The following is a 144,179-nucleotide window of genomic DNA, read 5'->3' as shown; positions in this document are numbered from 1 at the left end:
GAAAAAGTGTTGCTGGTAATTGAAGTTTCCCTGAGCAGAGGGAGAGATAGGGCTGCCAAGCCCTGGGTGCTGGGGGTGAGGGGGCGAGAGGGGTTCTTTGGAGTTTTGTGAGGAATACAGTAGTACGGTTGCCATGGAGACAGGGAAGCACTCTTCAGGGCCAGCTTATGAAGAAGAAAAGCGACGTTCCAGCGAGGGCAGTGAATACAGCGCCTGCCTGCCTGCCTGTCTGCCTGCCTGCCTGCCTGCCTGCCTGCCTGCCTGCCTGTCTGTCTGCCTGCCTGCCTGCCTGTCTGCCAAGGGAAATAACGATTAGAGCCACAGGTCTTACCTTTCATATCTCTGTCTGTGGCTCCATGAATAGGCCCTGTCATTCCCACTCTTCACCCTACATCCTGCTCTTAAAAAAGTCACATGCATCAACTTTCCCAGTTTCATCATAATGACTTGTTCCACTGTGTAAAAGGCAGGCCGTCCAAGGTTAGGTTATGATTAGTCAGACAAAAGAGGAAAATGACAGTTGATGTATCAGCAACATGACCAGGCCACCCTCCTCTAGCTGTGGGCATGCTAGTTTAGTTGACGCACACAGCTATCCAAACCATATATTTACCCCAATGCCCTTAACCCCTTTAGGTCTAAGCCCTTAGAGCGCAATATCTACTAAGCTAATATATGGAATTGTTTTAAGGACCCCTGCAGGTATAAAAAAAGATATACCTATATTTGATAAAACATTGAATTTTACCTTTACTGCTATAGCCCATAGAAACGCATTGAATAACACATTTGTACATGGCAAACAGACAGTGTCTGTCCTATTTCTGAGAAATATAAGAACTTTGTGAGAGTCTCCCTTTTCTATATTGGTGACATATTATTTTGTAGCTCCAATGGTTCGGTCTGGACAACTTGTTCTGTGAGAAGATCTCTTGGAAATGAGGATGTCCGCGACAGAAGGTTCAGACAACTGACGTAAAGCTTGTGGATGTCGTAGAGCGAAACAACCATTGTGTTAGTGAGTCTCATTTTTCGATGGTGGTGACATTAGTTTGTAGCTCAAACATTTCAGGTTTTACACATGATTTCGTGATGATTTTCTTGTCTGGATCCTGTCATGCATAGAAAAAGACCGCTTTCACAAACCCACGTTATGGAATAGGCTCAAACTCTATATTGGTGGAAAGAAGGGATTGAGCTGCAGCCACAAGAAGAAACAGTAAGTCTTTAGCATAAACACACGGGGAGCTATTCAATATTCAAAATGACATCACTGGGTGACGCACAGGTCTGTCAATCTGACATAATAGTAGTCTACTTATAGGCTACTGTATGCATCTACAATTTTTAAGTGGAATCATATTGCTACAAAATCTAAACACTTTTCCTGCTTGTCCATAGAAACATTGCTCGAGCTTCTCAGTGTCAGTTGTGTACATGGTGATAGGCTATCACGTGTTACACAACATCCCAGGGACTAACACATCTCTGAGTGACAGTTATTTACAGTATGTTTGGCTGCCTCCAGCCTCTTTCTTAGAAGCACCAGCCCCAGGGGTGCATAGCGGTGGGCCACTGAAGGGGGGATTTCCTCACCCTTTACCACAGTATAAACTTACCCTGGAGGGCAACCAAAATGGCCGTCACTCCATCTCCACCTCTTACTGTTGTGCCATGGCAGCGGTAAATATTGATGTCTGCTGCTGTGTGTGACAGCTCAGGTCGGTAAAATGTGTCCTGGTATTAAACCCTCGTTTGGACTTGAGCCTCTTCCATTAATTTGGCTATTTTAGCAGGCATCGGCTGCATAGTGGCGGGCCTTGCAGACAGCTGTCCTCTGGCCCACTGGGGTGGGAGGCATTGTCCCCTGTCCTGTACACAGGACCAGATGCTCATCATTAGACAGAGCATTAGGTTCCAGGAAGAGACAGAGACTCACACACACTGCTTTCACACACTGCTTTTTCAGCAGAGAGAGAGAGAGAAAGAGAGAGAGTGTGTATGTGTGTGTATGCGTGGTTAATGTCACCACTGTCGTTCACTGCCTGTGAATCGGATTGGCTTTTTAGCTTTCTAATGTAGGGAAAATTGTGTCCAAGACCAAAATCTTAAAGAGGATGTTATGGTTAATTAACAGGGTAATGTTTAACTGCCATTTGTAAACATCTAGATGTTTGAGAAAAGGCACGTAGGGGAGAGTGGGGTAAGTTGAGCGAAAGAGTTAAGTTGAGACAAACTTGTTTCTAGGAAACCATACACAAAATGAATAATTTGACCAAATATTTAGGAAGTCCTCATTCCATGGAGTCTGTGAAGGAAGAAACCACAAGGAAAAAGTGGAAAGTAGGTTAAGTCCAAAAAAAACGATTTTCACAAAGTCAAATAAATGTATTGTGTTAGAGGTTTCATGATGCTTGTATCTAAACAAAAGTAGATTGTTTTAAACATCAGTTGGGGTCTCTATAAGCTTCAAAATGAGGTCCTAAACCTAGCATGAAAGTGCATCCTTGTAGCTATGTGAGCTAATATAGTCAAAATGTTTGCCTTGAGGTAAGTTGAGCCAATGGCCACCATACCCCATACAAATTATAATAAAATGTTGTCAGTTTAATGCATAATATGCATAATATTTTGCAATGTGTCATGCATATGAACTCAAGATAGTACATTTTTATTGTTGAGCAAATTGAAACGTTTTCTTCCCAGGCGTAATGCAAGGCATTATCGCTGGAATATGAGATGACAACAGGGTCTGGCCTATGTTAAAATTGTTTAAAAAATAAACTTACCCCACTCTCCCCTACTGTAATATTGAGTTAAAAGCTAGCACGATGTAACGACCATGACATTAAGGTGATATCCAATGTGTTCTGTTCACATAAACTACATTTCTTCATCCCACTTTCTCGTAAAGCGCCATTATGTATTTTAGAATGGGTTATTGTTTATAGAGTGGCTGAATCATTCAAAGGTTCTGTCTAAAGCTATACTTGAAACATTGAGAACATTGAGTTGACCTGGCAATAGAGCAAAGAATAATGGGAAAGTAACTAAACTTGCCAACGCAGTAGTCATTCCCTCACTGTCTCTCTGTCACATTCACACTCTTTCTCCTCCTCTCTCTCAGCCTTTCACTTTCTTTTTTCTCTCTCTCTCTCTCTCTCACACACACACACACTCCCCCTCTCTCTCTCTCTCTCTCTCTCTCTCTCTCTCCCACCCACTCCTTTGTCCTCCTTTTGTGGTTCTGGTAAGGGTTCATGCAAGAGGCAGAGTGTGGAGGGTGTATGGGGGCCATCAGCAGCGTTCGGGTCAGGGCAGGGAGGGCCACCACAGCACAGTCCCTCTCCAGTCCGTCTCTGTCTATCTGATGGGCTCTGGGACAGTGGCTGCAGCCTGGACAACATCTGCTGGACCTGGGAGGAAATACAATGATGAATACTGCTGCCAGAACCATGGAGGTTCTTTCCCCCACCACCACACTCTGAACATGGCCTTGCTAATAAACACCAGTTAGCCAGACTGAATCATACAGTGATAGAGGTAGTGTTATTGCTCCACCTCAGTTACATAATGGACCACCATTCTAAATAAATTATTGAATGAGATGTGTTTTGATTGAATAGATGCATGGAAATACATTTTGGTCTATGTCTCATTTTTTGGGGTCTTTGCGTTTTTCTGTTAGTGTCTGTCTGTGTAGTATGGCTGCATGTACATGCACAGTGTGATTTACTGTCTGCTCCTCTGCATAATGTACAGCGTTTTTGTGTTTATAGTTCGGTGCATGTCTGCGTGTCTATAGGATAGGTGTCTCCGATCCACGAGGCCTGCAATGTATGCCATTTTCTGTCCTCACCATAGCTAATCAATGACATCATCAATGATATAGTTCCCAAACCAAAAAGAACTCCAGCAGGACTGAGGTCCTTTAGGACTTAGGTTGTACACCCATGAAATAAGCAGCCTGGCGGAGTGTCTCTGTGTAACCGTACAGCATGTCTTTGTATCGTCACTGTGTGTATCTGTGTCCCAGTACAGTCAGTGTCTGTGCTCCTGGCTCCCCAGGAGAAGAGAGGATGGGGCTGGGAAGCTGTGTGCTGCTGCTGCTGCTGCTGGGAAAGTGGGCCAGCACAGCGCTCACAAGGCCTCCACAGGAGCACTCCTTAAAAGGCCAGGATGAATGATGTCGTTGTGGACTCTCTTCTTTTCATTTTTTTCTTTCCTTCTTAAAGAGGAGAGAAGCCTAGCAGCAGGCTTTGTGAAACTCGTCGTGCACATCAGATACACACACACACAACATCGATGACTTCAGAGGGCTGGAGTACGTAAGCCTCATGTCCATCATATTCTGACTGGTGCACATAGAGACCATGGGTTTATTGGACATATTGCTACAGTATGTGTAGTCGTTCAATGGGGCAATGTTTATATTTGTCTTTATTAGATATTGGAAAAGTAGAATAAATCCCTGAGTAGTATAAAACTGTTATTTCCAGCAATGCAATCTAATTGTCTCCTCCTCTTCCTCACAGTCAAAGGTACGTAGGTCTCCATGATAGGGCATGTTTAAAGGAGAGAGTGAAGACGAGAGAGGAAGAGAGGGCTGTCCACTTTGATAGAATGTGATATGAACCTGGTTGACAACATGATGCGCAGAGGCAGGGTTCTCAAGCGTTCTGGACCATTTACAGTCTGCTGAAGGCTCTGGAGAAGGGCGTCATTAATTCAACTGTCATCTATATGACACCCCTGTTAATGTGCGTGGTTCAGTCTTGGGGCCACTGAAGATGGCGAGAAAAACAAGATCATGGAGTGAGCCAAGAAATATATGGAAACAATAGCTGGTTCCCCTTCTATGAAAAATAGAAACATTTCATCAACTACAATGTATGTGTTAATCTAGGCCTGCAATACAAATATCAGCAAGATGTATCAAGTGATAATTTCCATGCTATGAAATACTCATGCAGTTACCAGGAAGGCTCTTTAGCTACATCTTGACCCTAACAACTAATTAAAAAACACAGAGCATGTTCAGTAGCGGATGTCTTCTTCAGACAACAGCTGTTGGCCTCTCAGTTTCAGGAAGTCCAACTTTTTCCACAAGGACCTCACTGATAGGGGTCAAGGACTTCTTCATGTACACAATGCTACAGCATGGCCGAACCCAGGGTACCTCTTAAACCCCTGTTTGCCTCCACACAGGACAATTTGGGAGCCCCGTCTCCACTCTTCGCTTTCTCCGCGGTATACCACCGCACCAAAGGGCCTGCGATGCCTAGTTTGAAGCGTGTGTGGGCTGTTCCTCCTCTCCCCGCGACGCCCAAATCTGTGAGCCATCTGCTGTTATCTGAGGAATGTGCTGCACACTTTATGGACATATATGTACCAGCGCTTTGACGTCTTCCCTATTTTTAGACACCGGTCCCACTGCTGGAGTTTGTTATTATGATGTCACACAGGCTCTGAAAATAAATCAGTTTGTTTGTCTTAGGTTGCACCTCCCGCCTGCTTTCCATGTCAAGTCTGTTTGTGTTTACATGTCTGTTAAACTGGATTTTTTGATAGCTTCCATGCAGGCTGGTCACAGTTCCAAAGACATTTCCTTGAACGATTTCCAAATGCGGAGTTGATTGGAGGACAATGTGGTGTGTGGATTGGAACCATTTTCAGAGCTGAGAACCTGAAAATGGTTCCTTTTGCTGTGTCTTTTCCAATGACAATGTTGAAGTCTAGCTCCAGGATAGCGTAGATCTCGATTGGAGTCTGCTGCTCTTCAGTTCCCTGGAGGGGATGCATGAAATTCATATGTAAAACTGTAACCAGAAAATATGCCAAGCATTAATGGACTGGATGATTTCCATGTCATATGAATTGGATGATGGGTACTTCCCTGCTTTAATTTAGTTGTCACTTTCTCTATCGTTAGATATATCATATTATTGTACCCCTATTTTGAATAGATAACAAGTCCATTATGTAATGATCACATCCTGAAAACAGCATGCCATGAGAGATGTATATGCTCTCCTGTGAGTGAGTGTGAGATTACATGCACACATTAACACTTGGGAGACCTGTATGTGTGTGTGTGTGCGCGTGCGTGTGCGTGTGCGTGTGTGTGTGTGTATGTGTGTGTGTGTGTGTGTGTGTGTGTGTGTATAGAGAGGGCCATCAAACCACGCAGGGTGAGTTGATCTGGGGTGACAGGTAAATGTGTTTGACTAAGTCTGATTTAGGGAAGCTCTGACATGAGGAACCCCCCAGGGGTGTCTGGGAGGTACACAGTGACTGGCTCCACAAGCTGCATGTCACCCCTCCCTCTCCGACACATACACAAAAACACACCTTATGTCCTCCACCCTCCATCCTCCACCACACCCTTAGTACAGGCAGAGAGGAAGAGAAGAAGCGAGAGATTTTACTCTGCCCAAAATCTGTCCACGAAAATAGCATGGAGGTCAATGAGAGAGTGTGGAATAGCTTATTTTCTATGTGAGGTTTATTTGATTGAATAGAAGTTTCATAATGGTTAGGTTGTTACGAATGCACTGATATAAGTGAACGCACGTGGCATTTCGCAACTTTATATCGAAGCATTGCCTGTTGTCATAGAGATAGATAAAGGACACATCATGGATATAACCTGTTTTAGCATGGACATTGCCATTGAGAGCTTCCACCATTTTAAAGTGGTCAACTGGGTGGGGATTCCTATGAGTTGGGAGATATCAGCCAATGAAGAAAAAGAAAATGGACTATGATAAAATGGAGATAGCATAGTGCCTTTGAGGCTGTCACAGATGCTATAATGGCACAGATACAAAGATGAGTCATCTTTCTATCTCTATCGCCTGTCTTCCACGTAAGTATCTGCCCCCTTATGGGCTAGAATTGTCCCACCTGATCTCGCCTCCTCCCGCCTGCCTTCCATCTTTGAGGACATGTATAACCATTGTTAGAGTGGTCACTTGACTATCTTGTCAATATAATAGACAGTCTTTGGTACATGTAATGCGTGAGCACTGATCAGGACCTGTCACGGGGCTGATGACAAGTTCCACATGATGAACAGCGTCAGTCGCCGGCTTGTCTTCTCTGACAAGGCACACCTCGCCGTCCGGCCTAATAGCTCAGAGACAACACTGACATTACCTCATCATCATGTAGCAGGAGAGAATATCCATTCAGACTGGCTTGTTGTATTCTACACTATAAAACTCAACACGTTGTAATGTATACCTGCAAAATACGCTATACATCTTCCATTGTACCTCAGTATTTTTTAAATTTTATTTCACCTTTATTTAACCAGGTAGGCAAGTTGAGAGTAAGTTCTCATTTACAACTGCGACCTGGCCAAGATAAAGCAAAGCAGTGCGACACAAACAACAACACAGAGTTACACATGGAATAAACAGCCAATAACACAATAGAAAAAATCTATATACAGTGAGTGCAAATGAAGTAAGATTAGGGAGGTAAGGCAATAAATAGATCGTAGTGGCAAAGTAATTACAATTTAGCAATTAAACACTGGAGTGATAGATGTGCAGAAGATGAATGTGCAAGTAGAGGTACTGGGGTGCAAAGGAGCAACAAAAAAAATAACAAATGGGGATGAGGTAGTTGGATGGGATATTTACAGATGGGCTATGTACAAATTCAATGATCTGTGAGCTGCTCTGTCAGCTGATGCTTGAAGTTAGTGAGGGAGATATAAGTCTCCAGCTTCAGTGATTTTTGCAATTCGTTCCAGTCATTGGCAGCAGAGAACTGGAAGGAAAGGCGGCCAAAGTAGGAATTGGCTTTGGGGGTGACCAATAAAATATACCTGCTGGAGCGTGGGTGCTGCTATGGTGACCAGTGAGCTGAGATAAGGTGGGGCTTTACCTAGCAAAGACTTATAGATGACCTGGAGCCAGTGGGTTTGGCGACGAATAGGGCCAGCCAACGAGAGCCAACGAGGGCCAGCCAACGAGAGCATACAGGTCGCAGTGGTAGGTAGTATATGAGGCTTTGGTGACAAAACCGATGGCACTGTGATAGACTGCATCCAATTTGCTGAGTAGAGTGTTGGAGGCTATTTTGTAAATGACATCGCCGAAGTCAAGGATCGGTAGGATAGTCAGTTTTACGAGGGTATGTTTGGCAGCATGAGTGAAGGGGGCTTTATTGCGAAATAGGAAGCCAATTCTAGATTTAATTTTGGATTGGAGATGCTTGATGTGAGTCTGGAAGGAGAGTTTACAGTCTAACCAGACACCTAGGTATTTGTAGTTGTCCACATATTCTAAATCAGATCCGCCCAGAGTAGTGATGCTGGACGGGTGGGTAGGTGTGAGCAGCGATCGGTTGAAGATCATGCATTTAGTTTTGCTTGCGTTTAAGAGCAGTTGGAGGCCACGGAAGGAGAGTTGTATGGCATTGAAGCTCGTCTGGAAGTTAGTTAACACAGTGTCCAAAGAAGGGCCAGAAGTATACAGAATGGTGTCGTCTGCGTAGAGGTGGATCAGATAATCACCAGCAGCAAGAGCGACATTGATGTATACAGAGAAAAGAGTCGGCACGAGAATTGAACCCTGTGGCACCCCAATAGAAACTGCCAGAGGTCCGGACAACAGGCCCTCCGATTTGACACACTGAACTCTGTCTAAGAAGTAGTTGGTGAACCAGGCGAGGCAGTCATTTGAGAAACCAAGGCTGTTGAGTCTGCCGATAAGAATGTGGTGATTGACAGAGTCGAAAGCCTTGGCCAGGTCGATGATGACGGCTGCACAGTATTGTCTTTTATCGATGGCGGTTATGATATCGTTTAGGACCATGAGCGTGGCTGAGGTGCACCCATGACCAGCTTGGAAACCAGATTGCATAGGAGAGAAGGTACGGTAGGATACGAAACGGTCAGTGATCTGTTTGTTAACTTCGCTTTTGAAGACCTTAGAAAGGCTAGTAATAGGGGTTGGAACAATTGCGGTGGATCATTTTAGAAAGAGAGTGTCCAGATTGTCTAGCCCAGCTGATTTGTAGGGGTCCAGATTTTGCAGCTCTTTCAGAACATCAGCTATCTGGATTTGGGTGAAGGAGAAATCGGGGAGGCTTGGGCAAGTTTCTGTGGGGGGTGCAGGGCTGTTGACTGGGGTAGGGGTAGCTAGGTGGAAAGCATGGCCAGCCGTAGAAAAATGCTTATTGAAATTCTCAATTATCGTGGATTTATCGGTGGTGACAGTGTTTCCTAGCCTCAGTGCAGTGGGCAGCTGGGAGGAGGTGCTCTTATTCTCCATGGACTTTACAGTGTCCCAGAACCTTTTGGAGTTTGTGCTACAGGATGCAAATTTCAGTTTGAAGCCTTACCTTTCCTAACTGCCTGTGTATATTGGTTCCTAACTTCCCTGAAAAGTTGCATATTGCAGGGGCTATTCGATGCTAACGCAGTACGCCACAGGATGTTTTTATGCTGGTCAAGTGCAGTCAGGTCTGGAGTGAACCAAGGGCTATCTATATCTGTTCCTGGTTCTACATTTTTTGAATGGGGCATGCATATTTAAAATGGTGAGGAAGGCACTTTTAAAGAATGACCAGGCATCCTCTACTGGCGGAATGAGGTCAATATCCTTCCAGGTCGATTAGAAAGGCCTGCTCACTGAAGTGTTTTAGGGAGCGTTTAACAGTGATGAGGGGTGGTCGTTTGACCGCAGAGCCATTACGGACACAGGCAGTGATCGCTGAGATTCTGGTTGAAGACAGCAGAGGTGTATTTAGAGGGTAGGTTGGTCAGAATGATATCTATGAGGGTGCCCATGTTTACGGATTTGGGGTTGTACCTGGTAGGTTCATTGATAATTTGTGTGAGATTGAGGGCATCTAGCTTAGATTGTTGGACGGCTGGGGTGTTAAGCATGTCCCAGTTTACATCACCTGGCAGCACGAGCTCTGAAGATAGATGGGGGGCAATCAATTCACATATGGTGTCCAGGTCACAGAGGGGGTCAGAAGGTGGTCTATAACAAGCAGCAACGGTGAGAGACTTGTTTCTGGAAAGGTGGATTTTAGAAGTAGAAAATCGAATTGTTTGGGCACAGACCTGGATTGTATGACAGAACTCTGCAGGCTATCTCTGTAGTAGATTGCAACTCCGCCCCCTGTGGCAGTTCTATCGTGTCGGAAAATGTTGTAGTTAGGGATGGAAATTTCAGGGTTTTTGGTGGCCTTCCTGAGCCAGGAGTCAGACACGGCTAGAACATCCGGGTTGGCAGAGTGTGCTTAAGCAGTGAATAAAACAAACGCAGGGAGGAGGCTTCTGATGTTAACATGCATGAAACCAAGGCTTTTACGGTTACAGAAGTCAACAAATGAGAGCGCCTGGGGGCTACAGGGTCTAGGTTAACCTCTACATCACCAGAGGAACAGAGGAGGAGTAGGATAAGGTTCTTAAGGCTATAAGAACTGGTTGTCTAGTGCGTTCGGAACAGAGAGTAAAGGAGCAGGTTTCTGGGCACGGAAGAATAGATTCAAGGCATAACAGACAAGGGTATGGTAGGATGTGAATACAGTGGAGGTAAACCTAGGCATTGAGTGACGATGAGAGAGGTTTTGTCTCTAGAGACATCATTTAAACCAGGTGAGGTCACCGCATGTGTGGAAGGTGAAACAAAAGGGCGAGCTAAGGCATATTGAGTAGGGCTGGAGGCTCTACAGTGAAACAAGACAATAATCACTAACCCAAACAGCAATGGACAAGGCATATTGACATTAGGGAGAGGCATGCGTAGCCGAGTGATCATAGGGAGCAGTGGGTAGCTAGGTGAGCTGGAGGCACGGCGATTCAGACAGCTAGCGGGCCGGGGCTAGCAGGCTAGCAGAAGGGCCTTAGGGGGACGTCGCAATGGAAGAGTCTGTTGTAGCCCCCTCGGACGGTTACATCGGCAGACCAGTCGTGATGGATCGGCAGGGCTCTGTGTAGGCAGTAAAAGGGTCCAGGCCAATTGGCAAAATAGGTATTGTAGCCCAAGAAATTGGCTGATGGACTTCTTCAGCTAACAGTCCGATATGCTCTAGACAGCTAGTGGGCCGTTGCTAGCAGGCTAGCAGATGGGCCTTCAGGGGACGTCGCGACAGAGGAGCCTGTTGAAACCCCCTCGGGCGGATTGCGTCGGTAGACCAGTCGTGATGGATCGGCGGGGCTCCGTGTCAGCAGTAAAATGGGTCCATGCCAATTGGCAAAATAGGTATTGTAGCCCAAGGAGTGGCTGATGGACCTCTTCAGCTAGCCGGGAGATGGGCCTAACACGAGGTTAGTTCCAGGCTAACTGGTGCTTGCTTCGGGGCAGAGACGTTAGCCAGGGGTAGCCACTCGGATAGCAGCTAGCTAGCTGCGATGATCCAGGTGAAAAGATTCAGAGCTTGCGGTAGGAATCCGGAGATGTGGAGAAAAAGCAGTCCGGTATGCTCTGGGTTGAATCGCGCTGTGCAGACTGGTAGGAGCTGACCGTGCTAAGGTTAGCTGATGACCGCTAGCAGTGCCCAACTGACTACTAGCTAGTAGCTAGTTAGCTGGCTAGCTTCTGTTGGGGGTCCCGATTCTAAAGTATAGAAAATAGCACATCCATACCAATAGATTGTATATTGGCAACCATTTTGTTTTTTGTATCTCTGGGCCTAGGATGGAGTGGGACCAGTGGGACCAGTGCAGTGGGACCAGGGAAGGAGGCTGTTATTGTGACTTAGGACATTCAGCTGACCTTGACCTAATTTGTTACTCAAAATTTAAAGCGCATCCCAGAAAGCCGTAGTGGTAGCTCGCCGCTTGGTGACATAACCACCATAGTCTAGTTCCATGGTCAAAATCATTGACCATTAGCAGCTATGCTGAAACGGTTACTGTGGGGTGTAGATTGGCCTTGGAGTCTGTCAGAGGGCAGACGTACGACACAGTTGTCTGGTCATGAAGGGCAAGGCGAGAGAGGGACACTGGCTGTGTTTGGAATAGGATTACAACAAGCTTGATGAGCTATTTCACTCTATTTGTTTAATGAGAGAACGTCTGTCTGTGATAAGTCAACACAGCTGAGTCATTCTACTCCTGTTAGAAATGCAGGTCTCAGCATAGCGTCCCTGGATGCTGAATATTCATATTCACACCTGTGACACCACGCCCTCCATCTCACCAAAGCAGAATCACTCTCATTGAATTATTATTGCATTTTATGAAAGTACATGAATGCATTAATCCTGCTATGTTAATGCCAATGCCATCTCCTTCTACGTGTGTATATTGTATACTTCAGGCCACCTGTGTTAACTGATAAACCAACTGTATTGTGTGCTAAAATAATAGTTTTGTTTCAGCTCAGGAGCATGATTCTGATTCTTCCCTCCTCACTGGTCTTCTGATTCTGGTGAGTGGAGAGCTGCAACATAAACGCTAATAATGAGTGTCTCCAGTGTAAAGAGAGGGGGAAGAGTTGTATCTAAGTAAGCAGAGGAACACAGCTCTATGTATAACTCTGGTTGGAGGGTCTATTCTGTTTGCTTCATCTTGCAGACACTCAACACTGCTGCTCCAGGGCTTCCTGTGTAAAATGGAGGGTCTCTCACTGTACATGTGCCAACTCTCCATGGTGGTAGCCATGGCGGACTAGGTTTAAGGAGGATTATGTCTTCAATGGCCAGAGGCTCTGGTTGTCTATCTACAGTATTTTTGGTCTGGGCTACTATTCACTCTGTAGATGGTCAACTAACACTGGCTACAATGTTGTGGATAGATAATACTAATTTCCTGTAACTAGTTGTTTTGCTCTGGAACTGTGGGGTCATGGGGGATATGAGGCCGATGGGAAACAAGATATATGACACCTGTTCATTGAAACTTGAACCTGTCTGCATGCAGATTTGACTGCCTTGAAGTTCTGTCCATGGCAAATGGGCTGGTCTGGTGAACTATGAACCCTGAGAGAGAGATGTCTCCACTGGGCTCCCATCCACTGATCATCAAAAGGGTTTGGGTTCAGTTCCAACTGAGGGTTGAAGACCCGACAGCCCTCAGGTTGAGTGATCGATCACGTGGCTGCCCTTTTCACCACATGGTTGTCATGAAGGTAGGCTAAATGGAATGGAGTCTGGTTAGGAGATATAACCAATAGTAACTCAGAAGGGGAAACCCTTTGTCCCAGAGATATATTTTACTCTTTGAAGTCAAGAGGCTTTCTAATATATTCTCCATTATCAACCACTCATTAATGTTAACCACTGATATGTATACTGTCATGGAGAAATGGAGGAAATTAGAGACAGACAGACAGACAGACAGACAGACAGACAGACAGACAGACAGACAGACAGACAGACAGACAGACAGACAGACAGACAGACAGACAGACAGACAGACAGACAGACAGACAGACAGACAGACAGACAGACAGACAGACAGACAGACAGACAGACGGACGAGGAAGTGACAAGAAAAATAAGGAACAGCAAATCCTCCTGTTGTTAATAAGCCAATAGACACAAATGGAGGAGCAGACAACTGAGAGTGCCTCTCGACCACTGGGCTCTTGATGAAGCTCCCAGTGCCAATGTTGCCATGGTAATAATTAGCAGCCCATAGGAGTGGACGGGTCAGCTGTTTGGTAGAGAGACTAAACACACTCCATCACCTTAATACACCGCCTCACCAATGGCGTGTATGTTGTTAACCTTTTATGACAATAAACGATGGATAGGCAGGCGTCTTTTTCCATGGTTTGCTCTGTCGGAGTGACTAATTTGAGCTTTTAGCTCTAACCCATTACTGGTTGCTGCACAGCTCCAGATTCATGCTATTATTAGACTCTTGATATGAAACAAGGTCAGTCCAATAGCCTTGTCTTATTAGGCTGTCACTACTTTGCCTTAAAGAGACATGTATCCCTGTACCAGTAGGGTTATGTGCATAGTATACATCCATTCATTACAGTAAACCATAGCCATACCATAGGAAGTATAACCCCACACTGAGGGATATCTTAATAGTTGAACGTTCCTTTGATGGACTACAGTATCTGTGAATGTGCAGCCTTTAGACTCGTAGAGAGAATGGAGTGACGCTATAGTAGGGAGAGCTGCTAAGTGAGGGACCTGCCCTGTATCTGGCTGAGGCAGGAGCTCAGCTGTTGTCCATGAGAAGATCAGCTCTTGATCACTCCTCCTCTGGGGGGGGGGGGGGGGGGGGGATTTTGGCGAGGGATGCTCTCGCTGAGATATATCACGTGTTGTACACAGGGGCGCACCAGCAAGATTTGCTAGGTGGCATGCATTTGACAGACTGGCTGGTATTCTCAAAGAACTGCCTGCCCGCTCACAATGGAGAAATATTGCTCCTTAAGTTGAAGAAGCCACATGCTCAGTGGTGTAGATATCCTAAGAGTGTGAATTCAAAGTGACAAGCTCCCTGAGACTACAGAGAGAAGCTGAGCCTCCCCCCATAAGGAGGCTCAGAGCAGCACAGTGAAAAAGGGGGCCCTGGGACAGCTGCAAGGGGGGGGGGGGCAGCTCCATCACAGATCTGTATGACCTCTGACCCCTGGATGCAAGAGTCAAATCCCTGAGTCTCTCTGCCTCAGTGTCTCTGCTCTGCTGCTATTTGCTGGGCGCCACAATTATACCCCGCACTGAGAGTTTAGCCACAGCTTATTCTTTCCACTTCTGCCTTTCTGCTATCAATTTAGTGATGTGTTTCCATAGTTTGGTTGTTGGTTGTTTTGGGTCTTCCGTGAACCTCAAATTGATTGGATTCATCAACAACTGACATGGGCAACAAACTACACTTCAACACTTGAGAAGCTTGTCTCACAGAAGCGTGAAGTGTGTCACCCACAATATCAAACCTAAAACCCCAGGCTTACATACCATACAGTCAATTTATTAATTTACTTGGGGGAACTGCTGAATAGATTTCTATAGAAATTATGCAAACATGTGCACAGATATATATACACACACACACAAACACACACACACACTTCGCAGCATGTGACTGGCTGCTGCGGAGATCAGCTTGCTATTATTACTCTACTCAATGAGGAGGGTCTGACAGAATCTAACCACTCTGCCTCAGCCAACTCAGCTCAACTCATGGTGGTTCAAAGTTCCACACGTAACATACTTTGAATATATACAGTAGAGGCGTAGGGCCTATTTGTCAATGACAGGCGTGGATGAGCACAGATGGAATCGGAACGGTTGCATTGGGCCTGCTGCCTATTTAGGCGTCATGCTGTGCTTTTCTGGGAATGTGATGATATGTACTTTGCCCATTGCAAAACAGCAGGCCCGAGAGCGACACTGTCTGCAGACCTGCTAACTCTCACCTAATACCAGGGGCTGGAGGAGAGCTTTAAAATCTGACAGTGACTAATTGAAGAGGCTAAGGTCTGAGCCGGCACTATCTATGCATTTCTTGCCATCGCCTTTCACATCCCAGATAACATCAAAGCAGGACTATTTCTATCAGTGTGATGATAGCACTGCAGTCTGTGTTTTCTGCTCTGGGAGGAGTTGAGTGTATGTCACAGGCGCCAACGTCGCCACGGCAGCAGGCAGTGGGCGACAGGAAGTGGGCGTCTGGCTTCACTCAGATGGTGCTCACTTGTCCACACTCACGAGTCACCCAGCTCTGAGTGGCTGCTGCCTCAGTTACCTTCAGGGACATGTTACTGTAGTTAGTGAACATGTCTGAAAAGGCCGTTTTACTGTCAATGGTAGTCAGTTATTTATTGGAAGGATTCTAACTAAGCTGTATTTCATCTTCAGTGCAATATCTGATCATTTACACTTGTCCAATATATTAACAGTTTCGCATCCACTCACAACCACAGGCAATAGCAATCATCCCACTGACAACAACAGGCAATAGCAATTATCCCACTCACAACAGTCCACAATATTGTATAGTCCTCCACCGTCGGCCTCAGTCAGCTATCCCTTCTGCATGCTCTTAGACTGCTCACCTCATCTGGTTTTACAAACCACATCAGGTAACAGTTGCTTCAGAAACACTCAATTACAACAGTAAACACCAGCTTCCCCTGAGGAATCAGTTATAGGTATAACCGTTCTGACACGAGATCACACAGCAGCACACACACACGACAAGCCCCTGGGATAAGTCTTTATGACTTATGGCTTATTTTTAATAAGTTTCAGTCACTAACATGTCAATGGACAATGCCAAAAAGAGAGTGTTTGTGGTTTGTGGTATTGATACACTTAATTTGACTTCCTCCCAAACTTTTGTTTGATCTCTGCGAGGAACCGGAACAACAGCAAACAGTCCTCTGGCATCAAAGTGAAAGGTAATGAGGGACAGAGTTCGTCTGGATTACCTTCCCTCCCGTTGACACATGATGACTGGACTGGCCTGTATGCAGATGAGGCAGCCACTAATGGCCCACGTGAGCATTGTGGTAAACACAACTGTTTAATGTGTAAGGAAAAGACACCTAAACATTTACTATACCTTCAAGAGGTAGGTTAGTCCACATGGGAAAAGCCAAACAGAGCGCACACAGTCATATAACTGATGTGGTTGGATGATGGATCACATGGTTGCCCCAGGGAGCAAATGACCACTGGTAGACAAGCAGAGGGGCTATGGCAGTTGTGGCGACTGACTACAGACAGGACCTGGCAGGTTGGGAAGTACAGGCCAGAAGGAGGGGCGGTGGAGAGTGGATATTAATTCACCTTGGGGGACGTATGATCTACTGTTTCTCTGCTGAGGCATCCAATCAGAAGCCTGTAACAAATTAGCACCATGATGTCTCAGAAGGCCTTGGCTGTAAGATAGATAGAGCTTGGCTCTCTATTTCACCCACAGATGGTTTCTTGGTGGTACCTGCCTTGTGGAGAGAGACAATTCACTGCCATGCTTGGCTCTGCCTGCATCGCAGACTTTGTCTAATATATTCCGCTCAAGCTACCAATGATCCCTGCAAATTTTATTACAAGCAAATGGATTTACTGTGTTTGACGTGACATCATCCTTACATAATGAATGGTTGGATCTTTATAATCTAACCCGTGGGAAAGGTGTCGCTGTTCAGTCTCACATACAGTATGTTGCTGTATGTTATGTATAGTAAGCATAAACCGATGACAGTAAGGTGTTTAGGTAGGAGAGGGGCCCTGCTTTAAGGTTGATATACAATTTCTCCACTATTGGCTTGACAATCAACGTTTGAAAGCAGAAGCAAGAACTTTTGAAGGTGATTTTGACACACATTTGACACATTTTCTAGTGTGTGTTTATTCGGTAGGATGATTTCATTGAGTTTGAGCACCTCCATTAACACATTGAGAAGAACAACACGCAGACGCTGACAGATTGTCAGTGTTCCAATACAAACACTACAGATCTCAATGCCGTCCAACACACGTACCTTGAACTCACTCACACTGTCCATCACATCACTGGGAGGTCTGCTCCCTGCAATGCCCAGCAGCAGCTTACACATCACTTTCCACTACTAGCTCTCATGATATCAGCACATAAAACCCTTTTAGCCATCATCCTGACACCACAGACATTTGGCGTGCTCCACCTCCCCTGTGACTAAACACAAAAGACCTCCCTCCAGGATCTCCTGATGGCTGTTTGCAACATAGACTTTGGTTCGAGGGGTGGCCAGTAAATCAGGATGAACTGGGCCTGATCCCCCTTCTGTGTATCTTGGCCTCCCACTGGTTCTCCTGGCCTAGAGATCCTCCACGCCTCAGCGTCGGTCCTACCAGGAGGCTGATTTATGCTCTGAGTCTGCAGAAATCAATTACTGTTAAGTCTGTCCTCATTATTATTAAAAAAAAGATGGCAAAAAAGACCTAGATGGCAAATATAAAGATCTAATCTATCTAAAAAACTGGAGGCCACTTACACTTCAATAGCAGCTACCTCTCAGAGAGTTTTGAAATTTCAAGAGGAGTTAAAGAAGGGTGTCCTCTGTCACCATATCTATTTGTTACGGCCATCGAAATGCTAGCTATTAAAATCAGATTGAATAACAATGTTAGAGGATTTGAAATCCAAGGCTTAAAAACAATGTTATCTATGTATGCCGATAACTCAAGTTTTATATTAAGTCAGCAAGCTAGATCCCTGCATTGTCTCATTGAAGATCGAGATTACTTTTCTGGACTCTCTGGACTTAAACCTAATTATGTGTACAATATTACGTATTGAGTCTTTAAAAAATACAACTTTTACATTACACTGCAGTTTACCTATAAAATGGGCTGACGGTAAATTAGACATACTTGGTGTTCATATCACAAGATATATAAATGATCTCTTCACAATGAATTTCGATAGAAAACTAGTAAAAATAGACAAGATCCTGCAACCATGGAGAGGTAAATACTTGTCTATTTATGGGAAAATTGCACTGATTAACTCCTTAGTCATATCTCAATTTACTCACTTACTTATGACGCTGCTTACTCCCGATGATTCGTTTTTCAAATCATATGAGCAGAAAATATTTAGCTCTATCTGGCATGCTTAACCACACAAGATAAAGCGTGCCAATCTATATAATGAATATGAACTGGGTGGGTTGAGATTATTAAATATAAAAGCACTAAACATATCTCTAAAAGCTTCACTTATACAAAAGTTTTACTTGAACCCTAAATTGTTGTCAAGTAGATACTAAGAAAAGCTCATCCACTGTTTAAAAATGCCCTTTTGCCTTTGTGCAGATTGCCATGTCTCATTTTCAATTAATTGAAAATTAAACCTTTTTCAAAGTATCTCTCTTTTTCAAACAAGCATTTCAGAGCAGGTTACAATTTCAATTTCATCCCCCTGAAAAGATAAAACAAATATTACAACAAATATTATGGCTGAACTCAAATGTGCTGGTTGATAGAAGACCTGTATTTATGGAAAATATGTTTGAAAAGTGTATTTTGTTTTTAAATTATATTGTAAATTGGAATGGTAGATTTATGTCTTTCATGGAGTTCTCAGAATTGAATGGGAAGGTCTGCTCAATCAAAGATTAGAACCAATTGATTACATCATTACACCAAAAACGGAGGATGCAGGTGGCAGCTGGAACTGGTCTGCCTGCCCAATATGATTCATCAACAGGATCCAATAAAATAAAATTAGCATAAATAGGAAAGTATACCAGTTTCATTTGAGGACCAGGATGTTGACAGCTGTGCCATACAGATTGTAAAATAGTTGGGAAGAGATTTTTGATATACCGATTCCATGGTAGGAGTTCAAGACTTGCCACCAACAAAATGTTGAATATTTGGGGCATGCAATCATCGCAGCTCTGCAGATTTTGTTGTGAGGATTCATAATCAATATACCATTTGTTTTGGTTTTGACCTCAGGTAGTCTGTTTCTGGTCTCAGGTTCTGGAATGGCTGAAAAAGCTTAACATTAATCTAAAATTTACCCTAGAAATAGCATTGTTGGGAGATCTGGAGAGACCTGGTCAGTCAATTTCTAACATACTAATACTCTTAGTAAAAGTATTTATCTTCAACTCGCAATCTGTGGATTGTATTCGATTAGATAGATTCAAATTGTATGTTAAACATCACAGCATTATTGAAAGATATACTGTGTGGTGCATAGAAATCCGAAGAGGGTGGCCAGCAGAGATAGGTGGGATGGGCCGAGGGAAGCTGAGGGATGGGATGTGGAATTGGAGACAAGTGGGAGTGGGATAAAATGGGCGGGGGATAAAATGACTGTCAATGTTAGCACACTCTCATTCAAACACACACACGTGCACATACACGGACACACACACACATACACAAATGTAAATAGTGCTATACATGCACTCAAACATACTCAGTTGGCCTTGCTGTTAGGATTTTTGTTGTCCCTGATGTCTTTAGCTTTTTGCATTGTTGTTTTCTGTTTTCCTTTGTCTTTGTCTTTTTTCTCTTTTGTTAATTTTGTTGGTTGTTTGTGCATTGGGGGATGGGGGCTTGGGGCGTAGGGGTCTTGGGGGTGAGGACTGGAATTATTACATTTTCTTTTATATAATTTTTTTCTTCTGGGGGTGGGGGGGGCAGCTATTAGATGACTGAATGTAATGTAAATGTTGAGCGGCTTCACTGCAAGTAGATTGTATGTTTTAATTTTCACGATTTTTTTTTTTAACAAAAAAAGTCTGTCCTCGCCAGTGGTGTAAAGTACTTAAGTAAAAATACTTTAAAGTACTACTTAAGTATTTTTGGGGGGGTATCTGTACTTTACTTGACTATTTATACAGTTGAAGTTGGAAGTTAACATACACTTAGGTTGGAGTCATTAAAACTTGTTTTTCAACCACTCCACAAATGTTTTGTTAACAAACTATAGTTTTGGCAAGTCGGTTAGGACATCTACTTTGTGCATGACACAAGTAATTTTTTCAACAATTGTTTACAGACAGATTATTTCACTTATAATTCACTGTATCACAATTCCAGTGGGTCAGAAGTTTACATACAGTAAGTTGACTGTGCCTTTAATCAGCTTGGAAAATTCCCGAAAATTATGTCATGGCTTTAGAAGCTTCTGATAGGCTAATGGACATCATTTGAGTCAATTGGAGGTGTACAAGTGGATGTATTTCACAAGTCTGGTTCATCCTCGGGAGCAATTTCCAAACGCCTGAAGGTACCACGTTCATCTGTACAAACAATAGTATGCAAGTATAAACACCATGGGACCACACAGCCGTCATACCGCTCAGGAAGGAGACGCGTTCTGTCTCCTAGAGATGAACGTACTTTGGTGCGAAAAGTGCAAATCAATCCCAGAACAACAGCAAAGGACCTGGTTTGCAAAGGACCTGGTCTTGCAAAAAGCAAGACTACGGTTTGCAACTGCACATGGGGACAAAGATCGTACTTTTTGGAGAAATGTCTTTTGGTCTGATGAAACAAAAATAGAACTGTTTGGCCATAATGACCGTCGTTATGTTTGGAGGAAAAATGGGGAGACTTGCAAGCCGAAGAACACCATCCCAACCGTGAAGCACGGGGGTGGCAGCATCATGTTGTGGGGTTGCTTTGCTGCAGGAGGGACTGGTGCACTTCACAAAATGAATGGTATCATGAGGAGGGAAAATGATGTGGACATGTTGAAGCAACATCTCAAGACATCAGTCAGGAAGTTAAAGCTTGGTCACAAATGGGTCTTCCAAATGGACAATGACCCCAAGCATACTTCCAAAGTTGTGGCAAAATGGCTTAAGGACAACAAAGTCAAGGTATTGGAGTGGCCATCACAAAGCCCTGACCTCAATCCTATAGAAAATGTGTGGGCAGAACTGAAAAAGCATGTGCGAGCAAGGAGGCCTACAAACTTGACTGTTATACCGGCTCTGTCAGGAGGAACAGGCCACAATTCACCCAACTTATTGTGGGAAGCTTGTGGAAGGCTACCCAAAACATTTGACCCAGGTTAAACAATTTAAAGGCAATGCTACCAAATACTAATTGAGTGTATGTGAACTTCTGACCCACTGGAGAATGTGAAATCAATAAAAGCTGAAATAAATAATTCTCTCTACTATTATTCTGACATTTCACATTCTTAAAATAAAGTGGTGATCCTAACTGACCAAAGACAGGGAATTTTTACTCTGATTAAATGTCAGGAATTGTGAAAAACTGAGTTTAAATGTATTTGTCTAAGGTGTGTGTAAACTTCCGACTTCAACTGTATGTTTGACAACTTTTACTTTCATTTCACTACATTCCTAAAGAAAATATTGTATTGTTTTACTCCATACATTTTCCCTGAAAATTAAGTACTCGTTACATTTTGAATGCTTAGCAGGACAGGAAAATTGTGAAATTCACATACTTATCAAGAGAACCAGTGGTCATCCCTACTGCCTATGGTCTGGCAAACTCACTAAACACAAATGTATCTTTGTAAATAATGTCTGAGTTTTGGAGTGTCCCCCTGGCAATCCATACATTTTTAAAACAAGAAAATGGTGCTGTCTGCTTAATATACATGGAATTTGAAATGTTTTATACTTTTACTTCTATTTTTGATACTTAAATATATTTTAGTAATTACATTTACTTTTGATACTTAAGTATTTTTAAATCCCAATTTTTTTTGACTTTTACTCAAGTAGTATTGTACTGTGTGACTTTAACTTTTACTTGAGTAACCTTCTATTAAGGTATCTATACTTTTACTCATTAAGGTATCTATACTTTTACTCATTAAGGTATCTATACTTTCACTGACATTTGGGTACTTTTTCCACCACTGGTCCTTGCTGGACGTCCACTGGGTCTGATGGAAGGACCAGGGTTGGGAAAAGAAGTGGCAGCCGGTTGTATCTACAGAGGAGATCTCTCTCTCGTCAACCCTTCTGTCTTCACAGTTGTCGGTCTGTCTTGAGGTTTAACTCATGTGGGTGGAGCTGTGTAAATGTTTTGAATCATTTCTTTGCTTGGATGGCTTTTTGGCTCAGGTTGTCAGATTTTGTCAGATTGTCCAGAGTCAGGCGGGTTTATCGCACAACAACATCTCCGATGCTGCTGACAGATACTAGAGGCTTCCCTTAACAAATGAAGCATCGTGTCAAACAACGTTACAGAAAATTAGCTAAAGCAGCCTATAACGGGCAACCAACTTAAGAAACATGTATCTGTATCACTATTATCCCCACTTGTTTTATACACAGGGATGTTCTAGATTTAATGTAGGAAATAAATGACTTTGAGATCCAGGAGCCGTTCCCATCAGAATTAGCAGGACAATTAGACCAACAATTATTGCACTCAAACCCATAAACACTATCATTATGAACATGACAGTAAATGGCACTTCCATTTAAATAGTGTTGTGGCATGCTCCATGACGACTGCCTAGGAACTGGCCTCTAGAAACAACTCCACAACCAGCATACAAGGAAGCAAAACCACACCCCTGCGACGTACACATGGGCATCTGCCAATAATAACGCTCGGTGGTGCCAAAATAAAAACCACTCATCGCCAGTCCACCTTGCATTCAGTCAGGGCTAAGTCTGGACCACCCCAGAGGCTGAGTCCACTAGACATTCCTTTCACTTCAAGTGCTCCCATCAAATCATTCCAGGTACTGGTTTGTGGTAACGGTGCTTTATATTGCTCTTTGGTGTACATTGTGTCTCTGTTATGAAAAGGAACACAAATGGGACACAAATACACAGACTATGTCTACCACAGGTGGCTGGTGGCATCTTAAGGGGTGGCAGGTAGCCTAGTGGTTAGAGTGTTGGGCCAATAACCAAAAGGTTGCTAGATCAAATGCCAGAGCTGACAAGGTAAAAATATGTTGTTCTGCTCCCGAACAAGGCAGTTAACTCACCATTCCTAGGCCATCATTGTAAATAAGAATTTGTTCTTAACTGACTTGCCTAGTGAATAAATCCATTCCAGCCATTGTTATGAGCTGTCCTCCCCTCAGCAGCCTCCTGTTATGTATGTTTATACCACAGGAGGTTCATGACACCTTAATTGGGGAGGACATGCTTGTGGCAATAGCTGGAGTGGAATCAGTGGAATGGTATCAAATGCCATTCCATTTACCCCTCAGCAGCCTCCACTGGTTTATACCTGATATAACCATCTGACACACAAATAAAGTGGATGTCTCTTGTAAAGGTATTTTCCCCCGACAAAACACACACACAAACACTACTGAGAGACAAAGCAGTCCATACCATGGCTTACACCCTTGGGTTTCCAATCCAATTTGAGGCCAAGGAGGAAGTCAATAGTTTCCTTTAGATAAGTTGTTGTTGCACACTGGTCACTAAATGTTTTCCTATCGACCCACAGTGCTTCAAAGCACCCATGGTAAAAGGCTTCTACTTCTCTCTCTCATATCTAATGTAATTATCTCCATGGACTGGCCAGCTAATGTTTCATGGACAATAGTCTCTCTCTCCATAATGGCTCCTCTGAAGGAGTGGCACAGCTGACACAGATGGGCATAAACTAAGTAAACATACTAATATCCTGCTACTACAGTGAAACTACCACAGAGAAATTTAAGTAGAAAATAGAAACATATTTGTTCAACTAGTGGTTGTTTTGTAAACAAGCTATTGAAAATTGAAAGTCTGATTAGGTGACCATGGTCACATTTCATTTAAAAGCCCAGTTGAACATTCTTTGGGGTGTAATTTGATCTGGCATTTTAATCACTGGTGAGATGATTTTTTGTTTTTTTTAGGGCCTCACAAATAACTCTAAATGTAAAAACAATGTAATAGCACCTCATCCTTGATGAATAAAAGGCTCCGAAAATAATTTTGATAAGACATGCATTTAACTGGACTGTGTTGTACAGTATGTGGCCTGCCTGTCGGCTGATATTGGCTCTGCAACATCGATTTCACTTTTTCTTTTCTGAGACCTTGGCGTGCAATGCTCAATGTGCTACCTTAAAAAATCTGCAAGTTCTACTTTTGGGTATTGTACCCTTTTACACCATTTTACCACTGTTGGTAAAACATAAACCTCCTTGCCTATTTCTATTGCCAATGTTATTTAATTGTTATTGTCTTCCTCTGGTAATTTCATATGAATTGGGATGATGTTCTTTGAACGTTATTAATAAACAGCTGAAAAAAAGAATGAAAGAGCTATGTTTACCAATCTAAGAAATTGCCATCACACTGCACACTGCCCTATCCCATATGTACAAAAGGAATACCTATGTAAGAATGCTGTTCATTGACTACAGCTCAACATTCAACACCATAGTACCCTCCAATCTCATCATCAAGCTGGAGGCCCTGGGTCTCAACCCCACCCTGTGCAATTGGGTCCTGGACTTTCTGATGGGCTGCCCCCAGGTGGTGAAGGTAGGAAACAACTTCTCCACTTCGCTGACCCTCAACACTGGGGCCCCACAAGGGTGCGTGCTCAGCCCCCTCCTGTACTCCCTGTTCACCCATGACTGCGTGGCCATGCACGCCTCCAACTCAATCATCAAGTTTGCAGATGACACAACAGTAGTGGGCTTGATTACCAACAACGACGAGACAGCCTACAGGGAGGAGGCGAGGGCACTCGGAGTGTGGTGTCAGGAAAACAACCTCTCACTCAACGTCAACAAAACAAAGGAGATGATCGTGGACAGGAAACAGAAAATAAATAAACCCCCCTATCCACATCGAAGGGACAGCAGTGGAGAAGGTGGGAAGTTTTAAGTTCCTTGGTGTACACATCACAGACAAACTGAAATGGCCCACCCACACAGAAAGTGTGGTGAAGAAGGTGCAAAAGCATCTCTTCAACCTCAGGAGGCTGAAGAAATGTGTCTTGTCACCCAAAACCCTGACAAACTTTTACAGATGCACAATTGAGAGCATCCTATTGGGCTGTATCACAGCCTGGTACGGCAACTGCACCGCCTTGTGCGGGTGCGGTCTGCACAATACATCACCAGGGGCAAACTACCTGCCCTCCATGACACCTACAGCACCCGATGTCACAGGAAGGCCAAAGCGATCATCCGAGCTGTTCACACCGCTACCATCCAGAAGATGAGGTCAATACAGGTGCATCAAAGCTGGGACCGAGAGACTGAAAAACAGCTTCTATCTCAAGGCCATCAGACTGCTAAACAGCAATCACTAACTCAGAGAGGCTGCTGCCTACATTGAGACCCAACCACTGGCCACTTTAATAAATGGATCACTAGTCACTTTATACATTGCCACCCTAAATAATGCCACTTTAATAATGTTTACATATCTTACATTACTCATATCAAATGTATATACTGTATTTTATATATCTATTGCACCTTGCCTGTGCTGTTCAGCCATCGCTCATCCATATACTTACATGTACATATTCTCATTCACCCCTTTTGATTTGTGTGTATTAGGTAGTTGTTGGGGATTGTTAGATTACTTGTTAGATATTACTGCACTGTTGACAAATACAATTTTATTTTCTCAAATGTTTTGACTTAGTTTGACCAGTCATAATAAAATCCCTTGAAAAAAACTGGAAGCCATCCTGATAGAACTCACAATGAATAAAATCGACATTATGCTGGTCTCATTGCTCTTATTTATGATAATAAATGATAACACTCTAACTCTGTCAAGAAATGTACAACCTCCTCCTTTTCCTTTCATCTGCTGATGATGACGTTATACTGCAGATCCTGACGTGACGTTGCTTTGTCTCGCGAGCTTATGGAAAACAATCCAGACGCTCTCTCAGGCCCCCCTTCCCACGCCCAGTGCGCTGTGGGATAGTGGCACTATAAAGTATATCCTCTCTCGGAGAAAGATAAGAAGCCCGAGACAGGAGGGGATGAAGATGGCGGACGCCAAGCAAAAAAGGAACGAACAGTTGAAACGGTGGTTAGGGTCGGAGACAGACATCGAGCCTCCTATTCTGAAAAAGAAGAAGACGAAGGTGAAGTTCGACGATGGCGCCGTGTTTTTGGCTGCCTGCTCAAGCGGCGATACCGAGGAGGTGCTCCGAATGATTGACCGGGGTGCTGACATCAACTACGCCAATGTAGACGGTCTGACTGCCCTCCACCAGGTTTGTCTTTTACAGCTATAAGCCTAGACACTTCCCATACAAGAGCACGACAACCGTATGTCTTGCCAAAGATAGTAGCTAACGTTACCTCCTGCCACAGTAATGGAGAATGGAGTAATTCCTACTGTAGCTCAGTCTGTTTACCTAGCACGCCCGTCTTTTTTTTTAGACGAGACAGGGCCATTTCATTTGTTGGGCTGTGTTGATTGAATTGGATCAGAAGCAAAGGGGTGGATAAACTCATAAAATAACTGATTGGTAGCTATCTTGTTTGAGCTAGCTAGGTATGTTTAAATGCATTCGTAGCTTAGCTAATGTTATATGGGTTGTTAACTATTTGGTCTTCGTTTATCAGCAACTGATTCAAACATCCAATAGTCAGGAAGAATGACGTTGGCTTGCTTGCTAACATTTAACCAGCCACTTGGGTGGTGCAGTTAGCATAGCTAATTAACGTCAGCCAGTTACAGGCACAGCCCAGATCTGCAAACCATTATTGGAACTGATCTGCCGCCCTGCTCTGGCTAACCTGTGTAAGCTATGAAAGATAGCTTAACTCCGTATTGTTGTTTAACAGATACTCAATTATTAGTCTTTGGCGAGGTTAAAACTGCAACCAATTCTGTTATTGGAGTCAATAGGAAGGACAGAAAAGTAACACTTTTTTTGTTAGTTGATAGCTAGCTTGCTACAAGTTGGCTAGCTGGCTAACTAACGTTAGCTAACCTGTGGAAAGAACGTTTAGCTAGCTAGTGCAGTGGCACTGTTCGTTACCAAGCATAAGCTTGACTGCAGTCGGTCGGCAGTAAAACTCCATTCAAATTCAATTCAGATGTCAGCTTGGATCACGTCGAAGCTGTAACATGCAACAATATTTTACAATATGTTTAGCTACCGTAGCTATGCCGCAGTCTCTAGACTAAAGGGCAGGACGACTGTACTTTAACTAGCTACAGTCATGACACATTTATATTTTCAAAAAATATTATGTAACTAACTAGTCGAACTAAATTATCATACAACAGCCCACTAACGTGTTACTAGCTAACGTTAGCATCAATAACCAGGTCTTTTGACATTATGTTGCTACTCTTATTATTTTAATAATACTATTGTAGAAAATTGTTAACGTTACAATTTGTACCCACATTTTGCAATTGCAATTTGAGACTCACTTGTATTCAAAGCAGTTTTTTCCTGTGTGATATATATTACACTACAGATTACATTTCATGTATCACAATGCATTTGGCCTAGTTTCTGTTGCTGCTATGATAAGGTGAGCACAGCCTAGTTATTGTGATATATGGAGGCTATAGATCTGTGTAATTGTATTGTAAGCTCTCTGCATGGATTGGCAATCATCAACTTGTGCTGTTTCAAAGTAGTTAGGAAAGTCTACTTTTAAAATAGCCTAGCTAACTAACATTCTTAGCTTAACACTAAGTAAATGCTCAGAATTAGAGTCATATGCTCATTTTATAACGATTGTTACACTTTGGAATTGGCTATTGGCTCTAAATTAGGCTAGCTAGCATATATCCTGCAGATGTGTTTGGATTGCAGTGTTGCATTACTGACATGGGTTTTGCTGCACAGTAAACTGTTCTGCAGTCGGATAACAGCTGACACATTCTCTTTGAGAGATGTGAGGTTTACATGTCAATATCTGTCACTTTTAGCTGTGTGAAAGAAGCCAATCCTAGGTTTTTGGGCTGTTAATGTTATTAGTCAACACTTTAGCCTACGTTATGGCAGGTGGAGCACCAGCCTGTTACCCTGAATACTGACAACCAAAACAGAGTTCCCGTGGAAGCCAGAACTCCTCTAAGTCAGGGGAAAGTGTTTTTAAAACAGATACTGCACATTAACATTTTAAGTCATGCCATTGTTTTGTGTCATTGTAGCATGTTAATTGTTAATCAAAGGTTTTCACACAGGTGTAAATGCAAAATTGAAAAAATGTAGGCCTGCCTGTCTCCCCAAATGCATTTTAGTAATGTCAGAATGAATCATGGTTTATTGAAGTCTTGCATACTCAGTGTCTTGAACCTTACATCTCCAATGATCTCATCACCCAGATGTCCTGTTTGCTAAGTGATGCATCACCCGCTCTTTCTCATAAGTGGTGTGATGTGTGCACCTTTTTATAAACTGTTATTGCCGGGCAAGGCTATATCCCCCAAGGCTGATCTCAGGGTGTGGAAGGGGTGCCATATCTCTAGAATAGATGCTGCTGTATCACTAGTTGATTTGGTGGGTGGGGGGGGGGGGGCTCCACACAAATTACTTTGTCTGACATTTAGATAGTCCCTGATTAGTAGTACATGTCTGTTAATTAGGGCTAGGCGATATGGCCAAAGTATTATATCACTGTATTTGAATAAAAATGGATGTTATTTGAAGGTGTTATGTTTTTTAATAATACAAGTTCTAAATTTGCTTTGAGTTGTGAGCTACACATACATACTTTCTAAGTGATTTCAATGGGTCTTTCAATGTTTTATACTGTTCAATTCAACTTCAACCCCAAAAATGTCATTTTCCTAAATTTCTGCATTTAAGATCATTTCCACACAGCCATGTAGGGCTGCACGATATGGGCAAGCAATCTGGACGTTATTTTTAACCAAATGTTGCAGTTTGACTTGCGATTTAGAGCAAAACACTTGGGTTAATGGTTGGAATCATGGACATAGAATGTCTATTCTAATTATATAGTTAGAATATAATAGTGGTCACTATATTGACATGACAATTAATTAAAATGCCAGGGAGGAGTTATTGTGACAGGGTAGGAACTAAAGTGTTGATGGGTGTTTCCTAAGGGACCCTATAATCTTTGGCTACATTTAATGATTTCTCTTAGCTCTTTCATGCAGCTAAAATATTCTTGCTTAGCATATTCCTCTTTAATTTAGAAAATACTGTTGCACAAACAACATGCTGATTTAGTTCTACACCATCAATGGTATTATCAGGCTGTATAGGTAATTACACTTGCTCTTACTCAGTACATTTATTAGCTAGCGATTAGCATTAGCGGCTAACAAGATTTAGGAACAACTTGCTAAGAAAAGACAAACTAGCTGTTTGCAGATGTAAGAATTACAAGCTAATAGTGTAATTATAGAATTCTAGTAGATTTGTATTAAAAAGCAAAGTGACAACTGCATCGTTGTCATCAACATTGTTGCATATGCTGCATTGACCACGCAGACTGAACACAAGTGTCTCGTGGAGGAACAACAAATGTGCTCCTTGAGTGACAGGAGCCGGGGCTAGGTCTGTGTGGAATGCGGCATACAGGGATGACTCAAGTAGCGAAGTAAACTATAAAAATGGACGTTACTCTGCATATCACATTTAACAAAACAAAAATTCAAATACATTATAGAAGGTAAAGTAAAAACCCAAACTGGTCCGTGCATCAATACTGGTATATTGCAAAAAACAGTATACCGCCCAGCCCTACTCTTAATCAGCCTTTCTTTAGGGTGACTGAGTTGGTCTTCCTTTCAACTGGAATTAGTCAGCCCCCCGCACTCCACTCCTGGGACAAGCAGAGTGAGGAAAGCATTTGCGACGCAGTGTTTGAGACCTAACCATGTCTGGAGAGACTTGGAGCAGCTTTGTTTGTGTTCCAGCATGTGATCCTTGGCTTCAGGATCTTGGAAAAGATTTGAAGGCGATATAGGGATTGGCGTTTAGCGTGCTAATCCTAGGATTTCAGGAAGGTCAGGCTGATGTTGGTTTGCTCAAACCAACAGAGATTTGGTTTAGGGATGTGCACTGTTATTTGAATATCTGAACGGACGTTGGTATTAGAATACTTTTGAGTATAAATTTTCGGGCCCAATAAATGTATAGGCCTATTTTAACGCTGAAAGAATTTTCTAAATGTAAAATATCCATGATACATGCAAGAATATACCATGACATTTAAAATTATACTTTTAATAAAAACAAACCTTTCATTGTAGTTTGACGTTCTCCCCATAAAAAAGACTAGCATTCAGGTGTTTGTTGGCCAATCACTGCGGTTCAATGGATAGTGGGTTCACTATTGCAATGCAAGATGGAATATAATTATGTGATTAAAAGTTAGCGAAATGAGTAGGTTACTACGAGCAACCAACAGGTAGGCTGGGGGGGGGGGGGGCAAAATGTGGCCTCAATTAGCCTAGCTAGCTATAGTTGGCTAGCTTAGCTTCTCTAGGCTACTCCAGTCAAGATGGGCACTGTTATATGGGATGATAAATAACATTGTGGCTTTTACAATCTAGGTAGTCTTGGCTGTAGACGAGTAGTGTCGCTCTCTGCATCAGTCTGCTCATTCCCATCTCACTGGCACCTCCACAGCTCCCTCGTGCAGCAGTGCTCAAGTTAAAAAAAAGTAACAAAATGCATGTATTTCAGATATCCGGATATCAGACAAATCTAATTTGATTGGACACATGTGCCGAATACAACTTTCCCAACAACGCAGAGTTTAAAAAAAGTAGAAACATATTTTCTGTTAAAAATATCTTGATACTATTTGAATAGTGACATTTTTGTTAACCCCCATCTGTGGCTCAGTCTGGGTTGCCTCTGTTTGTTTTGGTTGCCACGTTAATTGTCCCTGATTGCTTTGCTAATCATGATCCACATTAGGAATCTCTGCCTTCAAGGAGTAGGGCCAATTGGCTTAGAGAATCAGTTGTCAGAATGAATGGTTAATGACTCTCCCGAAGTGGGATGGACTCCCCTCCTATTAGCAGAAGGCCAGTAGTGGTAATGCACCCAAGTCCTGGTCTTGAATGGAACTAAACCAAACACTGTCAATTCTCCCCAATACGCCACTACCCATCCCCCATTCATTGTAAACAAGCCTCATATTTTCATTGGTCCCTAACAAGTCTTCCATGAAAACGTCTTTATTGGGTGTATAGGATTAGTAGTAATCTGCCTGTGGTTTGACTAGCCTTTTTTATTAATAGTCAATCATGGTGCCACTATTCACCACTACTGTAATAATTGGCTTAGTCGTGAGACTACTGTGGCTTTAACATAACTCTAATGCTGCTACCACGCAGGTACCTGAGTGACCACTGACCAGCCAGGCAGTGTAGGCTAATTGACATGGTAGAGTGACAAGTCTCCTTTCAGTTGCAGCTGTAGAGCTGTTATTTTATCTGCAACAATTGTTTATGGGGGTTGTCGGGTGCTGATGACATCAGCGGCCATTGACATGCCCTGAACCATGTCCCTTCCTGTTGACAAGGCAGTGACCTCTAGCTTTGATTTTAACAATGCTTTACAAGGAGGGTCACTCACTCCTCCTTGGGTGCAGTGACTGCACTGCACTCCCGCCACTTCTGAGTGCCAGGTTATAAATACCACCTGCACCAGTTCTTCTCAGTATAGATTGGTTTGTGGAGATGATTCTAAGTTTGGGTATGAGTCACCGCCACACATACACTGGACCGCTTAGCTTTGTACTGGAGGCCTGGCATGCATTTGGAGTTTGTGGACAGTCTGGCTTGAAAGGGTTTGTCTGTGTGAAACAGAGATCACCTACTAGTCACTGAACAATGGCCTCTGATGTTCACCTTTTGTTGTGAATGACCACCACTGTTCTTAACTATGGACCTGGAGGACTAGGCCTATTTGGTTGATTTGAAACATTGTTCATCTGAATCGGGTGTGTTAAGGCTTCCGCATACTACCAGTTCGGAATTGTTGTGATAATATGTGCACAAACATTTTGTGATGTTTTGGACTTCAGTGAGTTTTTTGGGGGGCTGGTTGGGCACTTGTTTTTTAAAAATTATTATAATTTTTTCTGGAGGCAAGTTGAAGCCGATGATTACGCCCCTTCGTCTGATTGGTCAACAGTAGGGATTCTTCAATAAAAGATTACTTGTTTTTTTTAATGCACATTTTCTCCCCCCATGAAATACTGAATCAAACATCTTAGATGTAAAACTGCGTGACTAAGACCTTGGCAAAAATGTCAAATTTTAAGTTGTCATAAAATTATCTTAGATTAATTCTGAATATTTGGCTACGGTGTCTTAATGGACAAACGGTATTATTGCCACTTTTTCCAGGTTTTCAAGCATAAGTCTTTAAGGGAGTATGCGAGCACACTCTTTCGGCTACCTGAGTTTGACGAGGCACCAGCCGAACTGAAGCATGCTGACGTCTTTACTGCTGGGGCACAAGCCCTCACACCCTGCAGCCCTCTAGGACCACTGAGTAAATTTGTAACCCGGAATTGTAACGCTTTCCACACAGTTGCTACCCAGAGGTGAGGGGTGGAGAGGAGGTACAGGGAGTTGTGAATGAGGGGGCAGGACTGGAGAAAGATGTTTGTAGATATGCACTGGATGGGTAGCATTCCGGCCCTGTCGTCCTGGCCCGTGAATTCCTCGCATGACAGTTGGTGGAAACCATGGCAAAGGCAGAGCAGGCATTCCTCAGCTGTCACGCCCCCCACACAGTCCTACCCTCCTCTTTCTGCCCTGCCTGCCAGCCTATCCCCAGGCGATGCCAGGACCCAGCTGACTGCTGCATACTGTGCCCTATCAAGGCAGGGCCTACACAGGGAAACAACAGCTGTATTCACCCATATTTGGCCTTTCTCTTGTGTCATCCACATTGTATATCTTTGGTAATGCACTTAGTGTATGTAGTCTAGCTGGTACAGTTATTGTCAAAGGATTACATTTTTATTGGCTCATCAAAATAGCTTTTTGTAAGTTGTGGTTTTGACGTCACGGTGATGGTTTTACGACATCATTGGGATAGGCTCGATAAAATGCCAACTGGTCACTTTTTTACCTTAACAGTTTACATTCCACGCCCTCACTATCGGTGTGTGAACTCTTAACAATGTAACCATGGCAACGTCTCATGCCAAGCTACTAGCGGCTTGGCGGCCGATTTGCGTACATACAGAGTTACATAACCACTGACTGAGCAGAGTATCCAGCAGCAGTTCAGAATCACATGGACTGCATGAATCTTGAAGTGGAACCTATGCAGACAGCAGTGCATGGGGCCCTCACTGCAGTTCCATCCAAAACAGCACCAGTTACATTAACACATTACATAATTGCTCCAGCCCCAACCCTGAGATTCTCAGCTGTGGCAGAGGCTCCCAGTCGGCCATTGAGAGCTGGGGGGGGTGGGGGCTGTCATGGCAGGAAGCATAGATTAGACTTTCAGTAGAGGTGTTGATGTTTTTGCTGCTTGAATTGAATCTCTTGATTAAATTTGGAAAATGTACTTGTTGACTTGATATTTTGAAGGTCTGGCCTTGTAAAGTGTTGTCTTCACACAGATCCTATTGCTGAAATATTATGTTCTGAAACATTTCTTCCACCAGTCATGCGGCACTCTTTTGTTCTTAATGCTGTAAACTCACTTACCCTGGTGGGAAGCGGAGAGCATTTTGGTTTACCACGGATCACCTGATCTGAAGTGAGAATTGTGTGTCAGGACCTGAAAGCGCTGCCCAATTAGGGCTAGATTTAAGTTGATTTGGGGTGAAACGAGCTGTGACTTTTGATGACGGGGGAGCACAGTGTTCCTCATTGCTAGGGACATTTGTCGTTGTTCACCTTGGAAGATAATCAAAGGAATGCCGAACCAGGCTGAATACTTTCAGTCCGTTTTCTCTCCCCCATACCAAGGCCCAGAAGATAGACATCATTCTCTACCTTTTCCTGTAGATGTCACTCCGAGTCGGTTTTCTCATTGAAGGTGTCTATTCCTAGCCCTAAACCAAAGTTGGAGGTGGCCTGTTTGGCAGTGGACTGGGTATGCAGGTGCTGTGCGAACACAGCACATGGCACTGTTTGGTTTGTGGAGGAGGGGAGTCTTACAGTGGAATGCCCCACTTCCTTTGTTGAAACCATTCTGAGGAATGGTCAGAAACCCCTGCCTCTGGTGTTGGGCCCTGTCAACAGAGGCTGTTTAGCTCTGCCAAAGGTCAGTGCCATTACAAATGGCAGCTCTGAATTAAATGTAATTGTAGCCATTGGTTTATGGTGAAGGGGCTACTGTACAGCAGCTGGATGACCTTATATTTGTTATGCGATCGCGGTGATAATTCGTCACTGTTTGTCAAATTTTAAGACATTAAACAGTGGTCGTTTTTGGAGAACTTTGTAAAATCCATACTTCTTTCGTGGTTGAGGTGAGTTTAGCCGTTACTATTTAAAGCTCTTGAAGTACTTCTGGTAGAAAGGCACTATAGAAATCTTTTATTATAAGAAAAATATTTCAACCACCCCTTTTTTATTGTAGATTAAATTTAGGCTTTCTAATTGACCTGCCCAAAGGCAGCGATTCATGCATTTATAATACACAGAGCAGCTTGAGAATACATTAATGTCACTCAGTTATTTATAGTATGGAATGAAGACAATCTGAATCGTATTACTCTATGCGTTCAGTCGTCTGTCTTGTAGAAAGGTTAATGGCTAATACAGTGATGTTTTCATAACCGTATCAGTCGATTGCTTGTCAGTTGTTATGGACACTTCACATTTTCTTGATGTATTGATACACAATATCTTGATGCTTTAATTTTGAAAGGGCTCGATTGGTAGGAACTGTCTGAAGTATTTGAGACTAGCGTCACCGCAGGTTGAAACTAGTTCACCTGGGGTTGTAGGTAGAATTCCTCAGCAGGGGTGTAAACTCGACCCTCTTTTGCCACATGTGCTCAGACAGACGTGACAGCCTGGCAGGCTGTGGAGACGGACTTGACCTGTCACACACTAGCAACCGATAGGCTAGGTGCTCTGTGGATGCCGGCCATGATCAAAACGAGACAATGAAGCTGGCGACTCGGCTATACATTTAAAGGCAAAGTCACAGTTGATTTGAAACCAGAAGCTGCCATTCATCCACACCTGGATGAAAAGTACATTTTGTGAGCTCTCTTGCTCTCTTTCCTACCCCTCTGCCTCACATCTCCGTCCACACTTGGGCCTTAGAGCTTAGAGCTGTTATTGAGCTGCTGCAAAAATTGTGGGATGACTTCAGCAGCGTGTCTTTTTATTCACCCTGTGGCACAGTCTCCTCTGCTCTAGATTGGTATTTAAACTATCCCAGGGTTCTTTGCTTTCCAGCAGTCATATGCCTCACTGAGTGTGGGTTTATAAGATGTTTTTGAACTGAAAACACCTGGATGCTGAAGACTGTGAATTCCTATGTCTTATGCAGCGAGGAGGACAATTAAGCCCAGAGTCTGTTTTGTTGTTGTCCTGGGAGGAAGAAGTTACATTCTTTCCATTAGTCTCAAAATGGCCGTATCTTTCCAGCCAGTGAAATTTGTGCAGCAAAAACTGTACTTAAAGCATTAACACAGAATTCTGCGCTTTTCATGCAAAAAAAAGAAAGCGTATGAAATATCTTGCTTCGTTTTGTAAACACCGATCTAAAATGCTGCTTATTGTAATTTCTGCATGGCATCAGACTAATGTAGTGTTTCTTGCTCTTCTCCACTCAAATGCTGTTAGATGAGAATTCACAATCAGCAGACAGCCCTCTGACTGATGTGTAGATACTTTTCTTGGCGTAGCCTACTTTTCTCTGGTGAAATGCAAGATTAAATTCAAGCAAATTGTTAGGAAATGTAGCTGGCTACATTCTTTCTATAATAAACATTATAAATATGATGGCTTTTGTTGTAAGCAATGTAAAACGCAGGTGAAATTGTTTAAAATCAGATTCTTTGATGGTCTGCATTTTGAAAATGCAGATATCTGAACGCGATCCCTGAGGTGAAGCCCTGATTACAGCCTAGGTGAAGGACAATAAGATGTAGGCCTAGACCACCCTAGAGTATGAGTGAAGGACCTACAGCCTACTAGACACGACAGGCTTCACACCCCTATGTGGCTTCAAAGTGGGCTACTTGCCTTGCTTAATAGTCAACCAACCCAGTACGCAACAAACTCTTTTTAGCTACCTTTGTACAGGCTAACCAGTCTGCCTCTTCCCCTTAGCCTGCGATGGATCTAGTTTTGTACTGAGCCACCACCAGCCTTGTGACTATGTGCCAGTGAAACTGCTGCGTGCAGTTGTGCTGACAGGGGCTTTTAATTATAGTCTGTGGTGTGTGTGCTGTGCTACGTGCGTGTGTATTTGACTGCAGAGTAAAAGCAGTGAATAGAGCTGCGTGTCCGTGTGTTTGGCTTGTGAGTTTTGAAGGCTGCATGCATTGGACATCATTCAAAACCACTGATTTTATTTAGTATCTCCAGGTACAGTAATTTAGTGGTGCCATTAACACTGCTGAACAGACCAGAGTAGGAAACTATTCAGAACAGGAATATACTAGAAGGTAAATGCACTTTTCTAAATCAGTGGACATTTTGGTTCAATGTCACCGTTTGCATATTTTTCACTGTTCATTTCCTAATATTGTAGACTTGACATTTTGTAGAGCGTGAATATTGTCTGGTCGTTAAGTCTAATTGAGCTCCTATCCCAGATGTTGATAGCCTGCCAAATTAATAATTAAATGAACCAAAAATAAGCAGACTGCCCTACTGTACATGTGCCTGTCTGGAGAAAGGAGGCTACAGTCTCGGAAGCACAACAGTCAATCTAGAAGTATAACCTTTTCAATCCAAATAAGTGAACTCTTTCTTTCACAAGCAATGAGCCGTTTAGCATACATTTACAAAATAGATAGAACTCTTGGTGTACCAGTAATTTTGGTCCAATTTAGTCTCCTCAGACCACACTGGAGATTCATGTGAGCTTTCCAATGTAGTTGACATTTTCTGAGGCTCAGGGAGATTAGGTGTGCCTTTGGAAATCCCAACGCCCTAGTCTCCACCAGAGCTTTTCTCTGCTCAGGACTCCTCATGTGGATTTTCATTGGCTAATTAAAGGTGTTCTCTGCTGTCGTCTGTTTTGAGAGGGTAGGAGGACTGACAGGAATGTTTCTCTTCTTAAATGGGGGGGGAATAGGATGTAGTGGGGGATGGGGGTGTTGGAGAGATTTCAGGCAGAGGAACAGGAAGTATTTGTTTATTTTCCTCATTTCCTCGTCGAGGCTCCACAAGTGAGCACGGCTTCATCTACTAACTCCTATTGCCTGCTTTTATCACTATAACCACCCTCCTTACCCAGCATTCGACACCACAACCACCACCACAGAACATACACCCAGCTCCTCTCCTACTTGAAAGCCCAGTCTGCAATATATGCCCCTCTTACATTGGAGAGCCAAGATAACCCTCCTAATTGTGTAAACTGTTTCCTCATTGACTACTGTGTGGCTTAGCTCTTTAAGGAAATCACTTTGATGCTTCTCTGTCTTGACTCGTTCTTTCCCAAAAGCAGTCTTTTGGTGATACCAGGAACGAAAGAGATCCTGTCACGTGAGCTAGGCCTAAGATAGGACCATCATGCACATTACATTGCCAATGTGAGACATTGAGTTCAGATTCACGTGTGGAGGTGTTGATGGTGGCGCAGGGCAGGGGACAACGGCTAGAGCCTTTACTCCAAAGGCTATGGAGGTGATCCATTTTTTTCAACCATAATGGCTATGGATTGTTTGAATGCCTGGCGGGCAGACACAAGCATACACGCTGTCACTTTAACCTCTGGAGTTCAGGCAGTGCTTGCCTGGAGAATGACATGAACAACAGGCTTCATCAGCATTTTCTGCTCATGGCTGTAGGTTAACCCACAACGCACGGTATTAAAGGAGATTGTGCTACACACACTGGTGTTACGGTGGCCGTGTCTGACCTCGTTGCCCCCAACTCATTTGCCCCCCCCCCCCCCCCCCCTCGGACCACTGACAGTAACAGCTCATGGAAACAAACTTGTCTCTCAAGCAGGGCTATTGTTTTGGCTGCAGAGCATAAACCACAATGTATAGTTACAATCTCCCTGGACTTTTTCCCCCCCTCTGCTTCAATCCTGGCCTTTTTCCATGGGAATCCCAGAGCCATATATGGTCATCCTCAGCAGCAGTGGAGGCAGAGTTCTCTGTGCAGCCGGGTTACTGCTCCCAACAGCGCTCATCTAGTGGAGGAACCCAGCTGGCCGGCCCGCAGCGCTTTCCCCGCCAACCCTTCCCCTGGCCTCCTGCAGTAGCTTTGTGCTTTTAAATCACACACACACATTCGCTCACTTGCTCCCTCTTTTTAATTTTCTCTCTCTCTCTCTCTCTCTCGCGAGCACACACACACACGCACACGGTAAGAAGGAATTCCTTTTGTGGAAGTGACTGCGTGCCTTTGAGCCGGTGACATAGCCCAGTAGGTGTGGCCAGAGCGTCACTCGAAGCGCTGAGGAGTATTACTTATCTGGGAAGTAATCCACTGCTATGCTAGACTGTGGCTTGGCTGCAGATATGCTAGGTGGCTGCGGAAAGGAAGCAAGGTTGTGAGGGAGAGAAAGGGGCCAGTGTTGGTCTCCAGGAGAAGCTGCTTTGTCTCCATACTGTTGCTTTAGAAGGGAGTAAAAGGTCTTTTCCAAAAAGATAACAAGGGCTCCACAGTGGAGCCCATCTCCTGTTATTACATTTAGTTGCTGACTCAAAAAGCCAGCGGTCATATTTGGGTTGTACACGTGATATTTTAAAGCCAGGCCCATGATGGATGTTTTGCTATTTCTGACAGCTACTCAAATGTTGCACTGCCTTCATCTCTCTCTGAAATTAGATTACCAGTTTCGTTTTCTCAAAAGGCCTGTGAGGCTTGTCTGAAACATGAGAGAATGGTGATAGTTGCTTCAGAAAAAAATACATTTTTTATGGTGTTGATATTGTGACGAATAATTCTGTCATTTGGGTTATGTCATGTTTTCAAAGAGCTCAAAGTGCTTGGTGGCTGTGCTGGTGCTTTGATCCCACCTGGAGAGAGAGCGAGGCCTGAGTCAGTCGCAAGGGTTTAAACAGCTGCTCAGTCACCACACTGTTCTCCACTCATGGCACTCAGTGTTTTGTTTCATCTGTTCTGAGCTGGTTCCTGTACTAAAACAGTTTCTAAAACCAGCCTTGGATGTGCCAACACCCATACCTATGTTTCCTGATCAGGAGCCCACAATATAACCTACAGTTATGGCCCTGATATGATCCTGGTAACGTTACATTTGCGTTAGTCCTTTAGCAGATGCTCTTATCCATAGTGATTTACAGTAGTGAACCCACAACCCTATCGTTGCAAGTGCAAAGTCACGTTGTTGGGAAATACACAGGGTCCTAGCCATGGCTACTAGTGGTTGGAATGACCTATTGGAGACCTGTCTGCTGGTGGGTTGATACCAGGGTTTCCGTTAGCTGGGAGTAGCCAGCCTTTGTCTGATTTATTTAAAATAACTTAAAGCCGATAAGTACAATTTTGCCGGCCAATTGTCTGTGAGGAGTCCCATTGCAAAATAATAATTTTTAGCCTATTCATTGATGGAAATACCAGTCTGTAAAAATATTTTGACTGGTCATGCTTATCAGTCTATAGGTTAATTTGCATTATTTGGTGGAATTGTCACATGCATACAGAGCCTTTTGAGTGTAAAATCTGCCAGACAGCACAAGAGCTGCTGCTGCATCATCTTTTGGGCTTTCAAGACAACTGGGAACTCTGAAAAATACAAGGTCAAATCATGTCAGTGATCTTCAGGTTGGAAAGTCGGAGCGCTTGAAAGAGGCCTGAGATTCCGAGTTGGATATACTTACAAAATTATTTTTCCTAGTCCCTGCTATTTTATTACACCCCCCCCCCCCCCCCCCCCCACACTGAAGTCGGATTTCATAGCTCCCAGTTTTGAACGTGGCATCAAACTGCAACAGATGGCAGTCTTCATCAGAATGTCACACACCGCTTTGCAGTGAGCTGGAGGCCGTATGCATTTTGAAAACTTGTACTCAATTGTTTTAAACCTGAATGTTTTAATACATATTATCACATTTTATTATAAGTCTTACTTTGCTTCAAAGTAACCTATTGTCCTCTTTCTAAATTTCTAATGGATATTTTCATCTGTCACGTGAAACCGCTTGCATGTGCAGTGCCCTTGTGACAAGTGTTTCCCGCTAATTCCGTTATGGAACAAACATTCACGTGGAGCCTACTGAATTGTGTACATTGCTGCGCCTATAATGTAAAGAAATAAGTTTATCAACATTTAGAATCTAAACGTTCTGATCTGTTGCATCAGACTCGTTGCTTTAACTTTTTTTATTTTATGTTGTCTAGGCCTACTGGTTGTGTGAATTTGGGATCTACCGTTTTATAACTGTTCCAGAGTCTGTTTGCCATCGGAGGGCCCTGCCAGAGGAAGTGGTGGGAGGGGTCCTCAAGTGTCTTCTCCTTGATGTGGAGTGTTGCTAAAGTTAGCTTGGAGCGCTCTGCACGACCCCCCCCCCCCCACTGTATCAGTAGGAAGTACAGTGCCTTTTAAAGTATGGAAAAAGCCCTCTGTCCTTTCTGAACTGTACTGTGGGTGGGAGATGGGGTTTGGAAGCGGTCGCAGGTTCTTTATGTTGTATGAAATGTTTTCCTATTGTGTGACTTCATTGTAATAGATAGGAGAACCTGTATACATGGGCTAGGATACTATTTTTGGAGAAATACTCTTGGTTGGAGCATAATGGTTAAACACATTTTAATCGGGTGGAAGTCTTTAATGTTCCATTTGATTTGACAGTAAAAGAATATCTAAAATGCATTGTGGTCATATTGCATTATTTGTCAGAAGACTTTGCAGTGTCGGCCTCAAGTCTGGTTATATGGATGACAGACGCCATTAGCAAGAAGTTGTATTTTTTTGAGGGGGATGTTGTGGGTTTTTCCACAAATGGCCACAAGGATAGCCACCCTGAAGTTTCAGTTCTCTTAATGTAGGCTGTCACCATTATATTTGTTGTATCCATTTAAGCTAACCTAATTATGGTTCATGGTGACCTATGCTTTCAACCTGTCCAATAATATACTCTGCGATTCTGGAGATGAGCACTGGTACCTTTGCTGAGAGGTCTAGCAGCAGAGAACAGTGTTTCTGTCCCTTGACCATAAGTGGTCATGAGAACAGTGGTGGGGTGAACAAAAACTCGGAACGTCCAAAAAGAGAAGGGACCCTTCTCTCCCCCTGTTCTCAAGATTAGCTGTTGATCTTGTACTTGCGAGGTCTGGTCTGTGCGCTGCCTCCGGGGGCTGTCTGAGCAACCCCAGTGTGCTTTAAATGAACTATTTTCTCTGTTTCTTACAAAGGCCCGACAAGACTGAACTCTCATCGTCTTCTGTTTTTGGTTGCCATGGTCCAGGCTCTCGTGGTGGGGGGGGGGGCAAGTCATTGGTGCATTTTTGGTCGTGCTCTGAGAACAGCTTTGCCTATCTCTGCCCGCTAGCCAGGGCTCTTGAAATCCTCTATTTTAGCATTAGGCTGGTGCATATGGACACTGTATTCTTTCTGCTCTTAATGTTTCCATATTTATCCCTGCTGCTCAGGGTGGGTTCATTAAGTTAATCTATAGATAGTCCCCTGTAATCAGCCCCATATCGGTGCCCTAAATTGAAGAGAATGTGTGAGGCGCATAGGGCACTGCTTCATTTGCCTTGCGGTTGGAGAAAGTCTCGACTGCTGGGGGACAGTCAATCTTTGTAGCCTGAGCTTGTGAACACAGCCAGCATGGAGGCTACTTCCAAGCGTCTCTTCCAGCAGACGAGGTTGGCTCTGTCATGTGTATCTTATAAACGTTCTACTGGTTAGTTCCCTCTTTACTTCCAACTGTCTTCTCCATTAAACAACGTTTGACAAGGCCAGGACAGATGCAGAGAATTCGCTTGCGGATATCATTTCCTGCAGTCAGCACATGGACAGCTAGCTAGCAGGGCCATGATGTGGAGGCATTTGGCTGTGCTAACATTGTGGTTTACTGCGTGAACCCAGTGGGTTTTTGTATGGGTCAGGTTTCACTGGGGTGTTTAGGATCTGCTCTCAGACTACAAGAGACAGCCTCTATCTCTTTTGTGAAGTGTGCACTCATAGCCACAGTCACTTCCTGGCACATGCCGGCTGACGCTCCACTAATGGGAATGGGTAATCGAATGTACACACACCCAATAAACACGCACAGGTTTGATTTAGGAGTACTTTTCAGTGTTTGAAAAGAGCATCGGTTACAACAGTCCTGTGTTGTAGTCTTTAAAGTACCCTCCAGTGAAAATAAGATGCTAAGTGTTCTGTCACTTAGCAGCACTGAGATTGAGTGCAGACTAGTTACACCTGTGGTAAATTCCCACACAGTTTCTCTAATCACAAGCAGGACTGGTAAGAATTGATCCACTATTATAAATAATTCCAGTAGCCACATTTGAATAAAATGTAAATGTAGAGATTCTTAAGAACGGTACAGCTGTGTCTTTCATAGAAATGTAAAAAACAATATTGCAACTGGTAAGGATGATTACATCTCGATTTACTTGAACGTAATTAAACATAAATAAACAGACTGTTTTTCAGATGGAGAGGCAAGTACATTTTAAAGCTGCAATATGTAACCTTTGGACAAACTGACCAAATTCACATTGACAGATCTATAACTCACATTTCTTTCTCATTTGAAAGCAAGTCTAAGAAGCAGTAGATCTGTTCTTTGTGCTATTTCTACGCTTCAAATAGCAGGAAATACAATATTTCTCTACACTAGCTTGTTTTGTCACAAACTGAAACTATTAAAATTATTAACCAGGAAATGGCGGAGCTATTTCTCCATAGTGCATCTCTAACTCTATAAAACAATGGGGGATCCTGTCATAATGTGCATCATTGATTCATTTACTACAGCTCTGTCAGTGTTCCCAGAAACCCTCTCTTCCTCCATTAGAGAAGGGCATTCCCAGAAAGGCCACGTTGCCTGCAGGCTAAGGCACCCACTATGGAGGTGCTTTACATATCACTCTCGCATATATAGACATTTCACCTGGGCCGGAGGGGACATGCAGTTTGCCAAGATGGGATGGCATTTTACTCGGCTCATACGGCTTTCGAGGCCTGGCCCTGACTTTGGACTTCTCATCTGCAGGGATGGCTGTGGAGAGGGAGGCATCCCTGGTTTCAGGGTTAGCGGTGATCCAGCCCTTATAGTTAGACTCATAATGTAAACCATTGTAAAAATAATTTGACACAACCCGGTGTGTTCATGAGTTTTAGTGACAAATGTCAAAATATATAAGGTCATCAAAGCAAATCTGAGATTAATTTATATGAATTCTGTAAGTGCAGATGGTTTGCTCAGTAGGAAATTAATATCCAACTAGTCAGTGACACCTGTTTTGAGTTTGACAGAAACTGTGAGCTAAAGACACTGTCGTGGGATTTCCTATGTAGAAGAACCCCTTACCTTCCAATGACTCGTGTAGCTTGTGAGCGTCATGGAGCAGAACATGTTACATGTGCGTGCTTGTTTGATATAGTTTGTAGCGCAAACCGTTCAGACTCTACAGACTTAAAAAGACCTGGCCCCAGGGCTTTTCGGGATCTGCTATTGTCTCAAACACCGTTAATCACACAGACTAATGGTTGGTGTCTTCAGATTCAGAATAAATAGATGAATCCGAGGGTACAGCCCAGGAATATTTTAAAAGGGGTTTGAAGTCCAAAACGCACCGTGGGACTCATTGGTTTAAGAACATGCTGGAAGGGAAATGGAGAAATAGCCCCTGCTGCTATACTCAGCTGCTGTCTTCATGTTATGTCTGTTAGCACAACCCTCTTCAGTATTACTATCAACGACATCGCTCTGTGTGGTTGAGGAACACTGGACTTGAACTGCGAGTCATGATGTTACATTTATTTTGCGAGTTTGAGACACAGCATTGCCCCCCCCCTCGTCTGTGTTATGCAGACAAGGCCTGCTCTCTAGCTAGAACACTGGTCAAACAGTGTATGTTTCCTATGGAGTGCGAGTCAGTACATGTCTGCAGTGTTTCCCCTATATTCAATAAATTAAGTGTTACCCTTGACACTGCTGACAAAAGTTTCCCCCAGGATTGTCTGTGTGCAGAACAGGCCTGTTCGTCAGGCGTCAGTCGTGGTGTGAGGCGGGCTTTACTCACAATGTCTCCTGTTATTACCTACATTAATAGTCAGATTAGCTCCCTCTCTCTCCCCATAGTGTGTTTAGCTTTCACATAAAGATGGCTTTGTCTGCCTTGTTCGGCTTTAACCACCGAAACACTGCTGAAATCCCCCGTCAGTAAAAAGTTGTTTCAACCCATTCCCGGTATTGCTCCCATTGCATTTCTCAGCGGCTCCTATATTGGTCAAGGAATGCCCCCCCTCACTTTAAACAGTGGCAGTGTCCCTCCTGCGTCATTGGGTGTCTCTTGCAGGCCACTGAGCGATGCCTGGCTGCCCCACTCTGTCTCTGAGCGGTGACAGAGTGGGGCAGCCAGGTATGCCACTTTCCCCACAGCTCTGCCAAAGGACTGTTTGCAAAGGATGAGACTCACCATCTCCTCCTTTTTTTTGTCCTCCTCGTCCTGTCCCCCTGGCTGCCATGCTACTCGTCCCTGCGATGTTGGCAGGAACTCTGGCACCTGTCAGCTACACACAATTACAGCCATTAAGAGATTACCATTGTTGGGCTCCTGTAGCCAGTGGGCTGTGCCTCTATAGGGGATGACGTGGAGGAGAGGGGAGCATCAGGAACCGGCTGTGAGTTCTCCTTAAGGGGCATGGTAGCAGATTTGTATACAAATCAACTGACCTAAATTGCTACTACCTTAGTTGCCTATAGTATCAGTCACCTGCAGGTATGAGACTTCAGACGGTGCAGAACAACGGTCCAGCTGTTTGTATACAGTCTACAGTTAGCTACATTATTTTGGTTTCAGCATTTAGCAGACAGTCTCTTATCAAGAATGACTACAATGTATCTAAGGGATGGTAACACAGAGGGGTGAGTGAACTCTTGACAGACAGACGGGCCTAGCGTCATCTTGTCACTCAGCCAGAGTGTGGTTGTGAGCAGCTGTGTGGATTGCGCTCAGTGGAGTGCCGTCTGTCTGCCCTGCAGCAAAGTCAGAGGAGCCCAGCCAGCCAGTGAGTTAAAGGTGGATACGCACCTGGATACACTCTTCCAAGCAGCTGCCTGAACAGCTTTACATCCTACGACCGCCACACACATGTGGGATATGTCCCCATGAGGGAGAATTTTCCTTGTTTTACTATCCTTGCGGGGACTTTGAGGATATCAGGTATCCATGAGGATAGCAAAATACACACACACAGTCCCAGATAAGAGCAGCGAGGCACACACAGACTCTTCTCCAGCCCTGGCCATGTACGATGCTGTAAACGGCCCAAATTTGGACAAGGATTCCAGCCAGATAGAGCTGTGACCCAAAGTCCGGTGTGTGTTTTCCCCCCTCGTCGCTTTTGAGGCTTCATAGCAGCTCGCAGAGAAAGTGGGAAACTTTACAGGCAGCTTTTAGAAAGGGGGGAACCCTCAAGGTCAGAAAGGTATCGAGATCAAGGTTATGGAACGCAAAGCAGGGAATTCAATTCCAGGTCCTGGGTCCGAAAAGGGATCCCAGAATGACATTTAACAGTAGTACTCTCATTCAGTCAAATGAGGGTGGTGGGGGGGGGGGGGGGGCCTTTCGGACATTCCTGATTTGTGAAATCCACTTACTGTAATAACTGAGATCTGAAACTTGGCGTCAAAAGTGAAAGGTTGTTTCACAAATTTTGTCCAGCTTTAATCCCGTCGTGCCTGTGTACAATGTTTTGCCCAGCCTGGCCTTGTTTCTTTGTTGACAGTCACCTTGTTATCTGGCTGGCTTTGAAGCGGGTGACATTTAACCCCTAGGTCGTCACTGAGGTCTCTAGATCTGGCCCAGCAGCCCCTAGTCCTCTGAACAGAGTCAACTCCCTACGGCGATCTCTCTCTCTCTCTCTCTGCTACAGATAGTTGGCCTTTGTCATCCCTTTTACTTCTCAGCCTCGGCAGGGAACGCCCCCAACATGTCATTTTATTGTATTGTTATGGTTTGTCTTGGGATGCAACCTAAAATTAGCAGATTAGTCTTTACAGCCATTTTGTAGTGTCATTGCTTCGGCCTAATGCTTTGCCTTCTCAGGTTTGTGCTCCTTGCCTCTATTAAGTCTTGGCATGCGTATTTGAAGGAAAAGAAGGCTCCTTTTAGAATTTCTGACTTAATGGTTTCTTGTTCTTAATGCAAAGGATTAGCCTATTCCTGAGGACTAAATACTACTGAGTCGAGTGTATAATGGCGAGTGTGTTTTGGGTAGCTCAATGGACTTTTCTGTCTAACCACATTTTGACTGGAGTGAAACATTGGTAATGTTGTCTAGAGCGGCACAAATCCATAGGTACAGCCTTTGAATGGGACAGCCTAAAAGAGGGAGTGAAAAGTCAAAATGTGCATATTTTTTGCATATGAGCTGTCAGAACACCCAATTACCCCCCCCCCCCCCCCCCCCCCCCATCCCAACAGCAATAGTACACCTTGAGGTATTCCAAACACCTCGGCTATGTCCTGACATTTTGGCCATTGTTAACCCCGCCCACATACCTCAACAATTTCTGAAGAAGTGAGGTGCCTCTGTTAAAACGGGGCGTGAGGTAGCCCCTACTGACACCACCCACTCCCTGTCGGCGGGGTCAACCGGGGGTGTGTACACACACACACACACACACACACACACAGGTGCTGGTTCCTGACACTGAGGAAGGCATCACACACAAACATAAGCCTACCTGCATGTCCCTGAAGGCTTGTGATTTTTCTCCTTTCGGGTGTCTTCACTGAAGTTTCTTAGTGTTAAATGTTGGACTTTTCTAACGTACTTTTTATTTCTCTCTCCCTCCCTTCAGGCGTGCATAGATGACAACGTGGACATGGTGACGTTCCTGGTGGAGCATGGGGCTGCCATCAACCAGCCCGACAATGAGGGCTGGATCCCCCTCCACGCCGCAGCCTCTTGTGGGTACATGGACATAGCAGAGTAAGTACAGCTGCTGGGCTGGAGGTGTCATGGTTGACGTGGCGAGGGTCCAGCTGGAGGCTTTTATGGACCTCTAGGGAATGGCTGGTCTCTAGGCCACCCTCCCACACACACACACATTACTGCATTGGAATAACCCCATTATGTACCAGCCCTTTCACATTGTTGCCTGACGACTCACCCTGAATTAAATTCTGCTGTTCTGATCACTACATACATGATTGTCGTATACATTCATCGTGGAGAATAAATGTCAGTTTGGCTGGCGCGACATGGATGGCTAGCCAGGCAATTCACCTTGAGCAAACCCATTTTTCTCAATGGAGGCAATGACTCACAGGCACATCAATAATCAATGGTCAGTTTTTTTTCTCCAATTTAACAAGTGTTTATTTTGTATCGCCAAGTGTTACAAGGCTATTCCCTGAGGTTTATGGCTGGTTGAACACGTAATTGTGCGAATTCCTTTTCATTTGGAGAATATCCATTACCCTCTCCAGACACATTTAGTTGTAAATCACTAGTCCGGTTAGGTCATCAATTAACGATTTTCTATTCAATCATCTTAGACTATGAAATGCAATGCTAATCAATTCAATCCTAATAGCTACTTCTTATGGAGTAGACAGCCTAAACTTGTCAGGGGTCAATGTTTTCAATGGTCTGTGTTTCTCCAAGGTGCATGATTACATGTTGATTGGGGCAACCGCCTGTCAGATGGCCCCAACAACCTCGCACAAGTTCCTTGTGATGTAATCAATATAGAGAAATCGGGGGTAACCTCCGGCATCAGTCATGACTCCAGTTGCTTTCCAATCCTTTCTTTCATTGTCCTTTTGAGGTAAGAAGGCTGTTTAAAGGGATCAGAAACCGGGCCGGCAAGTAGGGAGATATTATCAATAGATATTTTCAACAGGCTGAGAGCTGAAGGAGCTCACTTGCACTCATTGTGCAGTGACCTGTTTTACTTATCTGTATTATATTACAGGAGCCTGGCATGAGTGTTGTTATCGCACCCTGTGCAGTCTTGCTGCCCAAGTTAGAGTAGAATTATCATACTACGCTACCAACGTTATTGATTGACAAATTGTGCCTTTTTATGGTGTTTCATCAGCTGCAATTGGTTGTTGTAATTCCAAGAGCCACCTTGTACATATTACCGGAAAGTTTTATCCTTCAGACTTCCCTCTCACCCCTACGGCAAATTATTTATTAAAAATAAGTTAAACAGCTGTTGAATGTTCAGTTTAATCATTTTCATACAGTGGGGAGTCTACCTTATTGCCTCATTTTCTCCATATCAGGGCTGGGCTGTTGAAGACAAGGGCTCTCTTTACTTTCACACAATGCAATGAGGAATGAAGGAGAAATGTGAAGGGCCTTGTCTGATATGGATGACTAATGGAGTGCTCTGGTCTTGGGCGACTCTGGGACCTGATGTGGGTGGTAGGAGCACATAGCAGCGCCATTTTGGCCCACAACACTGTCCCCGTCATTCCCATAATGAGGCCTCCAGAGCCGGAAAGGCAATGGCAGCCTTTTGCGCCAAGCCCGTTGGTGTCAAACCCACAACCATCCGATGGCAGTAGTTCTGAGCGATTAACCAACACTTCTGTTTTATTTTGTTTTTTTTAACAACTCATTGAATTCCATTTAGTTTCTGTGAGCTCAATGCACAGTTTGTCTCGAAATCGGATCAAGCCCGAACTGTGATGTAGTAGGGAGTTGCAGTTTCCAACAGGCCAATATTATACATAGTTTAGTGCAGAAAACATGGTAATGACTATAATCCATTGCGAGACTACTTGTCCAGTCTATAGTACAGACCGTCTGTGGGGCAGACCGAGAGAAGAGACGAGAACACTGATCGAGAGGGTTAGAGAGCAGTTGCTTTGTGGTATCTCTACCTGAAAATACATGATCTATGTGATAGTTGGTATTCAGGAGTCATAAAAGTAGGCTTTATTTACTTTGACAATATCTATTATTTTTTTAGTTTTCCAGACAGCATAGGCAGCAGCTCTATAGAGATGAGGACTTGGAATGAAATTAGTCATCAAATGAAACAAATGTAATATAGAGAACTGAAATATTTTATTAAAGTAATGTAAAGTTATTTTATACATAATAAGCAGTTGGGCTGGGTGGTATACGGTATTGATGCATAGACCGATTTGGATTTTTACTTCACCCTCTATAACAGTATTTCAATGTTTGGTTTGTTGAATGTGAGGGACAACACCAGCGTGTCCGTAATGTCCATTTTTATAGTTCACTCCATTTGCAAGTCGTCTCTCCCGCTCCTGCATTCCGCTTCCCACACCAAGCCCTGCCCCCTGTCACTCAAGGAGAGCAGTTGTTGGTGTTGCTTGGCCGTGTAGTCATGAGCACTTCACTTGCTGTTTACTCTGGAGCTAATGCTAACTGCTGGTTAGCTGGCTAGCTAAATGTAATCGGAGTTGGAGCAAACCTAATGGCTAATTACAGCCTGAAACCAGTGCTGGTGTAGGCATAGATCTGCATGTTTGTGTAATGGTATCTACTAAATCAGAGGAAAAGGTGAAGTATGAATATGTTAGCTAGCTAGCTACGTAAAGGGAAACATAACTTCGTATAGGGATCCCTGGGAAACACTGACCAACACTTTGGTTCCTTTCCTTACACACGTCTTCCCTGGCTTATTAATTTATGTCAAACAACTATGCATTCAAAGTGCTGCCCACTATATCCCAACTATTGAATTACAATCATTATATTTCCATGATTCCAACAGTACACCAATAACCTATGCCTAGATATCTTATTTTTTTTTTTAAATTTTATACATGCATGCATACATACTAGAGGTCGACCGATTATGATTTTTTTCAGTGCCGATACCGATTTTATTGGAGGACCAAAAACAATTACAACAATACTGAATGAACAATGAACACTTATTTTAACTTAATATAATACATCAAGAAAATCTATTTAGCCTCAAATAAATAATGAAACATGTTCAATTTGGTTTAAATAATGCAAAAACAGTGTTGACGAAGGTAAAAGTGCAATGTGTGTAATTTCAAAAAGCTAACGTTTAAGTTCCTTGCTCAGAACATATGAAAGCTGGTGGTTCCTTTTTAACATGAGTCTTCAATATTCCCAGGTAAGAAGTTTTAGGTTGTAGTTATTATAGGACTATTTCTCTCTCTACCATTTTATTTCATATACCTTTGACTATTGGATGTTCTAATAGGTACTTTAGTATTGCCAGCCTAATCTTGGGAGATGATGGGCTTGAAGTCATAAACAGCGCAATGCTTGAAGCACAGCGAAGAGCTGCTGGCAAACGCAGGAAAGTGCTGTTTGAATGAATGCTTACGAGCCTGCTGCTGCCTACCACCGCTCAGTCAGACTGCTCTATCAAATCCTAGACTTAATTATAATATAATAACACACAGAAATACGAGCCGTAGCTCATTAATATGGTCAAATCCGGAAACAATCATTTCGAAAACAAAACGTTTATTCTTTCAGTGAAATACGGAACCATTACGTATTTTATTTCACGAGTGGCATCCATAAGTCAAAATATTGCTGTTACATTGCACAACCTTCAATGTTATGTCATAATTACGTAAAATTCTGGCAAATTAGTTCGCAAACGAGCCAGGCGGCCCAAATTGTTGCATATACCCTGACTCTGCGTGCAATGAACGCAAGAGAAGTGACACAATTTCCCTAGTTAATATTGCCTGCTAACATGAATTTCTTTTAACTAAATATGTAGGTTTAAAAATATACTTCTGTGTATTGATTTTAAGAAAGGCATTGATGTTTATGGTTTGGTACATTTGTGCAACGATTGTGCTTTTTTCGCAAATGCGCTTTTGTTAAATCATCCCCTGTTTGGCGAAGTTGGCTGTGTTTGTTAGGAAGAAATGGTCTTCACACAGTTTGCAACGAGCCAGGTGGCCCAAACTGCTGCATATACCCTGACTCTGCTTGCACAGAACGCAAGAGAAGTGACACAATTTCCCTAGTTTAAAGAAATGCATGTTAGCAGGCAATATTAACTAAATATGCAGGTTTAAAAATGTATACTTGTGTATTGATTTTAAGAAAGGTGTTGATGTTTATGGTTAGGTACACGTTGGTGCAACGACAGTGCTTTATTCGCGAATGCGCTTGTTAAATCACCCGTTTGGCGAAGTAGGCTGTGATTCAATGATGATAAATTAACAGGCAACGCAGGACAAGCTAGATGTGTTGATATTACTAGTTTAACTAGTGATTATGTTAAGATGTATCTTATTAAAAAAACGATCAGTTTAATGCTAGCTAGCAACTTACCGTGGCTCCTTGCGGCACTCACGTAACAGGTAGTCAGCATGCCACGCAGTCTCCTCGTGGAGTGCAATGTAATCGGCCATAATCGGTGTCCAAAAATGCTAATTACGATTGTTATGAAAACTTGAAATCGGCCCTAATTAATCGGTCGACCTCGAATACATACATACATACATACATACATACATACATACACACAGTTGAAGTCGGAAGTTTACATACACCTTAGCCAAACAAATTTAAACTCAGTTTTTTCCAATTCCTGACATTTAATCCTAGTAAATATTCCCTGTTTTACACAGAACCCAAGCTGGCTGCGCGCGTGCGCCATCGTGCATAAATGTAAGGTTAAAATATCAAAAACTCTGAACCAATTACATTAATTTGGGGACAGGTCGAAAAGCATTAAACATGTATGGCAATTTAGCTATCTAATTTGTCCTATTTAGCTAGCTTGCTGTTGCTAGCTAATTTGTCCTGGGATATAAACATTGAGTTATTTTATCTGAAATGCACAAGGCCCTCCACTCCGACATTTAATCCACACACACAACTGTCAACCGAATCGTTTCTTGGCATCTCTCCTCCTTCCAGGCCTTTTCATCTTTGAACATCATGGCCAAACAGTTATATTTTTGTTTCATCAGACTGGAGGACATTCCTCCAAAGTACGATCTTTGTCCCCATGTGCAGTTGCAAACCGTAGTCTGGCTTTTTTATGGCGGTTTTGGTGCAGTAGCTTCTTCCTTGCTGAGCGGCCTTTTAGATTATGTCGATATAGGACTCGTTTTACTGTTTCCTCCAGCATCTTCACAAGGTCCTTTGCTGCTGTTCTGGGATTGATTTGCACTTTTCGCACCAAAATATGTTCATCTCTAGGAGACAGAACGCGTCTCCTTCCTGAGCAGTATGACGGCTGCGTGGTCCCATGGTGTTTATACTTGCATACTATTGTTTGTACAGATGAACGTGGTACCTTCAGGCGTTTGGAAATTGCTCCCAAGGATGAACCAGACTTGTGGAGGTCTACAATTTCTTTTCTGAGGTCTTGGCTGATTTCTTTTGATTTTCCCATGATGTCAAGCAGAGGCACTGAGTTTGAAGGTAGGCCTTGAAATACATCCACAGGTACACCTCCAATTGACTCAAATGATGTCAATTAGCCTATCAGAAGCTTCTAAAGCCATGACATAATTTTTGGGTATTTTCCAAGCTGTTGAAAGGCACTGTCAACTTAGTGTTTGTAAACTTCTGACCCACTGGAATTGTGATACAGTGAAATAATCTGTCAACAATTGTTGGAAAAATGACTTGTCATGCACAAAGTAGATGTCCTAACTGACTTGCCAAAACTATAGTTTGTTAACAAGAAATTTGTGGAGTGGTTGAAAAACGAGTTTTAATGACTCCAACCTAAGTGTATGTGATCTTCCGACTACAACTATACATACAGTACCTGTCAAATGTTTGGACACCTACTCATTCAAGGGTGTTCTTTATTTTGAAATTTTTCCCCCAAAAATTGTGAAGACATCAACACTATTAAATATCACATATGAAATCCTGTCGTAGCCAAAAGTGTTAAACAATCTATTTTTTTTAGATTCTTCAAAGTAGCCACCCTTTGCCTTGAATGCTTTGCACACTCAACCAGCTTCTCCTGGAATACTTTAGCAACAGTCTTGAAGGAGTTCCCACATATACTGCTCACTTGTTGGCTGCTTTCCTTCACTCTGCGGTCCACCTCATCCCAAACCATCTCAATTGGGTTCAGGTCGGCTTATTGTTGAGGCCAGGACATCTAATGCAGCACTCATCACGCTCCTTCTTGGTAAAATAGCCCGTACGCATCCTGGAGGTATGTTGGGTCATTGTCCTGTTGAAAAACAAAACAAATGATAGTCCCACTATGCGCAAACCAGATGGGATGGCATATCGCTGCAAAATGCTGTGGTAGCCATGCTGGTTAGATGTGCGTTAAATTAACCACAGTGTCACCAGCAAAGCACCATCACACCACGCCCTCCATGCTTCACGGTGGGAACTACACATGCGCTGATCAGCCGTTCATCTACTCTGCCTCTCACAATGACATGGCGGTTGGAACCAAAAATCTCAAATTTGGACTCCAGACCAAAGGACAGATTACCTCCGGTCTAATGTCCATTGCTCGTGTTTCTTGGCCCAAGCAAGTCTTTTCTTCTCATTGGTGTCCTTTAGTAGGGGTTTCTTTGCAGCAATTCAACCATGAAGGCCTGAGTCACGCAGTCTCCTCTGAACAGTTGATGTTGTCTGTTTTACTTGAACGTTGTGAAGCTTTTTATTTGGGCTGCAATTTCTGAGGCTAATAACTCTAATGAACTTATTCTCTTCAGCAGAGGTTACTCTGGGTCTTCCTTTCCTGTGGGGGTCCTCATGAGAGCCAGTTTCATAGCCCTTGATGGTCACCGTTCTCAGAGGTTAAACTAATGGACTGTCATTTTTCTTTGCTCATTTGAGCTGTTCTTGCCATAATTTAGACTTAGCCCTGTGGTAAAATACCTTCTGTATAGTACCTTTCCACAACACAACTGATTGGACATTCCAAAAATTTTCTTTTAACATGGCACACCTGTTAGTTGAAATGCATTCCAGGTGACTACCTCATGAAGCTTGTTGAGAGAATGCCAAGAGTGTGCAAAGTTGGTATCAAGGCAAAGGGTTTGTTTAACCCTTTTTTTTGGTTACTACATGATTGCATATGTTATTTCATAGTTTTGAGGTCTTCACTATTATTTTACAATGTAAAAATAAAGAACCCCTGGAAATGAGTAGGTGTACAGTACCAGTCAAAAGTGTGGACATCTCATGATATGCTGTTTTTACCATATCTCCCATCCCTAATAAGCAGTATTGTGCAGTCACCACCATCTTGCGACCTTTTGTTAATAGTTTTATTCTGTTACAGCATTCAACCCACAAAAAAAATCTTTCTAAATCAAAAGCCATAATTTATTTTTATCAAACCCAACCGATCTCAAAAAGCACATTGCGCGGCAGTAGATGGCAGGGTGAACTCCTAACCACAAGGCCCAACCACACCTTGTAAAACCCAGCTAAAATGGGGCGAAAGTGAATTCAAAGACAATGTGGAACTCTAAAATGTAACGGCGGTCGCTGAATCTCCATTACGAGGGAAGTTACCGGAATGTGCCGGTTTCAAGTGGTGTGTTCTAATGAGAAGGGTCTGCGTCTCTCCACGGCTCTAATTGGTAGCAGCAGGAGTCAAGATCTCCTGCAGTTCCAAGAGCCTCTTGAATCAGCCAGCGCAGGGCGAGAAATCCGCGAGGAAAAGATAATTGGAGCGTGATTGACCACAAGGGTGAATCACTGGGCTAATTATGCAGTGAATGTGTGAACTAGTTGTCTGATTAGAGGCAGGGTACTAGAATGACAGCATGAACCCCCTCTAGTTGTCTGATTAGAGGCAGGGTACTAGAATGACAGCATGAACCCCCCTTAGGTCAGTGGAGGGATACAACAGTAAACCCCTCAGGTGAATATGGTGTAATGACAGACTGCAATTTGGGTTTCTTGATATGGGTGTTCCCTGATATCAGGAACCTGCCATTGGTCAGTTTCGGCCTTATGCAACCGATGGTTTCTCGACACAGATTTGTTTACACAGCAGGTTAGGTGAATTAGCATGGCAGGTTAGGAGACTGTTAAGGTTAGGAAAAGGGTTAGGCTTAGCTACAATGCCACAGTTGTTAACCAAATAAAAATGTTATTTGTCACATGCGCTGAATACAACCGTTGTGGACTTTACCGTGAAATGCTTACTTACAAGCCCTTAACCAACAATGCAGTTCAAGAAATAGTTACAGGGGTACTGTTACGGAGTCAGTGTGTGGGGTACAGGTTGAGGTAATATTGTACATGTGTGTAGGGGTAAAGTGACTGCATAGATGATAAACAGCGAGTAGCAGCAGTGTAAAAGCAAAGTGGGGGGGTGTCAATGTAAATTGTCCAGGTGGCAATTTGATACATTTCTCAGCAGTCTTGTGCCTTCAGGGTAGAAGCTGTTAAGGAGCCTTTTGGACCTAGACTCTGTTCTCTGGTACCACTTGCCGTGCGGTAGCAGAGAGAAGTCTATGACTTGGGTAACTGGAGTCTTTGACAAACATTTTTTTGGGGGCAATCCTCTGACATTGCCTAGTGTATATGTCCTGGATGGCAGGAAGCTTGGTCCCAGTCATGTACGGGACCATACGCACTACCCTCTGTAGTGCCTTACGGTCGGATGCCGAGCAGTTGCCATACCAGGCGGTGATGCAATCAGGATGATTTGGGGACCCATGCCAAATCTTTTCAGGCTCTTGATTGGGAAAAGGTGTTGTCGTTCCCTCTTCACGACTGTCTTGGTGTGTTTGTACTATGATCCTTTGTTGGGGATGTAGACACCAAGGAACTTGAAGCTTTCAACCTGCTCCACTACAGCCCCGTCAATGTGAACCACTGTTGTCCCCAACGAGAAAAATGGCAACAGACCAATGGCGAGCTTCAATGGGTGTAACTTCATATCAAGAAACCCCTATATCAGAAAACGCCCCTAATTGCGCTCTAAAATTACACCATTCTCCCGCAGGTGGTTAGGTCAGTGGAGGAATACAGCATGAAACCCATAGGGTGGAGAGGTACAGTGTGAAACTCCTTGGGTGGTTAGGTCAGTGGAGGGATATGTGCTTAGCCTTTCCCAAGGTGTTTGATTTCTGCTACCAGTGGGTTGTGACCAGGGTTTCCATTAGCTGGTAAAAGCTGGCTTTCGGATTTTAAAATGCAGGTAAATAAATTAAATAGCCGATGAATAAAATTGGCGGCGGCCAATTGTCCTAGCGATGAAAATCCCATTGTGAAATAATGCATTTTTTGCCTATTCATTGATGGAAAATCTGTCAGACAGCGCAAGATCTTCTGCTACAGCATCTCAAACAGCAAATGAATAGGCAACAGAAGGCAGGCTTCATCAGCGTGTCGCACCACTTTGCAATGATCTGGAGGCAGTATGCAATTTGAGAACATATACTTAATTGTTTGAAACCTGAACCTTTTACTTCAAAGTAGCCTAGCCAAAATCGGACCATATCCGTAGAGGAAATTATTTTATGAACATCCTTTCCTTGTCCAGTAGCCAAAGGCACAGTCCTAGTCATATTAGCAACCCATGCTAGTTGTTGCATATTAAATCTCCCTTCTAAATGTCTAATATATATATTTTCATCTGTCACATTTAGGGCTGACCCCATTTAGTTGACTGTTCGATAGGCTGTTGGTTGACAGATTTATTTTAGTCAAGCAGTAGCTAATAATAATCACCATGGTGTACAAGACAACTGTCTGATTCACGCCTGTCTGAGGGGACTGATCCATTAAGGCCTTGGATGGCACAGTCCATCAGACCATTGTATATGGTTACAGCACGATACACACCGATGTTCTGTGGTGGTTGCTGCAGCAGGGAGGACTAGCCAGGCCCGGCACAATCAAATCAATTGCGGTCCAACTCCCTCATCATTTGTATTATTTAATCAAGCTTAACACATCAGTCAAGATCAGTGCATATAGTTGATTTTATTAAAACACATAGGATGTCTATATGGAAAAATACACTTCACATTTCGACCTATCAATTGGTTGAAGGAACAGACTCTGACGGCCTATTTTTTTTTATTTTAGTCGGACAGCCCTATTCACGTTAAACCGCTAGCATGTGCGTGTTATTGTGTTGTGTTATGGAATAAACTGTGTTATGGAATAAACATTTGCTCATAGCCTAATGCGTTGTGCGTGTTGCTGTGCTTATAATGTGAAGAAATAATAGTTTATCAACATTTAAGCTAAATGTTCTGATATGTTGCATCACTCATTGCTTTTTAACGTGTTTTATTTTATGTAGCCTAGACCTACTGGTTGTATGACTGTGTGAGATCATCCTACAATTGTTCCACAGTCTGTTTGGAATACGCTATTTATTTTTCTACAAGCTGACCAATAGAATAGGTCACTTTTTCTACTATGGGGGTTAGTAGATTACAAAGGCTAGTGATTTTGCTTCTTTGTTGTCTTGTTGACTAAGGAAAAGTAAATGTGGATGATTTTTCAAAGTGCGACTCAGAATTTGGTGAAGACCACGCATTGTTCATCCTCGACTTGTATGTTCTGTTAATATGATTTACCATAATCTAAATGTGATTTCTGTCATTTTGAGCACCGTCCGGTAAATTTTTATATGCTGCCGGTCAAATGTCCGTCGCCACATTTTCGTAACGGAATACCTGGTTATGACGTACAGGTTTTCATAATATATTCACTCGACTGTTTCCCTGCAGGTGAAGAACAAATTGACACAGTTATGGTAATTTGTAAATGCATCTATTTTCCAATCCTCGTAAATGTGTCAATTTCATAGGCCTACAGCAGTAGCTTATATAGGCCTAATACATAGAATGAGATGGACATGATTTCCTAGGCATTTTGATTTAACTTGATTAACCTGGGTTAAATAAGAGACTTGATCCATCCATATTGATTCAGTGAAGAATGAATTTACTACTACTGAGTGTTACTAATACTACTTGGACTACTACTTACCTGTCCTAAGTAAGTGTGTGTGTTTGTGCAGGTATCTGATTGGCCAGGGAGCCAGCGTGGGGGTGGTGAACAGTGAGGGGGAGACACCACTGGACATCGCTGAGGAGGAGGCCATGGAGGAGCTCCTGAAGAATGAGATCAACCGACAAGGTACAGACAGACCGCAGCACTGACTCACTCGGTCTGCCCCACACTGACCTGCTAATCAACAACAACTCTTTCACTTCTGCTTTCAGTTGAACCATTGCCGGTCAAACATTGTCCACCAAGCACATCATTAATGGGGCTTTTTACATCTATGTAATTGGAAGGGATGTGCCTAAAACGACATAATGGAAATGTTTTTCATTAAGTTTTCAAATTAGATTACTTTTTAATGACAAACGAGTGCTGCTACTTTGCTAGCATCATTCTGTGTTTGCTACATACCAGGCAGTTATGCACTGCCTTTCCAAATAGACGGTTAAGGGATGAGAGGTTGTGTGTGTGTGTGCGCAATGGATCGTGGTACATGCATCTAGGCCGCTGTGGCCTCCGGTCATATCAGGAAGCAGGCCTCCAGTGGCGTGCACTCAGCTTGGTTCAATAGCACTACAGCCTCCATGGCCAACACCTCACTGGTCTAGTCTAATTCCCCCTTTACTACTTCACCCAATACCAGTACATGATGTCCAGGTATGTCATGCATGTACCGTGTCATAAAGCATTTATGAAATCAAGTGAGACCCAGTCCCGGCAGCTTTGCCTCGGTGGAGAAGTTACGTAATGGAGTTTAATGCGATCCACTTAAACTCTGGGTTTCTCTTTGTGGTGAGTCTAAACTGGATGGAAGGCTTTTTCTATTTTTGGCCCTCTGTGTTGTTGAGATGATGAAATGTACCCCCCCCCCCACCTTCTGGTGGGAGGCCTTGTTCAGACGTGCTAATGGCCCCGGGGACAAACCGCTCCTCTGCTCATGATGTAGCTGCGTTGTCGGAAGATTATGGCATTCTCCTTCACCTAGTAGCCATTCCAAATGCACCTCATCAAATCCACTAAGTGTGGCTGGACACCTTTGCGCTGTTTACATTGTTAGCCATGCTAGCCACCAGCAATAATTAGAAGTTAGGTAGCAGCTTCTCAGACAGCAGGCCCACCCCCTCTGCTGTTTGCACCCTTCTCTGCTTAGGTTGCTCCTCCCGGTGTAGACGTGTAGAACTAGGGCTCGGCGATATTGTTTTTGACGGTATGTTATGTTTTTGAATAATTAAAGCTCTACATTTGAGTAGTGCGTGACCCTACAGTGGCAACACATACAGTCTAAGTGATTTCAATGGATCTTTCTCCATTCTGTTTTCTACTGTTCAATTCAACTTCAACATTTTTTTAAATCTGCATTTCCTGCACTCATTTGAGAATTTTCACACTGCCACAGTACGGCTGCACGATATAGGCAAAAAAACTAGGCCTTAAATTTAACCAAATGTTGCAATTGCGATTTGACTTATGATTTAGATCAAAACAATTGGGTAAACTGTTGGAATCATGGAAATATAATATTTATTCTAATTCTATAGTTAGAATATAAATAATAGTGGGCATTTTTAAGTGTTTGACATGACAACGTATGAAAATGCCAGGGAGGAGTTGACAGGGTAGGAACCAAAGTGGTGGTCTGTTTCCTAAGGGACCCTATAATCTTTGCCTACATTAAATGTTTCTTCATGTAGACAACATTCACACTTTGCCTATACCTCTGATTTATAAGATACTGTTGCACAAACATGCTGATTTATGCCTGCACTGGTATCCGGCTGTATTAACTAGCTACGTTTTCTCTGACTCAGTACATTTATTAGCGGCAAACATGATTTAGCTAAAACGTGCTAAGAGAAGACAAACTAGCTGTTTGCAGATGTAAGAAACACAAACCAATGTAATTATTGAACGCTTGTGGATTTATTATTAACTTCATATGGCTGCAATCCCGTTAACGGGATCGATATGACAACAGCCAGAGAAAGTGCAGGGCGCCAAATTCAAACAACAGAAATCTCATACTTTAAATTCCTCAAACATACATGTGTCTTATACCATTTTAAAGGTCATCTTGTTGTTAATCCCACCAGTGTCCGATTTCAAATAGGCTTTTCAGCAAAAGCACCACAAACGATTGTTAGGTCACCACCAACTCAAAATGGCAGAATTTTTCTTTTCCAGCCAAAGAGAGGAGCCACAAATAGCACAAATAGAGATAAAATGAATCACTCACCTTTGATTATCTTCATCAGATGACACTCATAGGACTTCATGTTACACAATACATGCATGTTTTGTTTGATAAAGTTCATATTTATATAAAATAATCAGTTTACATTGGCGCGTTACATTCACTAGTTCCAAAAACATCAAGTGATTTTGCATAGCCACATCGTTTCAACAGAAATACTCATCATAAATGTAGATGATAATACAAGTTATACACATAGATATACCTCTCCTTATCCTTAATGCAACCGCTGTGTCAGATTTTAAAAAAACTTTACGGAAAAAGCAAACCATGCAATAATCTGAGACGGCGCTCAGAACAATAGCCAAATTATCCGCCATGGAGTCAACAGAAATGAGAAAATACATGATGTTTCCTTACCTTTGATGAACTTCATCAGAATGCAGTCCTAGGAATCCCAGGTCCACAATAAATGCTTGATTTGTTCGATAATGTCCGTTATTTATGTCCAATTAGCTACTTTGGTTAGCGCGTTTGGTAAACAATTCCAAAGTTACAAAGCGCGTCCACTATAACGTGACGAAATGTCCAAAAGTTCTGTAACAGTCAGTAGAAACATGTCAAACGATGTACTGACTCAATCTTTAGAATGTTAATATACATCTTGAATAACGTTCCAACCGGAGAATTACATTGACTTCAGTTGAGCGATGGAACGGAGCTGCCTCTCACATGAACATGCGTGTTCAGTGCGTTGTCACCTCATGGCAGTGGTGAATCATTCCTGTCCCCTTCGGCCCCCCTTCACATTAGAGTCATCAGACAAAGTTCTATTGACTGTTGACATCTAGTGGAAGCCGTAGGAAGTGAAAACTCATCCATACCTCGCTGTAATTTCAATGGGAGCTTGGTTGAAAATCTAGCAACCTCAGAAAAAAATCCAAACAGGAAGTGGAACTTCTCAGGTTTTTGCCTGCAATATGAGTTCTGTTATACTCACAGACATAATTCAAACAGTTTTAGAAACGTCAGAGTGTTTTCTTTCCAATACTAATAATAATATGCGAATATTAGCAACTATGACTGAGGAGCAGGCCGTTTACTCTGGGCACCTCTGTGCACCTTTCATCCAAGCTACTCAATACTGCCCCTGCAGCCATAAGAAGTTAAGAAGCAAAGTAGAAACATCGTTGTCATCAACATTGTGGCATGTGCTGCATTGACCATGCAGACTGGATTAAGGGTGTGTTCGTAAAATTCACTCGTGCGCCAGAGAGCGCTCCGGGTGTTTGTAAATTCAGAGGATTGTCAGATTTGTCTATTTGTAAATTCAGATTGTTTCCGTGCTCGGAGGGTTTCGAGCACACACTGGATGCTCTGGCCAAAGAGTAGTGTTGATCCGAGCGTTCGGACCTCACAACGGCAGTCAAGCACCCAAGCTAACTAGCGAAAATTAGCTAGCTTGCTAGTTAATTCCAGACATGAATGAGAGAACACCTCACTCACCCTTTTACTTGCCCTAGCAGAGCTGGTTAAACTGTTTTCATGTTATCCTGAGTGTTGGTGTCTAACTGTGCTGCTGGCAACAATTTAAGCTTTTTGCCGGTGTTTACTGACACCGGCCATATTCAACAGGTGTTTAGCGTTCGTAAATTCATCAGATATTCTGCGCTTTGGCACACTCAGACGAGTGCTCTGAAATCGGAGTAGATGGGGCGTGTTCGTAAATTTACTCTGGCTATGTGTCTCGTGGTCGGTCAAGCAACAACAAGGCCCTCCTTGAGTGACAGTGGGCTGTGCGGAAAGTGGCGTGGAGAGAGATGACTCAAGTAGCGTGTAAACTATAAAAATGGACGTTACACACGGCATGTCACATTTAACAAACCAAACATTCAAATACCCTTACAGAAGGTAAAGTACAAACCCAAACCGGTCCATGCAGCAGTAATGGTATATAGTAAAATACACTATACAGCCCAGCCTTAAGTAGAACCAGACTAGCCCCAGTAACATGAACCAGGTCTGGGTATGAGGTGGACGGACCTGGAGCAGGGCTTGGCTGAGGTGGTCAGAGCCCTATCCCTTTAAACACTCCTCCAGTCCTAAGGGCTGAATGTGCAGAATTCATTCAGCAGTTATGACCTCTCCTCCTGTTTTGTTAGCATGCTACGCTACTTAAGAGTATTATATAACGGAGGCGGTGGCTTATCCCACGGGAGCCCCGCGCGTCTCAGCCGACTGCAGCTTTCAGCCTTCGTTTGCTGGGCTTGATGGATACGCAGTCTGCGGCTTTGGAGCGCGACGTCAGTACGTCAGCTCCCAAGATCCCTTATTGACAGACACACAAACCCCTGCCTGCAGCACCACAGTGTTGCACACCACTGCATTAACCATCAATCATATGACAATGACAATCAATCATATGCCTTTTTAACATGCAAACGTTTCTCCCCCCTGGCTGTATCTGATCAGTGATACCACATAATTTTTTGTGTCGAAGGGCAGTTACACTGGCAATTAGTTTGCAGCAGAGTTGCAGCACGAGTGGATTGCCCAAGCTGTTCGATGGAACTCCACATAGGGAATGAATTCATGAGCATTTGTTCTTGAATTTACCACAATGTCTAGAGCAGCTCTCCGTGTTCAGTAAGGGACAGTGTTGTGCAACTCCCTCTGTATGTTTTAATGGGATTTTCACCTCCCGTCGCATAGTCTCCTCTCGAAAGAGATACATTTTTAGTCATGGGGTTAAACTCGTTAAGGAGCCTCCACTGTTCCCCCACAGCCGGGCGGCTGGCTCCACCTTCAGATCCCATCTCTGCCTCCCAGACAGTAGCTCCACGCCGGCCAGGTGACTGGGCTGCCTGTACCACCCCCCCACTCCCTCTATAGCTGGCCATAAGGGCTGTCTCTGGTGCCACCCCACCCAGTTTCCCTGCTCAATGTGTTGGGGTAATTTTAGTTTTGGCTTGTCAACAGGTTTTCCCTCAGCTGAATTTAGTCCTGTGTTATCACATCCTCAGAGGTCCAGGTGACTGTCCTCAGAGGATTCACATGTTTGCTCCATGGCCGATTCGTTGGGATATTTTCCATTTTGGCATTACCAGACCATATGCAGGCCTAGCTTTGAGAGAGGGGGAGGGATTGTGGTGGGGACTTAATCAGTCAGTTTTCTGGTCTACTGGCTTTTCTCTATTTATTTTCTCAGGGTCCCGGTAGAAGGTGCAATATTCCCTTGAAAAAGCAGCTTGGAATGTGTGCCAGTTCCAACACCAGGCTGCTGTTTTGTAGTCCTACTTAGGATCTATTAGTCTCCCTGCCTTTTTTATAGAACCAGTACAAACTACTCCTTAAATGTCCCTGCTCTCTAGTAAGCGATAGGCCCTATTGTGACAGATGCAATAAACATTTATACAGGCCAATTACTGTGAGGCTAGTAATGTTGATAATGCCTTGACTAATAGAGTTCCCCTGCCTTGCTGGTGCATTTGTAAAACATGCATCTGGGACGTTGTGGACATCTCTCATCTTTTTGTACCACAGTCCACCCGTTCCACAGACTGAATGCGCAGCAGCCCAGCAGAATAAAGGACTAATTGAGATCCATTATGACAGCAGTGCATTGTGTATTACACTGTAATGGCATCACATGGACTGGACTAAAGGGCAACGTGTTACTCAACACTGCAGCCAGGGTGCCATCTCCCCCCAAGACCAGCCTGAACCCATTGATTCACTTCTGTATTGGAAAAATCTCTGTTTCATTGGACCATTCATTTGTGCAGTGAGTCAGGGATTTGACTCATAGAGCCACACCCATCCCCCTTTCAAATGGGGCTTGTTTATTCCATGCAGCCAGACGTCAAGGTGTCGTTGATGAAAGGGATGGACAACTCAATGCAAAGGCCTGTAGATTAGCTAGAAGTATTTTTGTCACAACCATTAACTGTGCAGCAGGATTTTTTTTGGGCAGCCAGGAGTCAATTTCAGACCTGAGTCGTCTTAATTCCTTCCCACGATTGAAACGCAGCATGCAGACAAGCGGTGCTCTGTCAGTGAATTTGTGCAGGAATTTTTGCCCGGGTCCCCTAGCTGACAGATCTACGTCACATCGTCCCTTGTTCTCCTCCGCTGGCGCCAGGCCAGAACTTCTGGCTGGAGTTAACTGCTCCCTGTCCATCCAGCCTAACACACTGTCAGACAGTTGGAATCTTCTTTTGTCCTTTTAATTAGTCACGCTTCAGCTCGCTAATCTCATCAGCAATGACCGGTAGTGTTAACCAGCGCTGATTTAACTAATGTTGATCTATTTCTGAATAAAATCTGATTATTCCTGGACCTTATGATATTCTTCTTTGTCAATCTTGTTTATTTTTTTATGCTGCTTGACTTTCCTTGGCCTTCTCATGGATAGAAAAAGAAAGTCCAGCCTTTTTTGCAAGAGCGGACCAATGAGGGATGACGGTGCATCATACGAGGAACCCAAAACCTATAGGATCAGCTGAAGTGTTGTTGGCTTCCACCCCAGAGCACTTATGCTCATTGTTTATGTAGTTGAGCACAATCAACTCACAGCTGAGTAGTCACACACCTTCACCAGTCGCTCAATTTCAGCCGTCTAGCGTACACACCTGTTCCTGCAACAGCCTGTATCCTGTATAGTGCCGGCCTATACCTTGGACATACTGACCCACATGGAAAACTTACTGTTTGCTCTGTCCCAAAGCAGTGATAACATTGACAAATTGCTTATTTCAATATTTTGTCAGAGGCCTCTAGTCAATGGAAAAGAGTGCTAGCTTTGCTCCCACTCACTTTGCACAACCACAAGTGGATTATTTGCTTCTACTACATGCCTACATGGCTTGAATTTTGACATCTCACCATACAAAGTATGTCAAATGTCCATAGCTCGCTTACAACACTGGTTAAACCGTAGGGAAATTTAGCCTGTTCTTGTGTAATATTCCAGGTCAGGTTTCTGCTGTGTAAAGGGTTTCAGCCGCATTTTTACTTTTTCATCCATTGTTAGTTTCAAATAACTCTGGACTGTAGTTCCCCATTTGAGTGTGAGCATTCAACTCACACATGCTTGGCACACATGGCTTTAAATGAATATGTGGTGTGTCCAGTTTCAGCTAATTTCAGGGTTCCGTTTTCATGTCTTTGAATCATTTCTGTAATATTCTAATGTTAGTTCCCTGGGGTTGAATGCCAGACAGGCAGCATTATTTATTTCCTGACAGTTTCTGCCTTTTACTGCTCTTTCTAGCCAAGATAATCTCCAGTGTTTATGGTGACGGGCCTCTCTTTTAAGTAGCCGTTAATCCACCGAGGCCAGACTAACAGTGGTCACCGTTACACTCCGCCCCCACCAGGTGTGGACATCGAGGCGGCCAGGAAGGAGGAGGAGCGGATCATGCTGAGGGACGCCCGGCAGTGGCTCAACAGCGGAACCATCAACGACGTCCGACACGCCAAGTCCGGGGGGACCGCACTCCACGTCGCCGCCGCCAAGGGATACGCAGAAGTTTTAAAGTAAGTCCAGACTCCTTACCTCGCCTTTACCTCTAACAAGCTGTAGCCCATCTTTGGATTCCTTTTTATTCTAGACTTAGCGCCTTTAACGCTGATTTAAAAGATATTTCCACTTACATGTTGTCGTTAGGTATTTGTTGTTCTTCGGTGGATGCTGCTTATAGTCATGTCCCTTGTGGGATTTTACTTCATCAGTGGTTATCAAGAGCCCATCTTCAGCTCTGGCCTGTCAGTACAGACAGACTGCCTAAGGGAGGGACTGCAGCACCCTGTCCATCTGCTCCTGGGAATGCAGCCAACGAAGTCTCCCACACACACTCCACTGCCATAGTTGGCTAACACTAACATCTACCATGTTGAGTACCAGATACTCAGAGGTCACTCAGAGGTCAACATTTTTCCTGTCCTGCAAGATGTTTATTGACTGAAATATGGGTCTTAAACCTTTGCACAAATGTATTTGCGCTTATGCAGATAGTTGATAGAATACTTTTTTGTTTATTTGTCTTTGGGTTCTGTTTTTGCATAACTAATAGGAAATACAGCCATAATGCTGCCACAGTAGCAAAAGCCTGGACACTGGCAGCGACTGATAAGATTAGGTTTCAGCACCAAATCCAAGAAAACAAGATTAGCTAAATCTCAAATACTATTTTTGTTTCCCCCCAGGCTTTTAATCCAAGCAGGGTATGATGTAAATATTAAAGACTTTGACGGCTGGACACCGCTCCACGCTGCTTCACATTGGGGCAAAGAGGAGGCCTGCAAGATACTGGTGGAGAACCTGTGTGACATGGACCTTATCAATAAAGTGGTGAGTAGTACTACTATGGCTTCTCTATCCATACCCTCTAAGGTTCAGTTGAATATGGAGCATGTACTGTTACGTAATGTACTGTACTGCACATATGTGCTCTTCTCATAACACTAGTTCTGAGAATTGTGTGTTTCCTCCTCAGGGTCAGACATCTTTTGATGTTGCAGATGAAGATGTCCTTGGCTACTTAGAGGAATTACAGAAGAAGCAGAATCTGGTAAGCCAGTGTGTGGCTAATGCTTACATAAGAGCTTTAATTTGTGCCTGGATGAACTGTATAACCTGCTATTGAAGCTTTCAAAAGTGAAACTGCGACTCACTGGTATATGCCTTGCAGGTGTAAGCATAGCAGAAGCCCTTGATCAAATCTGACAATTTTTTTTTTTTTTTACGACTGAAAGTTTTAAGTTATGGCGTTAGGGTACTAACTGCCGTCAATCATTAAAAAAAACATTCTCCCATTGCAGCTCAATAGTGAAAAGAAGGATGTTAAGAAGTCTCCCTTGATAGAAACGACGACCACTGGGGACAACAATCAAAATCTAAAATCCATTAAGAGGTAAATGTCCTGGTTGGGGGGAAAATGGGGTGACATTAGGTAGTCACTCAGTGAAATACAGTCATGTAATTGATTGTCAATCTTTTATGCATTAACCCCAGGGTAGGTCACCCACCCCTTCTTTTACACTGCTGCTACTCTGTTATCTATGCGTAGTCACATTAATGACTCTACCTACATGTACGTATTACCTCAATTACCTTGACTAACCGGTGCCCACGCACATTGACTCTGTCCCGGTACCCCCTGTATATAGTCTCGCTATTGTTATTTTACTGCTGCTCTCTAATTACTTGTTCCTTTTATTTATTTTTTGTATTTTTTAAACTGCTTTGTTGTTTAGAGGTTTGTAAGTAAGCATTTTCACTAAGGTCTACCTGTTCTATTCGGCGCATGTGACTAATACAATTTGATTTGAGGTCTAGGCCACGGGGCAAACCATCGTTTAAGTGCCTGTTTGAAATACCATGCTTTCAGTACATTGAAAGTAGCTCCAAGTCATTGAGGCACCCTGATAATATGGAGGTTTATGGGTGTTACTCTGAAATGGTGCACACATGTCTTTGTAGTCTGATAATAATTAATCCATGCAGACTGAAAGTACCAAACATTCTGTGTGTGTGTGTTCCAGCAAAGAGACCCTCCTCCTGGAGCCCGAGAAGCCCGCCCTGCGCATCGAGACCCTGGAACCGGAGAAGGTGGACGAGGAAGAGGAGGGCAAGAAGGACCAGGAGTCCAGCTGCTCCAGCGAGGAGGAAGAGGAGGAAGACTCGGAGTCTGAGACTGAAGCCGGTACGTTCTACCTACTGTAATGGTACAATAACCTCAATGGCAAGCAGGGTGTTTCTAAACCTTGACCTGATTTCAATCTAAGCCATTAGCCCAGAGTCCCAAGTCTGAAGACTTTAGACCCTGTCTACATTAGTTGAACTGATTGTAAATGTTGTAGATGTACTCTTTTGAATGGTGTCTGTATACACTTGTTGCAACGACATGAACATCGTTGGTTATGACATCCCATATGGTCGTTGTCTTTATGAAAAAGTATAAACACAAACGACGGTCTGCATGACATAAGCAAAATATGGTCCAAAAAGCATACCTGTTCTATTTTAACACCAACAAACCCATCTGTTTAAAAATTATTTTAGTACTAAAACACATTTCTGAAGAGGGGTTTGGTGCTAGCACTGTAGCTTGCTGCTTGGCTAATCAGACCATATCTTACAAACAACAGTTGCAACGACGGTCTGCAGACTGTCTACCTGAGTATCATTTTATTTAATTTTATTGCCAACGACACTTGTCGCATTTTAATGGTCTACAGACATGTAGTTAGATGAAGTATAGACCCGTCTTTATGCATCAGTAACTCATACTGGCACCTCTATTCCTCCCCTCCAGACAAGAGCAAGACGCCTGTCCCTGTGAGCAACAGTAACGGCACTACTGTGGTGCCAGCGCCGACCAGCGTTACGGTGTCTTCCACCTCCCCAACCAGCCCCACTAACCAGGTGACTCTCACCTCGCCTGTCAAGAAGGTACGGCCTGGTGGATAGGTCCACTGCAGTCCTCCACTAGTCCTCGTCAGCCTCTTCTGCAGAGAGTTTATCACGCCTTTACAGCTCCCACTACTGAGTAACTCTTTCTACAGTCACATGCCTGACCAAGTTGTTCCGTATCCCAGAAGTTTGTTAGTTATAGAACCTAAAAGGAAGGTTTAACCGCTGATGCGTTAGGATATAAACTTTCATCCAGGATACATAGCGACACCTAAGCTCAGTTTATGGATGCATCTTTCACGTGAGGCCCTGAGATGAGACATCTGGACACCTCACCGGTATACAGATCGATATAATTCAATGTCTATTTAGTTAAAGCGTTAACACAAACCCACGCTTCACGCTTGGCTCAAGTTACACGGGGTTTACGTAAAGGGGGTTACGTTGGATTTGTCACATGAATAGTACAACACTTGTGTAGGTCTTGTTGTCGCCGCCTGCGGTACACTGAACAGATACAAGTGTCAGAGGCCCAGGGCGCGAGTTACGATTAGTTGAACTGGAGATCTGGTCTTCAACAAACATGGCAGTGGTTGTACATGGGGGTGAGTAGTCATTGCTCAACGTTAACGGTACACTGTAACACTGTTGGCCTTACCTGTGTCCTTCCAGGGGTCATCAGTCAGATATTTTAGCAGTGTTGATTATTACGAGACACAATGAGGATGGGAATTTATCATTCAAAAATGGCCCACTTTGTCTGCTGCCCTCTGCAGTGCAGATGTGGCGTTGCAGCTGACTGAATGTACTCGGTGACCTCAGTCCATATACTGTGTCTTTAAGTGTAGACCTGTTACTCTCTTCAGAGGGCACTTCTGCTTTATTCCCTCATAAGAACTGAGGCGGGGGACTTAAGCCACATTATCCTAATGATACTACAAACTACTCTTACTATAAATGTACTATCTTTCCTTCAACACCACTGGCACATTATCATTAAACTAGAAGAAAAACCTGTTAAGCTACAAACAATACCCAGTCTTTACTACTTCTGTTTTTACGTCACTTTGAAGTCCAATATTTTTAAATGGTCACGTTTTCCCTTTAAGTTGAAGTTATGTGCCCATGTAAATTTCTCCCATTGGCTGTATCCTCCATCTGATTGCATTTTCTTGGAGGACTCTGCATTCAAGCTGAAGTCCAGACTATGAAATATACCCATCACTATCCCAGTTATCCATATTTCCTGTTATCTCTCTTGTAGAAATGCTCTTATTCCCCTCCTACTTTAATGCCTAGCACACACACAACACAATGTCTTCTGTCTAACGAGAGTGACCAAAAAGATTAACAATGTCCGCTTTGAGACTAGCATTGTCTTGTCTTTTCAAAAAGCCTCTCGTGTCCTGCGAGAGCTGTCACTCACTCAACCAATAGAAACGATTGACCCCCTTGTCAGTAAACATTGTGTGGTGTGATCAGGCCTTAAAATATGTCTTTGTCTCTGTCTGTGCAAGGTACTGTCCATCTTTGCTGCTGCTTCTGTCTCTACCCTGTTTCTGTTTCTCTTTCTCTTTGTCCGCCCCTCTCTCATCATGGCTCTTGTCTTGGTTGGCTTTAGTCTGATTATATTACTGCCCTCATGCCTGTGGCGGAGCCAAGCTGTCCTGCATTGTGGCGTCAAGGCTTGCGCAAAACTGGCATTTCTCTTGTGCCCAAAAAACCCATGGTGAGGCATTGGTGTGTTCCGGAGTTATTAGTTACCATGCCCTTGTTGCCTTCGCACCAAACAACAACTTGCCTACTCACCTGACCCCAATAGCACATCCAGTCAACACTCTTGCTAACCCCCCTAGTGACAGTCCCTTCCCCGCCAAAACATTTATTTTCTGCATGTGTCTTAAAACACAGTCCTATAATGCTTTCTCTGTGGCCCATGTGCTCTAAATATTGTCTATTTTGATGTCTCTCTAGCCATTATGTGTGCAGTGTAACAGTGTGCCCAAGGCTTGTGTGAGGACTTAACATAGCCCTCTAAACCCTAACAGGTTGAATTGACCCAGTCCCATCCATCATGCACTAACTGGAGTTTCAGTGAACAGTGTTTGTTTAGTCTCTTTAGTGTCTGATTCTAGGCCTGCCACTGCTGCTAAGAGTAAGGAGTTTGTACTCTGTCCCTCAGTCAAAAGTCTAATACCGGAGTTTATTACTTTTACCTTTTATTTTAGCAGGGAGTCCCATTGAGTCCAAGGTCTCTTTTTCAAGGGAGCCGTCGACCTAGACATGGTTATATTATTTCTAGGGGTACAAGTCACTTGTGGTGTCTCAAGCATGTCTCCAGACCTTTGGTTTCCCCTCCAACATGCGCCTCTACTCAAAACATCCCCTGCATTTTGTTGTCAATCCATGACACGTTCTCAAGTGCTTCCAGAGATCAAACAGTAGCCTCTGCAGATTCATTCCACACCAAACGCCTTTGCTTTTTGACCTCTTGATTAACCTCTGTGGACTGCTCTGTGTTCACCCCAGAAAACTAAACCCTGGACTGCTGCCTTCGTCTGCTTTCTGAATAAACCTCCTTTATTAACGTTTCTAAGCTAACGGCTAACCACTAACCCCTCTCCCTCCCCTCTCTCTCCCCCAGGTGGCCCAGCAGGTGTCCCCTGCTGGTAAGGTCTCTCCTAAAGAGGTCTCCCCTAAAGATAAACAGGAGGATGACAAAACTAAGAAATCGGACGAGTCCCCGGCGTCGTGGCGCCTGGGGCTGAGGAAGACTGGCAGCTACGGGGCACTGGCGGAGATCACAGCCACTAAGGAGGCCCAGAAAGAGAAGGACACTGCCGGGGTGATGCGCTCGGCCTCCAGCCCCCGCCTCTCCTCCTCCCTGGACAACAAGGACAAAGAGAAGGTCAGTAGCTAACTAACACCACACTGTCTGACCTCAGTGCCTGTCTGACCTCAGGCCTCAGTGCCTGTCTGACCCCAGGCCTCAGTGCCTGTCTGACCCCAGGCCTCAGTGCCTGTCTGACCCCAGGCCTCAGTGCCTGTCTGACCCCAGGCCTCAGTGCCTGTCTGACCTCAGGCCTCAGTGCCTGTCTGACCCCAGGCCTCAGTGCCTGTCTGACCCCAGGCCTCAGTGCCTGTCTGACCCCAGGCCTCAGTGCCTGTCTGACCCCAGGCCTCAGTGCCTGTCTGACCCTATAGGACTTAGTAACTCTGCCTGGAAGGCCAGCATCTCGGAGTCACCTCTCCACTGTTGAGATTGGTGCTTTGCCAGTACTATTTAATGAAGCTGCCAGTTGAGGACTTGAGGCATCTGTATCTCAAACTAGACACTAATGTACTTGTCCTCTTGCTCAGTTGTGCACCGGGGCCTCCCACACTTTCTATTCTGGTTAGACAGTTTGCGCTGTTCTGTGAAGGGAGTAGTACACAGCGTTGTACCAGATCTTCAGTTTCTTGGCAATTTCTTGCATAGACTGACGAGTTTCAGAAGAAAAGTCTTTGTTTCTGGCCATTTTGAGCCTGTAATCAAACCCACAATTGCTGATCCTCCAGATACTCAACTAGTCTAAAGAAGGCCAGTTTTATTGTTTATTTAATCAGAACAATAGTTTTCAGCTGTGGTTACATAATTACAAATGGATTTTCTAATGATCAATTAGTCTTTTTAAAATGATAAACTTGGATTAGCTAACACAACGTGCCATTGGAACAGAGGAGTGATGGTTGCTGATAATGGGCCTCTGTAAGCCTTTGTAGATATTCCATAAAAAATCTGCCGTTTCCAGCTACAATAGTCAATTTCAACATTAACAATTTCTACACTGTATTTTTGATCAAAGTTATTTTAATGGTTAATTTTTTTTGCTTTTCTTTAAAAAACAAGGACATTTCTAAGTGACCCCAAACCTTTAAACGGTAGTGTATGTATGTATGTATATGTCCAGCTGCTTGGACATATAGTAAGATTTGAAACGGATGTCATCATTCATATGAAGTTGATGGTTCACCATTCCAGACTGTTTTGATAAGTTGCGTTGCTAGGTTGAAGTTGAAATCCACTGTCGATTGAGACTGGTTTGTTGGCTGGGGGACAATGCATGAAGAATGTTAGTAGATGTAGCATGTGTTTGTTTAGGAGCTCAAGCAAATGGCTCCAATGTTTCATGTGCAGGAAAAAGACAAAGGAACCAGACTTGCCTACGTTGCCCCCACCATCCCCAGGAGACTGGCCAGTACATCAGACATTGACGAGAAGGAGAACAGGTGAAGTGCCAGCGTGGTCCCTCTGAAGGGAAAAGTGCATTGACAGGAGCACCACCTGCTGTTCACTGCTGTGTGTTACAGGCCCAAAGCAGCACTGCATGTTGTCTTAATGTAGCCGCTCTGCTGCATCTGAGTACTTCAGTTTACAATGAAAAATCTATAGATTTAAAGTGGCCTCATACATATTTCTATGAAGTGTAGGAATTAGTTACAGGAAAATTATATTCTCAATGTTCACATTTGGCCAGCATCAGATTGACAATATCTAGAATATAATGTTACAAATATTGGTCATTGATACTTTGTTAGTCATTACTAATTTACATTTAGGCACATTTTAGGATTTATACACTATTGACTTGGAGCACAATGCTGTGGGTCCTTGCCAGTATATTGTGGAGCCCTGGGTGATATTGTAGTGTGTGGTTCCAATCCCAGGGACTCTGCTGCTAGTCTGGTACGTAGTGGCTCCTACACCAGGAGACGCTGGGACGATGAGCTGAAGAACAGTGAAGGAATCGCTTCCACCAACCGAACAACACCCAGCTATCAGCGCAGGTTAGCCACGCTTCACGATATGCTACCCACGCTTCACGATATGCTACCCCTCATTCCTCAACCTGACCGACTCACTACACCAGATCAGTGCACCATCTTCCATTCATTCAGTACTAGTTCTGGACTCGTGGAGATCTCCAGTTCCACTTCAGTTGACTCTTAGTAGTTTTGCTCATTCCTCATGTCAATTTGATTTCGCACTGTCATTTGACACAAGTGCACGTACATGCTTAACATGCAAACATCTACTGAGAAAATCCATGCAAGTCAGTCCAACACCTCTGTCACAAACGCCACAGTCTCCTGCATGACTGTACTAGTCCTGTCGGGTTTCTGTGTAGTATAGAGAAACTAAAGGCACATCAGGTTCTACATTACAATCTGCCATTGTCACGCTCTTATAGCCTGCAAGGTTCCAAAACTACATTATCCAAAATCCATCACTACAGCTCAAGAAACCGAGTCATGGACCAAGCGTATCAGAGCTTAGTTTTATACATGTTACATATATGTTATGTAAAAGTGTGGTGTGCGCCCCCTTGCTAACATGCCTATCTCGCCCACCTCCACACACTGCCAGCACGTCCCACACGCTAACGCTAGGGCGGAGCGGCAGCACGCGGGACGTGCCAGCCAAGTCCTCGTCCGCCTCCAGCTTGGACCCTAACACCTGTAACACTAAACCCTGGCAGTCGCCCGCCTCCCACTACCAGTCTTACAGCATTTACCGCAGGTATACCACCAGCCCCCACTGATCAACAACCTCTATCCACCTCCACTGTCTGTCGCCTGTCTGTCTGTCTGTCTCGGTCGGTCGGTCTCGGCTGCATAAGTGTTGTGTAGTTTCATGCGTCTTTGACTGGTGTTCTCTTGACCCTCCCATCAACTGAAGAGAGATCAACCCCATTTTGGAATAATGGCTAATGGAGAGGAATTCATCTTCAAAGGCCACAGTGTTAACTGTTTTTGATCGCCTAGTTTTCATGACATTTCTTGTATGGGTAATGGGTCCTCTCCTGTCCAGCCTATCTTTCACTCTCCTTCCCTCTTCCTCTTTCCTCTTCTCTCATTTTTTATCTGACTGTTGTTCCACTGGTATCCACAGTGGTTCCTTTGGCAGGAGGCACGAAGACCTGGGTTCGACCACCTCTTCCTCCACTAGCACTACCACCACCACCTCGTCTGTTACCTCGCCCACCAGCCACCGTGACCGCAGCCTGCTCTCCAGCCTGGGCTCCTCCACCCGCACCGGATCCTCCAGCCTCACCAGCAGGTACACACACTGCACCACTATGGAAAATAAGTCAATTTTATTTATTATCATAAGGTCATTTTTAAAAATCTAGATTGCATGAAATGTCAGTTTCAGGTGTTAAAAAATCCTGGGAGAACCCTACACACACATATATGAATGTAAAAATGTTAGTCATATTTTGAAGTCCTGTGTACAATTGTGTGGATCAGGTACTGGGCAGAGGAAAGTGCGGAGAGGGAAAAGGAGCGGGAGAAGGAGTCTGCTGCAGTCATCCCTACGATTAACACTGCTTCTACCACCACCACGTCCACTACTGGCACTATCATTGGCTCTGACGGCAGGGAGAGACGCAGGTCCGACACGCGCACGTACGCGCACCCCCCGCCTACACACACGCACACACTCTGAAATGCAAACATGGAAACACACATGGATGCCCACACGTGACACCCACAGGGGGAAAACAAGGATGTCACTGATACACACCGTGTCTATTATTTTACACAAAGCTCATGTTTGTTCTCTTGTTTATGCAACTAGAAACAATGTAATAACTGCCGTCGCTCAGAAAGCGGAATATCTTTAAGCTAGCAAGATCCTGTGCTGTTTGAGATTGCATTGCCTCTATTTGAGAATTGGGTGTGATCTCCTACAGTGTGTACACACTGGAGGAGGAGCGGGAGTCTGTTAAAATGAATGGGGTTAAGAGCACGTCTTCCTGTGAAGTCACTGCTGCTGAAAGAAGCCACCTGTTCTGGGAAGGTTCTAGTACCCTGACTGCTTCAGAAAGTTCTCCTTATAAGGAAGATGGGTTTCTCAAGGCCTAGCCAAGGCTCACAAGTGATTGAGTTTATATTTTTATATGGGATGAAGGAACACATTCCCTCTTCAAAGAAAACATTACAGTTACCTGTCTTGTTGCTCGCTCAATATTTGCAATATTTTGAGACTAACGCTAAATAAAAGGTGAAAGGAGATTAAATATCTTCACAGCTGATAGTACAATAAGAATATGGTTGATTAAATGGTTAGCAGACAAAACACTTGGATGTTAGATTTGCCACTTTAGATTGTTGTTGACAACTGTTGAAGTAAATAGCCTAATCTCATAACTACCATGTCGATCATCCTTACGTGTGGCTATAGCTTGTTTTTGTTCAAGGTCGTACCTTACGCCTGTCCTTGTTTGTGTTGCAGATCGTACCTCACGCCTGTCCGGGATGAAGAGTCGGAGTCCCAGAGGAAAGCCCGCTCCAGACAGGCTCGACAGTCCAGACGGTCTACCCAGGTTAGTGAAGACGTCTGTCCTAACTCTGCTTCTGAACTGGGCCTAAATGGCCAATGACAAAATACTTGTCGTTAAATGCAGTGTCAACTGAGTCACTTCTTATTGGACTTTGTAATGGTTGGTTAGTCCATTTCTCTACTATGAGTCATTAAAAAAAAGTTATGTACATGTTATCAATTATTCTGCCTTAATGTGGCTTGGGGTAATGTAGCTGAACTGATTGTTGTTAAAAATCCCAAAAAAGTTGCCCGTTTTTATTGTAGAAACATAAACTTTGTGTAAATTGGCAAACATTCCTAAGCGTATCGAGTTTTAATGAGATTGTTTACAAGCCGTAGGAAACTGGGCTGGTCCTTCTCCACGCTGTCACTAATACTATCTGAAATAACTAAATATGGTTCAGCTTAAAATGCCCTGTTAAATTGCCCACTTTTTATAACCAAAATAATGTTCACAGTGCAATAAGTGAATGCCTGAAATTAGTTGTACATTTTCCTCTTCCAAAATGCAGATTAATGCCATTTTGTAGTTTTTCCCCTCCACGAGGAAATGTAATTGACCAAATAAAAAAACATTGCTGCTGCAACCCTTTTCGTCACAGTTTCACTAAATTCTCTCAATTTCCTCTCAGGGTGTGACTCTGACTGACCTCCAAGAGGCAGAGAAGACCATCGGCAGGAGCCGCCCCATACGGACCCGGGACGAAGAGAAGGAGAAACAAGACAAGGAGAAGCAGGAGGAGAAGAAGGAGACTGGTGAAACCAAGGAGGACGACTACCGGTCGAGGTACCGCAGCTTCGAAGAGGTATGTGATGGCTTCCTCCTTAATTTACAATGCTCTATTATCCATCTGGAAATACAACACATGAGTTTACTGTTGATGTGTAAACTGACAATCACTTTTGAGATTTTTTTTTGTTGTTGCAGTTTTCCTCAAGCCCAGGTTGTTTGATCTGAAGACGGTAACCATTCCGGACTTCCTGTTCTTTCTCCTCTCTCCAGACTTACCAGCGCTACCGTCCCTCCACCACCTCGGCCACCACCCTGAGCACGGCCTCCACCACTTCCTCCAGCTCCCTCAACAGGCCCAACAGTCTGACCGGCATCACCACCTCCTCCAGCTCCCTCAACAGGCCCAACAGCCTGACCGGCATCACCTCCTCTTACAGCCGCTCCTCCAGGGACACTGAGAAAGGTCAGCCATGAGAGCAGAGCTACGGGTTCAGTTCTCTAAATACTATGGATTGTATTAAACCTCATAAACTCACGAAAAAGAAAGGTCCTCTTACTGTCAACAGCGTTTTATTTTCAGCAAACTTAACATGTAAATATTTGTATGAACATAAGAAGATCCAACAACAGACATAAACTGAACAAGTTCCACAGACATGTGACTAACAGAAATGGAATGTGTCCCTAAACAAAGGTGGGTCAAAATCAAAAGTATCAGTCAGTATCTGGTGTGGCCACCAGCTGCATTAAGTACTGCAGTGCATCTCCTCCTCATGAACTGCACCAGATTTGCCAGTTCTTGCTTTGAGATGTTACCCCACTCTTCCACCAAGGCACCTGCAAGTTCCCGGACATTTCTGGGGGGATGGCCCCAGCCGTCACCCTCCGATCCAACAGGTCCCAGACGTGCACAATGGGATTGAGATCCGGGCTCTTCGCTGGCCATGGCAGAACACTGACATTCCTGTCTTGCAGGAAATCACGCACAGAACAAGCAGTATGGCTGGTGGCATTGTCATGCTGGAGGATCATGTCAGGATGAGCCTGCAGGAAGGGTACCACATGAGGGAGGAGGATGTCTTCCCTGTAACGCACAGCGTTTAGATTGCCTGCAATGACAACAATCAGTCCGATGATGCTGTAACACACCGCCCCAGACCATGACGGACCCTCCACCTCCAAATCGATCCCGCTCCAGAGTACAGGCCTCAGTGTAACTCTCATTCCTTCGACGATAAACGCGAATCCGACCATCACCCCTGGCGAGACAAAACTGCGACTCGTCAGTGAAGAGCACTTTTTGCCAGTACTGTCTGGTCCAGCGATGGTGGCTTTGTGCCCATAGGTGACGTTGTTGCCGGTGATGTCTGGTGAGGACCTGCCTTACAACAGGCCAACAAGCCCTCAGTCCAGCCTCTCTTAGCCTATTGCGGACAGTCTGAGAACTGATGGAGGGATTGTACATTCCTGGTGTAACTCGGGCAGTTGTTGTTGCCATCCTGTACTTGTCCCGCAGGTGTGATGTTCGGATGTACTGATCCTGTGCAGGTGTTGGTACACGTGGTCTGCCACTGCGAGGACGATCAGCTGTCCGTCCTGTCTCCCTGTAGTGCTGTCTTAGGCGTCTCACAGTACAGACATGGCAATTTATTGCCCTGGCCACATCTGCAGTCCTCATACCTCCTTGCAGCATGCCTAAGGCACGTTTACGCAGATGAGCAAGGACCCTGGTCATCTTTCTTTTGGTGTTTTTCAGAGTCAGAAGAAAGGCCTCTTTAGTGTCCTTAGTTTTCATAACTGTGACCTTAATTGCCTACCGTCTGTAAACTGTTAGTGTCTTAAGGACCGTTCCACAGGTGCATGTTAATTGTTTATGGTTCATTGAACAAGCATGGGAAACAGTGTTTAAACCCTTTACATTGAAGATCTGTGAAGTTATTTGGATATTTATGAATTATCTTTGAAAAACAGGGTCCTGAAAAAGGGACGTTTCTTTTTTTGCTGAGTTTGTGCTGCCATTTGATGTGTCAGTATGATTAATCAATGTACTCACATACCAAACTGTAAGCATTCCGGACACACTTTCAGCAGTACATTGATTGACTGAGTAGACGCACATGTACGCACAAATATTATACTGAGATACTCCTGCTTTCAACAGCAGACCTATTCGTTGAAAAATAGAAGCTTGAGTTCTACTGATGTAGAATGTATTCCCATATTGAGGTGTGGCTGGAGTATGTAACATAATTAGATATACAGTGCCTTCAGAAACTTATTCTACATTTTGTTACAGCCTAAATTCAAAATGGATTAAATAGATTCTCACCCATCTACACACAATATCCCATAATGATAGTGGAAACATGTTTTTAGAAAACATGTGTGAAGATGAAATACAGATCTAATTTATACTGAACAAAAATATAAACGCAACAATTACAATGATTTTACTGAGTTACAGTTCATATAAGGAAATCAGTCAAATGAAATAAATTCGTTAGGCCCTAATCAATGGATTTCACATGGCTGCGCCGTGGCCCAGTCATGTGAAATCCAGCCAATCAGAATGAGTTTTCCCCACAAAAAGGCTTTATTATAGACAAAAATACACCTGTTTAATCAGCTATCCAGGTGGCTGGTCTCAGATGATCCCGCAGGTGAAGAAGCCGGATGTGGAGGTTCTGGGCTGGCGTGGTTACACGTGGTCTGCGCTTGTGAGGCCGGTTGGACATACTGCCAAATTCTCTAAAATGGAGGTGGCTTATGGTAGAGAAATTAAAATGCATTTCACTGGCAACAGCTCTGCTGGAATTTCCTGCAGTCAGCATGCCAATTGCACACTCCTTCAAAACTTAAGAAATCTGTGGCATTGTGTTTCGTGACAAAACACATTTGTCTTTTGTCCCTAGCACAAGGTTCACCTGTGTAATTATCATGCTGTTTAATCAGCTTCTTGATATGCCACACCTGTCAGTTGGTTGGATTATCTTGAGAAATGTTCACTAACAGAGATGTTAGTGCACAAATTTGTTACCGTTTTAGAGAAATCAGCTTTTTGTACATATGGACATTTCTGTGATCTTTTATTTCAGGTCATGAAACATGGGACCAACACATTACATGTTGCATTTATATTTCTGTTCAGTGTGCATTTATAAGCGTTCACACCCCTTTGCTATGACACTCCAAATTGTGCTCAGGTGCATCCAATTTCCTTTGATCATCCTTGATGTCACTACAACTTGGAGTCCACCTGTGGCCAATTCAATTGTTTGGACATTATTTTGTAGAAAGAAAAACAAGTTTATATAAGGTCCCACAGTCCATGTCGAAGCAGAAACTATACCTTGAAGACCAAGGAACTGTCCATAGTGCTCCAAGATAATTGTGATGAGGCATATATCTGGGGAAGGTTATAAAACTATTTCTAGAGTTTTGAAAGTTTCCAAGAGCACAGTGGTCTCCATTGGGAAATTTAAAAAGAAAATATGGAGCTCTGCCTAGAGCTGGCCGGCCGACCAAACTGAGCAACCAGGCAAGAAGGATCTTGGTCAGGTAGGTGACCACGAAGCCAATGACCACTGACAGAACTACATAGTTCCTTGGCTGAGATGTTAGAACCTGACAGAAGGACAATAGTCTCTACAGCACTTTACCAATCTGGGCTTTATGGGAGTTGCCAGACTGAAGCCACTCCTGAGAAAAAGGCACATGGCAGCATGCCTGGAGTTTGCAAAAATGCACGTGAAAAACTTAAGCGCATAAGGCAAAAGATTCTGTGGTCTGAGACAAATGTAACTCTTTGGCCTGAATGCAAAGCGCTATGTCTAGAGAATCAGGCACAGCTCATCACCCGTAGAACACCATCCCTACTGTGAAGCGTGGTAGCAGCAGCATGCTACTGGGATGCTTTTCAGCAGCATGGACTGGGAGACTAAGGATAGAGGGAACAATGAATGGAGACATACAAGCAAATTCGACGAGAACCTGCTTCAGAGTGCAAACGGCCTTAGACTGGGAGAAAATCCTAAAATCCAGAGGTGCAAAGCTGATACAGGCACCGAAGACTACTCAAAGCCAAAGGTGCTACTGCAAAGAATTGAGTCGGGTGTGAATACTTATGTAAATTAGGTTTCTGTATTACATTTTCAATAAATCTAAAAACATTTTCACTTTGTCATTATGGGATATTTTGTGTAGATGGGTGAAAAAATGATCAATTGAATATATTTTGAGTTCGGGCTGTGGAATAAGTCAAGGGGTATGAATACTTTCTGAAGGCACTATCTTAATAGCCACCTGAGCACAGAACGGTTAACCTGAATTCCACCCAGGGAGGGAGAGGATTGGGTTGCCTAAAAATGAAATGCCATAAATGAAACATGACCCTGCCAAGCCGCACTGCTTCTTGACTCACTGCTCGCTTAACCTGGAAGCCAGCCGCACCAATCTGTCGGAGGAAACACTGTCCAACTGACCACTGAAGTCAGCTTGCAGGCGCATGGCCGAGGAAATCCCAGCCAGCCAATTGTGCAACGCCCCATGGGTCTCCTGGCCCGGCTGTGTGACAGCCTGGGATCAAACCCGGGTCTGTAGTAGCACCTCAGTACTGCGATGCTGTGCCTTAGACCGATGCACCACTCGGGAGGCGCAAAGATTTAACTTAAGTTTTATTGAACTAAGCTTTGATGGAATGAAACTTTGATGTCGGCACATACTGGCTATAATGAACACTATTGATGAAGGACATGCTCATTTATTGGGTGATTTTGATTTGACAATGTAAACATGATACAGAATTGGAATTGACCCCAAATGTGCTAGGTCAGGTGCATGTGTCTCACTCAATCTCTCTGTGATTGACAGAATCAGACAAGAAGCAGCAGGAGAAGGAGGGAGAGGATAAGTCCCAGCCCCGCTCCATACGGGATCGCCGGCGGCCCCGTGAGAAGAGACGCTCCACCGGGGTGTCTTTCTGGACCCAAGATGGGGTTTGTGACATACACACTGACACTTTTTAATGTGGACATGCCTCAAGTGTAATGATCGGAGTTCACTTGACCCATCCATAAGGCAATAAGAATACATGTCAGTTTGAGGTAAAAAGCCATTTTATAGATTTAGCAGTACAACTACTCTCGAGGTACTACACTGAAGTGCACCTCATGAAACACCTCTGGATTTAGCTGATTGGGGCAGCATCCCCGAGCTGACAAGGTAAAAAATCTGTTGTTCTTTCCCTGAACAACGCAGTTAACCCACTGTTCCCCGGTAGGCCGTCATTGTAAATAAGAATTTGTTCTTAACTGACTTGCCTAGTTAACAAAGAAAATAAAAATGGGGAATTGCAGCCAGGCTATGGATTTATTCTGAGGATAACTGTCTCGGGGCTGTTCCTGACCTCCTGTCCCTCCTTGTATTCCAGAGTGATGACAATGACCCAGACCAGTCGGCGGACTCAGAGGAAGGCAGCATCAAGGGTGAACCTCAGGTAACCTCAGTCCACACAACCATGCAGAAATAAACCCACAATAGATGCAGGAAAGAGGTCATTGGAACGCAGGATGCAGTGACGCCCTCATTGGCGCAAATTCAACAAATCTGATCAAACTAAGTAGATATTCTGTATTTTATGTATTCATTTGAAACGGGCTCACAAGGTGGTTACTAAAGTCTGATTTGGATATATTTGGCTATTTTCGCTGCATAACTTTTAGAAGTTGTCCCGTTTCACTTTTTGAAGAAGTGACTGCTAAATGCTAACTCACGTTTTGTATGAGATGGTTGCATAGCTAGCATTCAGAAATTGGTTACGGGAAGTCAGTAGTTTTTAACTGAAAGGCATGTCTACATTAGTGTCAGTATGTGTATGTCATGAACCCCATTGATTGATGCCGATGACATGGACTTATATTTTGGGGTTGACATCCTTACTAGTATTATGCACAGATTTATACCTCAACATATTGTGAAATATACATAATAAACAATATCCTAAATATAGGCTGTTTTTGCTGGGGGGCAATGAGGATATTCCAGATCTTTCCACCTTGTTTCCATGGCATTGTTTTGGTTGAGTTCCATTGACCTCTTTATCGCAACTGTGGTCCAACCTCCAGGCTGAGACCCAAACTAAAGGATGATTTCACTTTAACCAACTAAACTTTGATGGAATGTAACTTTGATGTTGGCACATACTGACTAATGAACACTATTGAGGAAAGACATGCTCATGTATTGGGTGACTGATAGTTTTGATTAAACACTTCCTTTTTATTGACTGGCCAGTTTATTTCACCCCAATCAACCACCCCAATCAACTTTTTTGCTCTCTTTTGTCTATAGTCACGGCCAAGCAAGTGCCTCTGATTTTCCTTAATTTGGCTTATTTTGGCCAGCTTTGGTACTGTAAAGACTCCCTCTTTCTGATGACTTTGGATTTAATGGTTCCTCCTTTCCTGTGATTGTCCTGTCACTAAGGTGACCTCAAATGCAAAGCACTGCACCATAGTAAGTTCCAAAACAAGCCACCACACAAAGGAAATTTGTCTTGTTTATGTCAAAGGTTGAACGTACAGGCAGTTTTCACTATTAGGAAAACTATTCTGCGAATGGAGGAGAAAATATTCTGGACTAGTTACTTTTTTAGGCAGTTATGGTAAATTACTTTTTTAAAGATTAAATTTTTTCACATGCAGTGAAAAATCAGACATTCTGCCATCAGCCAGGACTTATTTTTAGTGGACATGATGACATCACCCTGTAATAATAGCTAACGAACCCCCACAGAGTTCCTTTGTAGCTTTGGGAGGGGGAGGTTGGTGTGACTAACAAAAAATGGGTTGGGCCTCTATGTAAGGAGAGCAGCATTTTATTTATCTACAAAGGACTCATGCAGAAACTTCCTATGTCTACTGTATCATCATTGACTCAATTTATAATTGCAAATCGCCAAGCCCAGTCTCAGGCTTGGATGCTACTGGAGGCCCTTTCGGTCTCCACAGAGTTGGGTAAAGCTGCTTTTTTGTTCCACATAAAAGTTGCAAAAAAACCAACTTACAGAGCTCTCTGAAATGAGATATTCTCATCCTCCTTGGTCAGTTTAGAGTAATGATAAGTGACCTCTAGATCTGTTTTAATACTTTTTTGTATATTTTATCTGATGTATTTATGCAGAGTTCATCTGTAAGAGACCTTAGTCTCATTATGACATGTCAAAATAAAGGTTCAATAATATGCTCTCCCTGGCTAAGTCTTCCTGGTTTTGGAAGGGGTGTGTCCTGTACAGTACAGCGTAGCAGACAGTGATGTGGCCAGGCGCTTGGCTGCAGATGATGCACACAGTGGGAGGAGGAGGGCAGCTGGACGGAGCAACCAGCCAGAAAGCCAGCATATCTCTTTGTTGTTGGAGGCTGCACAATGGGGCGTGGCCTGAACGGAACACCAAATAGGAAATGGTCTATTATCTCTGCATGGATAGGAAAGCATTCAGGAAGAGCTGCTCTCTCCTGGCAGTTGATTAGGGTTTCTCCCTGGGATTGGAATTGCCAGGGACCTCACGATACGATGTCACGATACTTAGAGGCCGATACGATATGTATAGCGACTCTCCCGACTCTGTGTATTGCGATTTGATGTTTCAAACTATATTGTTCACTATATGTCTGGTACAGAGCGATGAGAGCGCATGGAAATAAAAGGGCTGAGTACATGTTGGCTCACCGTTTAAGAAGATGGAGAAAAAGCTATAGGATGAACAATACACGAGTTTTGGTGCAGGTACAGTCAACTAACGTTACCTGGCAATTAGGGTGGAATATTTTCCTGGTATTTTACAAATGTTCCATCCTGAGAATAAATCACTTTTCTCCCATGTAACCCGGTGTTTCCCCGTCAAAACCGGAAGTGTCATTCAAAGCATATAAATAGGCCTATGTCTGGTTATGATTAGAGCTTTGATTTGAAAATTCAAGCCTGATGCAACCTGAGCCTGATTAAATACATATTATGAGCCCTACATTAAAGACAGGCCAAATGATTGGGACGTTATCCAATACATAGGCTACTGCACATTACGCACGACAGGAACGCATAAAAGCACATAGATGTAGCTATGCTATGGGTAAATAAATGGCACTAATCTTGTGGCCAGGCGCAAGTGGCACTAATCTTTTTGTGTGAACTGTATTACTGTATTATATGGACTGGAATTACGCACCTTGTTCAAACCATGATAAAGCAGGGAGAGAACATACAATTCTGGTGCAGCACATGTGGCCTACAAAGTTACAAGTATAGGCTAGTGAATTTGATTTACCTTTTTTGTAATTACTCTGGTATTAGCCTACCTAGTTCTCTCTAGTGTTGCTTCATTCCTTCCTCGCTTTCAACAGTTAAATGAAATAAGTTGTCCTTAACGTCATAATTCTAATGACATGCTTGAATAATATAGGACTAGAATTAGATGTAGGTGTTCACTTCTCCATGAGGTTTGAATGGTTAATGGGTCTGAATAAATTACTTCTATAGTCTAGCACATTCGCTCTTTCAAACTACCCATGAGTTCTATTGGCTGCTGTATTTAACATTCAGCGAACAAGAGTCTTGTATCCCTCTTTGAATAGTCTATTGTTATAAGAAATGCAAGAACAACAAAAATGTGCAGCAAGGTATTCTAGTCTAGCTTTTCCTGCATGGGACTCCAAGAGCTAAGGAGACTTTGATTAAAAAAGAATAATACAGAGGCCAGCAAGTGGAGCACAGGTTTGCGTATTGCGCAAGAGACCGTCTAAAAGTTAGACGCTTACTATGCATAACCCATCATTCATTACCAAAATATAAGGCTAATGCTGCATTGAATTTATTACTTGAAAGAGGTAGGCTAGGATATATAGTTAGATATCTCGATCTCTCATCAATCTTGGATGCAATTTGAATAGAATTGATGGAGAGCGAGAGCGCCCGCTCGTGCATTGATGTAAAGCAACAAACGATATAGGAGTTTTAAAACGCTGCAATACAAAATGTAATCTTTACAATTGAAAAAATAAGGTGACCCCTGAAAGCCAGATGGAGATGTGTAAATTAGACATGCATTCAGTACAACTCAATATACAAGTATCTATTATAATATTGCGATATGAAACTAGTTTCACCCCTCCAGTTCTGCCCACTTGATTTTAGGTGGTAAACACAGCTGGCCTTTGGTGGTGGTGAAAGTCATGGATAACTGAAGTTAATGGAAGAATATCTCTGCATTTATCAATTACTTGCAGTGTGAAGTGAAGCGCAGTTTTTTTCCTAACGACTTGAGGTAGATTTGAATTTGTCAAGATCTGCAAAATATATCACAACATGAGAGGTAGGTTTAAACATGCTTTGGTGTTTTTGTTAAGCAGTGTATTTTTCTTTTCTGTAATTCAACCAGTTGTACATGTCAGTTTTCTTCCCCCTCACCATTTTAATCTCTGTAGCTAAGGTCTTAAAGATGTGCAGACACACAAGTGCTTTTCCTGGCATTCGGGCTCCTTCAGCTTCAGGAAGCCAACAGCAATTTGAACACTGCTGTAGGCTTGGCCCTCTGACCCCCATCCCGCCTGCTCTAAGGCACTCTGCTGGAGCGGCGGGAGCTAGGAGACGCTGGGGTTCAGGGGCTGCTCCTTAAGGCACTGGCAGGCTTGGCAGCCATTCAGGAATGTCTGTTGCAGTGCAGAGTGGTCAGGTGCTATGAGAAGGGAGAGAGGCTCGGAGCTGAGGGGGTAGACACTGATTGGTCCAACATCTAGCCTTGTCAACTCTTTGCAAGTCAAGGAGGCAGACCTTTGTGAAGCCAAGGAAATGACTAACCTATCAGTACATTTAATTTAGTATTTACAAAAAGAATGAACAAAAGAATTTGCTAGGAGAATAGAATGCCACCTTAAACATCCTGTTTTCAGTGTGATGCGCCAAACATTCCCCAGCAGAACAACCGAAACCCTCAAATGCACTCTAATTGATCTACATTCCAGGCACTACGCTTGTCTAGACAACAGGAAAACTGCACTGCTCTGAATCTGTCATGTGGATTTGCTTGTTTTAACATCGGGTAAAGACATTAAATCACTTCTGTTTTTCTTTTCACAGAGCGACCGACTGTCCAGGTACGTGCCAAATTCAGTTTATTATTCAGGTCTTTCCAAATGGCACCCTATTCCCTATATAGTGCACTACTTTTGACAAGGGCACATAGGTCAAAAGTAGTGCACTGAGCCCTATCTAGAGAATAGGGTGCCATTTGGGAATGCATCCTTCCTGTCTACTACTTGGCCTTCACTTGGGGGGCTTGTGCCACTTTAGACCAAATAAACCGTTGACAACCTGTTATATGGCAGTATAAATATTAGACATGGTCGATAAGATACTGTAGAGCTAAGTATCAATGTTTTTATTCTCTTCAGGAATGAGAGCAGCACTTCCTCTTCTGACCGCTATGACCACTTGGGTAGCCGTGGCGAGGGTCGCAGGTCATTCTCAAGCAGGCTGGACCGAGACGATAGCACTGACTACAAGAAGGTACTGGAGCTCCCACACTCACCTTCTTCTACCTTAGTTAAAATCACACCATACTCAATAACACCACCATAGAAATAGTAATTCTTCCCTGTGAAGTTAGACTTTTTTCTGACCGTTTTTCCTCTCAGCTTTATGAGCAGATCCTAGCTGAGAATGAGAAGCTGAAGGCCCAGTTACGTGACACAGACCTGCAGCTGAATGACTTGAAGCTTCAGCTGGAGAAAGCCACACAGGTGAGGCACTGTGGCCAGGCTGCGCTGTACAGTTGGGAAATTAGCATGTATCATGTAGTATTAGGATCACTCATTGTGAATAAATAGGACTTCCTCGCTAACTTTGGGTTATTTACGTTGCTTGTGTTACAGAGGCAGGAGCGCTTTGCTGACCGGTCGCAGCTTGAGATGGAGAAAAGGGTAATGATTATTAAGTGTTTTATGGTTTTTAACTTACTGAATCATTTTGCCCAACAAATGAATGAACTCTCAAAAATTAGTTCTATGTATGAAAGGCACTTACAAATACAATTATTGTTATTGGCTTGAACTGAATTGGTAATAGTAGTGGTTAACAGCGTGGTAATCAATGCCAACTGGTTTATGTCTGAAGGTTACAAGCAGGCCCCAATTTCAGCTGGGTGGTATGGTCTTATAAACCTGACTACTTTCTCCGGTCTACTGCCTCTCCTGCTGACTGGCTCACCATGCCCGTATAGTTGGCTGGGGGCGTGCCACCCCACCCAAGCACGAGCTACCTACCTTCTCTCACGTGTTTTTGAACATTTTTAGCCAGTGTGTGTGTGGTCACTTCTCCAGGGTTGTTCTTTTTGCATAGTGTGTGATAGCGAGTATACGTGATGAATTGTTTCAATGGAAATGTTATCTTCTGCATGTGCTTTTTGCCATTTTCTTGGCAAGTGTTCACTCACATCACCTTAACGGCTGACACAAACATATGGGGTCAACTTCACGCCATATGTATTGATTTCAAAATAAAATAAATTGTGAACATGAAAAATAAAATTGAATGTAAACATTGTATTTTCAAGGACGGGTGAAATAATGGATGTTGAAATCAAAAACCAAACAATTGAAAATTCTATACAAAAATAAGACATCAAAAGCAAAACCCCAAAACTTGTTAGCAAATAATTTTAAAGCTGGAGCAAAACTCACAAATGATAAAAAAAGATTTGAAAACAAATGCAAAAATATTTTTCCGTGAAACTTTCCCAGCAACCAATCCTATTGAAATAGATTTTGCCTACGCTCTTGCCTGCATGTACAACCTTTTTTGTTACGCTACTCGTATCTTTGCTTTCCCTGCCAGTCTTTTCGATTGCGAGTTTTGGCATTATTTTTCCGTGAAGGGCGGTGTTTAGAGGGAGGCGTATTGGTCCGCTAGTTTTGGAGTGACGGTTCGTCCCAATCAATGAACATGATAGACAGGCTTTTTTTCTATTGCCTCCTTAAGTAGACGGTCTGACGTCACCTCGTTTTAGCTAACTTACTTCAAACTGTCGGTCACGGGTCAATAATGTACAGATATTAGAAGCATGTCTATCTAATACATTTAATGACAAACCGTCTTACTACTTAGATAAACATATGAATTACCTGTCGCACAACGTTCGGCGCAGGTGTTGGTAACTGGTTCGCCATACACCTGCGCTGAACGTTGTGCAACAAGTAATTCATATGTTTACCTAAGTAGGTAGATGGTTTGTTTGTCATAGTCTCGCTTTTAAATGATTTGCTTACACGTTTTGAGTTTTCTTTTGATGTCTTGTTGGGTTTTTGATTTCAACATCCATTATTTCAACCGTCCTCAAGTATGTTTACATTCTCAACTTTATTTTTCAAGTTCATGATTTATTATATTTTACACATGGCGTGAAATTGACCCCATAGAAATAGCACCTTAACGACTGACCCAAACATCTCCTTAACGACAACGGGCACATGCAGTTCGCATGGTGGCCAAGAAAAAAAAGTTTATCCTGAACTCCCAACATATTCCATGAGTGATTTACTCATACCCTATTCTATTGCTTTAGTCTGCTTAAAGTCCATGTTGTCACCAGATTTTAGATGGCCTTCCACTGGCATTCCTTAGTCAGCATACCTCCAGACCTTCACAGCTTGGGTCTGCCTTTGTAAACGAAGCCAACTGCTTTTACTTTAGCTGCATTGTGCCTGCCAGTATAGCTGACCATTACCCATGTGTCATTTCATTAACTTGTCATGTTTAGATAACCACATCAGGAGAAGATGGGACATGCAGCACTAAACATGTTAGGTCTTTTAGATTAGCCTGTCTAGCCCAGGCGTTCCGCTAGCGGAACTCCTCCCACATTCCACTGAAAAGGCAGAGCGCGAAATTCAAAAAATATTTTTTAGAAATATTTAACTTTCACACATTAACAAGTACAATACAGCAAATGAAAGATACACATCTTGTGAATCCAGTCAACATGTCCGATTTTTAAAATGTTTTACAGCGAAAACAGCACGTATATTTATGTTAGCTCACCACCAAATACAAAGAAGGACAGACATTTTTCACAGCACAGGTAGCATGCACAAAGCCAACCTAACTAACCAAGAACCAACCAAACTAACCAAGAAACAACTTCATCAGATGACAGTCTTATAACATGTTACACAATAAATCTATGTTTTGTTCGAAAAATGTGCATATTTGAGGTATAAATCAGTTTTACATTGCAGCTACCATCAGAGCTACCGTCAAAAATAGCACCGAAGCAGCCAGAGCAATTATAGAGACCAACGTGTATTACCTAATTACTCATCATAAAACATTTCTTAAAAATACACAGCGTACAGCAATTGAAAGACACAGATCTTGTGAATCCAGACAATATTTCAGATGTTCTAAGTGTTTTACAGCGAAAACACAATATAGCGTTATATTAGCTTAGCACAATAGCAAACATCACAATCGCTCACAATAGCATTGATTCAAGCCAAACATAGCCATTACGTATAAACCACCAAAAGATATTAATTTTTTCACTAACCTTCTCAGAATTCTTCAGATGACAGTCCTATAACATCATATTACACAATGCATATAGAGTTTGTTCGAAAATGTGCATATTTAGCGGCACAAATCGTGTTATACAATGAGAAAAGTAGCAAAGCTGCCAGGAAAATGGCAGGAGAAATCTTTGAAGAGGCGCCTAATCTAATCAGTAACTATTCCAAAACTTGACTAAAAAATACAGGTTGGACAGCAATTGAAAGACAAATTAGTTCTTAATGCAATCGCTGAATTACATTTTTAAAATTATCGTTACTGCGCAATACAGGCTGCGATAACGCAATGCTATACTGCAAGAAATGGCGTCTCATGCATTTTACTTTTAACAACAGAACAATTAATTAAAAGCATAAAGACTGCTTACTATTAGCTGAGCTTCAATCAGAATCTTGGGCAAGGTGTCCTTTCTTCAAAACAATCGTCTTTTGGCTGAAAGATGTCCTCTTGTCCAGTCGAATTAGCCGCTAAACGTTAGCCACCCACTGGAGAGGTGCCCAACAAATGGAAGCGCATGGCATTGAAATCCCAGAAAATCGCAATAAACTGCTATAAGTCGGTTTAAATTAACTACCTTATGATGTCTTTAACACCTATAACGAATAAAAACATGACCGGAGATATAGAAATACTAAAACGAAAGCGTTTGCAGGGTGCCATTCTGATGTCTTCATGCGTCAAGCGCACTGTTGAAAAGAACGGTACTTCCTGTTCCACGGTCTAATATAAGGTCCCAGATTGCGCAATCGACTCCATTCAAAGTCTCACCGCTTACTGACATCTAGAGGAAGGCGTATGCAGTGCATGTACCCTCATAGCTTGCATGGGGACTTATAAACTGATCTCAGAACAGGGACTTGGATTTCTGAAATCTCACTCCCTGACAGGAAAAGTGCTGCAGAAGGAGTTCTGTTTCACTCAGAGAAATAATTCAAACGGTTTTAGAAACTAGAGTGTTTTCTATCCAATAGTAATAATAATATGCATATTGTACGAGCAAGAATTGAGTATGAGGCCGTTTAAATTGTGAACGATTTTCCCCCAAAGTGTAAATAGCGCCCCCTATCATCAACAGGTTAGTCTCCATGGTTCTGGCTTTGACATGCTTCACAGTCATGCGTGTGTACCTCACCCACTCTCCTCTCGCCTATCTCTTCATGTTGCTCCTCAACCTGCATCTGTTATCTGACGTTCACACCTCTCCACCGTCACGTCACTGGATATAACTCCAGCTAGGTTTTACTATCATAGTGTCAATTTAGATTTAGTCTTTGTTTTAGTCTTAAAATACCTTTTAGGCTTAGTCACATTTTAACCACATGGTGCTTTTAAAAAAATTAAATATGTAGGCATTGATTATTGTGGCAGATTGTAACTAATGCCAGCCATAATTAACCATATAGGCTATAAAGCCTTGGTTACAGGTTAAATAATTTACAACTGATTTTCTCCCCATCATAAGTGGTTTCTTGAAAAGGGGAGAATTTGAGCTTTCCAGAAATGTCAGAAGTTTTACCGTACTCCTAAAATTCACCAAATGGCATTAGTTTCTCCCACAGGAAAAAAGCGACCACTTGTGTTTGAGCACCGTGGCGCGTCAGCAGCAACACAGATGAATAATAGGGAAAAGGGGAAAATAGAGGTTCTGATGTGATCAAAGCAAAAATAGCCAACATGAAATTGAGTGAACATTACTGTTTCTAGTTGAGTTTAGTTGCAAGTCAAGTGTCCTGGCACTTGGCTTCGCATCAGGTCAAATGATTGACGAGTGATTGAAGTGACCTGGGTAGCTGAGTGGGAGGAGAGCTGGGTAGATCAGCTCAATCAGACTGTGCAACTGAAAGATGTCAATTCTACAAACAAAAAAGTCCAATCCTCAGCATGTATGCATGCAGAATATTTAATGCAGTCCTCTCTTTGGCAGAATTCATGTCTTTCATGTTCCGCGGTCTGCAGCTGATTAAGCTGATCTGCCCAGCTCTCCCACACAGCTCCAGGTGGTCACTTCAGTCACTCGTTGACCTTTTGAATTGATGCGAAGCCAGTTGACAATTGACTGCCGAATGTTGCGGCATTAGCGCCGTGGTCCGCATGCCATGTCAAATTAAATGTACATTAGTCACGTAGAAGTCTCGTCACATTTATGTTGACTAAAATGACAAGTAAATTGTAATAGTTATCGTTTTTTCCCCCAGGGAATCTCGTCTCGTTTTAGTCAGAAAAAATAGGGTGTAACAGCCGAGCTGTGGAGCCGAGGTGTGAGGTAACATAACTGAAGCAGTTTGTGGGAGCCTGTATGCGGTGGTTGTCTTGCGTGTTTTCTTTCTATGCTCGTCTCCCTCTTCTTTAAACCCGGGGTTAACATCTGTTTGTCTCCCTCCCTGCAGGAAAGAAGAGCTCTAGAAAGGAAGATCTCTGATATGGAGGAGGAACTCAAGGTACTGTCTCATGTGTTGGCTGTATGGCCCTATTTGTGTGTAGGGCACCAGAAGGTTGTGAGTGACATAATTGCATATTGCCCCTTTTAAGATCAGGAACAGCAGTCAATATTCTGTTAAACATACTGTATACTTTAGCTGGACCACTACTGTACTAGATTAGTATGCCTTGCTGAACAGTTACTATACAGGTTAGCGTTTTTGCACAAAGACTGCTATTTTTCTCTCTGCCACAGGCCCAATGTGAGGAGGGCTGGAGGCAATTCAATGTCCCATTTTGATAAACTCTGTTGCTGTGAATTATAGCATAGTAGTTATATAACCTAACAATCCTAACCAACAGTCAGCATAGTGCTGTTGTCAGTGTTTGATTTGAGCCCCCAGTATATCCTGTCTGTGTTGTGTATTCTGAATATGTGTGTATTCTGAATGTGTGTGTGCAGTATTTGTCACATTTTGGGATGCTCTATATAATCTATGTTGACGTAACTCATATGCCCTTCTAAATAAGGAGATGTGAGATTGGATGTTCTCAGAAACGGGGCAACAAAATCCATTATGCCAGAGTCAGCAAGTTTTCTTCCTTCTTCCCAGCACTGCCATAATGAAGTGATTATTTCTAGGTCATAGGCAGTCCAGCACTGCCATAATGAAGTGATTATTTCTAGGTCATAGGCAGTCCAGCACTGCCATAATGAAGTGATTATTTCTAGGTCATAGGCAGTCCAGCACTGCCATAATGAAGTGATTATTTCTAGGTCATAGGCAGTCCAGCACTGCCATAATGAAGTGATTATTTCTAGGTCATAGGCAGTCCAGCACTGCCATAATGAAGTGATTATTTCTAGGTCATAGGCAGTCCAGCACTGCCATAATGAAGTGATTATTTCTAGGTCATAGGCAGTCCAGCACTGCCATAATGAAGTGATTATTTCTAGGTCATAGGCAGCCCAGCGATCATATCGGTCTTCCTCTCTCTATTCTACTCTGCTACTGTAGATTGCAATCTCTCCTACATGCCAGCCTGCCTGGAAAGCACTTGTCATTCCTCCAGTTCCAAACTCTGTCCCATTTTTCCTAACAATGTCCTTTTTCTGTTTTGTCTTCTCTTTGCCCCCTCTTCTTATCCTCTCTATAATTTGTATTGCCGCCCCCCCCCCCCCCCCCCCCCCCTTGTCTTCCATTATTTCTCTCCCTTCTGGTACTCTCCCATCTCCCCCTTTTTCTCTGCCCTCTGCTGGTTTGACCCTTTCTCTCGCTCTCTCCCTCTCTCTCCCCCTCTGTGTTGTGGTTTTCCTGCAGAACCTCCCAGAGGTAAAGCAGGTTCAGGCCCTGCGTCAGGTCAAGGAGCGGCTGCAGGCAGAGAACAGGGCCCTGGCCCGCGTGGTTGTCAAGCTCTCCCAGTCAGCCTGCAGCCAGCTGCCCCCCTCCGTGGACCTGTAGCCCTGCCCAACCGCTCCTCCTCACCCCTCACCCTCCCTTCTCATGCTCCATTTGTGCTCCGACCTCACCCATAGACAGGCAGGTCCCCCGCCCAACTACAAGGTTATCTACTCCCCCCAGAGACTGACTCCCCCTACCTCCCCAGACCCCTCTGGTTTTCATATTGGGTAGTGTTTTGACTGGGCACTTTCCATTTACAGTACCTAATTATAGTTCACAGTAAAGTTAAAGGTTATTTTCAGTCAGGTAAGTATCAATTCAGGTGTTAATTTTCATATAAGCAAATATGTACTACTTTGTTAGTGCAGCACCTGAAGTATAAATATTGGACTACATGATTAGGTCTTCATGCAGTTGATTTTACTAGATAATTTGATGTACTGTAAAGGAGAGTGCACCATTTTGTTCTTTTCCCCCCAGTGTGCAGTCTTGAAGTCTTATCAAGGAGTGCCGTTGTTTCGTTCGGCTTGTTTCTGGCTTTGCATGACGTGGCTTTCTTTTTGCGTCAAATGGCGGACATTTTTTTTATGGAGGATGGACACATTTCCTTTCCCCTCAGTGTCTTTCTCCAGTCCTACCCCCATTTCAATTGACTCTTACAGATGACATCAACCCAGCTTTGAGACCGGGTCACCCCTTTACTGCAGGTTTACACTTGGTCTTATTTAATTTCCCAGTGATCTAGACAGACATATTAATTTGGCTCTTGCTCATGATTTCAATTTCCATTACATACCATAAGAAGCTCAGGTTGGTTGATTGTCATCTGTAATAAAATGCCTTATAGTTTTGCGGTGGACAGTTACGTTTTGCTCTTGATCTCCCTGGATGATCAGTTGTTCCCTATGTGAGTGCTGGAGTGTTTCAAGAGGGCCTGGGCAATCCGCCATGGTTGCTCTGCCCCAGGCAATGCTGGACTGCATGGCTTCATGAATCTGCTTAGCCCAGTATGGTTTTAGTTGATATTGAGGGAATTATACCTGTAAGTGATGATCTGTGACTGATTGTGATTAGTTATATTTTCATTTGTCAAACAAACTGGGTGGTATTTCTTAATCCACAACATTTGGGCATCACACTGATGAACATTGTGTTGATAAATCGTTAAAGCAGTAGGGTATCCCTTATTCAGATATCTAGTCAGAATGACCCCAATAATGAGTGGCATAGGGCTTTTATTAAGTCGTTTTATTGTTTCAATTCCAGACTAAACTCACAAACCGTGATCAAGATGACAGGCAGTGGTGTAGTTATGTTAGTGAATAACGTAACTACTCTCATTGTATTAAGGCAGATGTAGTAATGCAATTATTTTCTTATACCAGTTTGGAAATTTGGTTCAGGGCAGAAATGGGTATTGGGTGGGTATTGACTGCGAGATGGTGTTAGCTTTACACGTGGTAAGTCTACCTCACAAAGACATAGAAAAAAACAAACGATTGCAAAGGCATTATTTGATGCTGCAGCAGTTTGTTGCTCATGCATTTTTTGGCCCTGTATGCTTCAAATAAAGGAGCACTGTTTGTGCTGCCAGGATTTGTGCTGTGTATTTGAAGAGTATGTTTTCCTGGGCGCCAGTGGAGCCGCCTCCTGTTCTGCATGGCTATTTAGCAGAGACTTTTGACCGGAGTGTGCTTGCTCCATTCTCAGCGAAGAAAATTAATGACAAGGGGAAAAAATGGTTGACTGTGGCTTGTCAAAGATGCTGATGACACACTCTGCAATTAACAGTTTCTAGAACTGGGCTGAATGGTAAACCTCAACGTATCTCTATGGTGACATGTCTCTAAGCCCGTTTCCTTCTCTCTTTTGTTCTCTTCCAGACGCTACCAGACTTGAAAGCAGACAACCAGAGACTAAAGGATGAGAACGGAGCTCTTATTCGAGTCATTAGCAAGCTTTCCAAGTAGAACAGACCCCCCCCCCTCCCCCCTCCGCGCCCTCCTCCTGCGCCCGCCCACTCCTCCATGGCAGTGACTAATGGACTTGCAACTTTTAGGTATTAATTGCAAGAGACATCAGCATCGGGAAGACTCCTTCTCCCCTCAGCTTTTCTATCCCTCTCTCCTCTACCACCACCACAGCGTCCTCCATGTCCTCCCTCTCTCCATTAGGTTATTCTCCACTTCAACCTGTGGCTGCTCTCCAGATAGAACCACTGAGTTTACATCAGCAAAGGATAGGGTTGTGAACAGCATGTAAAAGCATTTGCGGGCGGGGAAGCCTCAACTATTTAACCAATAAGCCTTAGTTGTACATAAAACACTTGTATCGATCTCTCGGCTGTCACAGAAGAACAGTTATTTCACACCTGATTTTATTTGTGCCACAAACTCTTATTTGATCTTTTTGTTTCCATTTCCTGTTTGTTCCTCGACCTACATACAAGGGTTGTGCGATGTGTAGTTGTCCTGTGCGATGTGTAGTTGTCCTGTTCTTTCTGACCCCCTCTCCCCCTGTTTTTGGAGGCTCTGTCTCACAGCAGAAGACTTCCCAGTGGTACCTCCCGTCTTAGTGCATGCAACCCACCCCCTCCCCTGACACACACCACACAAGCACATGCGCACACACCTCTATCCACGCCACTCACACCCTTTCCATTTCTGTACCTTTGTGTGTCTCCCTCAGAGGTAAATGGAATTATCGCTTTACAGAACAGGTGGACTTGGTGGAATGTAAGCTTTCACTGTATGTGCAATATGCATTTATTTCTAATAAAAATGCTTTAATGATGAGTCCATCACTAGTAGGATTTTCACTCCTCTTCCATCTTTCCATCGCTCACCCCTTTCACTGACCCTCTCCCCCCCTCTTTTCTTTAAGGTTGTAGTGTAGTCGTTGGTTTATACTCTGTATTTCTCACTTCGTTTTAGCAGGTACTGAGTGATGCTGTATATACCTGTATGTATCGTTTGAGACCAGCACATGGCATGCATTTATGATTCCCGTCTGTTACTATTAAAAATATACAAACTCCAGAGGACAAAAAAAGTGTGTTTAACTATTTTCTTCATTTATAGTCTGAAGACATTGGATTACAATAGGGCCTCTCTCTTAAAGGGAATGGCTGGCAGTGTTCCGTGCTTTTTCTTTCCAGTTTTAAGTGTTCACGGTATTTAAGATACGAATAATATAATTGCTTCTACATTTCACACATTGTATTCAGTATCTTTGGATGAGTGCTGTTCATTTTCTTTTCAGTAGTTTTTTAAGCCGTAGTATTAGCCAAGGTGTTGTCACTAAAATATCTTAGGTATTGCTAACCCAGTCCTTTTTACAATGTCTACATGCACTGTCAATGCCATGTGAGGAGTATTTGATGTCAGCCACCATCAAATAAAGTCCCTGCATCAAACACATTTTATGCATTTCAGTGGCCTTTTTAAGGATACTGTAGCAAAGAAAACAAGTTGCTGTAGTTGGCCAACAGTCCATCTCCTCTTTTGGTTTACATTTTTTCTGTTTTTCCTTTTTAAATTTCCCATCTTGTAAAATAGGCGTGTGGCTTCATACATGTGAGCTGTGCTGTGACTACCAACCACTGAAGAGTTCATTAAAAATAAACTTGTACATTGTAAAGCCCTTGTTGCTTATTTTCTTCTTGTCATTCATTACATTGTGCACTTGAAGGTGACTTTATAGCCCTTCAGGGATGCTAACCTGTCACTTCTCTGTGAATAGTTTGTCTTGACCTCTTTCTGCAGCGATACCTCCATAGCACAGCAGAATCATGCTACCAGAATGGTTTCTTGGGTTGTCTCAGCTGTGTTATGGACGTCCCCAACTCCAACAACTGGCTAAAGCTGTGGAGGACCTTCAAAGATGTCCATGTTGATGTCTGTCAACTACCTGTATTTTATTTAGGACAAACAAGTGTACATGTTTTTAGAAATGACAAGGTCTAGTTATTCATGTTCACCAATAATCAAGTTTATTTTCACCTACACAGAACGGAAACACCAAGCTCATCAACCATGTTTCTTCAGGCCTACATCCACCACCTCAGGTTAGTTTGTTTCAACTGCAATAATAATGATGTGATATTATAGACTCATGTCAACCATGAATTAGTTTCTCCTGGCCCATGGGTTACTTTCAGGGTGAGGAACCATCTAACCTCGTCCCCAGGGCTGTTGCGCAAATAATCGTGGCATAGCAACGATTCAAAGTTGGACTTAGTGGGAGTGACTATACTGAGTGAAGTATTTCATTGAATGTTTGCGAATCACACGATTGTGAAGGCATGGGGAGGGTTAGGGGTGTGATTTGTCGCCACAGCTGATTAGGATATTAAAGCAGCAGTTTGGGTGAATTAACGTAGCAGGTTAGGAGAATGAGGTTAAGATTCGGAAAAGGGTTAGGCTTAAGCTAATGCTACAGTTGTCAACTATTGTCTCCGACGCGACCGCTAGATGGAGCTGTATGCCTACGTCAACTCCCTCTAGCCTCAACAGTAGAAATGTAAACAAACCATCTGGCCACAAATCATGTCTGCTTTTGGATACTCCATTATTGCAATATAACCGCTCCTACAGAGTGATTGCTAACTATGTCGAATCACCTTTTCTGATATTGTATGCTACCTTCTATAAGACAATTACGATTTTTATGTCCGGGTGCTTTAGACCCATTTTAGGGGAGCGGGAATACCTTGAAGAAAATGATCCCAGTAATCTTGAGCTGGGCGTTGCCTTGTCACTAGTGTTGGATCTACAAATGTTTGTCACTCCTGTGCTTGTTACAGTAATGAGCCCTGATCCATCCTGGAGTGTTGTAACTGGTTGAGGAACCTGGATGGAGGAGCTTAATGTTGAGTGCTAGAACTGCATTATGGGAAATGTAGTTTATAAACACCTTGCGGACCAACAGCCTAAATTGGAACCTATCACCGGGAAACATCCAGTGGTGTGCAGATATTTCACCTGAGGACAACTTGGTATTTGACCAGGAAATGCAGCTGATGAGCCAGACAGACACTTCCTGGCCCACAACAGCTGGGTGATGTCATATGACCCCCTGAGGAACTTTGCAGAGTCAGGTCAGCTGATAGTTCAGCAGTATTAGGTTCCAGGTCAGCTGATAGTTCAGTGGTTTTAGGTTCCAGGTCAGCTGAAAGTGCTATTGTAACTGGGGCCTAGTTATAGGCCTAAAATTGTCATATCCAGTCTATACCAAAAAGGGGTGGTAAAGATTTACCTTCCCTGAGAAATGTAGGGGAGACAGCTTGAAGCTGTGCTGATGGGAGAGCTGATCTGCTGGTGGGAGGCAGCCTGGAGCTGTGGGCTCACATGAAGTAGTACACAAAGATCACGGCCTAACAATTTACAGGCATACGCCTGGACAACGGTCACTCCTCTCCACTTGCATGACCGAGAGTCTGCTGATCTGACTGTAGATCCACACATTCATATCTGCATATCCTGGTGAATATTTTCCATAATACTCTTAAATTGAATGTACTGAGTATTACAGGTGTTACTAGGCCAACTTTGTCCTCTTGTTATTGCTGGAGGGGAAAAACATTGAAGTCTTTCAAGAAAAGGGGGCCCTTAGTCTTCCTGCCATCTTGTGTGAATGTACTATGGAACATCTAGATTAGAGCATTTTGAACAATTACAAATGCTGTCAAATAAATGTAAGTACATACAGTGCTGTGGAAGGGGGCAAATACTTTATCACAGCACAGTATTTAAGAACAAATTGTAGCCCCAGGAAGGCTTTACTGTGATGTTCTCTGTAGGCGATGCTGACAGCAGCCAAGGCGGTCCTAACCCTAACCCCCCCTTTTTGCCAAGATAACAGCCTGCAAGTTTTCAAAAGTGCTCCACAGGGATATTGGCCCATGTTGACTCTGATGCTTCCCACAGTTGTCAAGTTGGTGGTGAACCTTTCTTTATACACATGGGAAACGGTTGAAGGTTAAAAACCTAGCAGTGTTGCAGTTCTTGACATAAACCAGTACGCCTGGCACCTACTATCATACCTCATTCAACGGCACTTAAAGCAGGTGTTCTTAATGTTTTGTATATTAAGTGTATAACTATATTTTCCATTATCACCAGACTACCGTTGCACATTCACTTAAATATAAATAGATTTTGTTACTACATTTCCCAACACCCCCTTTTTTTTCGGGCCAATTCCCACCATTAACCTGTTTGCTGCCTGGTAATTGACACGTCCCCCTCCGCTCTGTGTCAAAAACATTTATTTACTCTCTCTTGCCCAGCCTGTACCCCTTCCCATCTCTCTCCCTCGCCTCCTCTCGTCTCATATCTATCTCTCTTTCTATATCCTCTTCTCTCTTCCTCTTATCTCTCTCCAATCTCACTCTTCCTCCATTCCCCAACCTTGCCCATGTTGCATTGTGTGCCCTGGCCTGTGTGTGTGGTGTGTCTGTGCTGTATGTAGTACATGCTGGAGAGTACTCGCTAGCTGAAGCCGGACCTGTATATGGTGGCTGAGCTGTTCACGGGCAGCGAGGAGCTGGACAGATCTGGGACCAGACTACATAATCTGTTAGAAATGGAAAAAGAAATGTTCACGGGCAGCGAGGAGCTGGACAGATCTGGGACCAGACTACATAATCTGTTAGAAATGGAAAAAGAAATGTTCACGGGCAGCGATGAGCTGGACAGATCTGGGACCAGACTACATAATCTGTTAGAAATGGAAAAAGAAATGTTCACGGGCAGCGATGAGCTGGACAGATCTGGGACCAGACTACATAATCTGTTAGAAATGGAAAAAGAAATGTTCACGGGCAGCGAGGAGCTGGACAGATCTGGGACCAGACTACATAATCTGTTAGAAATGGAAAAAGAAATGTTCACGGGCAGCGAGGAGCTGGACAGATCTGGGACCAGACTACATAATCTGTTAGAAATGGAAAAAGAAATGTTCACGGGCAGCGAGGAGCTGGACAGATCTGGGACCAGACTACATAATCTGTTAGAAATGGAAAAAGAAATGTTCACGGGCAGCGAGGAGCTGGACAGATCTGGGACCAGACTACATAATCTGTTAGAAATGGAAAAAGAAATGTTCACGGTTTGTGTTTTGCTTAAACATGTGACATGGATATGTGTTCGTGAAGTTGGGTATTGCCTTTGTTAATAGTATGAAATGCCTTATGAAATATTGATACACAGGAAATTAAATGAATCTGCAATTGATCGTCTCTTGGCTAAAATTACCTTGGTGGTAATATTTAAAGTGAACTATGAATAAATTGACCGATTCATTCAGGTTGAGTATTTATTAACTGCAATGACCATATTGGCTATAACCATTTGCCTATTTTATCTAGTTGCTACAATAACAATATCCTCGCTCTCTCTCGCGCTCACCCTCTTCCTCAGGGACTGTCACGTGGAAGGCAGGCTGGTCTACACATTTGGTGGAGAGCCTGTGGGCTCGTTCGTTCAGCCTCAGACGTCTAGTTCCCTCTATCGCCCACGCCATGTTCCTGGACGTTACCCATGACAACAATATGATCCAATTCACAAACCTATCAATATAACGCCTTGTAACCCCTACTGCCTCCGATCTGGCGGAATCACTAAACACATACTGTATTTGTGAATGTTGGAGTGTGCCCCTGTCTGTCTGTAAATTTAAAAAGCCTTAAAAAAATATGTTATCTGGTTTGCTTAATGTGAGGAATTTGATCTATAGCTTTTACTTTTACTCAAGTATAACCATTTTTGTATTTTTTCCCACCACTACTTCAGTAAAAAAAAAACTTTCAAAAAGAGGTGGTGGTTCTGGAGGCTAGGACTGTGGAGTGGATCAGATCTCTGGGTCAAACCAGAGTCTGCCTAAGCACACAGATCAGAGAACACATACAGGTAACATGAGAACAGCACCATAGAATTACAACTTTACATCCCAGCTAGGGTTACAGGTGTGTCTCTGTATATGCCTGGCATGTACACAATGGGCTTGAACAAAATGGGCAATTACATTTTTAAGGCATGAGAACACGGGGATTGCTGTGTGATAACTCAGGGCTGTTCTTAGACCTGAGGTTTTGTGCTTGGGTCACTAAAGTCTAAACACATGTACATGAGTTATATTCCTTTTGTAAGGCACGGCTAGTACCATTTTTTTTGTACTGGAACTGTCCAGCTACATGACAGCAGGATTGTGAAGCAGGCTGACGTCACTGGTAAGGGCAGCAGTGAATTTTAAGTATATTACATTTGAACAGCTCACTCTGGTAGTGTGACTATTGTTCAGGTAAGTAAGAATACAATGTCCTATTGGTTGTCCCAGGTGCACTATGTATCAAATGTCTCAGAGTAGGAGTGTCCCGTGTGTCCAAATAATATGATCTAAATCAGCACTTCTATTCCGAGACAAATGATACACATGGCCTGTAGGTTACAAGTCATGGCTCATCCTATATAAGTATTGCTGTACACTCCTTATCTATTCATTTACTGTCTATACACATTACATACCATACATACACTGAGTATACAAAACATATGTATATACAGTACCAGTCAAAAGTTTGGACACCTACTACATTGTAGAATAATAGTGAAGACATCAAAACTACTAAATAATATTCAATCATGTAGTAACACTGCCATACTGTGTTCGATCTTGTCTAGCCATCTTGTCTCAAGAGGACCACAATGGAAATAAGTCCCAGACTTTATTGTGTGTTATCCTCGATGATTTTATTCATGTACATGTATGGCATTTAAGATGTGTGCTTGTTATTTAAAATGGTTGAATTAATAAACTAAACTAAACAAAAAAAGTGTTAAGCAAGTCAAAGTATATTTTATATTTGAGATTCTTCAAAGTAGCTGCCCTTTGCCTTGACAGCTTTGCACACACTGCATTCTCTCAACCAGCTTCATGAGGTAGTCACCTGGAATGCATTTGTGGAATTTCTTTCCGTTTGAGCCAATCAGTTGTGTAGTGACAAGGTAGGGGTGATATACAAAATATAGCCCTATTCTTAAAAGACCAAGTCCTTATTATGGCAAGATCAGCGCAAATAAGCAAACAAACGACAGTCCATTATTACTTTAAGACATGAAGGTCAGTCAATACGGAAAATTTCAAGAACTTTTAAAGTTTCATCAAAAACCATCAAGCACTATGATGAAACTGGCTCTCATGAGGACCGCCACAGGAAAGGAAGACCCAGAGTTACCTCTGCTGCAGAAGATAAGTTCATTAGAGTTACCAGCCTCAGAAATTGCAGCCCAAATAAATGCTTCACAGAGTTCAAGTAACAGACATCTCAACATCAACTGTTCAGAGGACACTGCGTGAATCAGGCCTTCATGGTCGAATTGCTGCAAAGAAACAACTAAAGGACACCAAAAAGAAGCCAAGAAACAGGAGCAATTGACATTAGTCTGGTGGGGAGTAGGTGAACGGATGATCTCACGTGTAGTTCCGACTGTGAAGCATGGAAGAAGAGGTGTGATGGTGTAGGGGTGCTTTGCTGGTGACACCGTCAGTGATTTATTTGGTGTTCAAGGCCCACTTATCCAGTGGGCCACTGCTCTGGCAGTGCTCCTCCTTGCACAAAGGCGGAGGTAGCGGTCCTGCTGCTGGGTTGTTGCCCTCCTACGGCCTCCTCCACGTCTCCTGATGTACTGGCCTGTCTCCTGGTAGCGCCTCCATGCTCTGGACACTACGCTGACAGACACAGCAAACCTTCTTGCCACAGCTCGCATTGATGTGCCATCCTGGATGAGCTGCACTACCTGAGCCACTTGTGTGGGTTGTAGACTCCGTCTCATGCTACCACTAGAGTGAAAGCACCGCCAGCATTCAAAAGTGACCAAAACATCAGCCAGGAAGCATAGGAACTGAGAAGTGGTCTGTGGTCACCACCTGCAGAACCACTCCTTTATTGGGGGTGTCTTGCTAATTGCCTATAATTTCCACCTGTTGTCTATTCCATTTGCACAACATCATGTGAAATTTATTGTCAATCAGTGTTGCTTCCTAAGTGGACAGTTTGATTTCACAGAAGTGTGATTGACTTGGAGTTACATTGTGTTGTTTAAGTGTTCCCTTTATTTTTTTGAGCAGTGTATATTCCAGACACTGATATTACTCGTTCTGATATTTCTTTATTTTTATTTCTTTAAAAACTTTTGGGATTATGTTTGTATAAGCATTTTGCTGCACCTGTGATAACATCTGCAAATCTGTGTATGTGACCAATAAACTTTTATCTGATTTGAAGTACAATTTACAAACTGTAGTTTACAGATGTACTGATGGCTATAGTCTGTAACCCATGTTGTCCTGGACCCCAAGTTCCAGGAGCTGGTGGGGGTTCTGAGGAGACACCTCATTCACTTCTGTAATCACTACAAGACAGATAGTGTGCCTGACACCAACTCACCAGCCATACTCACTACTCCCCGTGCAGTGCACTTACTCAACATTATTATTTTACTTGGTTGATGGTTGTTTATGTGATGGATCTCAGCCCATACAATATCTGACCTATGCATTGCAGACACAGGGCCTATTCATTCACATAAGTAACTACCATAAGACTTGGCTGTCTTCTACTGGTAAATGGTCATCTACTTCCTTACCAAGCAGTAGACTTTTACAAACCTAACAAAACGAACCACCTCATCACACACAATCTCTGCATCTGTGTTGTATTGATTATGTACTGTATACACTTAGTGTATAAAACATTAACACCTGCTCTTTCCATGACATAGCTTTCACCAGGTCAGCCTATGATCCTTTATTGATGTCACTTGTAAAATCCACTTTAGTCCATGTAGATCAAGGGGAGGGGATAGGTTAAAAATATATATTTTTAATCCTTGAGATAATTGAAACATGGATTGTGTACAGTGTGTACCATTCAGAGGGTGAATGGGCAGGACAAAAGATTGAAGTGCCTTTGAACAGGGTATGGTAGTAGGTGTCAGGCACACTGGTTTGAGTGTGTCAAGAGCTGCAACGCTGTTGGGTTTTTCACGCTCAACAGTTTCCTGTGTATCAAGAATGGTCCACCACCCAAAGGACATCCAGCCAACTTGACGCAATTGGAGTCAAAAAGGGCCAGCATCCCTGTGGAATGCTTTTGACACCTTGAGTCCATGTCCTGATGAATTGAGACTGTTCTGAGGGTAAACGGGTGCAACTCAATATTAGGAAGGTGTTCCTAATGTTTTGTACACTCAGTGTCTTTAGACTGGAGGTAAGTGACTATAAACAAATACTGTTCTGCAGTTAAATGATATGTCTAGTGTTGTCCCTCCATGTGGGTAAGTGGTTCCAGGCTATGTTCACATATCCCTTGTACATCACTCGTTACCTGGTGCCGTGCTACTTTGGCTCCATCATTGTTGGGGCCTATACCACCGCCTTGGATATTGTGTTCAATCAAATGTAAAACTGGGTTTAATAACAACTTGCTATTCATAAATAAATAAGAAAAATCTGAATTTGTCAATGAGACAAGGGAGAGGAACGCTGGACAACAGATGAAGGCACACAGTGCAGTAGCTACATATGCAGACACCGAGGTCTGGACTAAAAATTTTATTAAAAAAATATATTTTGGACTCCTTACTTCTGAGAGTTAGAGTGGTAGAATACACAAGGTGCAGTGTCCCTCTTGTTATATGTGACTCACTGACAGTCACTCAATTAGCCCATGTCAGTTAACAGTTTTGGTCAAATAGTCTAGTTAGTCTAGCCAGCTATCTAAATTTGTAGTAATCATGGCCGATTTACCGACCGGGAACACTGGGCACGTGCCTGGGGCCCTGACCTCTAGGGGGCCCCCATTGATTTTCTTAGTCACTCTCATTCAGATATCATATTAATATTTAGCTCATTAAATTACTTCACCAGTCAGTGCCAATAGAGCAGGCATGCTTGTTATTTACATACGTGATGTACAGGCAAATGTAGCCTATGACGCAAGACACAACAATTTTACGGGTGGAGAGAGAGGGTTGAGGAGGAGGCTTGAAACGCTGGGCATCTTGTTATCACATGCATTATCTGAATTATGTCTACAGTATTGTAGCGACCCGCACAGACAGCTGTGTGTTATGTGTTAGGCTAGTAGGTGGTTGTGTTGTACTTACTAGTACCCAGTGTTCGCGGGGTCCGACATGTCAATCAACCTGCTATCTGCCAATTACGGGAATGCCTGGAATGTTCTGATGCCGGGCATCCTGGCGGTTGGCGGAGTGGCGTGGAGGGGGGTTGGGCAGGGAGATGGAGCATTGGAAGTTAAGACCAGGTTCAGCCTTTGTTCTCTCTCTTTACGTCTGGGCTTCACAAGAGAAGGTCACGATTGGTTTGTGGGTTATCTTCCATTTATTTGGCGTGGGCTACGGCCAAACAGTAGCCTGTGTAAAGTTGGTTTAATAAACCGTCAATTCGCAAACTCAATCCTCTGTCTGGACAATTGTTCATTTATGATCTAGTCAGGTCATTACAGTATTATAACTAGGAGGAGCGGCTTCTATAGAGGAACTTTGAATGTCCTTTGAGCTAGCTAGCTAACAAGCGTGAACTAGCTAGCTAAATAAACTTGTGTGTAAAGAGCGGCACCAGAATTTAAAAACACATCTTTAACGATTTTGTAGTTAATAAATCCAACGTGAAAGGTGATAACTAGGCCTATAGTATCCTTAACTACCATTGAAAAAAGTTAATCCATACTTCTCTCGCTAATTAAAATCTCTCTCCTATCTTCTGAACCAAACTTGTAACGTCAGTACAGTAGCCTATGGTAACGTCAGTACAGTAGCCTATGGTAACGTCGGTACAGTAGCCTATGGTAACGCTGGTACAGTAGCCTATGGTAACGTCAGTACATTGGCCTATGCGTCGGTGGGGGAGTAGCAGGCAGCCTAAACACGCACACACTGGCAAAGATTTTCAGCTTGCAGGCAGATACCGGAATACATTTCTGAGTGACAGCGTGAGGCCTATGCAGAGGCACTTTGTTGCTTTTTTGTGGGACTAGGGAAAAAATGCTTGGAACATAAAAAAACCCGTTATTAACCGGTTCCCATGTTTTAAAAATAATGGTTCTGTTCCGGAACCGTATGAACCACTTTCGTTTCCATTTCTGTTAATTGAAAATGTTTGTTATTTTATGGTTTTCGATTCTGTTCCCTGAACCGGTTCCAACCCCTGATTGTATAACTAATAGGCTACGTGTTTTTAGATGGAATGAGGTGAATGAAGCTTCAGCAACCAATGTGATAATGGTTGGGCTAATTTCTGCTTGTTTTTTTCTGTTCTCCATTATAGAGTTTTTCAATTGTCTAGATTTGCTGTAAATGAGCTTCAACTTTCTTAAAATTCTTAAACACAAACACGTTTTGTTCTTCTATCCTCGTGAGGACCCAAAATGTATTTCCAGTCAAAATCCTATTTTCCTTTAACCCGTAACCCTAGACCAAACCCTAACTCCTAAACCTAACAACTAACTCTAATTCCATAGTCATAACCCTAATCCTAACCCTAACCCTTAAACTCAGAATAGCCTTTGTCCTCATGGGACGTAGGAAAGGATTTTCCTTGTCTTACTATCCTTGTGGGGACTTTGTGGGATTTTAGGTCCGCACAAGGATAGAAGAACGAAGAACTATTTAGACCCTTTGATTTTTTCCCCACATTTTGTTACGTTACAGCCTTATTCTAAAATGGATTAAAACATAATAATCCTCAGTAATCCACACACAATACCCCATACTGACAAAGTGAAAACAGTTTTTTTCAACTTTTGGTAAGTGTATTTAAAATAAAAAACAGATACCTTATTTACAATAATTATTTAGACTCTTTGCTATGAGAGTTGAAATTGAGCTCAGGTGCTTACTGTTTCCATTGATCATCTTTGAGATGTTTCTACAACTTGATTGGAGTCCGCCTGTGGTACATTCAATTGATTGTACATGATTTGGAAAGGCACACACCTGTCTATATAATGTCCCACTGTTGACAGTGCATGTCAGAGCAAAAACCAAGTCGTGAGGTCGAAGGAATTGTCCGTAGAATTGTGTCGAGGTACAGATCTGGAGAAGGGTACAAAAAATGTCTGCAGCATTGAAGGTCCGCAAGAACACAATAGCCTCCATCATTCTTAAATGGAAGAAGTTTGGAACCACCAAGACTCTTCCTAGAGCTGGCCGCTCGGCCAAACTGAGCAATCGGGGGAGAAGGGCCTTGGTCAAGGAGGTGACCAAGAACTCATTAGTCACTCTGACAGAGCTCTAAAGTTCCTCTGTGGAGATGGGAGAACCTTCCAGAAGGACAACCATCTCTGCAACACTCCACCAATCAGGCCTTTATAGTAGAGTGGCCAGACGGAAGCCACTCCTCAGTAAAAGGTACATGACAGCCCACTTGGAGTTTGCCAAAAGCAACCTAAAGGATTCTAAGACCATGACAAACAAGATTCCCTGGTCTGATGAAACCAAGATTGAACTCTTTGGCCTGAATGCCAAGAGTCACTTCCAGAGAGAACCTGGCTCATGGTTGTGGCAGCATCATGCTGTGGGAATGTTTTTCAGTGGCAGGGAAAGATGAACAGAGCAAAGTACAGAGAGATCCTTGATGAAATCCTGCTACAGAGCGCTCAGGACCTCAGACTGGGGCGAAGGTTCACCTTCCAACAGGACAACGACCCTCTCAGCCATGACAACACAGGAGTGGCTTCGGAACAAGTCTCTGAATGTCCTTGAGTGGCCCAGCCAGAGCCCGGGCTTGAACCCGATTGAACATCTCTGTAGAGACCTGAAAATAGCTGTGTAGCAACGCTCCCCATCCAACCTGACAGAGCTTAAGAGGATCTGCAGAGAAGAATGGGAGAAAGTCCCCAAATAAAGGTGTGCCATGCTTGTAGCGTCATACCCAAGAAGACTTGAGGCTGTAATCGCTGTTCAAGGTGCTTCAACAAAGTACTGAGTAAAGGGTCTGAATACTATTTTTTTATGAATGAGCAAAAATGTCTAAGAACATGTTGCTTTATTATTATGGGTTATTGTGTGTAGATTGATGAGAGAAAAAAACTTTTAATCAATTTTAGATTAAGGCTGTAACGTAACAAAATGTGGAAAAAGTCAAGGGGTCTGAATACTTTCCAAAGTATTTTTTATTAACTTAAGAGTATGTTTCATTTACAGAATCAGGGTTGATCAGCTATTTTTTTTCTTCTCTTGACTTGGTTGTCTTTCCCCTCCAGGGTTTAATATTGAGGCCAAGGCGAATGATGACTCTGGGTTTGTCTATTGAAGAAATTGATTTAACTGTGGGGCGTGGATGAACAAGACAGGAGAGAGTGACAGCTCATAAATCCCAGCTACACCTAGCTACAGTTGTTTTGCTCAAGACAAGACAAGATATGATAAAACAGGGTGTACTTTACTGTCCATTAACCCTAATTGCACTAACAGGGGTCTAAAATGTTTAAAAAATGTATCCTTATGAAATGTTGGGACATTGTCAAGCAACTAGTTACAGACATAAAAACACAATTTACGATGTTTCCGTGTTAATTTTATTTATTTTTTATTTCACCTTTATTTAACCAGGTAGGCTAGTTGAGAACAAGTTCTCATTTACAACTGCGACCTGGCCAAGATAAAGCATAGCAGTGTGAACAGACAACAACACAGTTACACATGGAGTAAACAATAAACAAGTCAATAACACAGTAGGGGAAAATTTAGTCTATATACATTGTGTGCAAGAGGCATGAGGAGGTAGGCAATAAATAGACCATAGGAGCAAATAATTACAATTTAGCAGATTAACACTGGGGTGATAAATCATCAGATGATCATGTGCAAGTAGAGATACTGGTGTGCAAAAGAGCAGAAAAGTAAATAAATAAAAACAGTAAGGGGATGAGGTAGGTAAATTGGGTGGGCTGTTTACAGATGGACTATGTACAGCTGCAGCGATCGGTTAGCTGCTCAGATAGCAGATGTTTAAAGTTGGTGAGGGAAATGAAAGTCTCCAACTTCAGCGATTTTTGCAATTCGTTCCAGTCACAGGCAGCAGAGAACTGGAAGGAAAGGCGGCCAAATGAGGTGTTGGCTTTTGGGATGATCAGTGAGATATACTTGCTGGAGCGCGTGCTACGGGTGGGTGTTATCGTGACCAGTGAACTGAGATAAGGCGGAGCTTTACCTAGCATGGACTTATAGATGACCTGGAGCCAGTGGGTCTGGCGACGAATATGTAGCGAGGGCCAGCCGACTAGAGCATACAGGTCGCAGTGGTGGGTGGTATAAGGTGTTTTAGTAACCAAACGGATGGCTCTATGATAAACTGCGTCTAGTTTGCTGAGTAGAGTATTGGAAGCTATTTTGTAGATGACATCGCCGAAGTCGAGGATCGGTAGGTTAGTCAGTTTTACTAGGGTAAGTTTGGCGGCGTGAGTGAAGGAGGCTTTGTTGCGAAATAGAAAGCCGATTCTTGATTTTGGATTGGAGATGTTTAATATGAGTCTGGAAGGAGAGTTTACAGTCTAGCCAGACACCTAGGTATTTATAGATGTCCACATATTCTAGGTCGGAACGTCCAGGGTGGTGATGCTAGTCGGGCGGGCGGGTGCAGGCAGCGAACGGTTGAAAAGCATGCATTTGGTTTTATTAGCAGTTAAGAGCAGTTGGAGGCCACGGAAGGAGTGTTGTATGGCATTGAAGCTCGTTTGGAGGTTAGATAGCACAGTGTCCAAGGAAGGGCCAGAAGTATACAGAATGGTGTCGTCTGCGTAGAGGTGGATCAGGGAATCGCCCGCAGCAAGAGCAACATCATTGATATATACAGAGAAAAGAGTCTGCCTGAGAATTTAACCCTGTGGTACCCCCATAGAGACTGCCAGAGGACCGGACAACATTGCCTCCGATTTGACACACTGAACTCTGTCTGCAAAGTAGTTGGTGAACCAGGCAAGGCAGTCATCAGAAAAACCGAGGCTACTGAGTCTGCCGATAATAATATGGTGATTGACAGAGTCGAAAGCCTTGGCCAGGTCGATGAAGACGGCTGCACAGTACTGTCTTTTATCGATGGCGGTTATGATATCATTTAGTACCTTGAGCGTGGCTGAGGTGCACCCGTGACCGGCTCGGAAACCGGATTGCACAGCGGAGAAGGTACGGTGGGATTCGAGATGGTCAGTGATCTGTTTATTAACTTGGCTTTCGAAGACCTTAGATAGGCAGGGCAGGATGGATATAGGTCTGTAACAGTTTGGGTCCAGGGTGTCTCCCCCTTTGAAGAGGGGGAAGACCGCTGCAGCTTTCCAATCCTTGGGGATCTCAGACGATATGAAAGAGAGGTTGAACAGGCTGGTAATAGGGGTTGCGACAATGGCGGCGGATAGTTTCAGAAATAGAGGGTCTAGATTGTCAAGCCCAGCTGATTTGTATGGGTCCAGGTTTTGCAGCTCTTTAAGAACATCTGCTATCTGGATTTGGGTAAAGGAGAAGCTTGGGCGAGTAGCTGCGGGAGGGGGCGGAGCTGTTGGCCGAGGTTGGAGTAGCCAGGTGGAAGGCATGGCCAGCCGTTGAGAAATGCTTGTTGAAGTTTTCGATTATCATGGATTTATCGGTGGTGACCGTGTTACCTAGCCTCAGTGCAGTGGGCAGCTGGGAGGAGGTGCTCTTGTTCTCCATGGACTTTACAGTGTCCCAGAACTTTTTGGAGTTAGAGCTACGGGATGCAAATTTCTGCTTGAAAAAGCTAGCCTTTGCTTTCCTGACAGACTGCGTGTATTGGTTCCTGACTTCCCTGAACAGTTGCATATCGCGGGGACTATTCGATGCTATTGCAGTCTGCCACAGGATGTTTTTGTGCTGGTCGAGGGCAGTCAGGTCGAGTGAACCAAGGGCTATATCTGTTCTTAGTTATGCATTTTTTGAACGGGGCATGCTTATCTAAGATGGTGAGGAAGTTACTTTTAAAGAATGACCAGGCATCCTCAACTGACGGGATGAGGTCAATATCCTTCCAGGATACCCAGGCCAGGTCAATTAGAAAGGCCTGCTCGCAGAAGTGTTTTAGGGAGCGTTTGACAGTGATGAGGGATGGTCGTTTGACCGCGGTCCCATAGCGGATACAGGCAATGATGCAGTGATCGCTGAGATCCTGATTGAAGACAGCAGAGGTGTATTTGGAGGGCAAGTTGGTCAGGATAATGTCTATGAGGGTGCCCATGTTAAAGGATTTAGGGTTGTACCTGGTGGGTTCCTTGATGATTTGTGTGAGATTGAGGGCATCTAGCTTAGATTGTAGGACTGCGGGGGTGTTAAGCATATCCCAGTTTAGGTCACCTAACAGAGCAAACTCTGAAGCTAGATGGGGGGTGATCAATTCACAAGTGGTGTCCAGGGCACAGCTGGGAGCTGAGGGGGGTCTGTAGCAGGCAGCAACAGTGAGAGACTTATTTCTGGAGAGATTAATTTTTAAAATTAGAAGTTCGAACTGTTTGGGTATGGACCTGGAAAGTATGACTACTTTGCAGGCTATCTCTGCAGTAGATTGCAACTCCTCCCCTTTTGGCAGTTCTATCTTGACGGAAAATGTTATAGTTGGGTATGTGTTAAAGGAATTTAATTCCTATATGTTTATCAACCAATTCAATTAAAACACTCAGCCCATACATAAGAATTTGTAAGATACTTATCAGCATTAAATGGACAGAAACCAGTCTCAAAATCAATCAATCAATAGCGTTTATTCTCGAGAGTACTGATCATAGTACAATTTACATCAGGTTATATAATAAAACTGACGTCATAGGTTTTAAAATGTCCTTCCTCCTCTCGGATACAATGGCAGTACAGTTAGCGTTCTTATTTTGTCTGCCACCTGTTAAACAATCTGCAACCAACCCAAGGTCTCCCCCCTCCCTGGTAGAGACAGAATTTCCTGTAAGGAACACATCATTTCAGCCTGTCTGAAGATAACTCCATTCTTTCTAACAAGGAACACATTATATTCAGCATTATGATTATAATAAGATTAATTCATCCATACAGTAACATAGTAGTATTCTGTTTAGTTATAATTCTAAGTCAAATGTATACATATTTTAGTCATTTATTCATAAAAATCCCGTAACAGTATGGAAATCTCAGAATTTGAGTGGCCTTCCTAAGCCAGGATTCAGACACGGCAAGGACATCAGGGTTGGTGGAGTGTGCTAAAGCAGTGAGTAAAACAAACTTAGGGAGGAGGCTTCTGATGTTGACATGCATGAAACCAAGGCTTTTTCGATCACAGAAGTCAACAAATGAGGGTGCCTGGGGACATGCAGGGCCTGGGTTTACCTCCACATCACCCGAGGAACAGAGGAGGAGTAGGATGAGGGTGCGGCTAAAGGCTATCAAAACTGGTTGCCTAGAGCGTTGGGGACAAAGAATAAAAGGAGCAGATTTCAGGGCGTGGTAGAATAGATTCAGGGCATAATGTGCAGACGGGTATGGTGGGGTGCGGGTACAGCGGAGGTAAGCCCAGGCACCGGGTGATGATAAGAGAGATTGTATCTCTGGACATGCTGGTTATAATGGGTGAGGTCACCGCATGTGTGGGAGGTGAGACAAAGGGGGTGTCAGAGGTATGAAGAGTGGAACTAGGGGCTCCATTATAAACTAAAACAATGATAACTAACCTGAACAACAGTATACAAGGCATATTGACATTTGAGAGAGACATACAGCGAGGCATAAAGTAATCGCAGGTATTGATTGGGAGAGCTAGCTAAGACAACAGGTGAGACAGCAACAGCTAATCAGCTAACAGCTAACACAACAGCAGGTAAAATGGCGATGACTAGGCAGAGAGGGTCGGAATAACTACACCCAGAGCCTGAGTTCGCGGCTGGGGCCGAAAGATTAAAAAAAATAAACAGAATGGAGTACCGTGAATTAATGGACTGTCCAGCAGGCATCAGCTATGTAGCCAAGTGATCATAGTGTCCAGGGGGCAGCAGTAGATGGAACAGGGAAGCCGTTGAGTAGTCGCCACTACGCTAGCCCGCGGGCGACACGGCGTTTAATGTTAGTAGCCCGGGGCTAGTAGGAGCGTCTGCTCCGACGGAGGCCGGTTGAAGGCACAGCGGAAGGAGTATTCGTCGGCAGACCAGTCGTGGTGGTGCGGCGGGGCGCCGTGTCGACAGAGGATCCAAGCCAGATGGCGAAAGAGGTATTGTAGAATTTAGTTTGCTAGCCGGGAGATGCGCCTGGCTCACGGCTAACTGGTGCTAGCTTCGTGGCAGGGGCGTTAGCCGTGAAGATCAGAAGTGGTGGTCCAGGGATTACGGCAGGAATCCGGCGTTGTAGTGGAGAGATAGTCCAATATTGGTAGATTGGCGAGTATTATCCAGGCTAAAAAACAGGGCTGGTATCTGTGCAGAAGGTAAAAGCCGCTAGCAGTGGCTAACAATGACTAAATAGCTTGTAGCTAATTAGCTTCTGGTGGTTCTTGAATGTGTTCTAAAATTAAAAATAATAGCGATTCCGTATCACATTGGGTGAGGCAGGTTACCGGAAGGTATAATCGAATTAAAATGGAATTAAAATGGAAAAGAGTGAAAATAAAATTGAAATCTATACAAAAAAAGAAGAAAAATACAAAAGTACACGAGAGGACGAACAAAAACACGTCTTCACTGCTACGCCATCTTGGATCAGATGTGGCGAAATGAAAAATGATCTTGTTTCTGTATACCAGTGGTGCTTTTCTTACTAGTGACCCACTTTCACTAACTCTCAAAAATGTTGATGAGTTATCTTCTTATGGCTGCATCCCGCTACCGGGATCGATATGACAGCAGCCAGAGAAAGTGCAGGGCGCCAAATTCAAACAACAGAAATCTCATAATTAAAATTCCTCAAACATACATGTGTCTTATATCATTTAAAAGATATTCTTGTTGTTAATCCCACCAAAGTGTCCGATTTCAAATATGCTTTTCAGCGAAAGAACTACAAACGATTATATTAGGTCACCATCAAACCACAATAAGCACAGCCATTTTTCCAGCGAAAGATAGCAGTCAGAAAAAGCAGAAATAGAGATAAAATGAATCACTAACCTTTGATTATCTTCATCAGATGACACTCATAGGACTTCATGTTACACAATACATGCATGTTTTGTTTGATAAAGTTCATATTTATAACAAAAAATCTGAGTTTACATTGGCGCGTTACAGTCACTAGTTCCAAAAACATCAAGTGATTTTGCATAGCCACATCGTTTCAACAGAAATACTCATCATAAATGTAGATGATAATACAAGTTATACACATGGAATTATAGATATACCTCTCCTTAATGCAACCGCTGTGTCAGATTTCAAAAAAACTTTACGGAAAAAGCAAACCATGCAATAATCTGAGACGGCGCTCAGAACAATAGCCAAATTAGCCGCCATGTTGGGGTCAACAGAAACCAGAAAATACATGATAAATGTTTCCTTACCTTTGATGAACTTCATCAGAATGCAGTCCTAGGAATCCCAGGTCCACAATAAATGCTTGATTTGTTCGATAATGTCCGTTATTTATGTCCAATTAGCGCCTTTGGTAAACAATTCCAAAGTCACAAAGCGCCTCCACTATAACGTGACGAAATGTCCAAAAGTTCCGTAACAGTCAGTAGAAACATGTAAAACGAGGTACTGAATCAATCTTTAGAATGTTGTTAACATACATCTTGAATAACGTTCCAACCGGAGAATTAGATTGACTTCAGAAGAGCGGTGGAACGGACGTCCTCCTCATGTGAAGGCGCATGGTGAATGCGTGATCAGCTCGTGGCAGTGATTACTCATTTCTGTCTCCTTCGGCCCCCCTTCACATTAGAGTCATCAGACAAAGTTCTGTTGACTGTTGGCATCTAGTGGAAGCCGTAGGAAGTGAAAACTCATCCATATCTCGCTGTAATTTCATTGAGAGCTTGGTTGAAAATCTGCCACCTCAGAAACAATTCAAACAGGAAGTGTAACTTCTCAGGTTTTTGCCTGCAATATGAGTTCTGTTATACTCACAGACATAATTCAAACAGTTTTAGAAATGTCAGAGTGTTTTCTATCCAATATGAATAATAATATGCATATATTAGCAACTGGGACTGAGGAGCAGGCCGTTTAATATGGGCACTTCTGTGCACCTTTCATCCAAGCTACTCAATACTGCCCCTGCAGCCATAAGAAGTTATGGCAATTGGTATACTATTTCGCAGTAATGTCAGAGGTTGAATTGTCTATTTAAACATGATACAGTACCTCACTGGAATTGTAAAAATAAAAATGGTGTGTATGTTTTCCGATCGATAAGTTAGACATATCTGTTTTGTTCTAGGTCGTAATATCTCTTTGCCCTATGAAGAGTGGAACAGGAGGATCCAGCAGAACTTTGAGATGTTCTATCCCACTGGGCACACACTGTTTGAATCAACGTCCTTTCAATGAAATTACGTTGAACCAACGTGGAATTAGACATTAAATCAACATCTGTGCCCGGTGCGATGTGTCTCACAACCTTCAGGACCCCAATGAGAAACATCCAGACCTGGTGCACAAGAGAGGCATCTACAAGGACTGCCATGGGGCCGTCCGTTCCTGGTGTGACTAGCAGCTAAGGCCTAACTTTGCTATCGCCATTGTGGTAGGAACCACGGTTCCTTTTTACTGCCTCATTAGCTTTGTAGCTAACGTCCTAGTGTCCTGTCCAAGGGAAATAATTGTGCATCAAACTGCCTCATGCTAAAGAAACAGGAAGATAGGCCCCTACCCTATGGGTCACTCTGGCTCTGATAAGGCTCACTTAGCTACGTCATTAGTGTTGTAAAGGTAAGTCAGTACTCTGGATAACCCTAACACTATCAATGTGGGTGAAGAAAAGGTTATCACACATTTCTGTCCTTAATAGCCCTGCTGCTGTAAGACAGGTCTGTCTCTGGCTAACCCTAACCCTCTCAATGTTTGTTGCGTCAAAAAACAGAACACTCAAAACATGAGCACAATGGCAGCTCTTCCTTTAAAGAACTCCAGGCCTCAAGAGGGCAGATATTCCAAAAACACGGGTGGAACTAAAAAATTGAGCCAGGATTTCTGGAGGGACTACTTTTACATGCGCACCTGGCAGGGAAGCATGGGTATAAAATGTTTGGGCTTAGCTTTGCTTGGGTCCTCAACATACAAACAGCTCATTGTTCAACCCTAAAGACGCAACTGGTATGTAATGTTTGGAATTATTTATTATGTTGCATCCAGTGCTTAGCACAATTTACATATTTAACTCTGGTAGGAGTGGTGACTTCTTTTGTTGTGGATATTTTCTGACTGCAGAAGTAATTGCTTGAAGTGCTAGATTAAATTGTTTAAAAGTCTACTTTATTCAAAGCCATGCTTTGTTGCTGTGTCATGCATTGTTTATTGTGTAAAATAATGCATGTTTATTCTCTGTTTAAGGTTATCAACCTATTCCTATTCCCTATTCCTCTGTCATTCAACTACTCTATTCAACAAATCAACTGTTTCAACATATTCAACAAATGCCATCAAAACCATAATAAACACTAAAAAGGAATTGAGTTGTCCCTTTGCATCCTTCACGTGTTGAGCAAGCCGTTTTCAAGTTTGGGCAGAGCTGAAATAATTATAACACCTAGACAACTTGACAATGTTGGTGTACTAAGGATACGAATGTATTTGTGCTGACTATTGAGAAGTTTTCAGCTCATGCTAAAAGTCACTCCCATTGCCACTCAGTTACAGTGAATGCACGGGAATCACAATTCTTAAAAATTCACCAGAAACAACAATCTCACTGCTATATTTAAAAAATCCACCAGAACCCATTGACCCTGACCACCCCCAATATTCAACACAAAGTTACGCCCTTGCATCAACATCACAGCAAACATACACAGAACATGGTTGCCATGTATCATGGCACCAGAGAAGATGCGTGAAGAGAAGACGGAGAAAAAGAGGACGGAGGTCGGGCTGCCTTCTGAGAATTCGTACGAATAAACACCCACTGCCTTCCGTTCTACTAGCTACCATGCAATCATTGGAAAATAAAATCGAAGACCTACAAGGAAGATTAAACTATCAACGGGACATTCAAAATTGTAATATCTTAAGCTTCAGAGTCGTGGCTGAACGACGACATTATCAACATACAGCTGGCTGGTTATACGCTGTATCGGCAGGATAGAACAGCAGCGTCTGGTAAGACAAGGGGGGTGGACTATGCATATTTGTAAACAACAGCTGGTGCATGATATCTAAGGAAGTCTCAAGGTTTTGCTCGCCTGAGGTGTAGAGTATCTCATGATAAGCTGTAGACAACACTATCTATCTAGAGTTTTCATCTGTATTTTTCGTAGCTTTCTACATATCACCACAGACTGAATATGGCACTAAGACCGCACTCAATGAGCTGTATTCCGCCATAAACAAACAGGAAAAAGCTCATCCAGAGGCGGCACTCCTAGTGTCCGGGGACTTTAATGCAGGGAAACTTCTGAGTGGAACCTGTCCAGTTAAACCGCTGTATGTCTTGGCCACTGTGCTGCAGCTCAGTTTCAGGGTCTTGGCAATCTTCTTATAGCCCAGGCCATCTTTATGTAGAGCAACAATTCTTTTTTTCAGATCCTCAGAGTTCTTTGCCATGAGGTGCCATGTTGAACTTCCAGTGACCAGTCAGTATGAGGGAGTGTGAGAGCGATGACACCAAATTTAACACACCTGCTCCCCATTCACACCTGAGACCTTGTAACACTAACGAGTCACATGACACCGGGGAGGGAAAATGGCTAATTGGGCCCAATTTGGACATTTTCACTTAGGGGTGTACTCACTTTTGTTGCCAGCGGTTTAGACATTAATGGCTGTGTGTTGAGTTATTTTGAGGGGACAGCAAATTTACACTGTTATACAAGCTGTACACTCACTACTTTACATTGTAGCAAAGTGTCATTTCTTCAGTGTTGTTACATGAAAAGATATACTCAAATATTTACAAAAATGTGAGGGGTGTACTCACTTTTGTGATATACTGTATATCCACAGTAAAACGAGTCCTATATCGACATAACCTGAAAGGCGCTCAGCAAGGAAGAAGCCAGTGCTCCAAAACCGCCATAAAAAGCCAGACTACGGTTTGCAACTGCACATGGGGACAAAGATCATACTTTTTGGAGAAATGTCCTCTAGTCTGATGAAACAAAAATAGAACTGCCATAATGACCATCGTTATGTTTGGAGGAAAAAGGGGGATGCTTGCAAGCCAAAGAACACCATTCCAACCTTGAAGCACAGGGGTGGTAGCATCATGTTGTGTGGGTGCTTTTCTGCAGGAGGGACTGGTGCACTTCACAAAATAAATGGCATCTTGAGGAAGGAAAATGATGTGGACATATTGAAGCAACATCTCAAGACATCAGTCAGGAAGATAAAGCTTGGTCACAAATGGGTCTTCCAAATGGACACTGACCCCAAGCATGCTTCCAAATTTGTGCAAAATGGCTTAAGAACAACAAAGTCAAGGTATTGGAGTGGCAATCACAAAGCCCTGACCTCAATCCTATAGAAACTTTGTGGGCAGAACTGAAAAAGCGTGTGCGAGCAAGGAGGCCTACCACCCTGACTCAGTTACACCAGCTCTGTCAGGAGGAATGGGCCAAAATTCACCCAACTTATTGTGGGAAGCTTGTGGAAGGCTACCCGAAACGTTTGACCCAAGTTAAACAACTTAAAGGCAATGCTACCGAAAACTAATTGAGTGTATGTAAACTTCTGACCCACTGAGAATGTGATGAAAGAAATAAAAGCTGAAATAAATCATTTTCTCTACTATTATTCTGACATTTCACATTCTTAAAATAAAGTGGTGATCCAAACTGACCTATGACAGGGAATTTTTACTTGGATTAAATGTCAGGAATTCTGAAAAACTGAGTTTAAATGTATTTGGATAAGGTGTATGTAAACTGCCGACTTCAACTGTATATAGGGCACTACTTTTTACAAGGACACATAAGGAATAGGGTATAATTTCAGACACAACCACTGACGTGTTTCGTCCACACATTCACATACATTACATCATTATTCTTTTGTTGTTGCTTTATTTAGACACATCAGAACAGAAAGGTGAAAGTTGGAGAATAAACAGTTTTGAAATTGGCAGTGTAGCATAGATTCGCTCCCAAGCAATAGTCAGAAGACGTCTGTGTTACTCACTAGACCAATCTCTTGCATCACAGTTAACATATCTATTTTCTTTCCCCTCATGAAGTGACATGAAGTACTGTGGTGTCTATGATAATGCTCTGGATAGCGAGAATTTCAATGTCGCTAAGGGCTTCCAATACCCCTAAGGATCCGTTAATAAATTTACAGCCCACATAAACATTTCTTAGCAGATAGGAACTGTACTTTGCCAAGAAGATGGGAGATCTACGACAAGACTGTTAACCTAGTGAAGAATGTCCTCTCTAGGCATAACATTCACTTGGAGAGGTAAGACACAAGGCCAACAACTTAAGTGACTGCAAAATACTACACAGTTCTCAATTGTTTAAACAATAAGTGACCAAAATGGTTTTGAAAATGCTCTCAGGATGAAATAATGTTTTTTCGAGTCAGAAGTACATTTGATTTTTCCGTTGTTTCACTCAATTGATATTATTGATTATATTTGTCACATAATCCATATTTTCTCTTATCACCCACCAGATTGTCTTGGAAGGGTCTACTTGAGCTGACGAATGAGAATGGCCAGTACTGCCCCTTCAGCTGTGAGACCCAGGCCTGGTCCATCACCACCATACTGGAGGTCCCGCAAGATCTGTAGGTTGAGAATATATTCTCCTCCTTTTCTTTTATTCTGTTCTTTTCTCTTCTCAAATCAAATGTTATTGGTCACATACACAGGTTTAGCACATGGGGGCTGCAGGTAGCCTAGTGGTTAGAGCGTTAGGCCAGTAACCGAAAGGTTGCCGGATCGAATTCCCGAACTGACGATGTAAAAATCTGTCGTTCTGCCCTTGAACAAGCTAGTTAACCCACTGTTCCTCAGTAGGCCATTATAGTAAATAAGAATTTGTTTTAACTGACTTTCCTAATTAAATAAAGGTTACATTTAAATATATATATATATATATGTGTAATTAAGGAATATATAAACAATAGGATGAGCAATGTCGGAGTGGCATAGACCCATTACAGTTTCAGCCTCCTAGTCTATCAGTTTTCAAAAATATTTCAATTATGACAGTATTTTCAGTGAAGCCATTTTAAACAGTATCTCATACTCCTTAGCTGGAACCCTGTGTCTATCTCTGTAATGCCCGGGGTGTAGTGGATGAAAGGAGTCAAACGCAGGAGACAGAGAGTTCAGAGTAGCGTTCCACATTTAATTCCCCACACGGGTGAAAACACGACGCTACTCTAAAACAAATGCTTCACCACAAACAAAGTGAGAAACACGAAAATCACAAACCAACGTACACGTACCCTGACACACAAGAATGTACAGACTGTACACACAACAATCCCGCACACCCAGCAGGCCGGGCTGCTGGGTAATAAAGCCCCACAAATCACCCTAACCACAAACAGGTGTCACTACTCAACAAAAAGGGAGGGGGAGGAAAAGTCAGTAGCAGCTAGTAGGCCGGTGACGACGACCGCCGAGCGCCACCCGAACAGGAAGGGGAGCCACCTTCGGTGGGAGTCGTTACAATCTCTAAAAAACGGCCTTTAACAACATAAGAAACCTCTAAACCCCTCAACCTCTTTGTTACATCTGGATATTATGCCAATGTGTGTTTTTATAAATGTGGCTTGCATGGTCAATGTAGGCCTAGTCAATACATCTTGAATTGCTTTGAAATCTTGTAGACTTAAATATTTTAGTACTTTTTTCTTAATTCTGCGCACTCATCCCTGCAAGGGTGAATTACCTGACTTCCAGTTCTAAATGCTGTCTCATACAATAGCCTATATATTTTTGCCCTCATGACGAGACATCAAACTGAATCAGAAATGTCAAAAATAGTGTGAAAATCTTGTCTGTAAATCCCCATGCTACACCACCGACCACCATAATAAAAAATCTAAAAATAAATTTTTTGTTTCGGTTTAAACTTGTATGAATAATACAAGTAGAAATAAATAATTTGAAGTAATCCTCTCTTGCTGTTACCTGCATAGTCATGATGATTCAGCCCCTCTTTTCTGCAAAGTCATTGTTTATTCATCCTCTTACTGGAGGCCATCATCTCCTACAGATTGTTATCACATTCTGGTAGTGGCATTGCCCAATGTGTTGAGGTTTTTCATCGCCCATTTAGCTGTGTGGAAACAAAGGACACGCACATCGTCTTAGTCACACACACAACATGTCTTAACCCCACACACACCACTGAGAAGAACATGGGAAAAACACAAAGTCTGACGTATAGGACGCCTCACAGGCCTTATAAACAGCTGCCCAAACATGCCTCCCCACACATAGAACCAGTCATTAAAAGAAAGAAATAAAACATGCTCACAAACACCTGCATCTATCGTTCAACATCAATCAACACACATTCCTGAGTGAACAAAATCCACCCAACCACGCCCCAGACACACATCGGAAAACCTAACCTACTTGACGTATATATACAATACCAGTCAAAAGTTTGGACACACATACTCATCAAAGGGTTTTTCTTTGTTTGTACTATTTTCTACATCGTAGAATAATAGTGAAGTCATCAAAACTATGAAATAACACATATGGAATCATGTAATAACCAAAAAAGTGTTAAACAAATCAAAATATATTTTAGATTATAGATTCTTCAAAGTAGCCACCCTTTGCCTTGATGACAGCTTTGCACAATCTTGGCATTCTCTCAACCAGCTTCACCTGGAATGCTTTTCCAACAGTCTTGGAGTTCCCACATGCTGAGCACTTGTTGGCTGCTTTTCTTTCACTCTGCGGTCCAACTCATCCCAAACCATTTCATTTGGGTTGAGGTCGGTTGATTGTGGAAGCCAGGTCTGGTTAAGCTGGTTAAGTGTGCCTTGAACTCTAAATAAATCACAAACAGTGTCACCAGTAAAGCACCATCACAGCTCGTCCTCCATGCTTCACGGTGGGAACTACACATGCGGAGATCATCCGTTCACCTACTGTACTCTGCGTCTCACAAAGGCGGTTGGAACCAAACACGGCAGTTCGAACCAAAAATCTCAAATTTGGACTCATCAGACCAAAGGACAGATTTCCACCGGTCTAATGTCCATTGCTCGTGTTTCTTGGCCCAAGCAAGTCTCTACTTCCTATTGGTGTCCTTTAGTAATGGTTTCTTTGCAGCAATTCGACCATGAAGGCCTGATTCACGCAGTCTCCTCTGAACAGTTGATGTTGAGATGTGTATGTTACTTGAACTCAGTAAAGCATTTATTTGGGCTGTAATTTCTTAGGCTGGTAACTCTAATGAACTTATCTTCTGCAGCAGAGGTAACTCTGGGCCACCCTTTCCTGTGACGGTCCTCATGAGAACCAGTTTCATCATAGCGCTTGATGGTTTTTGCAACTGCACTTGAAGAAACTTTCAAAGTTCTTGACATTTTTTGGATTGACTGACCTTCATGTCTTAAAGTAATGATGGACTAAAGTAATGATGGACTGTCATTTCTCTTTGCTTATTTGAGCTGTTCTTGCCATAATACGGACTTAGTCTTTTACCAAATAGGGCTATGTTCTGTATACCACCCCTACCTTGTCACAACACAATGATTGGATCAAACACATTAAGAAGGAAAGAAATTCCACAAGTTAACTTTTAAGAAGGCATACCTGAAATGCATTACAGGTGACTACCTCATGAAGCTGGTGGAGAGAATGCCAAGAGTGTGCAAAGCTGTCATCAAGGCAAAGGGTGGCTACTTTGAAGAACCTCAAATATAAAATATATTTTCATTTGTTTAACACTTTTTTGGTTACTAGATGATTCCATATCTGTTATTTCAAAGTTTTGATGTTTTCTCCATTATTCCATTATTCAGTGCCCTTCAACCAAAAGGGTTCTACCTGGAACCAAAATCGGTTATTCAAAGTGTTCTCCTATGGGGACAGCCAAAGAACCCTTTTGGTTCGAGATAGCACCTTTTTTGTGAACTATTGGAAGTTGATATAAAGTGAACAATAACGTTATTTCAACAATTCATGCTCAATACCATTTAGAGACATATTTTGAGCTGATAGTAGATAAATTCTACTTAAATGTTTGTAGGCTATAACAAATATACAGTATATTATATATGGCCATCGAAATGATTATAAAGGGTTAAGTAATAATATATTTCTGTTTTACTTTATTATTGTAATACAGTCCATCTGAAGCTCTATAAGATGGAAAGATGTAATGTCTGAAGTATGTTAGCTGTGCAGGAGAAGCTTCTTCACTCGAGGCATTGGACTGAATGTGCATGAAAGTTATTTCTTCAGAGCAAGCGTGATTGTATGGATTGTATTCATTCACCAACATTCAAATCCTTCCATATTCTACTCAGCGCTTACTATCAGTCCCAACCGTCAGCAGTTAATTGTTTGCCTTTCATTTGTCTTAATTTTGAATAGCTCAGTTTTGCATGGCAGGTCACACTCCAGGTGTACCTAATCAATTAATTGCTCAAGCCAGAGTGTAAAACCAGTGTTTTTAGAATGTTCTAATCTAGAAGGTCCATGTCTGAAAGGTGAGATGTTGTTTTATGAAAGCTGCAATATGTTACTTTTTGGGAGACCCTACCAAATCCACATACACATGTAAAATATTGCATTTTCAGATGTTTGAAGCTGGTGTACAAACCCAGAAGTAAAAGACGCAAAAACGAAACTGGGAAGCATAGAAAAAGAGCACATAGAACAGATCTACCACTTCTTAGACTGTCATTCTCATTGAAAGCAAGTCTAAGAAGTGGTAGATCTGTTCTATGTGCTCTTTTTCTATGCTTCCCAGTTTCGTTTTTGCGTCTTTTACTTCTGGGTTTGTACACCAGCTTCAAACATCTGAAAATGCAATATTTTAGGTTACTGAAAATATATTTCACAGTGGTTTAGACTGCTGGTTCTACTTGTTAATTAATTGCACACACTTGGTGTCCCAGGTCTAAATCAATCCCTGATTTGATGGGAACCATGAAATTATCAGTGGTATAAAGTACTTTAGTAGAAATACTTTAAAGTACTACTGAAGTAGTTTTTTGGGGTATCTGTACTTTACTTTACTATTTATATTTTGACTACTTTTACTTTTACTTCACTACATTCTTAAAGAAAATTATGTACTTTTTACTCCATACATTTTCTCTGAGACCCAAAAGTAGTAGCTACAATTTGAATGTTTAGCAGTACAAGAAAAAGGTCAAATTCACACACTTATCAAGAGAATGTCCCTGGTCATCCCGACTGCCTCTTATAGGGGTCTTTGGTCTGGTTTGCTAACTACCTCTCTCAAAGAGTGCAGTGTATTAAGTCAGAACATCTGCTGTCTCAGCCACTACCTATCCCCAAGGGTGTACCCCAAGGCTTGATCCTAAGCCCCACGCTCTTCTCAATTTACATCAACAACATAGTTCAGGCAGTAGGAAGCTCTCTCATCCATTTATATGCAAATGATACAGTCTTATACTCAGCTGGTCCCTCCCTGGATCTTGTGTTAAATACTCTACAAGAAATCTTTCTTAGTGTCCAACAAGCTTTCTCTGCCCTTAACCTTGTTCTGAACACCTCCAAAACAAAGGCCATGTGGTTTGGTAAGAAGAATGCCCCTCTCCCCACAGGTGTGATTACTACCTCTGAGGGTTTAGAGCTTGAGGCAGTCATCTCATACATGTACTTGGGAGTATGGCTAGACGGTACACAGTCCTTCTCTCAGCACATATCAAAGCTGCAGGCTAAAGTTAAATCTAGACTTGCTTTTCTCTATCGTAATCGCTCCTCTTAAACCCCAGCTGCCAAACTAACCCTGATTCAGATGACAATCCTACCCATTTTAGATTACGGAGACGTCATTTATAGATCGGAAGGTAAGGGTGCTCTCGAGCAGCTAGATGTTCTTTACTATTCCGCCATCAGATTTGCCACTAATGCTCCTTACAGGACACATCACTGCACTCTATGCTCTTCTGTAAACTGGTCATCTCTGTATACCTATTGCAAGACCCACTGGCTGATGCTTTATTTATAAAACCCTCTTAGGCCTCACTCCCCCTTATCTGAGATATCTACCGCAGCCCTGTTTTGTAATTTAGTAATCAATGTTCATAAATTGCAATTATATTTTTAGGTCTGAACCCCAGAGGTTGTAAAGTTCTGGTTTAAATGAAACAGACAGAATTCCCATCTCACAATTAGTCAAATCCAGTTATATTTGCGAGAGCTCTCCTGCTCATATACAAAGACGTCCCTTTTATAATATTCTCTTAACCTATGCCCATACATCCACACTAGCATTAGGACTTTCTCCTGAAGTCTCACCACAGTTTATTGCCACTCAGCTGACAGTTCCAGTCCCCCCCAGATATGGGAAACCTGGAGGGGCTCTCCCTGTCCTATCTTATCTCCACAGAGTTATAGCTGGGTCGGTTCAAACATAGGTTATGGAGTCTCTTTGCTTTCTTTTGGCACACACATACATCCCTATCTTCCCCAATGGTTATCAGCTTTAATTACTCCTTGTCCATGCTACATAACCTCTAATCCTAATGGTTAAGTTTCCGGGTAGAGTTAATTAATAATTTATCTTAAACCTTCATAAAATATTTTAACAAGCCCTAATCCTCCACATACAACACCTGTTCTGCCAGTCATATTCTGTTAAAGGTCCCCAAAGCACACATCCCTGGGTCGCTCATCTTTTCAGTTTGCAACAAACACTCAAACTGGACAGTTTTATCTCAATCTCTTCATTCAAAGACTCAATCATGGACACTTTTACTGACAGTTGTGGCTGCTTTGTGTGATGTATTGTTGTCTCTACCTTCTTGCCCTTTGTGCTGTTGCTTGTGTACAATAATGTTTGTACCATGTTGTGTTGCTACCATGTTGTTGTCATGTGTTGCTGCCATGCTATGTTGTTGTCTTAGGTCTCTCTTTATATAGTGTTGTCTCTCTTGTCCTGATGTGTGTTTTGTCCTATATTTTTATATAATGTATTTTTAATCCCAGACCCCGTCCCCGCAGGAGGCCTTTTGCCCTTTGGTAGGCCGTCATGCAAATAAGAATTTGTTCTTAACTGACTTGTCTAGTTAAATAAAGGATAAATAAATAAAAAATATATATAACCTGGTGGACTCACTAAACATAAATGCTTCCTTTGTAAATTATGTCAGTGTGCCCCTGGCCGTCAAAAAAAGTTATAAAAAAGGAAATTGTGCCGTCTGGTTTGCTAAATATAAGGAATTTGATGTCTAGCATTTGCTTTTACTTTGTACTTTTACTCAAGTAGTATTTTACTGGGTTACTTTCACTTTTACTTTATTTTTACTCAAGTATGACAATTGAGTGCTTTTTCCACCTCTGGAAAAAAATGGCTTCGAGATCCAGAGTTGAGTTTGAGGGCTCTACACATTTACATTTACATTTTAGTCATTTAGCAGACGCTCTTATCCAGAGCGACTTACAGTAGAGTGCATACATTTTATTACATTTTACATACTGAGACAAGGATATCCCTACCGGCCAAACCCTCCCTAACCCGGACGACGCTATGCCAATTGTGCGTCGCCCCACGGACCTCCCGGTTGCGGCCGGCTGCGACAGAGCCTGGGCGCGAACCCAGCCCAGCCTGGGCACGAACCCAGAGACTCTGGTGGCGCAGCATCGCAGCTGCACAGCATCGCAGCTGCATCGCAGCTAGCACTGCGATGCAGTGCCCTAGACCACTGCGCCACCCAGGAGGTCACACTATACATTGCTTGTTTTGTCACATAAACTAAAATTAGGTCAACTATTAGAATTTTTGCAACCAGGAAATGGTTGAGCGATTTCTGCATATTACATCTTTAATTAAGTTTTATTTTTTTTACATTTTGCCCTCAGTGTACTTTTTAGGCCTTTAAGTGACGTGTCAAACTCATTCCATGGAGGGATGCTGGTTTCCACTCCAACCTTGTACTTAATTGATGAATTAAGGTCACTAATTAGTAAGGAACTCCCCACACCTGGTTGTCTACGTCTTAATTGAAATGAAAAAAAAAAACCCCGCAGGGCCCAGTTTCCCAAAAGCATCTTAAGGCTAAGTACGTTGTTAGAACCTTCGTAGGTGCATCGTTAAATCTCCAAGCTGTTTCCCAAAACCATCGTTATTAATGTTGCACTTGAAAAATGCTTGTAATCTAACGCCTGCCTCAGACCACTCATGGAACAGCTAAGTAGGTCGTTGCTGCATCACTTTATACACAGCAGAAACATAGAATCACATGGTTTATACAAATTCATTCAAAGTTGCGATGCCTTTGCAATTTATATAAAACAAGCTACATATAAAAAGATGATTCAAATTAAAACTGAATAGACTGCATTAAAATATACTATACAGTAGGCTATAGGCCTATTTCAATCATATTGAAATACATTTCCTGTTCAATCAATTGGGTTACTTTTTGCTACTTGTAGTAACCGTCTGTAATTTGTCTCAATATATTTTATGATGTGTAGCCTAACGTGATGTGCCAAATCTTGATTTAGTTCCACATTATAGGGTAAGCATTAGAATAAGCCACCTCAGTATTTTCAGCCTTAGGTGATATCTTTCTAGTAGCTGATCCATCCTTAGTATTGTAGAATAATTATAATGTTAAGGTAAGATTTGAATGGAGAAAGCTGATCCGAGATCAGCGTTGCCTTTCTTTCAAGCCTATCAGTATTGACACACACCTCAACGATGCACATAGCGAACGACGTTGTGTTTTGGGAAATGTATGTTACATCTTCGGCTGTTGCAGGAAAGATGCATCATTAAAACACTCAGAAGCCTCTTATTAAATTCGCTTTTGGGAAACTGGGACTAGGTCTTATAGACTAGACGTAACATAGTAAACGTAAATCCATGACAGTCAAATTAGTATGATATGTTATGTTTGGTATGGTTACATAAGACAGAAGGTTAAGGCAAAAACTAAAGTAGGGTGGTTGGTCTGGATGGATGGGTAGCTGTAGGCCTATAACATGAATGTCTAGCAACCCAAATGTTGCGTATTCGAATCTCATCACAATTTTAGCTAATTAGCAACTTTGCAACGCTTTCTACTAGTTAGCTACTTTGCAACTAGTAACATGCTAACCTTTCCTCTAGCTATCCCTTCCCCTAACCTTAACCCTAACCTAACACCAAACCCCTAGCCAAGCTAACATTAGCAACAACAAATTGGAATTCGTAACATATCATAGGTTTTGCAAAGTCGTAGCATATTGTAACATATATGAAATGGCGATGGACATCCACCATTTAATAAATACCATACGAAACGTAACATATCATACTAATTGGAGTATCCCGGATTTACATTTACTGGCACATTTACCCCTGAGCCAGGTTGGCTACCCAGGGCCCGGTTTCCCAAAAGCATCTTAACGCTAAATTCGTCATTAGAACTTTCGTAGGAGCATCATTAAATCTTTAAGCTGTTTCCCAAAACCCTAGTTACTAAGTTGCACTTGAAAATGCTCTTTATTTACTGACTGTCTCAGACCACTCATTGAACAGCTAAATGTGTCGTTAAGTGCTTTTTTGCCCTTCCTCATAACTTTATACACAGAAGACCCTCACTAAACCCTTCACTAAACAAAGAATCAAGATGTTTTTCTGTCTCTCTGTGACTGCTGATACCTTCAGAACGAAGTTGACTACAAATACAAAGTTGCCAATGTCTTTGCAAGTTTTACAAACAATGAATGAAAAAAATATGCTTCAAATAAAAACCGATATAATTGCATTAAAATATCAATACAATAGGCCTATAGGCTACATCAAACTATATATTTCAATCATATTGAAATATATTTCTTGTTAAATCTATTTTTCTAATTGTAGGTTACTGTCTGTAATTTTTACCTAAATATATTTCATGGTGTGCATGTAACATGTGCGCAATGATCTGTGATTTCGTGCATTATGATAGGGTAGGCTAGGGGCTAATCCAAAGAAAAAAACGCCTCAATATTTGCAGCCATAGCCTATAGATGATAATATCTCTTTAGGTAGGAGCTGATCCGTTGTCAGTATTGTGCAATAATTATAATGTTAAAGTAAAATTTGAATTCAGAACACTGATCTGAGAGCAGCGCTGCCTTTCGATCCTGTCAGTTTCGATACGTGTTCCAATTACGCACTTAGTGAAAGTTCTCGCTACATAGTGTTTTAGGACACTCGTGAATATTGGCGCGTTCAAGTGCTAGTCGGAACTAGGAAACTCTGACATTTTCGACTTGCTAAGTTGTTGTAGTTATACACGTGCCGCGTTCAACGAATCAGCAAGTTTTAAATTTTGGAGTTTCAACTAGCATTTGAATGCAGCATTCTTAATTATTTTTTAAACATTTATTTAACTAGGAAAGTCAGTTAAGAACACATTCTTATTTACAATGACGCCTACCCCGGCCAAACCCTAACCCGGACGACGCTGGGCCAATTGTGTGCCGCCCTATGGGACTGTGATTGTGATACAGCCTGGACTCGAACCAGGGTCTGTAGTGACGCCTCTAGCACTGTGATCAGTGCGGATTTAGGTGTAGGCGACATGGGCGGCATCTTGCCGGGGGCGGCACAGGGCGCCCGCACAAAGAAATGTGGAATTGTGACATTTGCGCGATCGGTTTTCTATCGCTCATTTGCATGTCACGTCAATGATATCCTCTCACCTTGTGGGACTGGGGGTCAATTAACCTTGTCGGAGTGGGCGCCCTGATTCTAGTTTGTGAGCTAGGCAGGCCTCCCACTCAGAAGTACGAGATGGGGAGGCCGGTGGCGGTAGGTTGAAGCCTGAGGTAGGGGGAGCGGGGGAATCTATCAAATAGCGCACCTCTAACTTTGTACAGTACTAATGCAATACTCGGGAGCCCATTCCTCGGCCGGTGTAGGCGCAATGCATCATCATAACACTCGTAAACCTATTCAATCGCTATCGGGAAACCGAGCCCAGGTAAATTGAAAGTCATATCTGTCTCTGGTCGTATTCCCCTGCTCAGACATTGCATGCATCAACCTGTTTGCGTGCTACGTCATCGACTGTGCCGCAATCTATTTTTAGATTGCTATAAATAATATGTGTAAAAGCTGATACATAAATTCCTGTCCATTGTAAGATCTGCGCAGAGGAATGCCCCTCTGTCTTCACCTAGGGCTAGATTCAATCCATATCGCCGAACTTCATTATAGCTATATTTTTTTCAACCCTTTGGTACATTTTCACTACACTTAGTACAAAACTCTAAACAGATAATCAGAAGGCAGTTGTTTCAAAACTCTAAGCACTCCAATTGACTAAGTACAACACACCAATTTATGTTATTTTATTTTAAATGTAAATGTTCACCAAACTGTTTTCGTGTAGAAATACATGTTTCACATTGCAATAAATGTTCAAATAAAGTAATTGCTTTTCACAATGCAATGTTCACATATTTTCTTATATGACGGTCTTCTCATTTGTTAAAATACATTTTACTATCCGTCTGCTTTTAATTGATAACCACTTAACCTTTTGGTAAACCTATAGATTCTTTTGGTAAACCTATAGAAGCATTTTTTGTACTACAGATTTTGAGAACTACATAATGAAAATGTATGCTTGTAAACATATAAAGTATGATAAACTGTATACTGTAACGTACTATTATATTGATGAAAATTGTAATTTTACTTCACATTAAGTTAAGCAATCTGATATTGACAAGATCAGAGATAATTCTGCCTTACAATTAAGACCGAAATCAGGCTTTGTGATATCTGTTTTATCTTATGACAGTGTCCTGGTTGAATTATCTTCAGTTTTAGAGAAAATTGAGTGTCAAATTTGCAGTAACCACAAAATCCAAGTAAAAACCAAGGAAAACAGCAGTAAATTAAGTTAATGCACTCTGGCTTTGTTCCATCATGTTTTGACTACAGTTACTATAGTTTGCCTTGGTATTCTATCGGGCTCCGAGTTCAGGCCATCACGGTCATGACACACACACACCATGACGGCCAAGAAAGTTGGATAAACACATTTAGATTTTAGATAGTACACTTTGCTTTTGCATTACCCATATAGTTTTAAGGCCATACAAAGGTAGAGTGCACTGTCAGCAGTCCGCCTCCTGTCCGTCCTATTGCCATAGGTACACCTTCCTGAAAATAATGGCACTATACGTTGCTAATCCTGATCTGCCTTAAAGATTAGATGCCTTTAAAGATAAAAATGTTCTATTGTGGTTAGCCACACTCATCGTTCAGGGTTACTGTCAGAGATACAGTTGAAGTCGGAAGTTTACATAAACCTTAGCCAAATACATTTAAACTCAGTTTTTCACAATTCCTGACATTTGATCCAAGTAAAAATTCCCTGTCTTAGGTTAGTTATGATCAGCACTTTATTTTAAGTGAAATGTCAGAATAATAGCAGAGAGAACAATTTATTTCATTTTTTATTTCTTTCATCACATTCCCAGTGGGTCAGAAGTTTACATACACTCAATTTGTATTTGGTAGCATAGCTTTTAAATAGTTTAACTTGGGTCAAACATGTCGGGTAGCCTTCCACAAGCTTCCCACAATAAGTTGGGTGAATTTTAGCCCATTCCTCCTGACAGAGCTGATGTAACTGAGTCAGGTTTGTAGGCCTCCTTGCTCGCATACGCTTTTTCAGTTCTGCTCACAAATTTTCTATGGGATTGAGGTCAGGGCTTTGTGATGGCCAGTCCAATACCTTGACTTTGTTGTTCTTAAGCCATTTTGGCACAAATTTGAAAGTATGCTTGGGGTCATTGTCCATTTGGAAGACCCATTTGTGACCAAGCTTTAACTTCCTGACTGATGTCTTGAGATGTTGCTTCAATATATCCACATAATTGTCTTTCCTCATGATGGCTTCTATTTTGTGAAGTGCACCAGTCCCTCCTGCTGCAAAGCACCTCCACAACATGATGCTGCCACCCCCGCGCTTCACGGTTGGGATGGTGTTCTTCTGCTTGCAAGCCACCCCCTTTTTCCTCCAAACATAACAATGGTCATTATGGTCAAACAGTTCTATTTTTGTTTCATCAGACCAGAGGACATTTCTCAAAAAAGTACGATCTTTGTCCCCATGTGCAGTTGCAAACCGTAGTCTGGCTTTTTTATGGCGGTTTTGGAGCAGTGGCTTCTTCCTTGCTGAGCGGCCTGTCAGGTTATGTCGATATAGGACTTGTTTTACTGTAGATACTTTTGTACCCGTTACCTCCAGCATCTTCACAAGGTCCTTTGCTGTTGTTCTGGGATTGATATGCACTTTTCGCACCAAATTCATCTCTAGGAGACAGAACGCGTCTCCGTCCTGAACGGTATGACGACTGCGTGGTCCCATGGTGTTTATACTTGCGTACTATTGTTTGTACAGATGAACGTGGTACCTTCAGGCGTTTGGAAATTGCTCCCAAGGATGAACCAGACTTTTTGCAATTTTTTTTCTGAGGTCTTGGCTGATTTCTTTTGATTTTCCATGATGTCAAGCAAAGAGGCACTGAGTTTGAAGGTAGGCCTTGAAATACATCCACAGGTACACCTCCAATTGACTCAAATTATGTCAATTAGCCTATCAGAAGCTTCTAAAGCCATGACATCATTTTCTGGAATTTTCCAAGCTGTTTAAAAGCACAGTCAACTTAGTGTATGTAAACTTCTGACCCACTGGAATTGTGATGCAGTGAATTATAAGTGAAATAATCTGTCTGTAAACAATTGTTGGAAAGATTACTTGTAGATGTCCTAACCGACTTGCTAAAACCCTAGTTTGTTAACAAGAAATGTGTGGAGTGGTTGAAAAATGAGTTTTAATGACTCCAACCTAAGTGTATGTAAACTTCCGACTCCAACTGTATGTCACATTTCTATTACTACATGATTTCATGAGAAAAACATTCTGCAGGGTGTGTAATGCAAGTCAAGGTGTCACGCCCTGGCCTTAGTATTCTTTGTTTTCTTTATTATTTTAGTTAGGTCAGGGTGTGACATGGGGAATGTTTGTGTTTTGTCTCGTCTTGGGTGGTTATATGGTAAGGGGGTGTTGGGTTTAGTGTATGGGGTTGTGTTTAGTGAATGTGTCTATGTATAACGTTTGTAGCTTCACGGTCGTTTGTTGTTTTGTTTAGTTTTGTTATGAGTGTTCGTTTCGTGTTTCACTCGTCTCTAATAAAAGAGCATGTATTTTTCACACGCTGCGCCTTGGTCCACTCTTTATCCTCAAGACGATCGTGACAGAATTACCCACCAAACCGGGACCAAGCAGCGTGTTAAGCAGCAGCAGGAGCAGCGCATAAAGGATTCTTGGACTTGGGAGGAGATACTGGAAGGTAAGGGACCTTGGGCTCAACCGGGAGAATATCGCCTCCCTCGTGAAGAGCTGGAGGCAGCTAAAGCCGAGATGAGGAGGCAGCACGGAAGCAAGGCTGGAAGCCCGAGAGTCAAACCCAAAAATTTCTTGGGGGGGGACTACAAGGGAGTGTGGCGAAGTCAGGTAGGAGACCTGCGCCAACTCCCCGAGCTTACCGTGGAGCGCGGAAGTACGGGCAGACACCGTGTTATGCGGTAGAGCGCACGGTGTCTCCTGTACGTGTGCATAGCCCGGTGCGGGTTATTCCACCTCCCCGCACTGGCAGGGCTAGATTGAGTATTGAGCCGGATGTCATGAAGCCGGCCCAGCGCATCTGGCCTCCAGTGCGTCTCCTCGGGCCGGCATACATGGCACCAGCCTTACGCATGGTGTCCCCGGTTCGCCTACACAGCCCAGTGCGGGTTATTCCACCTCCCCGCATTGGTCGGGCTACGGGGAGCATACAACCAGGTAAGGTTGGGCAGGCTCAGTGCTCAAGGGAGCCAGTACGCCTGCACGGTCCGGTATTTCTGGCGCCACCTCCCCGCCCCAGCCCAGTACCACCAGTGCCTACACCACGCACCAGGCTTCCAGTGTGTCTCCAGAGCCCTGTTCCTCCTCCACGCACTCGCCCTATGGTGCGTCTCCAGCCCGGTACCACCAGTTCCGGCACCACGCACCAAGCCTCCTGTGCGTCTCCAGAGTCCTGTGCGTCCTGTTGCTGCTCCCCGCACTAGCCCTGAGATGCGTGTCCCCAGCCCGGTACCACCAGTGCCGGCACCACGCACTAGGCCTAATGTGCGTCTCCAGGGTCCAGTATGCCCTGTTCCTTCTCCCCGCACTAGCCTTCAGGTGCGTGTCCCCAGCCCGGTACCACCAGTTCCGGCACCACGCACCAAGCCTCCTGTGCGTCTCCAGAGCCCTGTACGCACTGATCCTTCTCCCCGCACTCGCCCTGAGGTGCGTGCCCTCAGCCCGGTACCACCAGTTCCAGTACCACGCACCAGGCCTATAGTGCGCCTCGAGAATTCAGTGTGCCCTGTTCCTGCTCCCCGCACTAGCCTTGAGGTGCGTGTCTCCAGTCCGGTACCACCAGTTCCGGCACCACGCACCAGGCCTACTGTGCGCCTCAGCAGGTCAGAGTCGGCCGTCTGCCCAACGCCGCCTGCACTGCTCGTCTGCCCAGCGCCGTCTGAGCTGCCTGCCTGCCCAGCGCCGTCTGAGCCATCCGTCTGCCCAGCGCCGTCTGAGCCATCCGTCTGCCCAGCGCCATCTGAGCCATCCGTCTGCCCAGCGCCATCTGAGCCATCCGTCTGCCCAGCGCCATCTGAGCCATCCGTCTATCCCGAGCCATTAGAGCCACCCGTCTGTCCCGAGCCGTCAGAGCCGTTCGTCAGTCAGGAGCCGCTAGAGCCGCCAGTCAGCCAGGATCTGCCAGAGCCGCTAACCAGCCAGGATCTGCCAGAGCCGCCAGCCAGCCATGAGCAGCCAGAGTCGCCAGCCAGCCATGAGCAGCCAGAGTCGCCAGCCAGCCATGAGCAGCCAGAGTCGCCAGCCAGCCATGAGCAGCCAGAGTCGCCAGCCAGCCATGAGCAGCCAGAGTCGCCAGCCAGCCATGAGCAGCCAGAGTCGCCAGCCAGCCATGAGCAGCCAGAGTCGCCAGCCAGCCATGAGCAGCCAGAGTCGCCCGCCAGCCATGAGCAGCCAGAGTCGCCCGCCAGCCATGAGCAGCCAGAGTCGCCCGCCAGCCATGAGCAGCCAGAGTCGCCCGCCAGCCATGAGCAGCCAGAGTCGCCCGCCAGCCATGAGCAGCCAGAGTCGCCCGCCAGCCATGAGCAGCCAGAGTCGCCCGCCAGCCATGAGCAGCCAGAGTCGCCCGCCAGCCATGAGCAGCCAGAGCCTACCGCCAGCCATGAGCAGCCAGAGCCTACCGCCAGCCAGGATCTGCCAGAGCTGCCAGTCAGCCAGGATCTGCCAGAGCCGCCAGTCAGCCAGGATCTGCCAGAGCTGCCAGCCAGCCAGGATCTTCCAGAGCCGCCAGTCAGCCAGGATCTACCAGAGATACCAAAGCTGGTATTGACAATGGTGGAGTGGGGGTCACGTCCCGCACCCGAGCCGCCGCCATAGGAAGGCCCACCCCGGACCCTCCCCTTCTGTGTTAGGTTTTGCGGCCGGAGTCCGCACCTTTGGGGGGGGGGGGTACTGTCACGCCCTGGCCTTAGTATTCTTTGTTTTCTTTATTATTTTAGTTAGGTCAGGGTGTGACATGGGGAATGTTTGTGTTTTGTCTCGTCTTGGGTGGTTATATGGTAAGGGGGTGTTGGGTTTAGTGTATGGGGTTGTGTTTAGTGAATGTGTCTATGTATAACGTTTGTAGCTTTTGTATTGCACTTACGTTTGTAGCTTCACGGTCGTTTGTTGTTTTGTTTAGTTTTGTTATAAGTGTTCGTTTCGTGTTTCACTCGTCTCTAATAAAAGAGCATGTATTTTTCACACGCTGCGCCTTGGTCCACTCTTTATCCTCAAGACGATCGTGACACAAGGTGACCTTGGATGAATGTCAACAAGCTGTATAAAGAGCATTGTTAAAGGGCAACTGCTCCACTTTTCAAAGTATTCATTATCTCCAGGGCCTACATGTAAGAAAAACAGTGATTTTCAAAACCAGCAGTGAGTTTCTAGCCAGATGGAGGGTATTTTCTATATCAAATCAAATCAAATTTTATTGGTCACATACACATGGTTAGCAGATGTTAATGCGAGTGTAGCGAAATGCTTGTGCTTCTAGTTCCAACCGTGCAGTAATATCTAACTTGTAATCTAACTAGCTCCTCATGTCACTGCGAATCTCATAGTGTTTGTAAATCACTGCTTTTAAATAGTTGTAACATTTGATGTAATTGATTAGAATTTTTTAAGGTTATATTTTTTTTCACAAAATGAAGAAATCGGCCGTTTTCACATACTGTATGTAGACACTGATTTGGTCCTGGAGATTATGAATATGAGGTTGAAAAGTGGCAGATGTCCCTTACAATAACTGCTTTAATCTAACTGCATTGGGCAAAGTACTCTAATATCGTATTATATGCCATTTACTTAGCAGGTGCTTTTATCCAAAGTGTCCACACATTTTCACATGTGACCCCAGTGGGAATCAAACCCAGAACTCTGGTGTTAGTGCCATGCTCTTACTAACTGAGCCACACGAGACACTACAATAAGCACAAAACTGTAAAATACAATACAGTTGGAAGGTGTATGATTTCCATCACCATGAGTGTGCCACCTATCTTCAAGTCATGGATGAGGCATGCAATGACATTAATCCAGACCTACAGTACCAGTCAAAGGTTTGGTGAGGCGTGTTTAGTTTATTTATTAAATTATTCACTCCTTGAACTTGCTTCCCGACTCCCAGTGCACGCACACTTTACCAAAAGTTTGGACACACCTACTCATTCAGATTTCCACCTGTCTAATGTCCATTGCTCGTGTTTCTTGGCACAATCAAGTCTCTTATTATTATTGGTGTCCTTTAACAGTAGTTTATTTGCAGCAGTTGAACCTTGTAGGCCTGATTCACACAGTCTCCTCTGAACAGTTGATGTTGAGATGTGTCTGTTACTTGAAATCCGAAGCATTTATTTGGGCTGCAATTTCTGAGGTGCAGTTAACTCTAATGAACTTATCCTCTGCAGCAGAGGTAACTCTAGGTCTTCCTTTCCTGTGGTGGTCCTCATGAGAGCCAGTTTCATCATAGCGCTTGATGGTTTTTGCGACTGCACTTGAAGAAACTTTAAAAGTTCTGAACTTGATTCCTTTAAAGTAATGATGGACTTTTGTTTCTCTTTGTTTATTTGAGCTGTTCTTGCCATAAGATGGACTTTTCTTTTTATTGTTCTTTTTTTATTTAACCGTTATTTAACTAGGCAAGTCTTTTATCAAATAGGGCTATCTTCTGTATACCACCCCTACCTTGTCACAACTGATTGGCTCAAACGCATAAAGAAGGAAAGAAATTCCACAAATGAACTTTTAACAAGGCACACTTGTTAATGCATTCCAGGTAACTACTTCATGAAGCTGGTTGAGAGAATACCAGGAGTGTGCAAAGCTGTCATCAAGGCAATGGGTGGCTACGTTGAAGAATCTAAATGATAAAAATATATTTACATTTTTTGGTTACGACATGATTACATATGTGTTATTTCATAGTTGTGATGTCTTCACCATGTACTGTACAATGTAGAAAATAGTGAAAATCAAGAAAAACCCTTGAATGAGTACATTTACATTTAAGTCATTTAGCAGACGCTCTTATCCAGAGCGACTTACAAATTGGGTAGGTGTGTCCAAACTTTTGAGTGGTGCTGTATGTCAGGTTTGAAGGTTTTTTCCCAGGTGTATGAACAATGAGGATATTTACTGTGATGTGGATGAGAAACTATGACCAAATGCTCAAGACCGGCTTGATGCAAACTAGTGGCTGCTAAACGTTTTGTTTCATTTGATTACAGTTATCAGTTTGGAATTTTGTACTAAAAGTTTAGAAAATTCACCACATACTTGTGAAAATAGCACCAAAGCTAATTTTAAAACTGTAAGCCGGAAGGAACATTGTTAGGGTATTGTGGGAAGCAACCATAGGCATGTATACAGCCCCACAGTGGAGGTGTCCTAATACCCATAAAACCTAACAGTCAAACAGGGAATATTGATAAATGTCACCTTGTCCAAGAGAGATTTACACGGTTATCAAAACGTCACGCCAGGGTAAGCCTACACGAAACAGCCCTTATTTTAAATGTTTCTAAAATCCCCTATGGAAAAAATTAATAGTGGAAAAACAATTGGAACATTTTTCCTGTTAGACCGCTAGGTTTTATCGGTGTTATGACTCATACTGTGGTACTCTATAGAGGCCTCTAGTGCCCAAAAGCCAGTTTTAGCATGGGCAGCACCATTGAGGACTTTCACCATTTTAAAGTAGTCTACTGGGCTGGAACTAGTTTCAGTCACGGGCTGATTTTTTTCTTTTCTTGAGCAGATGGTCTGGGGGCCGGAACATAATTACAAATCATTTGTAGATGGTAAATTGACTGCAAGAAGCCCAACGTTTCGATCTCTATACATCTCTATGGAAGCAACCTGTCATACCCTGCATTCATAACCCAGTGGGAAAGTGGTATTTACCACATACGACTCTGAAAATCCACTTGAATGCCCCTCTAACTGGTAATCACCTATCATACCTGAGCTCCGACTTCTCATACATGCTGATCTCTGACGTCAAGGAAATTACCTCGATAACAGCATTTTCGGCAGTTAAATGCAACAACAAAACACTATTTCTTAAAAGCAATCTGTTAATATGGTTTTTGATCACTATCATCTGTTTACAAGCATAATATATGTACTTTTAGTTTATGGTTGACGGAGCTTGTTGGCCAACTTGGCCATTAGCCAATCAGCATTTTATCAAGGAGTGAACGCATTGAACTAGTTTTATGACGTCACACTTGGTCATTTCCACCATCCCACTTGGTTATGAACGCAGCATAACCTGTCGAGACTAGTCTACTCTCCACCCACAAGGCACTTCAATATAAATTCTGCCCCTCACCTAAACTTCACAATTTGCCGTTATCGGTAGGCTATTATCTCCAACAGTAGTCTATTTTTACAGTTACTTTTCGTTTTTAAACATTTAATATCAATGGATCGATACATATTTATCATTGTGTTATTGGCGTGTGTTCTGCGGGCGGTGAGGTGCTACAGCTCCGGAAAGGTGACTGGGGCGTGTGACAATATGACACCGCAACACAAAAAAGGCGCGCAGCAAAGCCTCGCTCCATTCTCTGTCACCACTGACCGGTTCAGCTTTAAGGAGGGAGATGAAATCATAGGTGAGACATCATGTAGTTTTCTCTATTATTGGGGGGTTCATGCCGATATATTGAACCCTCACCACTAGGTCTATAGGCTTTATTAATCTATCTATGGTTTGGCTGTTATGGGTAGATATCTCTGAAAAGTAGATCTTCAATTAATAACGGTCTCCATTTTCTATGGTGGTGTTTAAATCAACTTAACACTGTGTTGTTTACAGTCAGGCTCCTGGCAGTTTCCGCTCCATTCACTGGGTTTATGTTACAAGCCAGAGAGGTTGGAGGAAGCAGTCCTCTGGGATCCTTCACTGTAACAAGTGGAGAGGCCCAGCTACTCACCTGCAACGGACTACCTGTGAGTCTATTCCCATAGACTGTATAAATCCATTTAATTCTGTTTATTCCCACCTATCTATTACTACCTGACCTATAGCCTGCTTTTCTGTTATGTTATGAGAGCTATAGTATTACATATAACCAGAGGCGCAACTTTGGTTTTAGAAGTGGGGGGAACATCATTTAAAAAAGATATTCTTATTTTTATCCAGTTGGATAAACACTCCAAACAAACCGCTCGGAGGCGTCCGCATGATCCTAAAGCACACCGTTGCCTCGTTTTGTATCACATTTCAATGATAAAACTGGGGGGGACACAAATGTGGGGGGGGGGGACATGTCACATGTCCCCAGTGAAAGTTGCACCCCTGCATATAACATTGAAACAGTAATGGTTGTTTAGATCTTATACATGTGTTTATGAGACAGAAGAAAACACTCTATTTACAAAAACAGATCAATTATTCCCTGTTCCTGCATGGGTCCTCCTGCTACCCTGTTGGGTAGAGTAGGTCATAAGGCTCTACTGAAAACTTTTAAAAGGTTCACAGATAATCGTATAATTAATTATCATAAATGTACATTTGCAATCAGCTTCTCTAAGATCAACACAACAATTATTATATCATTTTTACCTAACACCATTACTCAAAATGTGTGTTCCAAAACGCACCTTCACATGCTAGCACATTCGGAGACAGGCACTACAAGCCAACCCGATTGACGTGGTTCGGCCAAAAATGGTGGATAAATGAGGATAGTTCAGTCAAGCTGTTTACCATTGTAAAAAAATGAAATGTTCTGTCTGTGTAAGTGAGTGTTCCCCATCTCCCGTGAGCATGCTATCCTGTGAGAGCTTAGGGTTCCTCGATAATATCTAGCATGCTCACATAAGAGGGAACAGCTGGCTCTGGTCTACTTATTGTCCCTGCCTCGCCTGACCAGAAATAAATTGGCAATGAGATGTCTTGCTCTGGGGCATTCACTTCATAGGGCCGGGGCAATAGTCTTCTTCACATTGGCAGTTTGAAGTGACTCAAATAAAAAAATTTGAAACTGTTCTTTTCCTTCAGTCTGAACAGCCAAAAAGCACATGGAATAGGATGATTCAAGCCACATTTCAAACCACTTTCGTAGGTCAGATACAAATCTGATTCTTTGCCATGCGACTTGTGTCTGAATGGTCAAATCTGATTAATTTGCCCTTAATGTCACGTTCTGACCTTAGTTCCTTTTTTATGTCTTTATTTTAGTTTGGTCAGGGCGTGAGTTGGGGTGGGCATTCTATGTTGTTTTTCTATGTTTTGTTCTGTATTTATATGTCTATGTGTTTGGCCTAGTATGGTTCTCAATCAGAGGCAGGTGTCAGTCGTTGTCTCTGATTGGGAGCCATATTTAGGTAGCCTGTTTTGTGGGTGATTGTTTCCTGTGTTAGTACCTGCACAATACGGGTCTGTTTCGGTTGTTTGTTTGTGCTTTTGTTATTTTGTTCAGTGTTCAGTTTGATTTATTAAACTTCTCATTATGGACACTTACCACGCTGCACATTGGTCCGATCCTTGCTACTCCTCTTCAGACGAAGAGGAAATCCGTGACAGAATCACCCACCAACCAAGGACCAAGCAGCATGGTAAACAGGAGCAGAGGATTCTGGACTCATGGACATGGGAGGAGATACTAGACGGTAAGGGACCCTGGGCACAGGCTGGGGAATATCGCCGCCCCAAGGAAGAACTGGAGGCAGCGAAAGCTGAGCGGAGGCGATATGAGGAGGTAGCACGGCAGTGCGAGAGGCACGAGAGGCAGCCCCCCCAAAAATGTGTGGGGGGGGGGGGCACACGGGGAGTGTGGCAGAGTCAGGTTGGAGACCTGAGCCCACTCCTCGTGCTTATCGTAAGCAGCGCGTTACTGGTCAGGCACCGTGTTATGCAGTTAAGCGCACGGTGTCGCCAGTACGCGCTCATAGCCCTGTGCGCTGTAGGCCAGCCCCCCGCAAGTGTCATGTGAGTGTGGGCATCCAGCCAGGGCGTATTGTGCCGGCTCAGCGTGTCTGGTCTCCGGTACGCCGTTTCGGCCCAGGGCATCCTGCGCCGGCTCTGCGTGCTGTGTCTCCGGGGCGCTGGGAGGGTGCAGTGCGTCCTATGCCTGCGCTCCGCTCGTGCCGGGCGAATGTGTGCATTGAGCCTAAGGGAGAGGTGTGAGTGGTAGGCACCAGATCTCCAGTGCTCACCCACAGCCCGGTTCAACCTGTGCCTGCACTCTGGAGGGTCCGGGCTAAAGTGGTCATTCAGCCTGGAGAAGTGGTGCCAAGGCTGCGCACCAGAGCTCCCCCACAGCCCGGTCCTTCCGGTGCCGCCTCCAAGCACCAGGCCTACTGTAGGTCTCCCCAGCCTGGTGGGTCCTATGGCAGCGCCACGCACCAGGCTGTCTCTCCGTCTCCTCCCTCCAGGTTCTCTCTCCAAGCCAGAGCCACCTGTCAGTCCGGAGCTGCCAGAGCCGCCCGCCAGTCCGGAGCTGCCAGAGGCGCCCCTCAGCCCTCTACTAGGGTCTCCAATCCGGGGTCG

At 43.2% G+C, this 144,179-nt stretch overlaps 2 protein-coding genes across 5 annotated transcripts in view; both read left to right on the top strand.

Annotated features, from left to right (window-relative positions):
• The first annotated feature begins 26,251 nt into the window (after positions 1–26,251).
• On the top strand, positions 26,252–98,349 carry LOC120031751 (protein phosphatase 1 regulatory subunit 12A-like). Of its 4 annotated transcripts, none has more exons than XM_038977544.1 (26): positions 26,252–26,583; positions 47,453–47,583; positions 58,577–58,695; positions 66,133–66,292; positions 66,962–67,106; positions 67,252–67,326; positions 67,577–67,668; positions 68,300–68,460; positions 69,073–69,209; positions 71,815–72,078; positions 73,348–73,439; positions 73,878–73,997; positions 74,578–74,730; positions 75,103–75,270; positions 75,462–75,605; positions 76,450–76,540; positions 77,172–77,345; positions 77,543–77,735; positions 82,142–82,266; positions 82,701–82,766; positions 87,401–87,417; positions 87,715–87,829; positions 87,958–88,062; positions 88,195–88,242; positions 93,274–93,324; positions 96,591–98,349. In XM_038977544.1, the coding sequence occupies exons 1-26, from the start codon at positions 26,347–26,349 to the stop codon at positions 96,675–96,677; spliced, it is 3,270 nt and encodes a 1,089-aa protein (XP_038833472.1). In that variant the 5' UTR covers positions 26,252–26,346; the 3' UTR covers positions 96,678–98,349. The 4 variants fall into 4 exon arrangements, with proteins under 4 accessions (XP_038833472.1, XP_038833471.1, XP_038833474.1 ...); XM_038977543.1 differs by having other exon boundaries at positions 75,462–75,620; XM_038977546.1 differs by lacking the exon at positions 74,578–74,730.
• Positions 98,350–141,200: 42,851 nt separating this feature from the next.
• Positions 141,201–144,179, top strand: part of LOC120031873 (putative ferric-chelate reductase 1) — a 17,459-nt gene continuing 14,480 nt past the window's right edge. The window contains exons 1-2 of the mRNA XM_038977683.1: positions 141,201–141,297; positions 141,501–141,634. Of these exons, the coding sequence (XP_038833611.1) occupies positions 141,201–141,297; positions 141,501–141,634 (231 nt within the window). The remainder of the gene's footprint in view (positions 141,298–141,500; positions 141,635–144,179) is intronic.

Source organism: Salvelinus namaycush, chromosome 38 (genome assembly GCF_016432855.1).
Source record: "Salvelinus namaycush isolate Seneca chromosome 38, SaNama_1.0, whole genome shotgun sequence".
Lineage (NCBI taxonomy): Eukaryota > Metazoa > Chordata > Actinopteri > Salmoniformes > Salmonidae > Salvelinus > Salvelinus namaycush.
Note: the sequence above shows the minus strand (reverse complement) of the source record. Positions and strands in the feature narration are given on the sequence as shown.

Coding starts and splice junctions, on each gene's coding strand:
- LOC120031751 (XM_038977543.1), top strand. CDS start 26,347: ATGAAGATGGCGGACGCCAAGCAAAAAAGGAACGAACAGTTGAAACGG. Junction 69,210..71,814: donor TCACCTCGCCTGTCAAGAAG/GTACGGCCTGGT, acceptor TCTCTCCCCCAG/GTGGCCCAGCAGGTGTCCCC. Junction 88,063..88,194: donor AGCTGGAGAAAGCCACACAG/GTGAGGCACTGT, acceptor CTTGTGTTACAG/AGGCAGGAGCGCTTTGCTGA.